Here is a 144,179-nt window from a genome sequence, read left to right as displayed (position 1 = left end):
CTTCCAGTCCATCCATTGGTTGCCTGTATTTTTTACTGTATTCAATATAAAATACTTCTACTCACATATAAAGCTATTAACCATACTACTCCATTGCATATCTCATTACTTGGGTGACATTTATTAGAGGTCGATGTTGGGTTTTTGGCGATTTTTATTGCAAAAACGGCCGTTTTCGCACTTTTTCCAGAATTTGCATAATTAATGAGATGCGAAAATCGGCAAAAAATGCGGGATTTGCCGCGAAATTGCACTTTCTGAAAGTGCGATTTTTTTTATCTCCGTAATTCGCATCCAGATGTTTTCCCCATTGAAAAATATAGAAATCGCATATTTAATGAGATGCGAATTTGGAAATCGCCATAAAAAATGGTCTAAACATCCCCCCCAAAAAATAGACCTGATCCTGACTGGCGAATTTGTCAGAACCATGGCGATTTTGTCAGAACCATGCACAGATCATTGCGATCTGTGTATGGTTCTTTGGTAAAATATGTGTAAAAGTAAAAAAAAAAAAAAAAAACGGCGTGGGGTCCCCCCTCCTGTACCTAACCAGCCCCAGGCTCATTGAGCCAGACCTGGTTCCAAAAATACGGGGGACAAAAAGCGTAGGGGTCCCCCGTATTTTGAAACCAGCACCGGGCTCCAACAGCCCGCAGTGTCATGCCACAGCCGGGGGACACTTTTTACATAAGGTTCCCCTGCCGTACCATGAGCACCATGGCTGGTCAGCCTTGGACGGGGTACCTGGAGGAGTGGGGACCCCCCCAATAAAGGGGTCCCCCCCAGGCTTCACCCGTCCATGGCTGAAGCCCGGGGCTGTCACCGGCGTCCCTGGCCATTGGACGCCGGCCTGATAGGGTTAAAGTGACATTCCTAACATTGCTTAATACAGGAGAACTACAAGTGCCAGCAGACCTCCCCCGCATGCTGGGACTTGGAGAACCACAAGTCCAAGAATGCAGGGCATTAATGGGCCCGCTGGGACTTGTAGTCCACCTGTAAAATGAATGTTAAAAGAAAACACACACAGAAAGGTAAAACTTTATTGCATACACATCCACACATCTCAATTTTACACCGACATACTCACCGATCCAGCGCTGGTCTCCCTTCTGCAGCAGAGCCGGTCAGCCCGCACTGACAGCGGGGACAACCGGCTTTCTCCGATGGAGCTAACAGTTTCTGTCGCGCTGTCCCAGCGTGACAAAATCGCACCTTTTCATGACAAAAAAAAAAAATCGCATTTTTTCATGCCTAAAATCGCCCTATATCGCACTTTCTCGCACTTTTCATGCCGGAATACACACCTCATTAAATACGCGAATTTGCGTCAAAAATGCGATTTTAATAAATGGCGTTATTGGGGGATTTGAGAAATAATCGCATTTTCTCAAAAACGGTTAACCCACTAAATCTCGCCCCTTATCTCTAAATATCTCCCAACTCGACCACTCCCCTCCGCACAAGATCTGCATCTCTGCATGGATCACTAGCTCCCATTCACTATTGCAGGACTGTCATTGGGCTTGCCCCCACCCTATGGAATACCCTTCCACGCACAATAAGACTCTCCATTAGCCTCAAAACTTTGTAAAGCGTTCCCTGAAAACTCACCTCTTCAGGCAAGCCTATTATATTTAAATTCCACACGCATAACCCACTGAGGCACTTATGTATTATGAAGGTTCCGTTCTGGACTTGCAACTAGGTGGGACTGCTATGCTACTGTATTACTGGTGCCTGTCCTTGGGTTTCCCTCCTATGTCCCTATATATTGTAAGCTTGCAGCAGGGCTCTCCTACCTCCAAGTCTGTCTGTTGTTACCCAGTTTGTTTTATCACTGTCCACTATTGTAAAGCGCAAGGGAATCTGCTGCGCTATATAAGAAACTGTAAACAAATAAAATATGTGTATAGGAAAAAAAATCTCTTTAGAAAAAATTTAAAAAGAGTGCATATAATGAAGGCAACCCACCCAAAACCATGCCTTGTAAATGATTGCCCCCTTAAAAAAAAAAATCCAAGTTTGCCCGTCATCCCGCATGGCTGCCAAACTCAGAGGCTGTTACTTCTGGTCTCAGGATTCTAAGGGGGAAAAGATGGGAGTTCCATTTCATATGGAATTTTTCTACCAATCAGATACTATTATTTTCTAGAAGGTGCTAAATACATAAGGAGTAGATTCTCATTGGTTGCCCATGGCAACATCCCATGTGAATTAGAACTCCTTTCTTAGTCATTTCCCCCCTAATAGGTTGGAAGTAGAGACTGACTAACTATACACCTACACCTTTGGAACAACTGTATGACATGCTACATTTTACAGGGGACCAGTAATTGCCTAACACATAAATCTACAACCTGGATGATACAACGAACGTATTGGAGAACCAACTATCAGAAAACATAGACATTTCTGGAATGTAAGCTGCTGCAAAATGACACAACACACTCCAATTTAGCACAAATTCATTTTACTGAACGCTACTTAAAAATATATGATGTTTCATGTGCATAAAACAGCACATAGAGAGTCAGCATGAGATACTTTACTATGAATGGTCATTTTGCCAATAAACTGTCCCCTAACCACTGAAGGAATCCAAATATTTCGTTCTGTTTAGCCTCATCTGTGAAATGATGGTGCATTATGGCTCCAGGTGGGGTCCATCCCCCAAATCAATGTCAACTAAATGTAATCTACAGTATTTCCGTTCTCAGATAATTCTGAAGGACACAGCAAGCTAAAACAACTGTACTGATTCTTGGCGGAGCCCAACTGATGCTTGTGTGGAAAATACTAAATGTATTACTCATGATGCCGAAGGCATTTTCCACCACACGTCTAGCTCTGGACAAACGGTAGTTAAATATGGACATTTATGGGGTTAATACCTTCTGTGGAAAATGGTTTCAAAATGTGTGAACATAAAGCAAAGTCCTCATCTGCAACAAATACCAAGTAAAAGATAAATAAATACTGCACAATGGGCCCGATTCAGATTTATTTGGACCGCAGCGAATTTGCAGCCCGTCCGATAATCTGTGCAAGCACAGGCTCCAAACACCTGTGATCGCAAGCTGCCCATTGTTTGATTGACAGCAGGTGGTCGTTTGGGGTGAAAAGGTTAAACATACCATAATAAATACTGTACACAAACATAATAGAACAACTAAGCAGACATCTCTCCCACCTCATGGTAAGGCTCCAGTCTATTCTTCTTGGCAGCTACTCTCCGGTCCTGTGAACTGATTGAGGACTTAGAACACACAGGAAACTTGATAGAAGAAGCTGCTTCCCAAAATCGAATGGTGGTATAGGCTTTCCTGATATTGCAGTTTGTAACCATGCAGCTATGCTGCACCATTTGAAGGACTGGATACATAAGAGCATGACATACACCAACACGTCATTAGACCAAAATGTCACTCCAAATGCGGATCTTATCTATTTGCTGCATCAACACGATCATGAAGTTCCAGAGGATATTAAAAAAAAATCCCTTTTTGTGGACCACTAAAGAATTTGGCATATCATATGTGAAAAAGCAAGTCTATATCATCACCATTCCCTATACAGTACTCTTAATCAAAAATCCAGTTTTCTTACATGGCATGGCTGCTCACCTCATCACATTGTGGCGGATATTGGGGATTGACACAATTAATTCATTGGTTTCCGTTGAGAATGTATTTTAACATTTTCAGAATTGTCAAACCTAGCTATGATAAGCCCTTATTAGCTGTCGTATACAGATGCGTTTCGATGTCAACCATATCCTTACCCACTTTTCTGACAAAAGACTGGCACAATACTCTAGATACTCTTTTGTCGGATCCTGTACCAATGGCCAAAGCCATCTCTATTCATTATAATTATCTTAGGAAAATATTGGATTGCTCTAAATTGACGAGTGGCATGTCCAAATGGTTGACACACTTTCAGAACTTATCCAGGAAAGACTTGGACAGGGCCCTCTTGTTCTTTAGTATGTATGTTTAACTATTTTAAAATTTATTTCACTATGCTTATCTATCCCCTCTTAAACGCTTCCAGATGGGAATACTAAATGCCCTATGCCCGAGATGCCACCAATCTAAAGTGGATCTTTATCACTGTTTTTGGTGTTGCCAAAACACAATATTTCTGGCATCTTATTAGAAGGTATGCATAATCTAAACTTGTAACCTGCAATATTTACCCTTTACTCCTGAGTGGGCACAATTAGTGGTGTTTGATCCAAATTCGAGAATGACTAGCGACAGTAAAAAGTTACTACTGACTCTAAGCACAGGAGTAAAAAAAACTATACTGCAGGGCTGGATTGATAGCTCCCCACCGCAAAATGTTTTTTTTTTAACCCTGTGGATGCTTACTTGGACAGAAGAGGATGCAATCTACACTGGATGGATGGGAAGTATATTTTTTTTCACAGGTACCCTTTTGAACTTTCTACTGTTGTCCAGTGGACCAAACCTACAGGATAGTTAAGTATGTACAGTATGTATGTGTGAAGCATGTACAAAAGTTATACTTTAATATGTGTTTAGGTCTCTAATTTAGGTATTGGTTCTGTAATGCCCACATGCTGGGAATTGTAGTTCTCCAAGTCCCTGTATGCAGCTCTGTAGTTCTACAACAAAACCCAACACTTTTGTTTAGTATATTTATAACCCTTTATTTTTATTTCATCAACCCAGTGCCCAATGCCCTGGGGTGCCAGGAACAGCCTTGGGCTATTGCCTGGGCTGGGGGCACCCTGGAGGGGGAGACCCCTCTATTGAGGAGCCCCACTTCCTAAAGGATCCAGCACAGGCTGACCAGCCACAGAGGTAATGCTTTGGCCACAGGACCTTATATAATAAGTGGCCCCCGGCTGTGGTATTACCCTGATGGCTGTTTGAGACAGGTGCTGTTTTCCAGAATACGGGGGCTGCCTACTCCTTTTGCCCCCCATATTTTGGAGCACAGAACTGAACAAAGAGCTCAGTTCTCATTACAGAAATACAGGTAGAACCCAGGTCTCTTTTTCCCCTGTATTTCTGCAACCAACATTGTCTCTAAGAGCCCAGGGCTGATTAGGATATTCCTGAGAATATGGCAGCTTAGTAAGTTAGCCATATCCACAATTCGTATTTTTAGACCGATTATGGATGATCTCAGTCCTAACCATCTATACAAGGGATCGGCCGTCAACGGGGATCGTAATAAGCTTCCCACACAGTGTTTGCACATGCAGTGTACAAGTGCTAAAATGTCAACATTTAGGGACCTAGTTGAATGTTCCGTGCTGTTATTGGGTTGCCAGAAGCTTTATGAAGCAGACTCTGAACTCCAAAATTTGTAGCCAATGTTGTATATACAAGTGATGCAAATTTCAAAGAGCAACGACACTGAAATGTCAAACCATGATTCAGTCTTCAAACATTAACACTTTTTCTACTGTAAATGGCTTCATTGTTGTCTACATATTCTCTGTGTAAGTGACAAAACCACATTACTAATTATACAGTTATGTATTGAGATACATTAATATACCAACTAAAGCACCGACACAAATGTTGAAATAATTTCCCAGGAAGAAAGTAGATTCATACTTTAAGCTAACAGTAGTGATTAATATCAATAACAAATCCTGGCAAACTGTACAAAGTGGAACGTAAATCAATTATTATGTGGAAGTGAGTTGGCAAGGAAGTCATGCTTCATAAATGCGTCTGCCAGATCCTCATGTTATACAATATTAAAATACAGACTTTAATAGAGGGCTGGTATTGATGTTATATTCTGGCATTTAACATCTCGGGTGTATAAATATACCGAAAGCTCCGTTTTCCTCTTGAATTAATAAAATGGAACTTCAAAACGAGAGGATAGGTGAAAGGGACATGGGGCAAGCATGGGAGTTATTTAGCCACCTTTTATTTTGTGTGCAAAATGAAGCATTATTCGGTATCTTCATTGTACTTCAAAATAATTTTGAAACCAAAAATAACTTTAGAAGAACAGAATTTTTTATTTTTTTTGGTTATGAATCTAATTTACTGCAACGGAATTGTAAATGTTACAATACAATGAGTCCTATTTTGTGTGTCATTTATACTTTTATGTACACCTGCATGTTGTGACATTATTAACACTAGGGATGCCAATCCCGGGGCATTTTTCAGTCCCGGGATCCGGCAAGTGCCTGTTGCATCCAGGCGTGAGCCAGCAGCAGAGCGTGCGGATGGAGCGGCCAGCAGGAGAGCGGCGATGTGCGAGTGCGACAGTGTGGCCTTGAGGTGGGGAGCAGCCGGGCAGCTTCGGAGCAGGTCTCAGACACTGCCCGGCATTAGACTACACATGCGCAGTCTAATTCCAAAATCCCGGGATTGAAATCTTGCACATTTTGGGGACAAATCCCAGAGAAATTACCAAACAAATTATTTTTAAAAAACAATTCATAAAAAAAGCAGATGTAATAAAGCAGATTGAACTGCAATTTGTGTTGTTACTGTGCTATAATCAGCGCACTTTCTTATATATCGCATACAGACAACATATTACATATTACCTCCTTTCTTTTTCATTATTTATGTTGCACCGTTCCTTTGTCTGCGCTTTATTCCAAACTTGTATAAAGATGCCCCGGTACAATAATAGCACATTATATAACCATAGAGGCTTATACCTTCACTGGCATCAGCTGCTCTCACTGCGGGTCCCACAAAGTAGATGAATGCTGCTGTCACTAACCCACTAGTATCCCAATAGTAATTTATGACGTCACCAGACCTGTGATTTGTGTAGTCTGCGGTGCACACATAAATACTTCCTTCGAAGTCAAACAGTTTGGTGATTACCGATGTGGCTGGATATTATCACACCAGGAGACCCGACCGCTCGTCTCCAAAGCATTTTTCAAACAAGAACTTGAATAGTAAAATTAAACAAGTTTGTTCTGCGCTTATTTTGCAGCTTTATAATTTGATTAGTTACTTGAAATGTGAGATAAAACGCTTGATGTATGTATAAAGGAGAAAATGTTACATGTGCATTGTCGTAATAAATAAATGAATAAACAGAATAAAACTAAAGATATATAAAAAGTAATATCATAAGTCAATATGGTAAAACAATGTTTACAGCTTTTTATGAGCAATTGCGCATGGCACTATGTTGAGGGTTCTAGGCTCCCTACCTTCCCTACTCTGACCTACTGTAGGTTCTCTGGCCTTCTGTTTTCTACAGATGGTCAGCTCCAACCTTTCTAATGCAGGAAATTCCTCCTTGTGTGGAATCATTTATAATTACAGCACCAGTTCCCTTTTAGGAATAGTTTTAATCTCAGAGCTCAATTCCCATCTCACTTCACAAAGGCTGCAATCAAGCCCAGAGAACAGGCCGGACTCAAATGCTTGGCAATTAATATGAGGAACTTTATAAACAACTATGGGGTAAATGTATAAAGCTTGAAGAAGTGGTATCTAACCAGAATGTTGGGGTAGATTTATTATTAGGCGATCAGGGGAATATGCGCTATCCCCGTGCCTTATGGCAGGGGATAGCAATTCCCCTGATCTATGACACCCGCCGAGCGGGTGTCTAGCGTGCGGCACTGTGGGGCAGGAGGCATAGCGCAGCTACGATATTTCATAGTGCGCGCCTGCCTTCTGCCTAATGTATGAACGGTCAGCATCGCTGACCGCTCTGCCGCCTGCAGCTATCGACTTCGACAGATGCAGGCAGCGATGCCCTATGCCCACAGCAGGGACAGTGCTATCCCTGCTGCTGTCTCTGAGCTGCGCTGGGGATCTCGCGTGAGTAGCGAGATCCAGTGCATGCCCAGTCCAGCCGGCCGGGGAGAAGCAGACAGCGCATCAGTGTTAACTAATGCGCTGTCAGCTGGAGGAGGCATCTCCGGAGGGGGGAGTTAGAGCTCCCCCGCTTCGGCGGGTAAGATCTTAGTAGATCTTGTCACTCTCCCCTCCTGCTTCGCCTCGCTACTGAGGCGAAGCAGGAAGTGTTATAACGGAGCTTTTAGCGCCGTTATAATAAATCTACCCCCCAATGTGCAAGGTGATAATGCACCAGCCAATCAGCTCCAATATGTAAATTAACAGTTAGGAGCTGATTGGCTGGAGCCTTATCACCGGTACTTGTGGACAATCCCGGCTCCCACGATGTGCATCGCATAGCAAAAAATCGCATTGAATCGCATGCGATCGCATCGCATGCGATTTGATCACATTCGATTTTTTACAGAAATGCATCCAAATGCATTGAAATTAGTATCAAACATGTTCAATGGCCCCCAAATGTCATTTTGTACCACCCCCACTATCAACGCGAACCCGAATCGAATGTATATGGCATGCGATGGGAGCCGTGATTCTCCACAAGTACCTTATTACCTTGCACATAACATTCTTTATGGGGATAGATTCCACTTCTCAAAGCTTCATACATTTACTCCTATATGACTTGGGTCTGAGACCACCTAATCCACTGGACATTATAGCAACATCAGCCTCTACACCTACTGTAGCTACTCCCAAAGTTCAGGAAAATTGGTTAAATGATATGGATTTGCCTGAACAAATGTTTTCTTCTGTTCTCCAAAGTTGATTGTAGTTCTCTCGGTATTACTAGAATTGTGTTCGGACCAACCAAATAGAAGAACGGTTGGAAAAAATAAACAACTAAATAATCTGAAAACCTACAGTTTTCTGAATATTTCTGTTTTGGATATCCGCATATGGGAAACCCAACCTGGATTAAAATTTGCATGCAAAGACAATACATGTGTTTGCACCCCTTGCATTGTGTCATGGTTGGTTCCAGGTGCAAAATTACTCCTTTATTTCTTTTGTTCCCCACTCAGAATAAGCACCAAGTTTGTATTGAGATAGTTACAATTGTAGCTGCATATTACCATACACTTTCATTCCTAGCGCCGATTAAGGCAAAACAAAGGATGGCTTCATACACAGTTACAGTACAGTAAGTAATTTTACATTTGACCCGGATCTTTCCTTCATTCATAGGAAAGTGAGGTAAGGGAAGAAATGAGATGAATGGGGATTTCTATTGCCAGACTATAAATTATGTTATTCATATGCAGACATATTACAGGCAAACTTTCCTTCCACAAGGAACATATTCAGGGGGAGATGAGATGGCATTAAACCCAGATAGTGACCTGTGACCTCTGCCTTCTCTATATGACAAAGCTTTACACCCGACAGTTCTGTCTCTCAGGATCCAGATGAAGAACAGTAATCATTTATCAGTCATATAAATACATTTCCATCTTCAATGTTTAACGAGAAAAGCAGTTTATATTAAACTGATTCATTATTGTATATATCTGAGACAATGGTCCATCTCCATGAGAATTTGTTAAAAACACTCAATCCATTATGTTTCTATTTAAAGAACCGTCCGGTTGAATTCATTCCAGATGCTCTTTTTCCTCCTTTCAGCAATGACTATACTTTAAACTGGTTAATAAAATCAACTGCAAACATGTCTATTTCTGGATGACAGCAGATAATTGTGATAATTGTGACAGCACTTTAAGTTGTGGGTGTGATATAGAAGATCTACAGGAATTACAGACAGTCATTCAGTCAACCCCATAAAATCAAGATGCGTTATGTCGACAGGGTCAAAAATTCGGCATGGAATAGGCAGACAGTAGGAAAGGTCCATGGAGACGGCTACATCCAATCAGGACTAAGTGCAGCGCTGCTTGGGTGAGAGTAGACCTGACGTCGCTGGGATTCCCTGTCAGTAGCCAGAGTAGTTGACCGTGAGTATATACAGGCAGCTCTCCAATCCAGGGTTCGGATGTTGCGCTTTTTTATTTTTTAACACCCTGGAGCCATAATAGACAGGAGGACCGACTTGCGGGGGAGCGTGTGACAAGGGGAGTATACTGTATGTATGTTTGCGTGTATGAATGCGTGTAATAAAGCTTTACTGTAACGGGTGTTTATGTGATTTTTTTGTAATCTAATCTCCTTGTCACATTATTATCATTTACAGCTTCTTATATAGCGCAGCAGATTCCGTGGCGCTTTACAATTGTAGACAGTGATAAAACAAACTGGGTAACAACAGACAGACTTGGAAGTAAGAGGGCCCTGCTGCAAGCTTACAATCTATAGGGACATAGGAGGGAAACACAAGGACAGGCACCAGTAATAGCATAGCAGTCGCACCATGTGCAAGTCACATGTTCCTCTGCAGGGTAGTCCTCTTGTCCATTAGGGCTCCAGGGAATTAAAAAGTACAACACCCGAGCCCCGAACTGGAGAGCTGCCCGTTTGTGTAGTCCCAGGCGGTTCTTCCCCAGCTACTGACAGGGAATACGTCAGTCACCGGAACTCCTGTCACCCAAGCAGTGCTGCGCTCAGCCCTGACTGGATGTGGCCATCTCCAAGGCCGCCATCAGGGGGGACTGTGGGGACCGGAGTCCCGGGCCTGGGCAGACAAGATGAATGCAAAGAGATCCAGGAGCAGCTCTGAAGCAGCAGTGTGGCGGCAAATCAAAGAAGCTCTGCTGCCAGATGTTAATATGAGTGAAACCTGCTGAGCGGTCTGTCTGCACGTGCATTCTGGGAGTCGGGCACCCCATCTGCTATCTATCTGCATGTGCTTTCTAGGAGTAAAAAAAAAAATGCACTTAATTACATTTGACCACATGTTTTTGCATATACAATGTTACTGTTTTTTTTAATACATTTTATATATGATGACTAGAGACAGGATTATATGCAACATAAAAAGCTTGAAATATGCATGCAAATATGCATGAAAAATACTTAAAATATGCATAAAAAGTGTTAAAATATGCTACATTAAATAATAAAAAAATACATTTTTCACTTATTTATTTAAAAATTAGTTCCAAATAAACCTCAAAAATAGGCCCACAGATTTTTTTTCTTCTTGGCTGCTAAAGCAGACTGCAGCGTCCAAAGTTCTTCTTGCATCAACTACACGGACCCTCATCTCCAGCGCCGATGGATCAAATGTCAGCATAGCGTGTGAGGGCGGCGCTGTGGATGGCTTCCTCACTGCGCCACATACTCACTGTGACACTGCATTTTCTCCGCGCCGCGTGATGTCACAACCCTTCCGGTCGCCTCCTCTGCTGCAGAAGTCTTTCTCTTGGTGTAAAGTCCAAGGCCAGACTTTTATCAACATGGATTTGCAGCCTAGAGCAGTGTCAGACATAGCGTACATCCAAGGTTCCCTACACTGTGCACATATTGCCCCAGCCTGCACAATCTACCACTACCTGGCCAGCAGCAGCAGGGCAAAGCAGTGCTGTAACTCGCAGGTGGTAAAAGGACGGGGCCTAAAATATGCACCAATACTAGATTTTAGGTAAAATATGCAATAACCAGTGAGAATGGGAAAAATATGCAAATGCATATAATCCAGTCTCTAATGATGACTAAATTAGCCTTTTCCAAAGTAGGGAACTGGTTTTGTACATTTTTTCATATTAGCATCCATTAACAGTAATGGAAATGTTCTTGCTAACCAAATTAATCAAGGAGTCCTCATATATAATCCTTCCACTCATCATCTGCCAAGGCCGATAAGTTCTACTTGCTGTAATTGCATTTTGTCTCTCTCCGGTCTTATGGGTACTGTACATTTACAAAGTGGTAGGTTTATAATCCTGCATTTTCCAGATCTGCCACAAAAAAATGCCTATTGCTGGTTAGTGGGAAATCAGAGGGACAAATCAGAGGGACAAGTGTTCCACTGAAAGGCTGGGCCTGGGAAACCATTTGACATCATGTATTATTTTTTTGGTGCTAATTTGATTTTCTTTTAAATATAATAACTCATGTCAGGTGTGTCACAAAACTGTGGTTGATTTGCATCAGAATTGCAATGGGATCTTAGGGATAAAAGTTTGTAAATCAACATAGGCCCTCATTCTGAAGCTCGCAGCTTACCGAGTCAACCAGAATGAGGGCCCCGCCGAATATCAGCCCCCATATCCCCCTGCAACCACGCAAGGGGATGTGTTATGGAAACACATCCCCTCATATGTGCCCACTGCTGGAGAATCATTCGATGGTCACCGACCATCGATTGATTTCTCCAGGGCTCGCAAATATAAGTCAGTGGAGACTGATTATATTTGCGGTCTTCCGGCCGAAGACAAGATGGGCGGCTGACGTCATGTGATTACAGGACCCCATCAGGACTCCGACATTTACATGGAAACACCAAGCGTTTGCATTGAACTTCCCATGTCGGAGTGCCACAAACCTTCGCACAGAAGTCCTGCACATGCGCCGAACTTCACCATCGGTCCCCCTTCAAATGCATGGGGAACCTTCAGTAATCATATGGTAGGCCTGATTGACGTTTATTTTGGACTTAGAATCTGCCATCAATTTGCAGCATAGGTTTCTAAATGCTGTGAAATCCACCATGGTTATGCTTATAGTAAATTTGAAAAAATGTTTCATATAGTGGTAATTATTAAGAAAAGAAAGTGCTGGTGTAGCGTTGGACTTACTCCAATTTAAAAACAATACACAAAATAATAAGCCAGAAAAGCTGAATATGGGATACATTTGAGATCCATATGTGGTGGGAACGCCTGTGGTAAACCAACAGATGGGATACGGTCACTAGGTCGACATGCATTTCATGCCCTACCATCCACTAGTGGGTGGTGAGAGAATAAAAGAGTGCCGCAGTGCACTTCTTTATTGTCCACGTTGACTATGTCGACATTTGGGACAAAAAAAAGTGAAAAACCCGGGTCCCACAGTTTCTGATGTCAGCCCTGGCCTGGTCAATGAACTTAGTGGCATGGGGGTATATGTCATGGTTCCCACTGCTGCCTGTGGTTATGCCCATGCACAGGGGGATCATACTGTATGTTTTTTTTCTATATAGGGGATGGAGATTTTTTTTTTTTTATATATGGAATAATGTGCAATTTTTTTCTATAGGGATGTTTTGCATTTTTTTTTTCCTACAGGGCATAAAAAAAAAAAAATTCTATAGGGAATGAATTAATTTGCTGCTAGCCCCCAGTAATATAGTTTCCTCTATTTGCACAAATGTAGATGCTCATCCCAGCGATCACTGAGATTTTTCTTGAGCAAAAACAAAGTCCGGGTAGTGGTTCAGGATGACATAGATCCTCATCTCTATCGTGCATTCTGTACACACTGAGCGATTTGCAGTCACTTGCTAAGCGATTTGACTAGATTTCGACTACATGCACGGGACCGCACATCACGATTGGATGGGGGCATACACACAGAGCAATCTGTGCTTACTTTTCTAAGCGATCTAGTCAGATCACTTAGAAAAGAGCAAAAAAATCGCTCCCGGTGTATGCACTGCACTATTAGGCAAGGATCACAATTTCCTTGCATAATATACATATAACAAAATGTGTTTGTAATGCTTGGATATGCTCAATCCTTGGAATACATATGGATGACCAACGGATGGAATGGATGGAATGATTATTTTTTATTATTAGTGCTATTACGAGCTGGGTTTGGGGCCTGGCAGTTTACTTAATGGGAGAGAGAGATGGAAGGTGGAGCAATGTGTTCGTGGAACTATTTCATAGATTACAGTAGTGTAGTAGCTGGTGCTGTGCAGCTGATGGACATGGCACTGTCCAATCACAAACAGGCTGCGTATGTCTGCCACACATATGGTGCTCTATATATCCATGGCCTCTTCCGTGCATCGATATACCCATACGGTGCATTGTCTGTCCGACTATGCCCCCTCCTGTTTTTTCATCTATACCCTCATATGCCCCCTCTATAAGATGATAGGTCGACAACATGTGGACAACATGCATAAGGTTGACAGACAAAAAGACGACACAAGCACAAAGTTCACCCATGACTATCCATTGCTGGCTTTGTTCACACCGACGGCTCGTGCATGCACACTGTGGACTGTGCGAATGTCTGGTCATTCGATAATTAATCGGCCCGTGAATTCGCAGCCGAGCGAATGGGTCTAAAACGGGCCCATAGTGTAGACACTAGAAATATATCTGCAGCTTGCAGAGAGCACTAAAGAAGTATACACCATGGTGTGAAGGAGTCATTTAAATGCTAGGCTTGTTGAAAAGCATGCAGCAATTTGTAGCTATTTGTACTTGTAACATAATACGCGTTTTTGTCCGGTATCTTCTTCTACTGACTGATATTTGTATCAACATTGTTCTTAAATAGGCTGCAGAAAGAATTACCTTGACATAGGCTGACACATTGTACAAGTAACATTCTGAAATGTTTTACAATGCGGACTATTAAGCTGTCATATAAAGACAGACATGGAGTGAGCTCGTCCAAGGGAGAAAGTGTTGAAACATTTACACACATTATGTAACATTATTCCGCTATCTTTATGAAGTTATTTATTGTCTAGATTTAATCCCACACATGGATGGATTTACACCCTCACTACCCCATCCACCACTCTCCATGGCCCCTGCCCCCTATCACACACCCCAACATTAAGCCCAAGTGGCTGCTTGTGCCCCAGAACACAACATGCTCCTAACATGCCCACCACCACAGTCAAACACCCCTCTGCCCTCTGTGTCATCAGGCACGCACTATCGCCTTCACCCAGTGCACCCCAAGTCCCCCCCCCCCATGTATGCACCCCCCCTCCCCCTGACACAGCATGTCACACCCCACCCGTCTCCTCCTCGCATCTCTGCTGCTGGCACCAAACACATCCCTGAACCTTCCTAGGTTGCAACCGATGGCCATGGGCACTTGCCCCTGCTCATATCCTCCCTTAGCGCAGCCTGTGATGGGCCTTCATTCTTCGTCCTGTCCTGTTCCGAGCTTGGAAAGGCCATTGACAGCACTGAGCGGGGTTGAGGAAGGAGGAGATAAGTGAGCCCGGGACCTGCATGGCTCAACACTCATGCACGACACCATGGCGAGGGTGTATGGCATAGGCTGGTTACAGGGCTTACCATGGGGTGCATGCCAGGAACATGAATAGACTGGATATGCTGTATATGGCACTTCATCATGTCCACTTGTGGTCTGTTCTTGCTTTTCTTTGTATACTGTACAGCACTATAGGGCTTTGAACAAAACGCTACATATACTGTAGTTTTAATCACTGCCAATTTATGCTGCCTTAATAGGTAAGTATGATATAAAACATATCATTATCACCAATTATACTACAGTGGTAGTATTTATTTATTTATTTATTAACAGTTTCTTATATAGCGCAGCATATTCCATTGCGCTTTACAAAGGAGACAGTGATGCAACAACTGAGTATTTACAGACAGTCAAAGGTATGAGGGCCCTGCTCGCAAGCTTATCGATAATATGCAATCATCCATATCAGTCCTTGTCTAAATTCACTACCACAGTTTAAACTCACTACCACAAATATACACATGGGCCTGTTTTGGAAGATTAACCATGTTTTTGGGACTATGGAATCATACCAGATCACCCCTTAAAAAACCCACTTATATTGTCATACTTGCCTACCCTCCAAGAAAAACTGGGAGGCTCCTGAAAATCTAGTGACTCTCCTTGCCCCCCAAAAGGTGGGCAAGTCTCCACATCTCTCCTTGACCTCCCACTTATAAAACACAAGTGAGGGGGGCTCGCTCAATCGCGTCATCGCTGCCTACACAGGGCCTGTTTTTACAGGGCTGTATATTGGGGAGGAGAAATTATTATTTGATCATTTGGCCCCACCCCTGATCGACCCACCTTTTCATAGACCATGCCCCCAGTATACACACCAAACTGCCCAGTGTGGTGCAGCATTGCTAACCATTGTGCCATCATATTAATTATTCCCTGAAGATTGTATACATATATTTAATTTTCTATTTAATCTTACAAAACAGTACATTTATCCCTTCATTTATACAGTATGGTCCTTATTCAGATCTGATCGCAGTACAAATTTGTTCTCAAAATGGGCAAAACCATGTGCACTGCAGGTGGGGCAGATGGTAACATGTATAGAGAGAGTTAGATTTGGGTGAGTGATTTTGTTTCTGTGCGGGGTAAATACTGGCAGCATTATTTTTACACTGCAATTTAGATTTCCGTTTCAACACACCCCACCCAAATTGCCCCACCTGCAGTGCACATGGTTTTGCCCATTTTGAGAACAAATTTGTACTGCGATCAGATCTGAATAAGGGCCTATGTCGCTTTAAGAAATGTACACAACTTTTAACAAAGTAATTGGGAGATCACTGGCATAAACAAACACACCAGTTGGTTTCTTGCACAGATAAGGAGCTAGCTTGTCCTCCCATAGCTTGCTGTTACATTGTGCTTGAGGGCCTGCACATTTTCATGTCAAGCAGCAAACATCCTCATGTCTCTTATCTTATCGTCTGTATCCAGCCTCACTGTCCAGTAACACAGTGGCACACATTTTACACTTTTGACGTAGAGAAACCTGGGGAGCCTGATAGACCATTTACTATCAAGAACACTGAAGTCTTCCTTCCTGAGCGATTCTGACTGACGTGACTTATGTAGGCAATTATACAATAGACGGCTAAAGCTCTCTTCGTGTTCTGTCTTGTTAGATGCATGAAGTCATTAAACAGCACTTCATCAAAGTTCAGGAAATGGGTAAAGCTGTTTATGTACATCGTGTCTGACAAAGCATGCAGTCTCTCACATATGCATTGTGTTTGCTGCTGGAAAAGCAATGTCATCTGATTTTATTTCTAAAACATTGTTTATGTTTTTATCTTACATGGCTTCATACTGTAATACATATAATGTTACAAAGAACCATAGTTAATCATTTGAATGTCAGTACAGACTAGTCTTCAATGCAATCATGGTTGGGAAGGCCCACAGGGGCACGGGGGAACCCCTGGTGGGCCCCTCTGCATGGGCTCCTGCCCCCTCCTCTAGTGGTCAGGTTCCAGACTGTGTACATGAATTACACATTATACATAAGTACATTATATTGCACAGGACCAGAGGTGGATTGGCCCACCGGGAAACCGGGCTATTTCCCGGTGGGCCGGTCCAGATTTCCCTCTGGCTGGGCCACCGACTGTGCTTCCAGGGCTGCCACTGGCGTCACCCTATCGGCTGCAGCCTGGTCACTAATGGCAGCATAGCCCAAAACAAATATATAATTTATAAAGGGGCCCACACCATGCACTATAATGGTTAGCCAGACCTCTGTGGCAGCTGTCCACACCCCTCTGGAGACTGGCAACACCCCTACACATTGCCCCCTACCACTGCACTCCCCCTGTGGGCCCTTCTTGTCCCAGTTTGACACCAAATGCAGTGCTATCCTTCACAATATACAATTCAAGAAATAAACAAAAGTCTATTGTAAAGTGCAATGGAATATACATCTGTCTGGAGGGATCACAGCCGTGAACCCCGATTGAATACCCCTCTAAAAGTGACCTGACAAAAAAAAAAGATTGTCATTCCGTAGCTTTGGGGTTTAAGTGACATTTGGCTTACAAAATAGCTTTCAGTTACCCAACTATATAAATTAAAGCCAATAATAATCATTAAAAGACAATTAAGTGCTGAATAGCATTCACTACATTTCCTATAAGGTGACTATGTTATGGGTGAAATTTAATGGTGAGATATTCAGAAAGTGAGAGATTTGGTAAGTAATCTCATTTTTTTTTAAAGCGGCAATCATTGACACTGCAAAATCAAACTGGTGTTGCAGTGTAAATGATTGCCGCTTTTAAAAAACTGGGGATTTTCTTACCAAACCTCTCACTTTCTGAATCTCTCATCCTATTACATTATGTTTCCCATGAACACAATGACCATCTTCCTGTCTTTACATAGGGCCAAATTCAGACCCATTCACTAAGCAGCGTATATTCACTATCGAGCGGGTAAGTGTTACCCGTGAAAGTCACCAAAGCCCTTTGTTTCCGGAACATCGGGGAAGGGGCCGAATTCGGCCCTGTACGAGCTTGTCTGAATTGGCCCCATAATTTACACTCTTTTTCACATTTATTGGATTACTGCAACACATTTCATAAAAATACACAAAAAGATACACACATATAACTGCAACAAAGAATGGCACTTATTTTTGTTAGATTATTAGTTCAGATTTAAGCCTGTTTATGTATATTTTGTAGCTAATTTAAACATTTCCATTCCCGATTGTGCTACTGTACTTGTCATTCAACATGTTTAATGGTATTATCAGCTGCTCAGTAACAGACAAGTGAATAATGGCTCCCGCGAGAGCTCCTTTCCATACTGGTCATACTGCAGCTATGTAGGGACATGCATGTGCTCCCGGAGACTTGCATTGTTCCTTTATTACAGTCAGCCACAAGTTATTTGACTCTTGCTTCTCTTCTTAATGAGAATCACTTGGTTATGCAGCGTACCGTACCATGAGAAAAGCTGTTACACACAACAAAAGTAATACATGTCTCCCAAATGCATCATCACATTTTATTCTCACAATATAATTGTCTAGAATCTAACACCAGAAGACAGGGAGGTCAAATTATTTTTATCCCCATTTTATTTATGGGAAACTTAACCAAAACTTCTAAACAGCAAAGATGGAGATGTTGCATATAGCAGCGATTCAGGCTCCACAGTAGCTAGCATTTATGTACTGTACTAAATAAATGATAGGTAGAATCGAATTGGTTAACATGGGCATGACTTGACATCTTTAGAAGGTTGGATAAGTCTGCCAATCCAGTTGTGGGTGAGATTGGAACTTAGTGACAGTTATTAGCAGGGGTTAAAGTGAGGCGGAATGGGGTGGAACTGAGTTCCACCACCTCTAATGGTTAGGTGGAACATTTTGACCTCCACATTGGCCCTGCAAAGTAATTCTTATAGAAAAGCATTCTAGTTTGCAGGGGTATGCCAAAAACCCTACCATGGCTGTGAAATGAGAGAACTTGATGGCACAGTCTGAGTTCTGCATTAAAGTGTTACAGTGAAGGGCTGAAACTGCAGCCTAGGACTGCATGGCTGTATTGGCCACTCTTACCTTGGGTTGGTATTGAATAGCCCTTATATCTTATAAATTTATAATATACAAAACAATAGAAATAAGTCCCAAGGCGCAAAGCCCTCCTTCAGCCGGATCCACAGAACTGGGTCACCACTCAACCCAAATATAGGAAAGCTTGTTTTTGGAGAAATGGACTAATGGGCGATGGAGGGTAGTATACACAGATCTCCGATGTGTCTCTCAGGATCAGGAGATATATAATTGAAAAATAAAAAGCAAGTATCAGCAATGATGTCGTCAAATTTCAGAAATATAAATGGGTTCCACGGCGTGGGTAACCATATGCGTACCCCAATTCACTATTAGGAAAGTAGGAGGTGCTCATAAAGGTATCTTTTCATTAGAGGTTCACCACACGTGCAACATCAAGGTCAGGGGATGCGTACTGTACTCACAAATAAATGTGCAGCTACAGGCGCATCTGGGTATCTTTTAGGAAGGTGGGGTCCTCTCATGGAAATATAACAACTCCATATACGGTATAGAAAAACAGAGAGCCCACTTTCAAAGGTTGATAGAATTTATTTTGAACGGATAAAATAAAACTGGGATATGCGAGATGGAGAAAAGACACGGTACCTTAAGGCTGGGGATCGGAGATCTGTGTATACTACCCTCCATCGCCCATTGGTCCATTTCTCCAAAAACAAGCTTTCTTATAAATTTATAATGACTGGAAATGTTAAGATCTGGGGGGATTATTCAATAGATTTGGAGGACTGCATTGCACTGATTATTATTATTATTATTATTATTATTATTATTATTATTATTATCTTTATGTATATGATTTCACAAGGGCAAATTGCAGGACATGAACATGTTTATTAGCATTGCTACATTAGCAGTCATGCCTAAATAAGCAGCAGGGCTGTAGAACCCAAGGTACAGATGGCGCCGGGCTCATCTTTCCAGGGGATGGCGATGGCGACGCCATTCGCCATTCCCTGCTCCGGCGCCATCTGTGTGTCGCGCGTCCCCTTCCGACGGTGCTGCCGTCCCCTTCCGACGGGCGCCCGGTGCCCACACCGGGCGCCCGCACCCCCCCACAGCCGCCTCGGGTCCCCCCAGCCCCCCTCGAGCGGGAGGCGGACAGTATTGTGTCCGCCTCGCCCGCCGGCCGCCCGGATACTGAGACGCACGTGCGTGGGGGACGCACGCGCGTCTCAGTCAGATGGCGCGCCGTGTTGCTGGCGGATCGCCAGCGGCATGCTGCTGGCGATTCGCCAGCAAGCATAAGGCTTGCCCCATCTGTATAGGTGGCATTGAAGGCAGTGGGGAGGTAATGATGATATAAATGAGGGAAGAGAAAGCACATGAGTGGAGAGCACCCTCCTCATGGGAGCCTACAGTCTAAAGGGGAGCGGCAGACAAGGTGAATATATATGTATATATATATGTAGATATACCTACAGACATATAAGAGAGCGCGGGCACAAGCTCGTTCCAGATCTCGGTATAGGCGGCAAACCAGATTGCCGCAATCAGGGTTTAAACTGAGGGCTCCAATATAAAAACCAGCAGGCTTTATTGGCAGGGGGATTGGAAATAAAAACCCCAGATGCTTGACGCTGTAGCGGTTTCTCCCTTACACCCCAAAAATACAACTGAGGGTTAGAATCTCAATTTCAATCCCATTAAGCAATTGACACTATATTAAAATGATGGAGCTCTAATATTTTTTCAGGACTTGGCTATATCTGAATTTAACATTAATTCAGCAATCAATATATGTATAGTTTTATTTTTATTTATATTATTTTATTTTATGCTATTATAAGTGTATATATGCATATATTTTTTATTTTTAATATATTGTCTAATTAACAATAAATCTTATAAATATTCATCCAATTGTGTGGTGCTCTCTTTTATGTATGTAGGTATATCTACATATATACGAGAAGAATATAGAGTGCGCCTTTCAAGTATATCACCACCACCACCTCAGAATTTGATGGTACAAATCATGTAGAAAAAACACTTTGCACTGCTGAATGGATGGTTAATAGTTTGCATGAACTCTGCTGAGCAAAAAGAATACTGGACACACTTATATAATTTTACACTTTATATAAAACACATAAATGAACATACATACATAATATAATATAAATCGATTCTTTGCATAGAAGATATAAAAATTTTGAGCAAGCAAGGTGGCGTTAGTATAGCAATCAAGATTGATATTATTGTGGCGATTTCCGGATTGAATAGAAATGGGTTAGTCAGGAGCTAATCAAGGGTTAGTTCCTTTTTCTGGTAAAGTAGTAGTGTAGACACAGGGGAAGTGAATGAGTTAATGGAAGCACATGAAAGCCATTTAGCGAGTAGATGGTAAACGCACAGAGTTCAGGAACATATGTGTCTCCAATTGTGAATAGCAGTATTGTATCCAGGGGCGGATCCAGGATAAAATGACAGGGGGGGCACCATGATAAAAAAAGGTTTGGGTGGGGGAGGGGCGGTGTTAGTGGTGCCAGTGTACATGCTAAGAGAGCGGCAGGAGAGGGTGGGAATGGAATTAAAAATAGGCCCTGGCATTTAAAGTACGCAGGCCCACCATGGCGACAAAAGTGAAGGATGTAGTTGTGCGCGCGCCAAAGGCGCGCTCCAGAAAAGGGTGTGTGGCCACTCAACAGGGGGCGTGTCAACACCATATACAACTTCTACACATTATGCAACAAAATACTAGACCCCATTATACTTGCCCCTTACACATGATGCCAAATGGAATGAGCCAAAATTGACATAATGCCACATGGATTGAGCCAAAATTCAAATAATGCCACATGGATTGTGTCAAAATTCACATAATGCCACATGGATTGAGCCAAAATTTACATAATAACACACACGGATTGAGCCAAAATTCACATAATGCCAAATGGATTGTGTCAAAATTCACATAATGCCACACGGATTGAGCCAAATGCATAAAATGCCATACGGATTGAGCCAAAATTCACATAATGCCACATGGATTGAGCCAAAATTCACATAATGCCACACGGATTGAGCCAAAATTTACATAATGCTACACGGATTGGGAAAAAATTCACATAATGCCACACGGATTGAGCCAAAATTCTCATAATGCCACATGGATTGAGCCAAAATTCACATAATGCCACACGGATTGAGACAAAATTCACATAATGCCACATGGATTGAGCCAGAATTCACATAATGCCACACGGATTGAGACAAAATTCACATAATGCCACATGGATTGAGCCAGAATTCACATAATGCCACACAGATTAAGCCAAAATTCACAATACACTTCATAAACAGGGACATTGTCCACCAAAGGCGCGCATTAAACATTTACACCATAATGTCCATTACACGTTAAGTTACACGCCATTATGTCCATTATGTGTTATGCCAAACACCATAATGCCTATTAAAAATTATGCTACATAAGTGCTGCTTTTCTACATGCTCATTGCCAAGGGTTCCATGCTCATTGCCAGATGTTCCATGCTCGTTGCCATGTGGGATTACATGCTCATTGCCTAGGGGGAATACATGCTCGTGGTAAATGGGGGACAGCCGCCACCAGGCAGAAGTGATAGCCACTGACAGTGGCAGAGCCTGGCTGTATTCAGAGCACTGCAGGTCCCGGCTATTTGAAATAATACCCCTTTCACACCAGAAAATGCATTCCCAGGTTGGCCCCTTTTACACCAGCCTAGTCCCTGTATTTTCTGGTGTGAGGGGGAGAGAAAACCACCCCTCCCCCCTTTAACCAGTTATCTCATTTAACCGGCTATATCTTTGGAACCAACTGACCCATTTACATGAGACAAGTATTATATTGAAGAACTTTTGAGTGGGCTTTGAATGATTTTGGTCCAGTAAAACTGGAACATTTGGTTCCAGAGTAATCTGCCCTCAAAATCATGAACAGCCATGAAATTACATTTCAAGAATAAAAAAATTGGTTTACACGCAATATCTCTGGAACCGATTGACGGATTTGGACCAGCCTGGTATCATATTGAAGGCCCAGCGATTTGGAATTGAATGATATCAACCACAAGCTTTTGTGATGCCAGGGCGGGAACTGGCAGCCGTCGGAACCGGGTGGGGGTCGGAATTGACGGGTCCCATATTATCCTATGGGGAAAAAACGTTACAGGTTTGCCAGGCGATATCTCCGGTTCCCGGGGGGCTAGAGACACAGGGCTGGGCTCGTTGGAAAGCCCTGGTCCTCAGCTACAAAATAAATGACAGGGGGGGCACGTGCCCGGGTGCCCCCCCCCTGAATCCGCCACTGATTGTATCTAACCCTCTCCTCCTTGTTGTGGATTTGTTTAGAGGCGAGCGGGGAGCCGGATGTTTCCACGGCTCTACCTGGGAATAGGAGGTAGTGATGTCCTCCGATTAGAGGTCTGTCCAGTCCCGATGTAGCAGGGTATACAGCAGGATAATTTAGCTGTATGCTTGGGGATAATTGCCTTTGCATGGTAGTCAGCTCCGGACGCAGGATCGCGGCGTAACAGTGATGCAGTGAAGCTCCGGGAATCAAGCCACAAGTGGAGAAAATACAACTGAGGGTTAGAATCTCAATTTCAATCCAATTAAGCAATTGACACTATATTAAAATGGTGGAGCTCAAATATTTTTTCAGGACTTGGCTATATCTGAATTTAACATTAATTCAGCAGAAAGTGCAATCAATATATGTATAGTTTTATTTTTATTTATATTATTTTATTTTATGTTATTATAAGTGTATATATGCATATATTTTTTTATTTTTAATATATTGTCTAATTAACAATACATTTTATAAATATTTATCCAATTGTGTGGCGCTCACTTTTATGTATGTAGGTATATCTACATATATACGAGAAGAATATAGAGTGCGCCTTTCAAGTATATCACCACCACCTCAGAATTTGATGGTACAAATCATGTAGTGAAATATCAGGTAAAAAATTTACAAACATTTTATAAAAAATTAGCAGGTTATACAGACTTGTAGCATTGATTCATCCAATAATTCATGAAGAGTCATACAGCAGTCATCATAAACAACCCGACACATTTAGTCACTCTGCCTTCATCAGGGGTAAGAAAAGACTCGATAATAGAATGCTTCAAATTAAAATTAAAAGGTGAGTCCGGTTCCTCTAGGATTCCTGAACCGACTAAATGTTAATTTAGCTGGTATCAACTACCATGTAGAAGTGGACAAAATACATTATTTGGGAGAAGGATTTATCCGAATGTCCTCTCCAAGAAATCGCGAGATACAGGCCCTTATTCTGATCGGTGCGGATATTCCCGAATTCTTACGGTGCGGTCCGCACGCCACGGTGTGCTGCCGCGTGCGGCCATCGTCCGTAGAAACGCCCACGTGTCCTCCGCATTCGGACGGACTCACTCTTTAAGAACAGGGCGTGTTTACGGACGACATACAAACCATGCGTGTGCGGGAGAAACACTCCGATTCTGCACGGTATTACAGAGTATTACAGAGTATGCACGGGAATACCGCATCCAAACGGGAGTCAAGCGGTGCTTCCGCACGTAAGCGGAGTATTTACGCCAAACAACCCAACTATTATGTCTATTCTGCAATACATCACATGACCCACTTATTCAATTACCTATCCTCATACAAAAATGCTTATTTGGAATTGGAATCAATTAGATGCCAATATATCCTTACAAGCATGCCTAACACATGCATTGCACACATTAACCCTTACAGCAATTGAAGTGCAATGGTTTCAATTAAAGCACTGACAAGCGTCCTATTAGTGAGTAATGAGTAAAGGAGTCGATTCTATTGGGTTCAGGTGTTAATGCTTGTAGTCATTAGGCGGTCCGTTCGCCTACCGCAGGAACGAGTGGTGTCCGCAAAGCAATAGTAGCCTTTTGGACACCGCACATTTCTTCCCTTTTTGTTCGCGTGCATTCGGAGTGGTATCCGAATGCACGCCCCCCAACATAAGTGTACTCCCCCGTGTCCGCCCATGTTTCCGCCCCGTTTTGCCCACTTTGAAACTACGCCCATGTGTCATTCCGCATGACGCCCATAATACGCCCATATTTCCCGACTGATTGCGGTGAACAGTTTTGTACGGGATTTGCCCGAACAGGTACGGAGTCAAGGCGTGGCACATGCGCGTTGCGTTCTCCACGCATGCGCAGACGCCGTAAAGACGCGATCCGAAAGTATGCGGAAAAGTACGCGTCAATCAGAATAAGGGCCACAGACTTCAATGGAATCACACTCCAAGACTGCAAGTATTCATCCAATTGTGTGGCGCTCTCTTTTATGTATGTAGGTATATCTACATATATATACATATATATTCACCTCGTTCAGCTTAGCAACATTTCCAGAATGCTAGTGGGAGCAGCCACCTAGAGTCAATATTAAGATTACTGTTTATATATGTCCAGTTAGAGTTAATTATATCAAGTAAATTTACTCTTAGCTGTTTAAATTGGTAAATTATCAGTTAAACTTGCGCCTGATTATTTTTGTTGTTTTGTTGAGCGGCAGACAGGCAGGTGTGGCACAGAAGATAGAGAGAGCGACTGAAGAGCATGGAGCATTGGGATAATGGGAGCTGTGAGGCTGTAATAAAGAAGAGAGTCTTAGGACCCCATTTGAGGTTTTGTAGAGAAAAGTGGAATCTGACAAGGAGATGGAAAGAGTTCCAGAAAAAAGGAGGAGCGCAAGCAAAGTCTTGGCGTCTTCAGTGGGAAAGTAATCAGTTGGAAGGAGTGGCTGTAATTATTTCTGGAACAAAGTGGGTGAGATGGAAGGTGAGATCTTTTTAATTATGAAAAGCTTGAGTTGGTGTACTGAAGGGGTAGGAAAGCTAATGTAGGACTTGTAAGAAAGGAGAGTGAGGTGTAATAAATTTAGAGAGGAGGATTGGGCCACCAAAATGTCAAGGATTTGCTTTATATTTCAACTAGATATTTGGAGTACCGCACTTTAGACATTGCAGATTTTGGTGATGACGGTCTGTATTGTATAGCCACCAGAACTTTGATGAATTCTTGTAATATATTCACTAATTTGTAATAGGTTATAGTATCTACAGTATATCATTGGTGTATCCACCAAAGGCACATAGTATTCAGTGCAAGGCAGCCTATATGTGAAGTTGACCCAGTGCCATCCTCTTGGCTTTGCACTCATGGAGTTGCAAATCAATGTCTTGGGTGCTGGCACCAGATCATGTGATGGAGTGGTTTCCAGTCACTTATATCAGCAATAGAAGTCAATGTGGTTCTACAAGCAGGGAAATGGAATTTGCACTGTTACTTTTAGGGCTAGTAAGAGTCAGAAAAAAAGATATTACTAACAATACCGTAGCACATCCTCCAATGTTCAAAATATGAAATTACATTGAACCCATGTTTTACCTCAACAAAACAGCAAGTTCTACTTTTACTGTACTGTAATATAATGGTTTCTATATTTCATAGTAAATGTCTCCAGCATATACAACACTACCCTTCTAATAACGTGTAATAAATATAGCCCAGTAGGGTAGATGAAATGCCTGGTGTCATTCATTATTTTCTTAGACTGTAATACATAGAAGGAATGCGGGGGTTGGCAGTTATCTGGCTTACAGGCTCAGTAAGTACAAGTGGCCCTATCCATCGTCCTGTCATAGAGATTGATGGTGCTATATCTTGTGGTAGCAGTTTATGGTTTTAATATTATAGTGATTGAACTCTATTCCTTATGAAACCTCTTAGTGTGGGCATATTAATCTCATATTTTCAACAAGTGGCCAATAAGGAACACTTAAGTTATGTTCTTAAAAAATATGCATTTGTGTTATGGAAGATGTTTGGTTACAGGATGATAAAGCACAGTTTGTGGTGGTAGTCACATGGGAGGAAGAATGATCGTGGTTGTTAAAGGAAAGGTAAAAGGATCTGTTTACAGGTGGTGTGGGGGGGGGGGTATTACAGCTGTGTGACAAAAAAAATTCAGTTGTGTATATAGATGGAGCAGCCGTCAGCCAGCCTGCCTGATCGCCAGATCTCATTTCAGACTGGCGGATGGCAGCAGCATCTGACAGGGACGTGTGAGCATTTCACTCGCTCGCGTGTCCCAGTCAGCAAGGGAGCAGCTTCCCTGTCCATCTCCACTTCAGGGAGACGGGCAGGGAGCAAGGGCAGGCTGGTACAGCTGGGGCACAGGGCTGCTGCAGCCTCCAACAGAAGGGTGTGTGTGAGTATCTCGTGCAAGTGTGACCCTTTGTGTCGGAGGATGGCGGCTGTCAGCAAAATGATGGTTATGGAAGGCACTGCTCGGGAGAGAGCTTACATTCACATTTGAAGAGAGCACAGCTGAAATATTGGAAGCAAATGTGGCTCAGATTGGACAGTACCAACCAATCATCTACTGTAATTATTGAAAACAGCCTGCTAAATGGCAGAAGATGGTTGGTAAGTACTTTGTCTCTCTGCAGCTTTGATAAATCTCTATGTGGATCAGATGTGATGGACCATTACTATGGGTAGTATATGTAGGATTGGGATAAGCTTTAATAAAGAAATGTGTTTTCTGAGAGCATTTAGAGATCTGAAGGCTTTGGGAGTTCCTGATCTGGCAAGGTAAGGAATTCCATAGGTGGGCATGGGCACAGGAGAGAGAGGTGAAGTGCAGTAAATAGGAAAGAATTTTAAGATAAGATTTTAGATGTATTAAATTATTTTGAGGGCTTTGTATGTAATACTGGCCATACACTTGACCAACTTGCATCCACTCATCCAACTACTTGGTTGGTTGGACTGAAAATCTGGTACTGGCAGAGTTCCGTATGTCACCAGTCAGAAATGTCATAAAATCAGACCAATCTCGTCTCCCGTTACACCCTGGCCTTAACGCTGCTTATCTTTTGTCTGGAGGATGCAAACTGCTTAAATATGTTGCAGCCTTTGAATATTAAACATAACAGCTAAGGATGTGAGGCTTCTGTTTCTTATTTGACTGCTAGAAATCATGGTTCACAGTTGTGTTAATATAGTGAAAATTGTCTGACTTTTACATTCCTCTGGAAAATTTGAGTCTGTTTTCATTTACAGTATAACAGATTCCACAGGCGTCTCGGAAGGTTTGATTTACAGCACACAATTCTGTATGCATAGATACATACTGTATACTGTACACAGTATAGTTACTATATATCTTACAATTTGCTTAGATAACATTATAGGGAACATGTGTCCTAATTCGTCATTGCAATGCGATTTGTTTGAGATAATACTGCCTGAATCACATTTTGAAAAGTGATTGAGATGCAGTCGCAACGTCAATGTTGTCACAACTGAGTGATTCACAGCACATGCACCGTGGCTCGTAGTGAGGAATCAGTCGCAGGGTGATTGACAGGAAGATACCGTTTAAGGGGAAGAAATGGGGAGTGTCTGCAGAAACACAGGTGTGTCATAACGTGCAACTGATTTATTTTCAAGGGGTGTTTCTGTGTGTAACCGCGATCTCGTGTGCATAAAACATCGCAGCTCCCGCAGCCATTCTGTGCAGCCATGGAGGCTCTCAGGGAGTTAATGTGCCTTGCACCTGCATTGCAGTTGTACATACCTCTCACCTGTCCGCATTTTCAAGGCCAGTGCTGCTTTTTGGAACTGTTTAGCATTCCACCTAGGGTGTCCTGCAGTGGGGTGGGGGTGAGGGCGCTGTTGGGAGTCCCCATGTCTGCTGCTGCTCAGTAATTCAGTAATACAGATAGGCTGGGGGCATGGCCAGCAGCTCACAGAGCACTGGTAAATGATGGTAAATGAGGTCATGGCTTGTGGCCGCAGCATCCCACTAGGCCAGGCCCCTTCTGCAGAGACCATGCCCCTTTCGGACCCTCAAGGGTCCCGACCTGGGTATATGAATTGTTGGGAGGTATGCAGAGTATGCAGTTTGCTGAGCATAATTGGGTGTCTCGTGTGCGATTGCACTGCTTAGGTTGCCTTGCAGTTCCGTCACTGAAAAGGATTGTTGCTGCTTCAGTATTGCGACTGCAAATGAATCATGCCAATCTTGCACCCATAGATGATACTTACTGTACCTCCACACCACAAACATCAGTGAGAAAATGGCACCAGGGGAATAGCAACAGTGAAGCGCTCCCTGCCCATGAAAGCTTATATATTAACCAATATATATATAGAAATGCGAAATACCACTGACTGACTGACTGACTCACTATGTGCGGGATGTATTGATATACATCACCGCCCTTCGCCGCCTGGCCGCCGCAATGCCAGCGCATATGGACAGGCTGGTGCAGTGACGGAGCCCCGCCGCGATACCTGTGATGTGGTGTGCAGGGGTCTCCATCCCCTCCCTGCCACCTCCTGCTCCTCTCATGCCGGGACAGCTCAGCATGGCTGTCCCTGGCGCCTCCTCCTCCCCCCTGCAGCTGGAAGGACATCCGGCCTCCTTGCTAGGGGGAGGAGGGGTTTACCTTCCGGGTCCAGGAGGACCTGCAGCAAGGTAAGCTGGAGGGAGTGGGGTCAACGGAGACAGCGGGTTTGCGGCGGAGGTGTTAGGCGGTGGCCCATAGGCCTCTATAGGCCTACTCTGCTATGCGGTGTAATATTAGTAGAAAAAAAAAATGTGTAATATTAGTAGAATTTTTTTTGTATAGTGTTAAAAAAGTGTTGCCACCTCAAGGCAACACAGCCACACCCCAAATTCATCCCTTCAGAAATGGGATGTAAACATTAATACGTACAATATTCACACACACACGTGATAAATAAAGTTTCAGTGTCCTATTAGTGTTATTTAATTTCAGGCATTCATAAGACTTGAGCAGATGCACTAAGCTTCAAAAGTGATAAATTTGAGAGTGATAAACAGCCAGCCAATTAGCTCCTACCTGCCATGTCACAGACTGTATTTGAAAAATACCAAGCAGGAGCTGATTGGTTGGTTGTTTATAACTCTCCATTTTATCACTTTTGAAGCTTAGTGCATCTGGTCCCAAATCTGTAGCAGACAAAAAAAATGAAATATCTGATGTGTGTAATAATTGTACAGCAATAGTGAGCGCCCTGCTGTATTCCTGATACTCTTGCCAGATGCACAAATCCATCTGGCCCCACATGAACACAATAGAAGTAGTCACATAATGAAATTTTGCATCAATTGCAGAAACCAGAAGGTGGGCGCGGACCTTTATATCTGCCAGCTGGACACATACAAACCTTTGAGCATAATAAAATGTACTTCTTATCCCAATATTTCAGGTACATAACTAAACTCCCATTTGTCTTTATGAATTCAGTTTGTGTATTGAATACCAAGTGGAAGTTGTTATATTGTGTAAGGATATGTGAAGGGGATAATCCATTTATTAAAAGTATGCACACATTTTAAACGTTGCAGAATGTACAGTAAATCACACATTGGAACGGCCCTAAAATGTAGCATATTATCATTACCAGTTCCAGATGTATTGTCATGTCTTGTTTCTCTACCTCCAGCTGTAAGTGGATGTGACCATAGCCAGTAAGGCAGAATATGAATATTATTCATTTTAACGCCATAGCTATTAATCGTTAATCATTTCCATGCCACACCAAGTCATCACATAAAATTACTATGTATCAAATCAACTCTTTCCATAGAAATCTCAGGGAAGACTGAGAAACCCAAACCAGACTCAGCAATTACTAGAGCATAATGCAATATTTGGCACAACATACTCACATCAAACACCGGTATATAGAGATGAATTGTGATTTAAGTGACATTGGCCAAGATCCTTGGCATGCCTGGCCATTGTATTCTACTACTAGCAGTAGGTACAGGCTCTTTTGGGTTGGGTACTAGATCCCGGTGCTTAGAATGCTGGGGTCGCAAGACACCAGCATCCGATGCTAAGAATCCAGACAGCTGGTGGGTAAGTATGCTAACCCTTTCTTGGCCCTTACCCTAAAGCTCCCTTCCTGCAGCCTAACCCTAATCCTAACTTCTTGCATCCTAACATCGCCCCCTTCAGCCTAACCCTGCACAATCCCCCCCACAGCCTAAAATGAACCATTTCCGTCTTACTTACGCTCTGGATGTTGTTTGCTGGGATTCTGACAGGTATTTGAATTTTGTCTCAGGTTTTCTGACCACCATAAGTGCTGGTACTGTATGCCAACTATATCCCATCTAGTTTTCTCATATAGGCCCTTATTCTGAATCGTGCGGTACGGCCCGCGTGCGGCCGTACCGCCGATGTTTTCAGTCTGCACATGCGCAGAGGTCAATCTGCGCATGTGCAGCCCAATTCGCCGCAGACGTAGTTCGTCCGCCGCAAAGGGGGCGTATAGGGGCGTGAGGGGCTTCATACCCTCATTTCCCTATGCATACGCCCCGCGTTTCATGGGCGTTCCCATGCAAACGCGGGGCGTATGCATGCTAATGAGGGTATGACGCCAGTGATGGGGGCGGGAAGCTGACGTCGCCGGATGTCAGCTCTCAGCCCCCATACAAGCTATCACACGGACGATTGTCCGTGTGGTCTCAGCTTGCGGGACCTGGTGGGGCGTGCGGCCCTGCCTTCGATGGTCGCCGACCATCGAATGCAGGGGGCAGCTCCCACCATGGTGGAGGCGTACGCCCCACCATTTTCTTGCGGATCGCCAGCCGTCCGTGTACGGACGGCCGTGGCGATCCGTATCGTGGGCGGGGATTGGTTTGTGCGGCCGGAGCACCGTGTGCGGCTCCGGCCGCACAGATCTGAATAAGGGCCATAGAGCCAGATGCATTACACTTCAAAAGTGATAAAATGGAGATTGATAAACAACCAACCAATCAGCTCCTGTCTGACATTTTTCAAACAGTCTGTGACATGGCAGGTAGGAGCTGATTGGCTGGCTGTTTATCACTCTCCATTTTATCACTTTTGAAACTTAGTGCATCTGACCCAGATTCAGATATGGGTGAGACAGGGTCAGAAGCACATTTCTTGTTCTGCAGAACAGAAGTATACAGCGGGGTCCCCAGAACTGACTATGGAGTGAACTAGCAACAATATTGTACAAAAAAATGGGGACATGTAGATCATCTTCTCCGTTATCCTGTTTTCAGAAGGTCCGAAGGTCCTAATTTACATATTTGGTTAGGCTGGGAGTGATATCAAAATTATTATTTTGATATTGAAGCTGTTGGGGATAGAAATATAAAACATATACATAAACTGTATCTCTTAATAAGGGATTTTTTACCTGCTCATGCACATAATCGCATTGCACAATCTCCATGGTGCTTGCAGCCATGCGAGCGCCATGGAGTGGGTAGGGGGCATTCACATGCGAATGCCCTGCGCTTCCTGGGCGTACCCACAAAAATGCCATTATATTTAAGCATTAAGTACTTATACTTATATTAAGTACTTATATTAAGATATAAGCACGATTTTACAGGGGCCATGAACTTTTGGCCTACTGTATAGCACCTTGATTAAGTTGTATAAGTTGATCAGTTGCCAATACCAGTGTCCTGCTCACATCAGCTATCACTAAGACTAATAAATAAAATAAAAATATGAATACCTGCCCTCTCATACAGTCTAGACAAACCACAGCAATTAAAATCCAGCAAGACCTTTCACACTTTTAGACATAGACTATAAAATCTCTGAAGAACTCTGCATCCGGGCAGAGAAAGTAAATATACTGTAGAGCCAGCAAGCAGTTCATGAACCACCAACGCTGTAAAAACATTGCCTAGAAGACAAGTCTCCACAAGTTGGCAAATCCTTGGAACAGGATAATGACCCATTATATATCCACCATTATGCTGGTCTCTTCTGGAAACTGGAGAACCTAATTGATGTTTGCAGTGGTAAGACTGTGTTTTGATGACTTATGAACTGTCTGCCAGTGATCCTTCCAAGCTACCATCCTAGGCTGGCGAGATTAATAGAATTCCAATTGCCCGCTAATCTACGTCAGATTGGTTTTAACACAGGATTCCTTTAGGCAAATTCCACACTGGAAGTATCCCAGAATTAGTCTTACACAGTACTGCTACAGTATGAGTATCTACAGTATGAGTTTAACTAAAATGCAGATATTGCGTGCAGGACAATACCTCTGCAGCGGTATTCTGGAGGTGATTGATGATAGTACCACCAAACAAACTGAATGAAAACAATGACTAAATACTGTAAGTACATAAATACATTGACCTACAGTATAATGAGAATAAACTGGTAAATACAAAAAAGTACAGTTTTTTACAGTATATGACCTTATGTCATTATTTATTAACAATTATTTATCAATAGTTATTTATATAGCGCACACATATTCCGCAGCGATTTACAGAGAATATTTGAATATTCGCATCAGTCCCTGCCCCAGTGGAGCTAACAATCTATATTCTCTACCACATGTACATGCACATACAGACATTCTAGGGTTAATTTTGTTGGGAGCCAATGGACCTACCAGTGTATTTTTGGATTGTGGGAGGAAACCCACGCAAGCACAGGGAGATTATACAACCTCAGCACAGTTAGGGCCATGGTGGGAATCGAACCCATGACCTCAGCACTGTGAGGCAGTAATGCTAACCATTACACCAAGGAATAATTAGACACCGAATGTCCAGTCTTTCATACAGGATTAAGATGTGGGTCTGAGCGTGGTCTCATTAATATATCTCCTTTAGGGGGGGCGTGGCTACGGCGGTGAGCGGGTAGGACGCGTTGGGACGGAGCTCCCCGGCTAAATATCCTAAACCCCATCCTGTGTCTCTTGCGACACCAGATTTCTTTGCCAAAGGCTGCCCGGTGACTTACCCGTGCCCCACACTTGCCGCCCGCCTGACAGATCCCGCTCCGGCGTAGCAGCCAGCCCGCCGGACCGAGGTGAGGACTGCGGCCTACCCCTCTTGCCGCGCAGCATGCATCCGCTTGGACGCCAGACGCCTACACTGCCGCAGCTGAGACCGCGCCGTGGAGGGGACCCCCACGAGTGAATCACCCGCTGCTGCCCTCCGCTCGATAGCGGAGCCCGCTGAGAGGGGGACACCATCCATCTGGCCACTCGTTCCTGGTGAGTCCTGCGCTGCGGGCGCCATCTTGAGCTCCACGCAGCACAGACACAGCATACAAGCCTGCAGCTGCTCCCCTCAGAAGGGATTCACATACCCTGTCAGCTACACCTGCCTAGGCTGTTTCATACAGGACTGCCAGTGCCTAGAACCACCTGTGGTGAGGGTGGCCCACAGCAACTCACACCTCACACCCCACTAATAGATCCAGCACTATAATCTATACATACAGTGCCTGCCACTGCAGAGGAGGGGGTATATATTTGCCCGGCACCACTCATCATGGTGAAGCAGAATCAAAGCACCTCTGCGGCAAAGCTGGCCAAATTTGCGAGGGGGCAGGAGACACAGGGCCCGTCGGCACCGTCCGGGGACTCCGGGCAGGGCTCTGGGGACCAAGCTGGCCCTGGGGCCCCCCCTGACGACACTTCACCTGCACCCCCATCCCTACAACAAATCCTAGAGGCCATTGCTGGCACTGAGAAACGTCTATCGGATAAAATGGAGAAGGTACAGTGTGACTTATCCCTCCTTAGACAGGATGTACAGCGCATTAGGGAACGTGTGGGGGAGGTGGAGACCCGGGTTTCAACGGTTGAAGACGCAATAGATCCTATGAAAACCACAGTCTCTACCCTGACACAGCAGGTCACAAGTATTCAGAATAAATTAATGGATATGGAGGGCCGTTTGAGGAGAAACAATGTCCGCTTCGTTGGCCTGCCGGAAAAGGAGGAGGGCACGGCGCCAGAGGCTTTCTTGGAGGCCTGGCTGATCGACACATTTGGCAGAGAATCCTTCACCCCTCAATTTGCCGTTGAGAGAGCCCACAGAATCCCTACCCGTCCACTCCCTCCGGGGGCCCCACCCAGGACCTTTATAGCCAAACTCCTACATTATAAAGACCGCGATACGATCCTACGACTGAACCGCACCAAAGGCCCTATGATTAGAAATGGTGTCAACATCTCCACGTTTCCTGATTTTGCCATTGAGGTGCAGAAGGAGAGGGCCTCTTTCTTCCCCGTGAAACGTAGGTTGCGAGACTTGGGCCTTCCCTATTCCATGCTCTTCCCGGCCCGGTTGCGGGTGGTGGCGGAGGGAGAGACTAAATTCTTCAGCAGCCCTCGTGAGGTGGCAGCCTGGCTCGATAGATTTGCGCCCGGCGCCCGCCAGCTGGCTCCGGCCTGATCCCCTACAAACAGCCAAAAAAGGACCAGACTCACACCTAAATGGTCATACTATTCCACTCTCTCATACGATCTTCAGGTGTTCTCAAGACGCCAGAGTGGTTCCGATGCTGTCCGGTCAACGTGAATATTATTAGAGATATATTACAATTGATTAGTTTCACGATGCTTTAGCGGGAGGGGGGGGGGGGGTGGCGGGGGGGAATGTTACTAGATGTTGTGTACTTTATTCTGTTTTTTTTTTGTATAGGTGTCGCTCTAGACAAGCAAGGGCCAATAGATAGCCGGGGGGCCCCGACGCTTGCATTGGTAGCTATTAACTGATTGCTCCCATAGTTCGCAGATATTTCTGACCTTTCTTGGTCTCTATAGTTACTAGGTTAGGGTTACAAGTATGCCTAGGTTGGGGGAGGTATACAGGGAGGGGGTGTATTTTGTTGGGTTTGTTTTTTCTATGTCTTCTAGCTTTTCTTCCTTCTTCTTCTTTATTAGTCATGCAAGGTATATTGATTTGATATGCATACATTTGGGGGGTATGACGTGTTTTGCAGCAATGGTTGCGGTTTACTCAGGTCTACAAGGTGGCAGCACTGATATGACAGCTCTCTACGGCCCGCGCCCTTTAACTCAATATGACGGAACTTAACATCTTAACCTGGAATGTCCGGGGGATAAATGATAGAGTTAAACGCTCTCTAGTTCTAAAAATGGTCAGGCAGTACGGCTCGGACATCACATGCCTTATCGAGACCCATCTGGAGGGAAATAGACTAATGTCCCTTCGCAGACCCTGGGTGGGGTGGGCATACCATAGTTCCCATACTACCCACTCCAGAGGGGTTTCGGTACTAATTAACAAATCAGTACAATTTGTGCTGCTAGATGTTAAAACGGACCCACTGGGTAGATACGTCTTCCTCAATTGCAGGTTGTACTCTCAGCCCTTTTTTGTCCTGGCGGTTTATGTCCCCCCCCCTTTTAATTATGATGTCTTAAAACAAGCGGCTGCTTATGTTGCCCAATCCCCTGGCACACCAGTGGTATGCCTCGGGGATTTCAATAAGCTAATGAACCAACGGCTAGACAGATGGTGGCCCCCTGGCTCTGTCCCCACTGACGACCGCCCCACGGGCTTTGCAAAATATGCGGAGTCAATTGGTTTGAGGGATGCCTGGCGACTAAAACACCCTACGGCCACCCAATACTCCTGCTTCTCTAAAACTCATAATTCCTTCTCGCGCATCGATCTAGCCCTAGTCACCCCCTCAGTACTGCCCAGACTTCAAAACATCTGCTACAAGGCGAGGGGTGTCTCGGACCACTCGCCTCTGATGCTGGTGGTGGGGATGGAATGCCAGAGGGGACAGTCCTTCTGGAAACTACATCCCTCCTGGTTATTACAAATTGGAGAATCCGCAGACCTCCAGACCATGTGGGATGGGTACTTTGATATCAACACGGGTACAGCCCCTGCCCCGGTAGTGTGGGAAGCATTCAAGGCATATCTGAGGGGTACCCTCATATCTAAAATTGCTTCTATTAAACGAACACACAAAGCTAAGGGTATTGAACTGGAGGATGAATGTAGACACACTGAGATCACACACTTGGAGGAGGGCTCGGAGGAGTCCAGGGCAAGGTGGGAGTTAGCACAGACTACCTGGGTTTCTCATTTGGAGGAACGCAATGCACGCAGCTTGTTATTTAAATCCCACAAACTTTACATGAACGCGGACAAGACAGGCAGCCTCCTGGCTCACCTGGTACACTTGGACCGCCCTGCCAACTCTGTGGCCCAAATCTTTGACACCGACGGGATACTGAGGACATCCCCCTGGGAAATAGCGGACGTGTTTCTCACTTTTTATCAGGAGCTATACAGCTCACGCCTAAGATGTTCGCAGGGGGAACTCACCGACTATATAGACCGCATAGACTTACCCACACTGCCTGAGGAGGCTAAATCCTCCCTTGAGGCACCGCTTACAATTGATGAATTAGAGGCCGCGATCCGATCCTTTCCCGGTGGGAAGGCCCCGGGCGTAGACGGGGTCCCAGTCGAACTATACAGGACACATTTGGACTCATTCGCCCCCAAGCTGTTGAAGTTATTTAATGATCTCCTCGACCTAAATGCCATACCGGAGTCCATGTCCGAGGCTGTTATAGTCGTTATACCCAAGCCCGGGAAAGATCCCGAATATCCCGACTCATACAGACCTATCTCCCTGATCACTACTGACATCAAAATTTTGGCAAAGGTCCTGGCCATTAGGCTAAATAGTGTGATATTGACCATTATTCATCCGGACCAAACCGGCTTCATGCCGGGTATGTCCACCAGTATAAATTTAAGACGGCTGTATACACATATTCAGGCCACCCATGAGGAAGAAATGTACTCAGCTATTGTTTCGTTCGACGCCAATAAGGCCTTCGACTCAGTCGAATGGCCTTACCTATGGCAGGTAATGAGACGCATGGGCTTTGGCCCACAATACTTAAAATGGGTCCAGTTACTGTATCTTCACCCGATGGCCAGGGTCTCTGTTAATAGCCATGTCTCACCCCCCTTTGCGCTGGGACGGGGTACTAGACAGGGATGCCCCCTCTCTCCTGGTCTTTTTGCTATAGCTATTGAACCACTTGCCTGCATCCTCAGGACACACCGAGACATAGTCGGGCTCCAACTGGGTCAGAGGACGGACACGGTGGCACTCTATGCCGATGACTTACTTCTTTTTTTAAAAGACTATAGACTGTCAGTACCAATTGCCCTGCAGCTGATGGAGGAGTTTGGCGTTTTCTCGGGCCTCACAGTGAACTGGTCTAAATCCTCCATGATGCCCCTAAGAGGCCCACCACCTCTGGCCCCGGACACCCCTCTTCCACTCAGCTGGGTTCCCCAATTCAAATATTTGGGGATTAATATTACCAACAACAGTCAGGATTTTATCCCTAGAAACCTACACCCACTGCTGTCCGTTGTTAAAGATAAACTGTCGGTATGGACCAAGTTGCCCATAAATGTCATTGGCAGGGTCAACTTGGTTAAAATGATCTTGCAACCCAAGATAACATATGTCTTGTATCAATCCCCGGTTTACATACCCGCCTCTTTTTTCAGACACCTAAATAGCTTGTTATCCTCACTGATATGGGCTAATAAGCGCCCCAGGATCAGTATCAGCACTCTCACTAGACCACGGACTGATGGGGGCTTGGCTCTACCACAATTCAGACTGTACTATTATGCTGGCCAGTTCTCGCACCTTAGGCACTGGACGCAGGACACCGACCAGAGCTCGCTCCCTACCACTTTTTTGCACCAAATATGTCCCGACATCACACCCACGCAGATATTGTTGGGTGGGATGATACCTAGGGGGGCCCCTCCACTAGTGGTCCAGGCCATCAAGATATGGCAGGAGGCCCAATCCTTGATGGGATACACGGCTATAGATCCTGGAGCTCCCCTCTGGCATTCTACCAAATTGTCTGAACTCGCTTGCCTGTCGGGCAGGAGTCTGTGGTCATCTGGGGGGGTGGTGACGATTGGACAACTATACGAGGCATCTCTGTTGAAAACCTTTCAGCAGCTAAAGGGGGAGTATGGGTTATCTCAGGTACACTTCTTTAGATACCTGCAGTTGCGCCACGCCCTCAACACCCAGTTTAATAGCAGTCCCCCTGTGCTACTATCCTCCCCGGCAAAAATATTCCTGGCCAACCTCGGACAGGTAAAAACCATCTCTCTAGCCTATTCATTCCTGCTATCCTTTCTACATAAAGACTCGCTGCCCGCCTTAAAGGCCAAGTGGGAGGTAGATGTGGGTGCCTTTGAAGAGGAGGAGTGGGAGGAGGCTCTGGCATCACCTCGGTATGCCACGGTCTCAGCAAGATTCCAACAAGTCCAGCTATTTATTATACACAGAACATACCTAACACCGTGCACTATGGTTAAATTTGGTGGACGGGCCTCCCCGGCCTGCCCAAAGTGCGGCTTCACACAGGGGAACCTGTGGCATCTCCTCTGGGAGTGCCCTCTGGTTAACTCTTTCTGGGGGGCGGTTAAAACAGCTATTATATCAACTGGTATATCTGGGCAAGCTCTGACGCCCAAGATGTGCATCTTGGGAAGCAAGGAAAACACATCACTGAACAACGCAGAGGGACAATATGTGACCAATTTGTGCTCTCTAGCTAAAGTTATCATAGCCAGACATTGGATGGCTACCTCGGGACCTACGATGGCGGAGTGGAAGGCTCTGGTTAAAACCACGATACAGCATGAAAAATATGTATACATGTCTCGGGGTACTTTGCCCAAATTTGACAAGATATGGGGTAGGTGGCTGGAGTCTCCACATTCGGCACACCCCTGATGATTCATTGCTGGGCTGTGGTGTTGACCGTGGACGCTGAAACTATGCCGCTCATATGCCTGTAAGAACGGATCAACCCAAACTACACATAGATATGTTACCCTGATTGGGAATGAACCCCATAGTATGCGCATTAATTAACGACTAATGATCTCTCTCTCTCTTTTATCTCTTCTTCTTCTTTACTGTTTCTCTCAACTCAAATAAATAAAATTAAACGTTTAGATACTCAGCCAGAATAAGACAGCAATACCATTTCTCCTTACCAATTGAATTTTTTATTATATTCTTTAATACATTGTAAGATGACGATACTGTATGTGAACATTATGTACATTCCGATACCCAATGCTTGATCCTGAATGAATGTTACGCATGTTAAATACTTGATTTGCTGTTCTGTTCTGTATTAATGTCCTGTGAAATAAAAATACTTTATCAAAAAAAATATATCTCCTTTAGAGGAATTAACTGGAAGAACAAACAGCGACGGGAGGTTTACAGGTATTGTTATTCCAGTATAGAGCTTGTGCATGTTTCCATCAACATAAACTTGGCTAGCAGGTTGGGTTAGTCCTTTGCATTTCTTTATACTTAATATCCATACAAAAGGACTAACTTAAACCACTAGCCCAGTTTTGGTGACAATAGGTCAATGTTTTTATTTATTTATTGTATGATAGTTTTATATTTATGTGTTTATACTTTTACTATTGCCTCTGCATCATCATACTGTATGTACACAGTTAGTATTTTGTAGTTAACCTCAGTGCTAGTATTTATTTGCATACAGATTACTTTGTTGTAACATTTTGCAGAATATCACATTTCTAGGTTTGTTTCATGGCAGCTTTTTGGCCTCAATTTATTCAATGCACTATTTAATGTAATTTCCTGTAGGAAATTAAATCTCAAAATATTACTGTACTAGCTGGGGTACCCGGCTTTGCCCGAGTTTGGTTGTACAATTAGCATTACTTGAACTTTAACCTTCTTTTGTTTTAATCTTAACTGCTCTCCATGGGCATCATGGTGTGATCAGCATACAACTGTCTGTGGTGGGCTCCCGGATCTGACCACAGGTTTTTTCTTAAACTCCATGTCATCTACCCCCTTTATGTTATGCAACTGTGCCATATCTTGCATCCCTGACCCACTTTGTGTATTGGCTGGACCCCTTTTTGGGCCCCCGGCAGGGTCGTGATGAAGGGTCTGTGAACTGAATCTGAACCCAACCAATGTCCTCTACCCCCTGTATATTGAGCAACTTTGAGATATCTTGCTTCTCTGACCCACTTTTTGTTGTGGCTGGACCCCTTCTTTTTGGGCCCCCGGTACCCCCACGGGGTGCTAGGGATGTCTTAACCCCCACAGTATTTTTTCCAGATTGTAATTCATGTGTAGTGTTCATTCTAGCACCCGCCATATTTAAATACCCATGCAGTTCCTCTTCCTTGCCTGGGGTGTCTCTGTCTGCTGTGGTGTTTCCAGCACAGGTCTGGTTTGCATATCAGTGCTGATATACTTACCACACTGTGCTAGAAGCACTACGGCAGACAGCGACACCCCAGGCAGGGAAGAGGAACTGCATGGGTTTTCAAATATGGCGGGTGCTAGAATGAACACTACATGTGTGTACCAAGATTGGTGTAAATTGCTCCAGGCATTCCAGAGTTATGCTGGAACATACTGTACATACACACATAAGTCCATTTGTATATATACAGATGAAATGCAGCAGATAAACCTGACTGTAGGTACAATTTCCTCTTATAGACAAATGACATGCAAATTATTCGTCCTCCCTCAACAGTAAAGTTATGTCCAATTGAAATTGAAAGCAATTAAATGTTCTAAAATATAGTAAAAATTAAATGCTGGTAGTCACCACCGGAACCATTTAGTATACACTATACAGTAATGCTGGGAACATACTATTCAATTTTACTAAACAATATGCATGATAATGATATCGTTAACAATATTTTAATGCATATAGTTTAATGTGTACCCATGATATCATTAACGATGCACTGCACTTCTGAATATCAGTCAAATCTGACCATATGTTCGGCTGGGGTCTGGATGATGTCATTGAACAATTTAGTTTAGCACTAGATCGTTCATCCAGCGGCACTGCCCATATCATTAATGATAGTGTATAGTGTGTACCAAACTTGACTCTTGCCACTCTTGGCACTGGGCTAGGGGTGGCACATATTACAGGTGGCAGACAGCCAGGCCTCCTGTGAGTCACAGAGCGGTGACTAACCTCCTGACCACTGGCAGCAGAATGGGATGGTTAAGCAAGCAGAGGCATGGCTGAGCGGGCAGTGGTGAGTGATGAACAGTGGAGGTGCCACTTGTCACTCACTACTCCCCGCTTCCCGCTCGGCCATGCACATGAATGATTTTTGCAGTACCGTGTTCCGGTCATGTTGGCTCTGCCGCTCGGCTCACTGGCCAAGCCTCCGTGTCCTCCCTCCTTTCGGGACTGGGGGCGGTCAAAAATATTATGCCTAGGGGTAGTCTGTCCCCTAAATCTAGCCCTGGCCACAGCGTATTCACAAAGATGAAAAAGATGTTTGCAATCCAGTAATATCCGCTTAACACATGCTGTGAAAGTCAGTGTTTTTGTCAGAGACAATAAAAAATTATTTGTGAGCTACAGTTCAATCCCTGTGTGTTCCATCTGCACCAGACTCTGTTACTGTGCAAATGGCAGATATCGAGATGTGATGAAGTTATCACATAGCTGTACTGTGATGTCAGCATTTGGCTGTGAATCGGATATTAGTTGTTGAAGACATTGACAAGCCTACTCAGGTTAAATGATTAGCATATAATAATGCACTATGGTCTGTCCAGAGACTGACATGTACAGTGGGAGCATACATTTCTGCAACCAACATTCTGATGGAAGATAAAACAACAAATATGTAATGATTAAGCAAGTCAGCACAGTAACATGTTGAACAACTGCTGTTTGGAGGTGAAGAAAACCGAGCAGTTCACATGTTTTCTGAGAGAGTGTAGAACTTGCCAGATGGGGAAGACTTGTCTGGCTTATCAAATATTGCAATATATTAGAACGCAAAACTCTGAACGAAGACATACATTCTTCACATCCAACCTGACCCTAACTGGAAGCCCTAGGAAAACAATTTTTTTGCAATAGAAGAAAAAGAGGGCCCTGCTCAAAAGAGATTACAGTTGGTGGGGAGTAGAAAATACAGTTGGATAGCAATTACCATTGGTGATACATATACATGCATATGCTGTAGTACAAGCACAGTGCTAGCTTCCAGTCCAGGCATTTCATTTCTAGGCAGTTGGTTATAATGAGCAGTGAGCTACAGTAGTTCCTATTATTGGGCAGAAGGAGATTACAGGCAATGTGCTCTAACATCATAGCTGCCTACCCTCCTGCAATCTGTAGGAGACTCCCTGAAATAGCATCAATGCCCCTCTCTCCCTCATTAGTCCAGCAAGCTCCATCATTTCACCTAGCCCACATTACCCTGTTAAATTTTTTTGGAAAAAAGGAATGAGAGAAAGACTAGCTCCCATTCACTATTACAGGACTTTCATCGGGCTGCTCCCACCCTATGGAATGCCCTTCCACGCACAATAAGACTCTCCACTAGCCTCCAAACTTTCAAGAGTTCCCTGAAAACTCACCTCTTCAGGCAAGCCTATCATATTTAAGTTCTACACGCATAACCCTCTGAGGCACTTATGTATTATATAGCTTCCCTTCTGGACTTGTAACTTGGTGGAACTGCTATGCTATTACTGATGCCTGTCCTTGTGTTTCCCTCCTATGTCCCTATTTGTAAGCTTGCAGCAGGGATCTCCTACCTACAAGTCTGTCTGTTGTTACCCAGTTTGTTTTATCAATGTCTACTATTGTAAAGCGCAACAGAATCTGCGGCGCTATATAAGAAACTGTAAATAAATAAATAAAGATACATTTACATTGAATCATCAGCACCATTTCCCAACACTTTAGCAGTATAGTAGCTCTTAAAAACTGCTTTGGGGCTCATCTACATTTGGATATAAGTCATTTAAAAGATTCCCCTCAGATGTAGCAGTACACACCCACGCTTCTAGATGCCACGTTCACAATCTCTTTTCACAATCTCTCCATGGGCGGGATGTTATAACATCCGCGGCCCCCCTTCGCCGGACATCGCATTTTTAATAACGGCATATGCTATAACATATGCCGTTATTCATGCAAGGGACAGCTCTTGCGGTAAGAGCTGTCCCTTGCGATGCGGTGCCGGCACTGGACTTCCGGGTCTGTGACCCGGGAGTCCATCTGCGCATGCGCAGACCCCGGCGCCGGCCGCAGGGCACGCTGGGAGGGATCCGTGACGGATCCCTCAAACAGCGCTGCGGTAAGAAGCCCATAGGCTTCTGCAGGGATTCGCCAGCTTTAGCTGGCGATTCCCTCCGCAGCGCTGACACTGCGGAGGCGCCATATAACATATAGAAATGCGGTAGAAACCCCGAAAACGGGGTTTTTACCGCATTTCTGCTATATAGCATCCCGCCCCATATATGAAACTAGACACGCCCTTTGGGCGGAGCAAGACACGCCCTCTCAGTGGGGAGCTGTGCAAAATTCTATCACCAACTATAATCTCCCTGAAACTTGTTTTCAAAAGTAGGCAAGTATGTTTAACATGTTACTGGACAGTTGGCGATAAGAAACAGTGGGGCAGATGTATGAACCAGCATTAAGTGCAGAAATGCACTTAACGCTGGTTAACTGGGGGGATTACGTTTTCCCCAATGTATTCCTAGCACACCTAACGTGCGCTTGTGACAGCCCGCCGAGTTACGCTCGGCGGGGCTGTCCCCTGTAATCCCCCCCAGAGTAATTAGCGTTCTCTATCCTGTAACTGAGCAGTTAGTGATAATGAACAGTGTGCTAGTACTTGTTACTGAGCAGTTGCTGATAATGAGCAGTGTGCTATATCCTGTAACCGTGCAGTTAGTGATAATGAACAGTGTGCTAGTACTTGTTACTGAGCAGTTGCTGATAATGAGCAGTGTGCTATATCCTGTAACCGTGCAGCTAGTGATAATGAACAGTGTGCTATATCCTGTAACCGAGCAGTTAGTGATAAGTAGAGACAGGATTATATGCATTTGCATATTTGCATATGCATTAGCATATTTTGCCCATTCTCACTGGTTATTGCATATTTTATCTAAAATCTAATGATGGTGCATATTTTAGGCCCCGCCCTCTTCCTACCCGTGAGTCACAGCACTGCTCTGCCCTGCTGCTGCTGGTCAGGTAGTGGTAGAGTTTGCAGGCTGGGACAATATGTGCACAGTGTGGGGAACCTTGGATGTACGTTATGCCTGACACTGCTCTAGGCTGCCAATCCATGTTGATAAAAGTCAGTCAGGGTGGATGCCATTACGAAGCTCTTGAAATTTTGCCTGCCCCTGGCCTGGGACTTTACACCAAGAGACAGACTTCTGCAGCAGAGGAGGCGGGCGGAAGGGTTGTAACATCACGTGGCACGGAGGAAATGCCGTGTCACAGTGAGTATGCAGCGCAGGGAGGAAGCCTTCCACTCTGCCACCCTCACACACTATGCTGACATTTGATCCATCGGCGCTGGAGATGAGGCTCTGTGTAGTTGATGCAAGAAGAGCTTTGGATGCTGCAGTCTGCTGTAGCAGCCAGGAAGAAAAAAAATTCTATGTACAGCACTAGACATCTGCAGATGCTGTGGGCCTAGTTTTGAGGTTTATTTGCAACTAATTGTATGCTGATTTTTAAATAAATAAGTTAAAAATGACTTTTTTTGTTATTTAATGTAGCATATTTTAACACTTTTCATGCATATTTTAAGTATTTTTCATGCATATTTGCATGCATATTTCAAGCTTTTTATGTTGCATATAATCCTGTCTCTAGTGATAAGGAACAGTGGGCTAGTACTTGTTACAGAGCAGTTGCTGATAATGAGCAATGTGTTAGCTCCTGTTATTGGGCATATGGTGATAATAAGCAGTGTGCTACAGTCAGGGCCGGATTTGTGCCTAGGCCCGTGAGGCACCGGCCTCAGGGCGGCACTAATTAAGGGCGGCAGGCAGGCTGACATTCTGTTAAATGGCACAGCGGGTGGGCAGTGGCGAGTGACGAGCGCCGCCGTCGCAAATTATCCTATGTCGGCGGCAGCGCCGCTCATCACCCGCCACTGCCCACCACTCTGCCATGCATTACATCACCGCTTAGTGGCTGGATCCGACGGTCCCCCTGCGAGTCCAAAAATGGCTCATTGCTGCCGGCTCCCGCCCATTGGCTACTCCACACACACAGTCTATTGGCTGCTGTGTATCCAGCAGCTGAGCTGATTGGCGCGCAGATCCTTCCTGCGCTCAGTCAGTCACAGTGTGTGAGCCGGAGAGAGACTGATGGAGACACTGTGCTAATCACTGTACTAATAAGTGCCTCCCTCCGGGTCCTCCGTACAGTGAGCAGTCCAGAGTGCTTAAAAAAATATGAAGGTGGGCTACAGTTACATTTTTATGAAATATATAAATAACAAAATATATATACATTTATGATTACATTAAAACAGGGTTGCCGACCCTCCCGGAATTACCGGGAGGATCCCGAAAATCTGGTCCTCCTCCCGGCCCCCTGGAAAGGTGGGCAACCCTCCCGGATTCTGGGGGACCCCCACGCCACCCCCCGATTGCGGCGTCTTCCCCATACCTTTGGATTGAAATCCAGCAATCCGCGGGTCTCAGAGGAGGGGGCGGAGCTAAAATCGTGTCATTTTAGCCCCGCCCCCTCCACGTAGATCTGTGAATTGGGGTTTTTACCATCCTGGGGGCGGGGCTTAATGATGTATAGCTCAAGCCCCGCCCCCCGAACTGCAGCTGGAAGTCTCCTCTCCGACAGAAAAAGTCGGCAACCCTGCATTAAAATAGGGGGGGGGGGCAAAAAATGTTGTGCCTAGGGGCGGCCTGGCCCCTAAATTCGCCCCTGGCTACAGTAACATATACTGCTTTCAGACCGCAAATGCATTGTCGCACCGGGGGCCAGATGCACTAAGTTTCAAAAGTGATACAATAGAGAGTGTTAAACAACCAGCCAATCAGCTCCTACCTGACATTTTCCAAACACAATCTGTGACATGTCAGGCAGGAGCTGATTGGCTGCTTGTTTATCACTCTCCATTTTATCACTTTTAAAGCTTAGGGCATCTGGCCCCGGGACTTTTAAATGATTCAGTCCCGGTGCAACCCTGCATGTTCGGTCTGTTGAGATCGCTGCAGCGAACCAGCAACCGACATCATTAGGGGGTGCGACGGAGCGTTGGCTCGTCATCGGGGGTGGAGGTAGCTGCTCTCCTCCATAGTGTGAACGGGTTTCTTGACCCGTTTAACCCATTCACACTGCAAAGCAACAAACTGGTAAGAACTCTGCTTTTTACCTGGTTTGGATTGCCGTGTTGCTATTGGTCGACTGAAATTGGTAACCCCGTTCACTGGGTCGAACCGGGAAGAAACCCGCTTGTACCCGGTAATTAACTGCTATGTGAACGGGGTAATAGTAACATAGTAAGGATGAATAAAGATGTTCATCGATCTAGTTCAACTTGCAAATTGCAAAATAATTAATATTCCTATCTGCGTTTAGTGATTTGATTATAAATAAATCAAGTGGTTATACAGTATGATCATTGCTTTGCACACACCTCCCTCTACTAAATCACCGAATGCTGTTCATCACTAGAAATTTGCCCAACCCCATCTAGAATGAAATGTAAGTGTTTGCCAGCACTACTTCCTCTGGCAGAGGGCCTTAACTGCCCTCAGCATAAAGAACCCCTTTCTTTGGAGGGTAATATATGCCTCCCCTCAAGCCTCAGTGGATGCCCATGTGTCCTGTTCCCAGACCTCAAGTTAAAAAGGTTGCCTGACAGTTCCTTATATTGCCCCTGATATAATTGTGTACATGATAAGCATGTCTCCTCTTCATTGTAATGTAAACAAACTTAATTTGGTCCTTAATTAACTTGGTTGCCCTTCGTTGGATCATTTTCAGTTGTACAATATCCTTTTTGTAATATGGAACCCAGAATTGCACCAAAAATTGTAGGTGAGGCCTAACCAGTGCTTTACAGGGATTGCATGATTACAGTGTCATCCCTGGCTTCTATGCCTCTTTTTATACACGCTACTATCCTATTTGCCTTGATTGCTGCACCTTGGGTACTGCAACCTAGTTACATAGGGGTAGATGTATGAAGCAGTGATAATGGAGGAGAAGTGATAAAGTGCCTGGTATCACCGGCCAATCAGCCCCTGACTGTTAAATTACAGACTGGGTTTAAAAAGGGTAGGTTAGTAGCTGATTGGTCGGTGATAAAGTACAGTACCAGGCACTTTATCACTTCTCCCTTATCACTGATTCATACATCTACACCATAGTTACATAGTAGTTAAGGCTGAATAAAAACATGCGTCCATCGAGTTCAGCCTTTGGTTACAGTGTATGATCTATTTGCTACATCCCTTTATATAAATGGTGTATTCTGATTTAGTTTTAGACAGATTATGAATGTTGATTGTACCTTGGAAGTTTTTACCCAATAGATGTTTGTCCAACCTTATTTTAAATGTATTTATTGTGTCTGCCGACACCACCTCTTCAGGAAGAGAGTTCTAGAATTGAACTGCCCTGACCATAAAAAAAATGTTTTCCTTCTAAGGGTATGAAATCTTCTCTGATGTACTAAGATGTACTAAGCCTCGGAAAGTGATAAAATGGAGAGTGATAAATCACCAAGCAATCAGCTCCTACCTATCATTTTTCAAACCCAGCCTGTGGGCCAGATTCTCTAAGCTTCAAAAGTGATAAAATGGAGAGTAATAAACAGCCAGCCAATTAGCTCCTGCCTGACATTTTTCACAGTCTGTGACATGGCAGGTAGGAGCTGATTGGCTGGCTGTTTATCACTCTCCATTTTATCACTTTTGAAACTTAGAGAATCTATCCCTACGACATGGCAGGTAGGAGCTGATTGGATGGTGGTTTATCATTTTCCATTTCATCACTTTTCAAGCTTAGTACATCTGGCTCCTAGTCTAAATGCATGCCCACTTGTCCTAGAGTCCTTCCTCAATGCAAAAAGGGTGTCTGACAGTTCCTTATATTGGCCCCTGATGTATTCGTACATGTTAAGCATGTCTCCTATTAAACGTCTTTTTCTAACGTTAACAATCCAAATTTGTCCAATCTGTCTTCATAGCTTCATTTCTCCAACCGTTTTATTAGCTTAGTTGATTATACATTTGCACTCACAGGCACCTTGTATAATTGCGATTTTCCTAGCTCTACCCCATAATGGGCCTGATTCAGGTTCATTCTCAAAGCGCATTTGGTTTGCTAATGGACAAAACCATGTGCACTGCAGGTGGGGCACATCACCATTATCACCAATGTGCATGAGCAGGACCCGGCTCTGAGAGCCTTTGGGAACTTTTCCCTTCCATGCCAGATCAAATTTAATACATAGGATTCCTCCATCAGATCCCTAGAGTGAATCCCATCTGGTCCTAGTGATTTATTTATTTTTATTTTGCGAAGTACAGTATTGTAGAATTTATTAGAAATGTTCTGATCAATATTTGTAGCGTAAGTACTTGCATTTTCCATTTATCTGGAGCTTATTAGATAACAAGGCAATTATTGCAATTTGCAATTTGACACAGATATGGGAAAGGTTTAGAGAAAAATGTTCGGTAATTATTCAAAATTTGTCTTGGCTAGTTTTGTGGTCTCAAATCAACTTGCAAACTAAATATCAAACACTAAAATGTTTAGATTAAAATGTTCTTTTGCCAAAGGGAGAAAAAAGTCAACATTAAATTAAAACAATGTCAACACACCTAATTACAAATAGTTTTTCCTGAAAAAATCTTTTTAAAGTTTCTTGCTTAGTCCTCCAAGTGCAAACCTTGAACTTTTAATACTTCTATTTATTACAGATGGAGAAACGTTGTGTAGTCAAATGACAGGGTCCAGCACTTCATCAGCTAGGAAAACATTTTGTGCTATTCTGACCAAACCTCTGATGCCTCCTCTACACAGGTACATTATGGAGGTGCAATGCAATTGGTGCAATAGGAGGTGCTTGTCACATGGGGTATTTATAGATGTACTCATCTAGATAAAGAAGCATTATATGCGTAGCCCTCACTCATTTACATACTTACTGTCCAAGGCGTTAAGGTGCCCATACATTATTCGATTTTAGTCCGATTTCACCCGATTTGGCACATTGTTGCCAATAAATCCCAAAATCACATGTGTGAGACATCCGATCCGTTCTTATGCGCGGTCCTGTGCGCATTGGACCGGATCAGGAGGTCAGACAGGCTGCACATAAGATCATGTCTGACCTGTTGCTGCAGCGGGGCGTGAGGTGGGTGCTGGTGCAGAAATGGGCGGTGAGGGCAGCGGCAGGGTTGAGAAGGACGTTCAGCGGGACGGGCAGTGGCGGGTATCATTTTAAAATAACCTGTCAAATGATTAGCCAGTTTCTGATTGGCTGAGAGCTCTCTCAATCAGCGGCTGCTGAGAAGGGAGGCCGCTTAATGGCTGAGAGTACACTTTCTCAGTCAATCAGAAGGCGACCAGTTAAATGGCACATCAAGTGCCAAATCGTATATGAGCCTCCCGGGGAGCTGCCGGGCAGCTCACAGGAGAATTGGGTCTGACTTGTCCTGAAAAATCTGAATTAAATAACTAAACTAAAATAATGTGAAAAAACTTTACAAATCACACCTTATATATGCTTTCTTCAATCTTAAGGGAAGCTAATTGTTTAAAACACAACTACCACTAATTTGAAAAAAAATTCAATTGTAAAATGTATTTTCTAAAGATGGGATTATGAAAACAAAGTTGATGTTTAGTGATTAACTCAACATCTGCGGACAACGAAGAACAACACATGTAAGTAATCTGCTGTACGTTATCAGTGTTTTTGTTATGTCATTTTTATGACTTGCAGAAGTTTTTGCTCCAGAAATGCCTTCTTTTGAGAAACGTTTCGCATGAGTGCATCATCTTTCTTGCACAAGCGAAATGTGGCACTCATTATACATGATGTACAGTATAATTATTTTGAAAAGAGGTTATATTTACAGCAGTTGTAAATAAAGAGAAAAGTCCTTAAATACCCTCTATGTATAGTCAACAAGAATATAATATTTTGAGGAATAATTTATGACTTCCTCCCCGAGGATTATTCAGTCTGTTTTGTCAATCCATCATCATCATTGTCACCACCATCATGGCCACCAACATTTATTCTATAAGGCAGATTCTGCAGCACTCTGCAATGTAATATAGTTGTGGGAAACAGAGAACAAGAGAGAATAATTACAAGATATTCCAAAAGATCTGCTTATTGACAGAGGAATATTTAGGTACAGTAAGTAGAATTAAATGTCTGAATCACATGTCAAGCAGAATAAATACAATACAGGCGTGACAGACATAAGTAAAATAAAGTTACTTACAGTATCAGAAAATATCATTTATGCAATAGCCAACAATACCATCAATCTATATGGCAATTAGATGAATTTATTTGTGGCAGGAACTACAAAGAGAATAGAGAGTAGACAAACATGCCAATAATGGGGCAGATGACCATGCACATGCCAGCATGCAAACTTGAATGTGTAAGAGACACTGGGATAGGGAAGCCTAGTGGTAGATGGGGCAAACTGAGGAGGTAGATAAGCACTTGTCTGTCATTCAGGGCTCTAGATGTCCTGGTGATGGGGTAGGGGTCTATTAGTTGTAAGCAAGAGGTAGGGGGCCTGTATATAGGCCAGTGACCTAGTTTGTGCATAGTCCTCCTGGATGCCAGTGGAGGTCTGGTTCCTGTAAGAACCAATATTAAAAAGTACCTTCGTTTATTTCTGGGGTGCTTATTTATTGTTAAATATTTTCTGTATTTTCCCCTGAAAATACCATCAAATACCCACAGATATTTAGTATCACCAGAATGTAAGTACGAAGGACTGTAGAAAATATCTCCATTATGTCTGGAAATAAACTGTGTGGCATAAACTAAGTGCTGGTAAGGTATAAGCAAAGAACAAAAAAACAGGAAAGAAACTAGGAGGAAAGAAAAAGAAGGTTGCAGACTTGGGTAAAATAAGGGGTAACAGAGCAAAGCACAAATGTAGAGATTAATATAAGGTCTCTTGACCAGAATGTTTACAGACTTTTAAAAGGATATTGAGGAATGAGAATTAATGGTAACTGGAGCTGCCAGGTTCACCACTGATGGCATGTTTTATTAGATATGAGTAACAAGACTGTCTCTTCCTTACCCGATCTTTACAGGATTTTCTGTGTTCTGTGACAGTTTCTGGTGTTTATATCGTGGACTCATCTGGATGATGTAATGGTGACTTCCAGTGACATCATACACCAGCAGCAACATTGCAGTCATGGTCTCGCTTCCATGAATACCTCTGAGATAGCTCTCTAAACCTAAACTTTAAATAGGTAAACTTCATTGAAAAATTGCAATTTTGGTTGGACATACTATTTCCTAGCAGTCTAATGTTGACTGTGATAAAAAACTAAAAAAAAAATCTCATGTTTAGGTTTATGGAAACAGGGAGTCTAGAGGGGAAATAAATGATTTTGCAGAATGTAAGAGAGAGAGAGGAGAGAAATAAAAATAGTAAAATATCAATTATATTAATATGAAAGTTTGAAGTGTTCTACTTCATATGAGTGCATTCAGTTCAATGTACAGTATATATTTAGAACACGTGTTTCTAATGCATTGAGTTTGTAAATCATTTCTTTTTAATGTGATGATTAAATCTCCTCATCTTCTCCACACTTTTTGTATGCCCATGAATGTAAGTCCTTGAGGGTCTTTATTATGATGCTCCAAACAATGGGGCCGATTCAGCCTCCGATGCAAGGCTGTGAAATCAGTCTGAATCGGAGGACTGCTCATGCGCACGCTCTGCAGTGAGCATACACTAGCCCTCTGTGCGGGATGCAGTTACAATTCCGGCGGTCGGAATCCCGGCGTTCAAAATCCCGGCACCAGAATCCCGACCGCTGAAATCCCGACCACTGAAATCCCGACACTTTCTCCCTCTATGGGTGTCCACAACACCCATAGAGGGAGAATAAATTAGTGTGCCAAGCATAGCGAGGCACCGGGCCCGCTGCGTGGCGAGCGCAGCGAGCCGCAAAAGGGGGCGCGATCAACGTCCCCCCCTTGTTAGGATTTCGTTGGTCGGGATTCCGGTGTCGGGATTTTGAATGTCGGGATTCCGACCGCCGGGATTTAGTACCAATCCCCTCTGTGTAACCACAGCCAGCGACAGCCTGTAGACCAAAGCTGTTTGCTGACTGACTGACAACCAGGCGGTGTTTGTAGGAGTGTTGCGAAAAACCTCAGACAGGCCTGGCTGTTGGGAGGGAGGGAGGGATTTACCCTTCTTCACACAACTGAGATGCCATTCACATCTGTGCAGAGGGGTGGGATTTCACTCTGACAGGAAAGGGGCTAACTGTGCTGCAAAAAGTTACAACCTTGCAATGAGGTCTGAATTACCCCCAATGTGCTGATAAGATGTGAGATTTTATTCATGTTTTTATATTGTAGAGGTGCTCTTGATAGTCACTATTAAGAGCATCTCTACAATATAAAAACATGATTATGATGAACGCGCCACAGGTGACATAATAGGGAGGATGTTCCCAGGTGGTTAACATCCTTACCCCTACTTTTTAGCATTACAAACGGTACATATGGCGACACAGTTGTTGTCCAGATAGAATAAAAATAATTCCAGACTGATGACATGGCTCTTTTGGTCTTCTGCCCAGGCATGATGATGGCCTTTTCCACCCCATGGTCTCGACCCGATGCCTGATTTAAACAAACCACACCTCCATCATGAGCCTCCTCATCAATATCCTCCTCAGCACCACCTACATCAATATCTTCATCCTGGTGTACTTCAGCAGTGACTTCTTCAATGTCAATATAAGGAAATAGACTGTGGGTACTCCTTCCAGCAATTGTAGAGGGCGTGCAAATGGCAGAAGAAGCCACCTCTTCCTGTCCAGTGTTGGGGAGGTCAGGCATTGCAACCGCCGACATGCTTGGACTCTACTTGGGGATTTGTGATGCCATCTTAGAACGCACAGCGTGCTTTAATCTTTTCATTTTTCTAGCAGCAGAAGGAGGAGGGCTTTCATTGTCATGTGAATCTAAACCACTAGTCATAAACATAGGCCAGTGCCTTAGCCGTTCCTTGCCACCTCTGACAAACCTGCCATTTTCATCTCAAAAATATTTCCAGAATTAGACCTTTTCTCACTCAGGATGCCACTAAGACCATTATACTGATCATATCATGAGGATAAATCATAGCTGGACTACTGCAATCTCTTCCTAACTAGTATCCCTGACAAATGCCTGTCTCCACTCCAATCTATCCTCAATGCTGCAGCCCGGCTCATCTTCCTCACCAAACACACTGCTTCCACCTCCCCTCTTCTACAAGCCCTTCACTGGCTTCCCTTCCCTTTCAGAATTCAATTGAAACTTCTCACACTCACTTACAAAGCCCTTGCTTACTCTACTCTACCTCTCCCCCTCAGACTCTCCACTTCTCTACAGAACTTCAAACGGGCTCTTAAGACCCACTTCTTCACCAAACCCAGAAAACTGTCCTCCTAACCTTCCATTCCTCACCCTGTCTACCCCTCCTGTGTCACCCCTGTCTGTCTGCCCCTCCCCTTTAGAATGTAAGCACTCACGAGCAGGGACCTCTTACCTCATGTGCTTATCCTTTCTTACTTCAGTAGCCTTCGACTGCATTAAAGCATGCTGTTTGCTGCCACCTGGATACTTATGTTGCAGTAATCGGCTGTTGTATCATTACCCTGTACTTATGTGTACTCTAATTGGGTGCTGTGGCACCATATAAATAAAGGATAATAATAATATTAATATTGGCAGGTTTACATTTCTTCTCAGATGAATTAAATTAATTTTATGTATTTGAGTTTAAAATCCTGTCTTGCTCAGAGGCTGGCAGAGCATGCTGGGACATGTTCTCATCAGCGGGAGATCTTCGGGTTGCTTAGGTTCATGTTTATGGGTAGCGGCCAGATGAAGATTCTCTTGCAGGTACTGTAGTTGAATAATTTATATGTTCTTGGTGTGTTGGCTTCTAGATGTTATGGTTGTTATGTAACATATAATAATATAGCACATCATGGAAATTTGTACGTTCTAATTTTTATTTACTTAAACTTCAGTTACCCGTAAAATGGCATGTACTCGACTACATTATCCAAAAAATATTGTTTCCATAGATAAACTATCACCTCTGCTCACAAATATATTCACTTTAAGGACTACATATACTGTACTAAAGTGTAAGTTTTTAGAAGTCTGAGATGTTGCATATAGCAATCACTCATATACTATCTATTATTCTCTAGAAGGTGCTAGATAAATGATAAGCTGAATCTCATTGGTTGCCATCGGTAATATTTTTTTTCACTTCTAAAAACTCCTCCTTTAGTAATTTTACCCCTAAGTCTAATTGCTATAAATTGGACGTGGCTTTATCCCTGCCCCTCTTACGCGTCTCAGCCCCTCTTGGCCTCTCAGCCAAAAAAAGACTCTGGTGCCCCCCCCACATTAATGAAACATTCTGTTACCTACTGTAAATGCTCATTGCCAGGCATTTCTTTCGCATTACGAGTTGTTACATGCTCATTGCCATGGGTTTCTTGCTAATTGCAAAGGGTTTCTTGCTCATTGCCATTACAATAACATGATTGTTGCTGGGTCTACATGCTCATTGCCAAGGGTTACATTTGGTTGCAGATAGAGCCGCTTCTGGCATGCAGACCGCCATCTGCCGAATAGGTTGCACGCACGCCGGCAGACACGCAGAAAATGGCCCCATCTGTAAATGGTCCTTGCCAGGGGTTACATGCAGTTACATGCTTATTGCCACAGGCTATATGCTCATTGCCAAGGGTTAGAAGGGTTAGATCAAGCAGCCCATTCACAGTGGCCAGGAGCCTATGCCAGTAGATGCTGCATAGGTGGATACAGCCCTGAAGCTCCCCCTCCCCATCCAGGACAAGTGCCTGGAGGGGATGTAGCATATGTTAAGTTCCCCTGGGCTGTGGTTGCAGAGGCCAGACCCACTACTGAGTGACATTCTGGCTGGCTGCTGTGCCGTACTCACACCCCGGGGTCCAGCCACCAGTGCGGGCCGTGCATCCTTCGCTGTAGAGGAGTGGGCCAGTCACTGAGGACAAAAGCAGCAATACAGCACAGTGTGCAGCACCTCCCCGCATTTTACCCCTCGCCACTCTCCTTCCCTCCCCTCCATCACACCGAGCTGTGGACAGCAGAAGCAGCGCACCAGCATCAGCGGGTCTTCTGATCCCAGACACAGGCCATGTGCAACGCAAACTCTGCAGCTCCTGCTGCAGATCAAGGGACATTGCTTACTCATGTTTGGTGGCTGCTGCTGATGTAACTGAGATGCAATTTCAGTAATAGAATCTGCCCCCAACTTCTGCAGGTCACTGCACAATACTCTGTGATATTAGTATGACACAAAGCAATGCTGTTTTAGAGTGTTACATTGGAGTGAGCAGTTCCAACTCATTTTTAATGGTTTAATCTTGAATGCTTAACTATCATTATCTGTTTTCAGGCACAGGAAGAAATGAATAAAATAAACATCCGCACACTTATCCAGAGTGTGTAAGCTACTACAGGACAAATCGAAAAAAATGTGTGCATTGCGTGGTACACTACCATATGCGGCACTGACGATAATCGGCGGTGCCATGAAATGAATGATGCGCACGTTAAACACTGAATGATATCGTTAACGATATATTCAGTGATGTTACCGGGAGACCCGCCGAACATGCGGTCGCTGATGGTATCATCAAATTTGACTGCATGTTCAGACGATAGGGGATATCATTAACAAACCGCAGGAGAGCTCATCATTAACTATATAGTGGGTACACACTGAACAATATGCTAATGACATCATTAACAATATCATGTATAGCATATTGTGTATAGCATCATACTGAGATTGAATACCAACAGAAGGAAGCCCCATTTTTAGCTAAATTTAAGTATTTCTTTAAAAAATCTTCTTATTCAGTGAGACTGTATATAAACAGATAAAAGTATCTTAGTGATTCCTAGTTAAATAAAGCAATTTAATGAAACAAAATAATAAAGAATACAAAAGTTCACGTAATTCAACCACATTCTTTATTGAGTATTTGTTTAAGAAACAGAGGTATACAGACACACCCGATAGCTTTCTTTTTAAAGAAAGTAGAAACTAATATTCAAAAACAAAACTTTAGAATGTCAAAGAGAATCATATTGTAGTTCATTTTTTAAAATAAATTTGTTTGAGGATTTGAATTTTTTAGAATTGTAGACATATCGTTGTCCCCAAATTGAGAACCTGTGTTGACCAGCGTGATTGTGAATGAGAAACCAGCCGTATCTAAGTGACAAGCCCTTACATTTCCTAGCATGTTGAAGGTACACAACAGTCAGAAAAGCAGCATAAATGTCACACACCAGATTTATCGCCATCCAATAATTTTGTGACAATCATGATTTGTCTTTCACAACCTAAAACCTACCGTCATTTGAATTAGTTTCCCTTTACATAAAAGGCAGTGGAACTTAAAGTAAACACTTCTTCCCTAGTATACTTGGTTGCACTGCAACATCTGAGATTAAAAAAAAAAAGAAAAAAAAAGAAAACGACTCTATCATTTTATGTATATAAAACCAGAGTTATAAACATGGCATAATTTACAAATGAAACCCTTTTGAGTTAGTACCAAAAAATAGCTTTGCAGGTTTGGATAAAAATAAAAGCACCATTTGATGTAAAATGTTTTAAACACAATAAGAATCACAAACAATTCAGATTCAATATCTCTATAAGGTATATTGACCCATTATTGATGAAGTGGAAATGAAATGTTTTGATTTCTTTGGTAAAAATTAGTATACAACAAGACATGACAACCAAGTGACAAAGGGTCAAATATTATGAACAATTCATTTTCATTGATACATTCAGCTTTTTCTTGTTTGATTGTATGTATAAAATAATTTTTACAAAATTTTTTATACATTCTTTAGAAAATTTAGAACAATAAAAACTATTTTTTTTTGTAGAAACAACTTGTGCAAGATATCAGATAGTCCGGATTATCCTTATCTCATGCCTTAACATTTCTTAGAGTTGATCTTTTGAAATTTCCAGTTCCAGCATGTGGATTTAGGATTGGTGACTTCTTCTTTTTAGCTTCCTTCTGAGTGGTTGACCTGACAAAGATAAACGACTCTTGTTAATAACCAATGAAAGGAATGTTTTGCTTTACAACATTTACACATGGGAACCCATCTCTGATATTAACATGAGAGGTACTGTATGCATACCCTCCAACATGACCCATTCCATTAGGTAAAAAATGCTCTGTTCTTGTACTTCCCTGCCAGTGGCAGTTACAGAGGTGGGACTCCAGCACAGTCCAATATTCAAAAAGGGGGGGTCACATCAACTGTCAGTGAGTCCAGGACAGTGATGTTTGGTGTGGCTCCCCTTTTTGAATATTGGACTGTGCTGCAGGATCACATCTGCAACTGCCATTGGCAAAGAAGTGCAGCAACAGAGCATTTTGTACCATGTTGGAGGGTACGCTGTATGTTCTACTTTGTTTTAACAGCTTGCCTATGTTCTGTCCTTTACAACTGTCGTTGTGCTACCTGGCAGGGGCTAATTAAAGATTTCCGGTGCCCTAGGCTAACCCACATGTAGCTCCCCTTGTAATGCTGCTAAACACATATATAATGGCACTCAGTGATTCGCCAGTCATACTGCCCATGTGCCTGTAACAAATGTAATACAAGTGGCATGTAGGATCTAATGCTTGTGGCGTGTAAAGGAGACTTTGGCTTTAGGCTGACCAGCTGGTATTATAGCACAATGTACATAAAGTAATGGTTTAATCAGTAAGTTACATTGAGCTTAATTGTATTCCCCATCTGTCACCTGCAAGGTACTCTCTGCAGTCCCTACTTCCTAGGCTGCAGCCTAATCACTAACAACTATGGTTTAGGGAGAACAAACCAATCGGGTGCAAATAGTGACCATACCTTTTTATAAGATAAAAAAGGGTGGGTGGGAAGGGAGAATAATAGGAAATAAAGAATTACACAAAAAAGTTAAATTATTTTGGTAAATATAGATATATACAGTATATATAGTTGGCTGCTCCCAAATACAAATAGAAAATACGAATTACCGCTTATATCTTGTCTCTCTATGCAGCCTAATCAGCCTAATGCAAGCATGTCCAAGCTATGGCCCTATAGCTGTTGTGAAACTACACATCCCAGCATGCCTTGCCATAGTTTTAGCATTCCCTACTAGCAAAACTGTGGCAAGGCATGATGGGACTTGAAGTTTCACAACATCTGGAAGGCCATAGTTTGAACATAGCTGGCCTAATGGCTTACTCAGGCAATACTACCCTGTATACATTTTACAGGTTTGTCATCCATGAGAGGAGCACATTAAGTGTTTTTTTTTCAATGTACTGTAGAACATAAACTATGTGCAAGCCATACAAGATACAATAGAATAATATAAAAATAATACATACTGAAAAGACAGAACTTTAGCTAAACTGTTAAGCTGGGTACACACTGGACAACATTTTAAATGATTTTGTCAATTCCGACGGGTTGGAACGACAGAATCTAAATATAATTCCAGGTTGGATTTTGTCTTCCTGTTCCTGCTAACAAACTTTAGAATCACATCTAGATTTGATATAACTATTCCTCTACTAGCTGACTTATTTTATCAGTCTTTTCACTATAAATAATTTTTCAAAGGAAAATATAATTTCATTTTTAATTTTTCAGTTGTTTGAAATGAAAGGCTTGCCCTAAACTAAACAGGACACATGAAAATACTGGAGTGTTTACACTAAACTAAAAATGCTTAAATGCTCTCTGCATCAGATTGTCCCATTATGAGGAATATGACTCAATAACTGAATAGACAGAGGACCAGATGCACTAAGATTCAAAAGTGATACAATGGAGAGTGACATTTTTCAAACACAGTCTGTGACATGGCAGGTAGGAGATGATTGGCCCAGAGAGTGTTTGCCAGCTTAGCAGACTTACTCTGCCAGAATGCACTGTATGAATTTGGAGAAAGAGAAAGTAATGTCCCATAAACTCCATTCTCAACTCTATTCTCGACTATTACCCCTGAAGAAACTTCAGCTGCATTTAGAGAAGTAATATTTTATTTAATAGCACTAACGTTGTAAGTCAAGGTAGCACTAGACCAGTTATTGTAACTTAATTATATATACTTGTATTTTATTTTTTTTTATTTTTTATTTAGCCATGTACAGGATCCCTACACTCCTCAATAATGCCTCTGTCATTAATGGATTTTTTTTAGGACTGCAGATCTGAGAGAACTTTGTATAATCAAATGATGTGTCTCCGGAATGCATTCATTACATACTGTATAATGTACAGTCCATGATGTTCTTAGGGTGTGTAGATGTTTTTTATTTTCCTCATTACAGGCAAGCTGCAGTGGGCTACACGCATGTTGGTCATGAAATGATATCACACACCCAGACTTGAAGAAAGTCAAACAAGACCATCTGAATAGTCTCATGTCCCAAAAATGTTCAACACTGCTCTTGTGCCTGGCCTCCACCATTGAAAAAGTGAAGAAGCACAAATATTACTGGAAATACCCATAAATGATAATTTTTTATTGTTTTCCATTTTATTTAGTATATAAATGAGACTTGGGGGAGATTGAAATGTGCAGGTGAAAGAGCTAAAATAATTGCTAAATATGGAGGCAGCTAAGCTAAATGTATTATGTACACAATACTATCAACAGTCAACATGCTATACTTGTAGATTTAATTGAAACTCAATGACATTGTGATGGAGAGGATTTATCATTGGTGGTATCTTTAGTAATATTCAGGAGGCAATGTTAGAGTAATTAGGGTTAAGATCTTAGAAAATTAGCTTCCAGCTATAAAACCATTTACTCATCACTGTTATGCTAATTAAGAAGACAATATTTATCTTACAAAAGTATTCTGGATTTTATTAGTAAAGACAAACTATACCTTGAACCCTTCTGACTCCAGTCTGTGCTCTTCTAAGCTGAGGTTCTAAAGGAATAAAGTAAAAAGAGTTAGGCATTTAAAACAGGTTGAGTATCTCTTATCCAAAATGCTCAGGACCAGAAGCATTTTGGATTTTTATATTTGAATGAGGTATCTTGACTTATCTTGCATTTATGTTGTATAAACACATCAAACACATGAAACAAGGTTTTAAAACATAAAACAAAGTTTGTGTTCTATTTCAGGTACTGAATTTGAATGCCAAGCAATCATTTTCTTGCACATATAGTAGTGGTGTTACATACAGTATCATATCCTCAGTAGTGCCAGTTACATATCATGTCCTCAGTAGTACCAGTTACATATCATATCCTCAGTAGTGCCAGTTACATATCATTTCCCCAGTAGTGCCAGTTACATATGTACCCAGTAGGTTTTTAGCAAAAAAATAAAAAAGTAAAAATTTGGAAACTTTGGTTTTCGGAATAATTTGGATAACGGCTATTTGGATAAGGGATACTCAACCTGTAACTAGTTACAACTGGTATCCAAATGGTAAACAAACACAGTATAGATCAACAGTTAATACTGTAGGTCCATAACATGTTTTTTATGATTTAATTTTTATATTTTGTAATTTTTCATACTTTTCCATCCATGTGGACTCTGATTGGAAAAGGTAGAGTGGTCCAAAGCATGGAGAGTGAAAAGCGAGACATGTGAGGGGATGAAATACACTAATGGGGGGGTGATTAAGTGCTCAGGTGTCAACAATGACAAAAAAAACCCAGAAAAACTCATGTTGACTCTTTTATGCGTTAAACCTACAGTATACCTATATCAACGTTATACTTGAGTCAACCTTTTTTTTCCAGAATCTGCCTTGTGCATGTCGATCTTTTGGGTTCAACCTAGACATTCTAAACCTAAATATCGTGGACCTGCTATACTACACCCGATACAACCTATGCAGTAGTGCGTAGATGTAAAACATGAGAAACTTTTCAAATTCTTTATGAGTTCAACTGTTTTTGATGGCTTGTTTTCAAACACTGTGGAAATCTGGCTCCCTTAAATATAAAGAATGACACTCAGAAGAGTCCAGTGATCTAACTTTGCCATCGAGCAGATTATATCACAATGAAGCAGGGCAATTAGCTGAAATGTAAATCTTTTCATTCCAGGAAATATCATTGAGAATAGTGATGCTGTGTGTTCTTGCAATGTTCTTATATTTCTTACCTAATACTTATGGCAGCTTATGTTACTGCTTGTCATAGAAGCTTCTGCTCCATGTCAAGTTATACAAACAAATTCCACAGATTCTCATTGTGCATCTCAACTATGTTCACCTACTTTTGCAAAAAATAAGTACTAATCCCATTTAAAAATTGTTTCAAAAAAGGCAACACAGAAATGTTTGCCAAAATCTCCTACTTATGAGCCCTCCAGGAAGGGCCCCCACACTACATAACATCTGGAACTACACTACAGGAGTTGATGCCATGTTTACATAGCGTTAGTTTCCAGACCCCCATACTGTCTCTAGAGAATAAGTTTTGTGTTACAATGAAAGATCCATTTGGATTCCTGCATCTCTTCTCCTCATACTGTACGTGTTCCTTTGTCATGAGTCAAGAGTGTGCAAAAACACTAATTGGTCAAACTTAGCAGTATAAACTTTCACTGAAGGCCGCCATTAGGGGGGTGCTGCGGGTACAGCTCTGAGAGAGATGGAAGGGCCTGGGCAGCTCATTTTGCCCACCACACCCCTGATTGCCTCCACTGTGCTGCCTGTGCTGTGCTCAGTGCACTGAATGAAGCAGGTCCTGGAGCGCAGACTTGTTCAACTCAGGATGCCGGCAGCCAAATAAAATTCTGCACCGGCTTTTGAGCCAATCAGAGCTCACGTACCATTAGCCAAACAGAGTGGCTGTTCAGAGCACTGAGCGCATCGCAGGCAGTACAGCAGAAGAGGGGATGGGGGAGCAGGAGCCAGTAAGTAAATGAGGAGGGGGGGGGGGCATTCTGGAAATCAGTCCCATTTCCAGAATGTCCCCACGTCAGGGACAATCTGCTTCATTCACTGGGCATTTAAGCATGACATATGTTAATATTAATAGATAAAAAAAAGATTACAGATATACTGTATTTTAATACACACAAGTACACGTACGTGTCTCCATACACCAAGCTTCTATATGCAACCAAGCCCCGATACACCTAGCACAATGTAGCAGCTCTGAGCTCTACTGTATATTGTCTTTTCTTCATATTTTTCATCATATTCACATCACAGAAGCCGAAAACACCACTCAACTTGTACTACAAATGTGGGTCTAGAACAGGAGTTGTTTTTAAACTCATTCAAAGTCACAGATGACGCACAATGGAACTTGGCCTAAGAAAAAGCTGCATCACTTCCTATATAAATTCCTATTTATTTGTCAAATAACAAATTGATCAGTGCTTGACTTTTTCAACGGCTAACTCAGTACATCCCCAAATAATTGCAAATACAGAAATGAATGCAAGATAATAGTTTCAGAAATTTGGATATTAGCATTCAAAAACATACAATTCACTTTTTTCAATTTTCAACAACACATTGTTTATATCTATTACTTATTTATTTGTTAGAAAAGTATTATATGGTTGTTAATGCTGTATATTTTTAATATTATATTTGATTTGTAACGTTGAGTATGATAAGAATACCAAACACATGCCATAAAGAAGGTTAAGGGGAGAAATGAAAATTTGTGGGTTTTTTGTATTTGTTTTTTTTTCTTCTTCATTTTGTTTATGTTTGTTTGTTTTTTTCACTTTTTTTGCATTTACACATGTCCAAATAAGTAATACAAATCAATTCAAGTGTTAAGAAATTTTCATTTGTCCCCTTTAGTTAGTTATTTTTTAAAGACTAAATTGATATTTTAAATTTGAATATTGACCTGATATTATAGGATAAGGCAAATTATAAAAAATATTTACTGTATAAACAATAGATTTAGTCTTTAAAAAGAAGTGATTGCACCAGATAGCTTACCATCACCAACAAATGTTTGTTTTGTGATATTAGTCACCCAGTTGCACTCACTAACCTCCCTGAAGAAGCCTTTTCAGCTCGTCATCTTCAAGTATTTGTGAATCACCTTCAATGAACTTGGTTACTCTGGTGACTTCTGATAGGATACATGTTTATGGCATCAATTTTCAGGAATATATTTTAAAACCAGAGTTTTGACGAATCCCAAACAGCAGAATATATCGCAAACAGTGATTGGAGAAAATATGTTTATGTAAAATTTAGGCAACTGTGTTAAGTAGCCTGAGCTCCATTTAATTTCTTGATCAATGAACATAAAGGGATATTTATTAAACCTTTTAAAGAGGATACATGCAGAGGTAATGTATAGAAACCAATTGACATATCTATTATTTTATGAAATGTACTATATAAATTATAGATACAGTCTGATTGGTTGCAATGGCCAACTTCTTCATTTGTCTTCTTTAGAAGGTTTAATCATTTCTTTAAAGTGTGAATAGAGCTTTACTTGGGAATAATTCATTCTCATGAAAATCAATAACTAACTGTGAACACCTACTGTATAGTAAACGATAAAGTATTTTCTACAAATAAAAGGGCAGTGTAGTTTGATGAGTATATTACTCCATAATCCATCTTATCCGAACCATGTCCCACCATCTATTATAGCCAAAGAATTGTGAAGGGCGAATTTCTCTATAGTGATCAATGATCACAATGTACTATGTCCATTCTCTCTCCAACCACAAATCAACCAATGCAAAGGAGCATGGTTGGATCAGCACCACAATTATGGAGCAGACTAATGGTGGAATCATGTACATTAATGCTTAATGCCCAATATTACAAATATGTGAACCAAAAGTATACAGCACTTATTTATTTTATCCTCTTGGAAAGAAGGTATTGGTGAGTCATCATTTATAGATGGAGCCTTCTTCAACTAGCCTTCTCTGGAGACCCAAGGCTCACAAAGGCCTATTGTTCTCAGCTTCAATACAATACGTATAACAATACCGTAGAGGATTAGCAGAGGATTAAGTCTGACAGCTCTGGCTCACTTAATTCTATTAAAAGGCTAGATGAGGATGGCTGTATCTGTACCATTCAGTTATCAGTTTCATATTTATCATTGAGTTATGATATGTTATTCAACCCACTAAAGTTTTTTGTAATTGTTAGTTATTTTTTTTCATTATGCAAATACCATTGGGGAAAAAGGTCCAAATACTTTGCATGGTGAGTATAACATCTCACCTAACTATTAAGACCAATTTGATATATTCTTTGACAGTATGGAGTAATAGTAATCTGTAGGACCAAACAATCCTTTCATATTATTATATGTCTTAGTTTGTTGTAAATACACTAAAGCACTGCATCGTTACTAGATGTCTATATGGTTTTGAAGTACACACAGTCAAAAAGAGGGCATGGCCTAAGCTAAAGGGGGCATGATCATGATTGGAATCTCACTGACATCACAACTGTGGATGTCCAGCTTCTCCAGAAATGCCAGGCTGTTCCTGGAGACTAGTGTCTGCACTGTCGGCTCCTCCATTGTGACAGAAGCCTGTTGCTGCATAAGTATGTCACATTGCAGCACTTGGCTCTTTTCACTATAGAGAAGCTGGAGTTTTGGTGTCACCCACCCTGAGATTGACATCTGGGTGCAGCCTGCACCCCCTTTTGCTGCAACTGAATCCAAAATATTTTGCTCCTTTTTCTGCATGTATAGTGTTTTTGTGTGTATAGTACAGATGCAGCCGCTCTTATTCAGTGGGGGTCTGGTGGTCGGATCGCCAACCGCCAGCTGCCGGAAGGGGACGCGTGCGAGCGGAGCTCCCCGCCAGTTCACGACGCCTCCCCACCGAATGCCCCCACCTCCCTGCACGCCTTCTAACCCTGCCCATCTCCCTGAAGTGGAGACAGGCAGGGTTCTTGCCCCCTGCAGCCAGGAATCTGGGACACGCATGCATGAGAGACATCCCAGTCAGATGGAGCACCGGCTCATTAGTGGGGCATTCTGGCAAGCCCCGGCGCTGGTTGAGAGGCGCTCCATCTGTATGTGTGCGTGTGTATCTCTACTTTTACAGTTTTACCAATCTATCAATGTTTGGTTATTTATTATTTTTTGAACAGTGACCTGTGCATGCAAATACTAACCATCTTCTAGTCTTCTTGTGAGTTCAGCATCATCCAGGTCAGATCCTAGACTGGTGATGCGAGAATATTTTATTTCAGGACCTGCAAAACAAAAATGTTAAACATGTGAAGCTTTCATTACCTGACAAACATATTGCTTTGTTTGTCATTCTTTTCCGGAGACAGTGCTGAAATGATATACAGTATACTGTAGTAATGATTAGTATTTTTTTTTAGACAGCCTCATATATTTTTGATTGTTTTTATTGGAATTTAAAGCTTTGCCCTTTAGGGAAGATTGAAGCATAGAGCTCACCACTTTTTGGTGATATACACTTCTTCAGTCCCCTGACTTTAAATTGTAATGCCTAAACCTCCATTATTTATTTTGCTATTTTTTTAAAGAATTGATACTTTATAAAGGATGGTAAAACTCCACCATTTCTACTTTACCTCCATGGATCACTTTAGTCACTTGCGTTTCACCTTCCTTTACCAGTTTAAAATCTGGCTCGCCTTCAATCACTCTAGTGATCTTAGTTATTGTTATACCTGAAATGCTAAGCCTTTGGATAATAAAATGATGTAATTTTAAGTATTAAATAAAACTAAAATATTTAGGTCAATGATCTAGAAAAAACTAAACACTTTCAGTTAAATGTTACATACTGTGGCTTAGCATATAGCCCATTTTGTCAAAATGGGGCTGCATGGGTAATTATGCCTTATGGAAATTTAACTAATTTGACATTTTTTCACGAAGATTTTTTAAATGCCTATCAAAAACATTCAAAGACCAAAGAATAACCCACACATCACATATTAAGAGACAAAGGCAAAAGTCTTGTAATTTAGTCAAACTCCGGGTAGAATTAAGCATAGAGATCACTACTTATTTAGTGATATACACTTCTTCAACCCATGGCTAATCTCTTTCATATATATTTTTAAAAGAGATGCTGAGATAAAGATTAAAAATGGTGAAACCCCATTGTCTCTACTTTACCTCCGTGGATTACTTTAGTCAGTTGAAATTCACCTTCCTTTACCAGTTTAAAATCTGGCTCACCTTCAATCACTCTAGTGATCTTAGTTATTGTAGGTTCTAATATATTAATTGTAAAAAAAAAAAAAGTAAATTTATCATTTAGTAGTCGAATGATCAAAATGCATATTTAACATACTTTTTTTAATGGGGTATGATTTGGGTGCAAACTGTCATGTTAACAACAGTAATGAACAATCAAATCAAGTAAAAATAAGTCTTAATGTTAATAAATGTTGTTGATCATGAAAGTTATCAATTATGAATAGTGTTTTATTGCAGCTATGTTGTAGACATAGAGCCTGATTCAAAGTTGATTGTTAATTAGATAATTTGCAAATTGAGTGATTAACGAATGACTGCCCATGAGTACCACTTACATATTGCATACTCAAAGGGAAATAGCACTAGAAAATGCGTGTGTTGAAGAAAACATAGGCATGTCCAGGTGGCATTTATGAGGCGGGTCTGTTGTGCTGTCAGCGATGATCACTTATGCCCAGTCTCAGTTGCAGATTGGTGTAACCCTCAGACCTACTCACATTTCCACAGGTGACAGAAACTGTTAGATGATTTGGGAATTGCGTATGAATTTGAGAGTGGATAGTGATTAGCGATCCATTTGGAATTCTCTTGCAAGTAAGTAAGGGACATTTTCTCTTTCTGTTTGGGCAGTGGCTCACAGTCCACTGCCAATAGTCACATAAGCAGTCAGCTCTGAATCTAACACACTAAAAGTCACTGTGCCATACAGTATCATTGATGCATTTTTTTGTACAAATGACAAAAATAAAATTCTATTATTGTTTTTTATTGTCAATTTAAATGACATTAGGGGCAAAGGTTTAACCTTCCTTATGAAGTTTGCAATTTGACTCATCATCATTCATTCTGATGATCTAATGATCTCCTTCCTAAAAACAAATAAACTTGAAATAGTGTAAAATCAAATTGTGTTAAGCATAATATATTACAGTATAAAGCATAATTGTATTTTAAATTAAAAAAATAAAAAAATATTCAAATTCTGGTGGGACACATACATTAATACGTATGTGTTTCCCTCCTATATATCTAATAGATTGTAAGCTTGCAGCAGGGCCCTCTAACCTCCAAGTCTGTCTGTTACCCAGTTTGTTTAATCACTGTCTACTATTGTAAAGCGCAACGGAATCTGCTGCGCTATATAAGAAACTGCAAATAAATAAATAAAATAAATAAATTAATACTGTATGTATTTTAAAAATGCTAAAATAGATCTTTATGTTTCTGGCCTTTTAAATAAAGTTATGCTGTCAAACAATTTAAAAGAATGTAAATTAAAATATGTGTGAAATTACACCAAACTAAATTTCCTGAAACAATACTGAAGCTTACACAAAAAATACACACAGGCAAACTGGAGTCTGTAGAATCAGTTCCTAATCATGCAAACTTTACAATATTAGTGCCTAGTATTCTGTTTTGATTGTTTATACTATATTACTTTTTCACTTACTAAGGCTGGCAATCCATTTTCTACTTAGAAATTTGGTCATACTGAGAAATTCCAGAACACATACATATATTAAATATACTAACTACAATGCCCATCAATAGCAAAACTAATATAGGTAGAGTCTCCCGTAACCGGAGAATTTCTTTTCATACTTACCAAGTCCCCCGATGTCCACGGCGGCCTTCAGGCTGGTGATGTGCCTGCAAACTCGCTCAATGTACCCTTGAAACCGGTGAAGAAGGTCCTGAAGGCCGCCATGGATGCCGGTAGACACTGAGGACGCCTTGGGACCATCGGGGGGACCAGGTAAATATGTAAATACTCACACTGGTACAGCAAATCCTACTGTCTCAAGTTCCCCTCCGAGGACCAAATATTCCTCTAGTTTCAACTTTGACCTTTTCCTATTAGATTTCACTAGCATGATGATTATGATGATGAATATTTTTATTTCAGATGTATCTTTGAATTATGGATTTAAAATAGTAAAAAATGCAGGCGGTTGGTCAGAACTTCTTCATGCGCACATAGTGGTAGTTTGGGGATATGTCCCAATGGCCACCACTGTAAGAGACAAGGGATAGACTAGGTATAGACAAGGGATAGACCTAGGATAGGATAACTGGTCATCAGTCTAAGTATGGAGTTTCAGGATGAGGGATAGGGGTGGAGGTCAGGGTAGAATGGCAAAAGAGCACAGAGAGGAAGATGGGATAGACATGGGGGGGGGGGGGGGGGGCTGAAGTCACCCTGAAACAAAATGGTAGTTATATGTTGTTGGGAAATGACAACATTATTTACCTTGAATAACCTTGGTTACTCTGGTCTCTCCTTCCTTAACCAGGCTGAATTCTGGGCTCCCTTCTATGACTTTTGTGACTTTGGTTATGGTGGGTTCTGGAAAAATTGTTGCACAAAATTAACAAACGTTATTCAGTTGTTCTTTAATCTGTAATTTATAAGATAAAAATGATCACTAAGTAATTTACAACCCATTTACAACCCACCCAACCCCCAAAACTGCTGTATACTGTATGTACTATGAACTTGCTGTTAAATGAAACTTTCAATAATAGACATATTACCTCCTTGGATTACTCTAGTCACTCTGGTTTCTCCTCCGGGAATCACTCTGACTTCAGGTTGCCCTTTAATCATTTTATAAATTGACAAACAAAAACAAAAAATAAAAACAAAAAAATACAGTACAAAATTACCAAAGATGTAGATAAAAGTTGATATATTTTTAACCAATACATGGGCTTCAAATCAGTTATAAACAAAAATATGCACAATTATAGTGCAAGTTTAATAATAGACACACACATGAGTATATTCGCTCAGACACACAACTTTACTGGTGCATGGCAAACTAATATATCTAGTATAGTTGATGGATGAGTCTGATCTTTGCTTAGAGTTGTTCAGTGTAGCAAAAGTATTCAAGATCACAAATTAAGTTATTCCTTCTATCAAAACTTGCTGGGGTCATAAAATGTTTATTTGGTACTTATGTAGTATCTGGGCTGCCGATTTTTGGATTGTATGCCTTAAGTTAAGGCATACAATCAGATGCGATGCGATGCGATATCGCATCGCATCGCATCGCATACAACCAAATCGCATGCGATCCGATGCGATCCGATGCGATGGGCCCGATTTTTCACCTATTGCACCTAATTTTTAATTTAGGCTTTGGCACAGGTGGCAAAAATTGGGAGAAAGGGTATTTTAGGAGGTTAGGGAGGAGTAAAATCTGAGGGTGTTTGAGAGGAGAAAGTGCTGGTTTGAGAGAGGTGATTTTGGAGGAGATTTGGATACAGATATGGCTACAGCTTCCATGTCAGCAGCTGCGTCGTCGCCAAGGCTCTTTACATTGCCGCAGACTGAAGAAGCTGCTGTTCTTTTCCTGCAGCAACATGGCCTTCTGCCCACCACAGCCACCTGTGACAACGGGCATCCCATGCGCCTGAACATGGCTGACCAAAAGTGGCGGTGTTATATAAAGGCTTGCGGCAAGAAAAAACGTGTCCGTGCTGCGCTGTTTAGTCCTGGGTGCCGGCTCCCTTTTGTGACAATTGTCCGTTTCATATATTTGTGGAGCCAGGAGTTGACATCAGTGACCTTGTGCCAAAAGGAACTGAATCTGTCAATCAAGACAGTGGTCGCATATAATGCGTTTATGCGTGAGGCCTGTGAGCAGGATATTCTTGCTCAGCCGCAGCGCAAGATTGGAGGCCCAGGAAAAGTGGTCGAGGTGGATGAGACTCTTTTTGTCCGTCGTAAGTCCAATGTGGGCCGACTACTTCCCCAGCAATGGGTGTTCGGCGGTGTCTGCAGAGAGACTGGGCAATGCTTCATGCTGCCAGTTGCCCAGAGAGATGCTGCAACCCTGATGGCTGCTATTGAAGCTAACATCGAACCTGGATCCACTGTCATGTCGGATTGCTGGCGAGCATACCGAACCAGTGCTTTGGAGGCGGCTGGCTACACTCATGCCAGGGTGAACCACCGCTTCAACTTTGTGGATCCAGAAAGTGGGGCACACACCCAGAACATAGAACGTTTATGGGGTTGTGTCAAGTGGAGGAACAAGTGCCATCGCGGAACAGCTCGCAGCAATCTGACCAGCTACATGACCGAATTTGTATGGCGCAAGTCTCTAGCAGGCGATAATGTATTTGGCCGTATCCTCCATGCCTTAACATTGCTTAATAAGTCACAGTAATTTGTTTGTTTGCTTTATTTTCTGTCACAAATATATAATTAATCTTTAACTACAGTTGTCATTAATGTGTCAGATGCAAGTGAGATTGAGTGAGATATGTCTTTTTCATACCCCTACTATCCAAGTGGGCATGGAGTTGGATATAAACCTGTGGCGAGCGTAGCGAGCCACCGAGCCCGAAGCGTGGCGAGCGCAGCGAGCCCCGCGAGGGGACGCAGAATACTGTTTAAGAAATCTGCGTCCCCTCGCGGGGCTCGCTGCGCTCGCCACGCTTCGGGCTCGGTGGCTCGCTACGCTCGCCACAGGTTTATATCCAACTCCATGCCCACTTGGATAGTAGGGGTATGAAAAGGACCCCTTTTTCCCATTGAATTACATGTTAAAATAGACTTGGTCCATTTTAACATTGAATCCTATGGAAAAATCGGGTCCATCGCATCGCATCGCATGCGATTTGGTTGTATGCGATGCGATGCGATGCGATGTCATGCGATGGACCCGATTTCAAAATCGGCAGCCCAGATACTACATAAGTACCGTTTATTTAAGTCTGGGCTGCCAACAGGGATGGGGGGGCACTTCCGGGACTGCATTCCTGAGCACAGACAGCAAGGGTTCTGAGAAGTGGAGTCTATGAAGTCATAAACAAAGTTCAGATTTCCCTTGAAGCAATATAGAGGTAGAATAGTTCGGCCAGAGCTGCAGACACCAGAGGTTTTACCAGGCAGGCCGGGGGTTCAAGAAGGGGGAAGAGGCATTGATTTTTTTTTTTTAAGTCCAGGGCCCCACAATTTCTGATGGCAGACCTGATTTCAGCATATACAACATATAGACATTATTTTCAATGCACATCTTTAAAATAACTGTAAGTTTTATTGTATCCACGGTGATTCAGTGAGCAAACAACATACCGTACCGAAGTGAAAGCATGTGAAAGAAGCTATAAAGGCTGGTGTTACACATGTTTTTAGAAATCAGCTTGTTACGTGTCACTAAAGTAAAATCTCTTGTTCATTCTAGTCACTCACTAAATTCTATGGAATTCATTTTCTTGGAGATCTGCTGGTACTTGCAATGAGAAGTAGTCACACCCCTATAAGCTTAGTCCTCCCCCACAATATTGGCTTGCTGATCTCCAGTGCTTATTGGATCTTCAACACTCAACATTTTTTCTAAGCAGTAGAACTGCACTGTTTCTGTGACACTGGTGTAACACCAGCCTTGAGCAGTGAAGACATACAGTATGGGCATTCAGTGGCATTCAGTGACATATAAAATATGCAAAAATATGCAAAAAAGACTGTGAAGAACATTTGGAAATAGATTTTGTGCTATTATGTCCAGTGATTGGTGCAGGAAGTGTCTGTGTAGCAACATGGGTGAGTTTGTTCAACCATCCATGTTGCAGAATTTTACATGCAGAGTCTAACAGTCAAGTTGTTAAGGAAAAATAAAGTTTTCACTGAATTCTGATCAGATCAACAGGGTACAGAAAAAGTGACAGCAGTGAAAACATTCCGATTCAGGCTCTGTGGATGCCTTGCCAACAAGCAGTGTGTCTCAAACCAAGACAGTAGACAGGCTTAGAGCATACCTGATTCTATATTCACAGTAGCATCACGTCCCACAGTCACATCTGATTTATGTGCAAAGCAATACATATAAAGCCTGTCATTATAATTAGTTGATATATAAAACGTAAATGGTGTTATTCACATGGTGTTGGGTTTAGGCACACAACCTCTTCTTCCAAAATTCCAGCAAATCAGTGATGGTCCCTTCCTGAAGTCCCCTTCATAATTTTGAAATTCAGCCAGAGTTATTTCAAGAATGGGTCAAAATGAGACCATTCCCCTCAGACCGAGCAGGCGACAAGACTTTATATCAGGCTTCCTAGTGATGGAACTAAAGCAGAAGAGGACTTAACGAGCCTCCGTCTAAAGGCCGAACATCACTCAAAATGGGGCAAATTCGTCCCGTTCTGATGTTAAAGGGTATTTGTGTATTGTGCATGTGAAGACCCCAGCAGCGAATGATTTTGACGAGTTACACACTTGCTGGGCCGTTTGTTGCGGGGAGGGAGGGCTGGGAGCGGACAGGGGTGGTGACGGCGCTAAACCATGGAAACACTCAGTGTTTTATCGGTGTCCCCATTGAAGCGCTGTGCTTACCCATGGGTTTGCGGACAGGATGATGCCTCCCGGGAGAGGGTGGCTGATGTAACAGGATGTCAGCTGCCCACCCCGTATTTGTCATAGTGCTCATAAATAAAAGTCAGTTGAGACTGAATTTTTATTTACGAAGGCAGGAGAAATCATTTGATTGGTTGGCAGCTATGGAATGATTTCTCCTGCTAGTGTAGGCATGCAAAGGTATGTGTTCTCTCCCGCCCTTGCATGGTACTGAGGGGATTCGGCGGCAGGGGGGCGACAGTTCAGTCAGGTGCCATTTCAGCACTTGATAAGCAGCGATCTTCGCTGCTTACCGAACCAACGTGAATTATGCCCTGAGTCTCCTTAGTACTAAGAAAAGAAAATATCCCTGTTGTTAAGAGACCTCCTTCAATGTGAGCTCCCTAATGTCAGATTTCTAAAAAGATCAACATACTCCCTACGTTAAATCTAGTTGCATCTGAGATGGTGGTCAATATGGCCACCTGGTCAAGTGCTCCCTATCATTTCCCAATGTCTCTAAACCATTGATTATCTGCAGTCTGTGGTCTCTTCATAGCGGAACAGATGAATCTCATTAATGGCAGTGGCCCAAGAAAGGAGACATCACTGTTTTGTTGTGGTCAGATCTGGAATGAGGTGGATATCCCTTTAACATATAACATTCAATATATCACATGATTCAGGATTCTAACACAATAACCAATGACACATTAAATGCCGTAGTCAGCAGTGAAATTGCCATGTTGTGTACAACCACATCTCCATGAGAGGAGATTTATTTTCTGCTGACATGTATGATTTAGTACTTTTTCCAGAATGGTTTAGAATTTTTTTTACTTTTAGGTCATAACTAAGCATATAAACAATTTAAAAAATAGTATGAAAATAATGCATTTTTAGAATACAAACTACTTTACACAATAACACATGCATTATTCCAATGTGCTGTATGCTGTACCTTGAATAACTTTGCGAACTGTGGAAGATCCACCACCAATTGTTTTAATGATTGTTGTACTTGGCTCTGTTACAGACAAGAAATAATTTAAACAAAAATCAGATATGCATAGGAAAAATTATTTAAAAACAAAGAAGGAAAAAGATTTGCCACACTCATATTTTTAAATGTCAGACTAATTAGTGGAAAATCAGTTGTTTATCATCCCTCAATCACATCTAAAGTGATTGTAGGGGGGTATAGGTGAAATTAGAAAGTCGGTAATGGGTGGTCCAGGTTGGAAATGTAAGTTTTTAATGCAACAAAGGGGCATGGCCTCTCTGCATGGGGTGTGGCTTTGCTACATGGGGTGTGGTCTTGCCGGAAAAGATTACCTTATGCTCCATACCTTGGTCAACACATAAAGATTAGAGTACTATTTTGCCCCAAATGCTTTACAAATTGCTGTTAAAACCATGCTTTAATTATTGAATTTTCATTCTTTTTAACTGAAATAAGTTGTTTGTTATTCAGGGCAGAAGTGCAAAATGTTTCATACAACTGCTAAATATATTTATCATATAGATGTTTGGGATGTATTATGTATTTTACGGTGATTAGAAAACTTAAACCACGTTTGCCATTTTTTATTTTTTTTATTTAAAAAACATTGATGTCTCCTGAGCTTCAACAAACCAGCAATAGTGATATTTTTTTTATCAAAGGTTTTTATTTAAACACGAAGCCCTGTGGTCTTTTAATTGCTGCTTGTTGCAGTCTTAATGTACATTTTTTATATTTGTGCAACTGAATAGGATCCTGTCCCAAAAGGATATATAAAATGCATTGGAGTGTAGGAGTCTTGTAAATAGGCTTTTGAAATCTAATCAAAGCTGATAGCCGCAATGTTACATTGTAAGACAAAGAGATCATGTCACCCACCTGAGACAAATGTTTTTGTAATGGTTGTTGTTGTAACTGAAATAAGAACAAAAAGAACAGTTATTAAAATATGCAATAACTGTAATAATGATTGGTTATAATGGTTATAAAAACATCATCATATCATAGAGTAACCATAATCACTTCATTAGTGTGTGTAAGATCAGGACTGGCTCTACAATTAGGCAACTGGCTAGGGTGCCATGATTTGGGGGGGGTACCACCAAGTCTGAATATCAAAAAAAATCAGGAATGTCTATGATCCTTGTTGTACTTAATGAAGGTGGCGGCTATGGAACTTCTAAGACCTCACTTCCATACTTTCCCTTGAGGCATACTTCCCAACTTGGCTGCCCCCTCTGTCTTGTACTCTGTTGTGGGTGACAAAGGGGAGAGTGCGGGGACTCCAGGGAAAGCAGGGGATTTAACCTCCTCCCCGGTGGGCTGGGAGGACCACCCAATTTTTGGGAGCCTCCATGTCATTCCAGAATGTTAGGCAGGTATGCCTTAAGGGGTTGTAAATGGGGGGGGGGGGGGTTTGTCAGTAGGTTGAAATTTTGCCTTGAGTGCACCGGCCACGTGTCAAACTATAAATTATGAATTCTACTGGAATAAATGTTTTCAATACAATAGCTAAAAGGATAACATTTTAAGTATTGACTGAGACACACTGGTCCTTGAATATCCATATCACGGTTTTACCATTGGAGAAAACTTTGGACTTACAAAGATTACAGATATAAAGGGTTTGTTGTGGGAAACAGTGCTCAATACTCTATCTCTAATGTGGTTTAAATACATTCTGTCACTTGTTTTTATAACTTTCAGAATGAAACAGTGTATTGTGACATTCCGTGAATGTTGCCGTATGTGAATAGTCCTGATTGTTGTGATTAGGATGGGATGACATAAGGGAACAAGTAAGAGAAAAAAATTAGCAGCAAGCCACATCAGCCTGGAGCAGTAACAAAACCAAATATGACTCATTTTTGTCACTTGTGGTCTAGTTGGGAGCCCAACCATGCAAAGTATTTGCCAAAAGAAATATCTTTTGAATCAATGTGGACAGTTCTTGAAGAAAGGGATGAACAATCCCCAGCATCGCGTTACCTAATTACAGATCAGTCAGACTTCAGTTAGAAACCACATTTTAACTGTATCTGACTCAGAAGATATATTTTATTTGTTTATGAAATAAAGAGTTATTACTTACAGTATTTATTTATAGGGATTTCCTTAAATGTGAAGCCACGGACAAACTAAAATAAAGATTGTACAGGATGTTATGTACTAGATGGAAAATTATGAAACTGCTCTACAATACAAATTTAACTCATACAATAGTTATTTCAAATGGCCATGTTTCATACAGACACAAACAGGCCGATTCAGATGCATCTGCACTATCGCTTCATCAGTTGGTGATGTTTTGTCTCCACCTACTCTACATGCTGTCACTAAACTAGCCTAGGGGCAAGAACCAATGACGTCTGAGTTTGGCAGTCATGCGTTATACCAACCGTACAAAGACTTTTTTCTAAAGGGGGAATTTATTACAAGGCAAAATCATTCCTTGTAATGTATTGCACCTTTAAAAAACATCAGAGTTCAGCCAGCATCCCACACGGGGACCAAACTCGGACTTCATTACATCCCGTCCTAGGTGTTAATACACTTTTACTACACATGTGGTTGTGTATTTCAAAAAGTAAAAAAAAAAATACAAATAACATAAACAAAAATCTTTTATGCAATATTTTATTATTATTATAGTTATTTTATTGAGGTTAGTGGCTAGGGGAAAGCAATGCAAGTTCCTAAAAATACTTCACCATCTACTCTACAACTTATATGTTTTCCTTAGTAAATACTTAGCAATAATTGCAAGAAAGAAGACACTCATTATTTTGTGAGGTTTAGCTGCATTGCGGGAATAGGTACTGATTTGGTAAGTATAATGGAACTGTCAGGTCCTCATCCAGTAGGCGTTTTAGTATTGCGAAACTTCACAAAACTGCAACTCCTAGTGGCAAGCCAACACAGGGCAAGCCCCCTCCACCCCCACCCCACTGGGTCAAAATTTTGCAAGCACATCTCTAAAGTGCAAGCACTTTACTACATAATAAAGCGCTCGCACAGCAACAGCTGCACAGCCTAGCTGCAAAGCCAGAGGCTGACCGTCCATTTTTTGAGTTGCAGTGGATGCCTGTGATATGATGGAGCCACTACAGCAATCCCCTAGAGGGGTTCATAGATGCCTGCATTTTCTGGACCACTCCCACAAAATGCTAGAGCCCGCCCCACAGCGTGACCACGGTTTTAAGGCTCGCGTTTGCACCATGGCGCATTCATTTATGCACAGATCTACGGATATCGACGACTAGTGATTTCCGAAGATCTGCGGGGGAAGCTGAATAAGGCCCTAAGTCCCAACATGTTCACATTATGCCGGCATGAAATACTGTACATTGTTATAGATTTGCAGATCTTACAATTATAACATTTTCTTATATATTGTTTAACTATTCATGTATATAAGTAATGAGATTTAAAAATAATGTACCTTAATTGTGAAATATTTTATGATCTTACTAAGAATTCCCTGCAATGTTTCATCACCAATAGCTCCATCTAAAAAGAAAAGAAAATTTGTAAGAAGTTACTTACCGTGTGCCATAAAATATAAACAATGAATTTGACTAAAGATAGCTTTGTGTAATAATGATAATATTCTATAAAGGAATTATTGAACCAGTGTTGGTGTGCAAAAGATAACTTAACTAGGGCTACTGTATAATGTCCAGAGGCGGATTGGCAATAGAAGCCACAGGAAAGATTCCCGGTGGGATGGAGCGCTTGTGATTGGGAGAAAGTAGAGGGTAACCGATTGGTGATGTAGGTAGGTTAAGAGCTAGAGGGTGGCATGCTGATGTTGGTGTGTTAGGGGATAGAAGGTGGCAGGCAGGCAATGTGGGCATGTAAGGGAACAGTTATTAGGATTTTTTTCCAGGGTCAAGCTGCCCATGACACCAGGGAAAGGCTTTGTAGTTTAATTAGCATAAAGTCGCAGACACAACTGCAGGAAAATACACACAGATGACTGCAACTTAAGTTAGACCCTATAGCGAGGGATCCCACCCCTTATAAAGACCACACAGCCTCCATGATTCCAGAAATTTCCCGGGCTGGTTCTCCATCCCAATCCGCCCCTGATAATGTCCCCAATCTAACAGCAAAAGTTTTCATTATACCTAACCATAGCTGCTGTTTTAATCCCCAATCAGTTCCCAGGAATAACAAAGAAAAAAACCTAAACTCTCAACAATTACTTCTCTAATATCCAAATTTAAGCTTCATTTAAACTTGTTGAAAACTGTCAGGAGTGGACTGAGGACTGTAGCATTCTCCAACCCTGTATGCATAGGACAATTGGAGGTGCTTTCTCTGGCAATTTGCTGGCACCTTGCAGACTCTGCATACAGCTAGCCACTGGACTATTAGATTTTATCTGCCATCTGCTAGGTGAGGGCTCTAGCTTCTGACATTGCATTGCTATACAGATAAAAGTTATGGTAGCTAGGAGCTTATACAGAAAATGTCACTGGAACCACCACACTCAGTGTGGGATGGATATTATTGTTTCATACTGGAAAATATGGAACCTTCAGCGGGTGACAATAAGAAGGTGAGTTTAACAGTATTGATGTGCTGGTGAACCTTCTGCGATGTTCATCTTTGCACATATTGTAACTCTTACTTTAGGACAACACCACTAATGTTACTGTGCACCTCTGAAACGGGGTTGGATGATTTATGTTGCCAGTCACAATGGGCCTTATTCTGATCGGTGCGGCCCGATCAGAATATGCGGCCGCAACCGTGCAGGCGAATCCCCGCCTTCCATACGGATCGCCACCTGCCGTCCGTACGCGGATATGTGGCGATCCGCATGAAATTGGACGGGGATACGCCTCCTCCGTCTTGGGAGCAGCCCCTGCATTCGATGGTCGCCGAACATCGAATGCAGGGCCGCACGCTCCACCAGGTCCCGCAACACAAGACCACACGGACACTTGTCCGTGTGAAATCATGTATGGGGGCGGGCAGCTGACATCCGGCGATGTCAGATGCCCGCCCCGTACCCACGCGTCACGGCCTCATTACCATGCATACGCCCCGCGTTTGCATGGGAACGCCCATGAAACGCGGGGCGTATGCATAGGGTAATGAGGCTAAGTAGCCCCTCACGCCCCTCTACGCCCCCTGTGCGGCGTAAAAAGAATCCGTGCGGCGAAATCGCCTGCACATGCGCAGAGTGACCTCTGCACATGCGCAGACGATCAACATCGGCGGTCCGTCCGCATGCGGGAATATCCGCACCGATCAGAATAAGGGCCAATGTGCCATACCGGAGTAGCACATCACGGCTGAGCCATTTAATTAATTGAGTTTGTCCCGAAGAGTCTTACTGATGTACATCTCTTTGGAAATGAAGGCTTTAATGGTATTGCACTTTCAACACACTGGTCAGAGAAAAGTCTCCATGACAACTATAGCGCATAGCAGTGTAAACAATAGATAGTTTGGGCAAACAGAGAACAGATGTGTCACTCTAATGTTATGTGTGATCATAAGTATAAGCCAATGATGATAAATGTTATACTATGACGATAAACGGTATACTAACCTGTGGGGAACAGCAGCTTATCTACAACATGAATTACACCATTGGTTGCCATTATATCTTTTTCCGTTGTAATGATGTTGTTTACTGAAATTGAATCATTTATCTATAGAAAAACATAACAGGATTTAGTCATCACCCACATACATTAGCATTACTGCCTCACAGCACTGAGGTCATGGGTTCAATGCCCACCATGGCCCTAACTGTATTGAGTTTCTTCCCATAATCCAAAACCATAATGGTAGGTTAATTGGCTACCAACAAAAAAATTCAAATGCAATCTTAGGGTGAATGTGTGTGCATGTACATGTGGTAGGGAATATGGGGGCAGATGTATCATAGCAGCGCTTATCGCGCCGCTATGATACTTCCTGCTTCGCCTCAATAGCGAGGCGAAGCAGGAAGGGACATCGACAAGATGTATTAACATCTTGTCTGCCGAAGCGGGGGAGCGTTAACTCCCCCCTTCGGTGATGTCCCTTTCTGGAGATAGCGCATCAGTTAATACTGATGCGCTATCTCCTGTCCCCCGGCCGGCCGCACTGGGCATGCGCGGGATCTCGCTGTTCACGCGAGATCCCCAGCGCAGCCCAGACCTAACAGCAGGGACAGCGCTGTCCCTGCTGTTTAGATAGGGCTTCGCCAGCCTGATGCTGGCGAAGCCAAAGCAGGCTTCGTGCGGAACGGTCAGCGATGCTGACCGTTCATACATTCGGCCTGCTATCATTTTGATAGCAGCGCCGATATGGACAGGGGCGCATAGCGCCCCTGTCCATTACCGCACGCTGGCTGCTTCATACATGGGGGAGAAGCGGTATCAGCGCACATAACGTGCGCTAATACCCCTTCTCCCCCATATCGACGGATCATACATCTGCCCCAATGATTGCAAGCTCTACTGGGACAGGTGTCAATGGACAAATATCTTTCTGTAAAGAACACTGTGGAATATGTGTGCCCTTTGTAAATCAATGGTAAAAAATGATAATAATACAGTAACTGAATGATGTGAATGGTAACCTTATGATACATAAGATTGCAACAGGTAGAATTATCACCATATTGATCACATGGATGTAAACAAACGCTTATATATTATATAAATTGCAGTAAAAATTGGTGTAATAGGTTTATTTTACTAGTAATAGGTTTATAATTACTGATGTCCATGATGACTGCACTGTCCAGTTCATATCTGACTGCGTCTTGCATTTCCATCCAGTAGTTGATGTGTTCAGGCATGAACAGGCAGCATTACTTGTCATGGGGATCAAAGATCCCAATAACAGAAGCATTTCGCTGACATTTTTCAAGCGTTAGATAAATATGCTGCGGGCAATGGACCTAAGGTATTGTATATCTTATTATAGGCTGTAAGAATGTCTACAAACTGTCAAATAGACTGAAATAAGTTACCTAGGGTCACATACAGTACTTAAAAAGCTAAGTATTTAAGAATATAGAGTTTACTTACCGCCTTAATCATAATATTGCTTCCTTGGATTGTCTTTAATACGTTTGTTACACCAGATTCAAATCCACCACCAATGAACACTCCTGGGGCCAGATGGTAGAGCAGGATGTTCTGAAGAGCAATTTTGTCCCCTGAAAGTACACATGTGGAAACATAGAACACAAATCTTCCATTTGTTCTAAAATATAACTATACTGTATAGAATACTCTTCAATACACAACACAATACTCTACAATAATGAAAGAATGATTTCTAGGACTAATAATTAGAGGTGGTTTTCCACCCTGACACCACTTTATTTTGTTGTCTTATATATGCTTCTATATAAATTTCTTTATCTTCTGATTCCTTCTGTGTTTGCCTGATATGTATATTGTGTCATATTCTAGAAGAAGCTTATCACTTGTGGGTTTTGGGCCCAGGTGTAAAATTATAATTTAGGTCCCCCTTCCTCCAACCCTACCCAAGCTAACAGTAACTAATTTCTGGTTTGGGCAACAATGGGGCTCTTAGTCGCCAGGGGCCCCGGTGCAATGCACCTGCTGCACCATAGGTAGTTCAGCCTATGTTTATAGCATACACTTCTTGATGCTTACTACAACGGGAGATTACTCCCGGGAATTACAGTGTATGTGACATGACATTTTAGCAATGCTTTATCTACTGGTCTTATATAGATCCCTCATTTTTACAGTTTTAATGGAATTATCTCTAGAAAGCTTCAGTATAAATAAGACTGTAAATGAATGACAGCCATAAATTGACAAATAGACTGTAGATTTGAAGCCTATGGGCTAATGTTATATAGGTGTTTATGTTGAAACTTTTTTTACAATAACCTGTAAACTTTCACATATATACTACCGTATATGCTTTTTTGCTCTGTATAATAAAATGTAGAATATACAGCATGATTCAAAAGTTAACCATTAATATACTTGTTAGAATAGTATTTTCGGTTCTTATATGTTAGTTTGGCGCCCACTATAGTTAGTACGCTCATACCCCCACTATCCATGTCTACATGGAGTTGATATTATATAGTGTGGCGAGCGCAGCGAGCCACCAAGCCCGAATTGCAGCGAGCGTAGCAAGCCTCGCGAGGGGACGTGTAAAACTAAGCAAATAGTTTAATGGACGCCCAACTAACATATAAGTACCGTATTTACTTCTTAATCTAGTAACTTCTGATATAGATACATTGAAGCATATTCTGTAAAATTTAGTGTACAACATGATATTGTACGTATTAGCCTATCTACATGGAGTTTGTTTGTCCTTCCTGTTTATGTGGTTATCCTCTGATGTTTCCTCCTAGACTCTAGGGCCAGATGTATCCAGCTTCAAAAAGTGATAAAGTGGAGAGTGATAAAACAGCCAGCCAATCAGCTCCTACCAGGTTGGGTTTGAAAAATGACTGGTTATTTATCACTCTTCATTGTATCACTTTTTGTCTGTGTGGTAAATAAAGACTGTGAGCTCTATTGAGACTGATGTGAATGATTAAGAATGATGGCACTATAGTAATAGCCTGTAATGCATGTATAAAACCATCTATTAAATACCAATTATAGCTCTTATTAAAGATATCCAATAGATGTACATCAGATATAGAGTCATCTGCCAGAGAAGAGAAGTCAATGGTGACTGACAATCAATAAAATGCCTCTTTCTTTCGCACTACTTCCATGCAAACTGATGGCCAAGATAGTGACTGGCAATTAGAATGGAATAGTTTACAATCCCCTTAAAACTGGGACTCACGTTTTAGGAGTTCAATTTCTTCACTGCTAAGTCCCTTGAAAGCATCATTGGTAGGAATAAAAAGGGTCAAACTTCCTGCTCCTAACAAAAGTTCTTTCAGATCAGCATATTGGATCAGGTCTAAGAAAATGCTAGTAAAAAAATAAAAAATAAATATTGGATTCAATACAAAAGCATTCATATATTATACATGCAGACCAAACAAAGGGCAATGCATTGTTCATATGGGTAGTACAAGGACATGAGACTGATGGGCGTTGAGTAAACAATATACATAATACATCACACTTTTCGGTCAACCTAAAAAAGACATACAACTATTTAAAGATTCTATAGAATTCAACTAATGGGGGACCATAAGTAGATCAGCAAACTATGCACAGAAATGATGACCATATTGTTGAAAGATAAGGGGCGGGATGTTCTAAAGCAAAAATGTGATAAAAAATATGTTGGGTTACTGCCGCGGTGTGGGGGGGGGGGGTATCGCCAGCAAAAGCTGGTGATACCCCATAGAAGCCTATTAGCTTCTCTTTGTGAACCCCACCACCCCGCATGACCCCTGCTGCCCCCCTCCCCCTCACCTGATGTCTGGGCAGCCTCCTTCTGTGCTGCCCAGACCAAAGACTTCCTCCTCTCTGGCACCTTCCAGATGTAGGGAGCAGGAGGAGCCCAGCAGTCCCTGCAGGTGTCTGAGCAGCAGTCTGTCTGGCGCAGGAGGAGGGGGAGAGCCCTCTCACCCCCTCTCACCCCACCCCCCCCCCGCCTGCTGCTTTACAAAGGGCAGGTCTTATCAGAAGAGCTACCCTTTGCAATACTAATCGCATATGTTAGAGCATATGCAATTAGTATTGATGCGGTAGCCGATGGGGGGGGGGGGGGGGCGGTGGTAAGAGGCAGTGGATGTTAGAGCACCCCGCCCCAGATCTGATGCCAACTTGGAGAACACATTTAGTGAAACAACCGATTCATACACTGCGCTATATAAGAAACAGTAAATAAATAAATAAATAATTATCTTGATGATGATTAGAGCAACAAACACATGAATTGAACCTAAAAAAATCATATTGGATTACATTTTTATATATATACAAAATAACATTTTGGCAGCCCAGTCATGAACATTTGGGTAAAATTTTGTTGAAAAACCATATAAAGTATCTCATAACTATTTTCATCTTTCTAGCATGTTGGAACTTCAGACCCTTAAGGTAGATCTAGAATTAATACATAAAATCTTAAGTTGGTGTGAAAACAACCAATAACGCAGGGTTAAACTGAACAGAACCTCACAGCAGCACATCGGGAAGACTCTCTTAAATGACTCCATTAATTCTTTCATTTTAAATTGTTCATCTTAGATGGAACATTAGTAGTTACTATCACGTTAAAATGTATGCAAATTTCATGAGCACATGTGAATATTGTATGATTTGAAAAAATAATTTAATATACTATGTAAATTCATTCACATTTGAATAAAAACATACAATGCCACAATAATCTAAATATGATTACCATATGTTTTTCTAACAATGTCTTTTCAATTGTAGCAGCTTAATGTTATTATTTCATACGCATCACCAAGATAGCTAACACTGTATAAATGAGAGATTTGTGGTGTACTGCAGACTATGTTTAAGGTACTGTAAGCACCACAAACCAAAAACATTCAACATAGTGGTGCCAAACCAGAGTGAAGTAAGCTGAGGAAATGGCTGGCTAGCTATATGCCAGATTGCGCATAAGTGCTTTATTAAACATTTCAAAAACCAACAAAACTCACTCAATCAGCAGATCTGAATTGCATGTTTTCATTTCCAGCACATGATCTCATATACTAAGTCAACATCTATTGTATTACCAGCTTCATATTGATGCTCAGTCCCTGTTTTTCTTTGTTGAACACTTTTTAAACTAAAGTAAGCATTATTATCTTCCCAAGTCTATTGACCTCTTTTTCTTTTACAATGAATCACAGTTGTGATAAGATACAGTTGGTAGAGTTTAGACAAGGTTAAATATAGCATCTACATGTATTATTCAGCTGATCATTATCATACATGAGTATTCTCCCAAAATTCCCACAAGACTCCTGAATTTGGGGCTATTCTCCAGGATCCATGGACCCTGTCCACTTTTTCAATGAAGCAGCACAAAACCCGAATAGTTTTGCAAAACATCCTCATGATCACAAAACCATGACATATTGGCTTAAAAGTCAACATTATATCACAGTGGAAGAAGCTGCAAAGTGCCTTCCCTGCCCCCCACATATGGACCTTTCCAACGTGGAAGATTTATTAACAAGATTCATTCTCATCAACTGTTCCAATTTTGGTACCTTAAAGGATACAGTTCTTACATAGAAGTGAATAGGGCAAACCTTCAAACGTTCCCTGAAAACTCAGGGAATCAGATTCCAGAACCGCCCAAATTACCTTCACAAACTTTTCCCATCCAATTACATTCTTATTTCACAGCACAAAAAGCTCACTTACTTGCTTTTTTATTTTTCTCCTGACCCCTGGTTTCCTGGGTCACCATATTATTCAGCCCACCAAGAACCTTTACAATCTGGTGGACCATTATGCAATACAGAATACCTATCCTTGTGTATCAATACCTTTTTGCAATATAGATTGTAAGCTTGCGAGCAGGGCCCTATTACCATTTGACTATCTGTAACTACCCAGTTTGTTTTATCTCTATTTCTGAATGTAACCGGCAATGGAACCTGCTGCGCTGTTTAAAAAAAAACTGTTAATAAATAAATAAAATAAGGTAACATTAAAAAGTAGTACCATGAAAGCGACAAGGCTTGCACAGAAGCGAAAGGTGCAGTACTAAGAAACAGGCATGTTTAAGTGGTTCGAGTAAAGATTTTCTTTGTACTTATTTTCCATTTATAAATGTTGGGAGGTATGGTAATTTAGTGACTGTTAGCAAAGTTTTTATGGACACCAGACCAGGACAAACTGCCAAATTAAACTCCAACTACAAGAGTCCTGCCTAGTCTTTAACAATGAATTATTGAGTTAGAATTACCTGGTTTATCACTCAAAACACATTTTCATATTAATAAAGTTATGGGGCTGGATGTAAATACGGTTCAAGTCCAGAGGCCATGTGGGATACCGGCTGAACTCTGAGTTTTTTTTTTTTAATGGGCAGTCATTTACAAGGCAAAACAATGCATTGACTGCCCTTTAGAAAAAAACTCAGAGTTCGGTCAGTATCCCGCAAGGCTACCGGTCTCGCACTGCATTACATCCAGCCTATTGTGTTGCTGTATCAAGCAGTGGAGAAGCGGACCAGTGGAGACTTTGCCCATAGCAACTAAATAGTGTAAAATAAAAATGTTTCCTCAGAGCTTATTGTTTGCTACGATCAACTTCTACAATTTTCTACTTCTCTACTGTGTTCGCTGCTCGATACAGTAAGTACATCAAACACTTTTTGTAAAAACTTTTATTTTGAAAGTCTTTAAGAATCAAAAAGTTATAGAGTTTACCTGAAACGCTTGTCAAGGCTCAAGATATCAAAGAATGTCTTTTCAGCTGGTTTGATGATCTCTCTGAAGAGGTGAATAGCTCCATTCCTTCCTTCTTTGCTTCCACGTAGCATGCAGGAATTTTCAATGCACACAGCCTAACATTGATGATAAAAGCAATAATTAAGTACTGTAATTTGTGACAATGTTTTCCAATGTACAGCACAATTTTTGTAGACTTCAATTATTTGGCACGCATGTACTTTTTCACTATAGTAACCTTTGAACAAATTGGCTCAGGTTTACCTGCTTGGTTGTATAATTCAGAATAAATAATTAGAAAACAATTATTTGTTGGTCTTAGTAATTCCTCTATATTATTTCTGTTACTTTGGGCCCTATTTATTACGAACTTTCAAGCGTTCCCTGAAAACTCACCTCTTCAGGCAAGTCTCTCATAGTTAAGTTCTACATGCATAAACCTCTGAGGCACTTATGTATTATATAGCGTTTCTTCTGGACTTTCAACTTGGTGGGACTGCTATGCTATTACTGGTGCCTATCCTTGTGTTTCCCTCCTATATCTTGTAAGCTTGCAGCAGGGCCCTCCTACCTCCAAGTCTATCTGTTGTTACCCAGTTTGTTTTATCACTGTCTACTATTGTAAAGCGCAATGGAATCTGCTGCGCTATATGAGAAACTGTAAATAAATAAATAAATAAATAAATTAGGATGACGAAAGCTCATTCTCCATGAAAACAGATGTTTTTACTGGAGAGAAGGCTTTTCCTTATTTATTTAAGACAACCGCTGTGCTATCAGGCATCCTATGAAACAAAGATTATGTATTGTTCAATCCTCACTATGGAAGCCTATTATCCTAATTTCCAAAAATATTATGTAGAATACAGTTTCTATATCATTGAAGTAACTAGCCTTATTAACAATATCTTCTACTTGATGCAAAGTAATGCAAGAGACTTTGACATCTATCATGGACCTGAGGCTGAAAATTATCAAGGACCTGTTCTATCAAGTGGTGGCATATGGCTATTGATGTCTGGGTGTGGCCAATGCCATGTGGGCATGTACATCTTCTACTCTATCAGTTCCAATGTCATCCCAAATACATAAAAGTAGAACCTTTGCATTTAGCAATCCCATTATAATACTTATTATTTAAGGTTGAGCATGTGCGACTGGTCATCTTCTTCTAATAACTAATTCCATTGCAGCCTACTGGTTCCTACTACAAGAGTGGTTCTCAAACCTGCGGTTAAATGTGCAATATCAAACAGAAAAAAAGATAAAATTGGATCAGTGCCCATAGCAACCAATCACTTTTGAAGTAGCATTTATCAAGTACATTCTTTAAAATGATAGGTACTGTAGTATTTAATTGATTCCTATAGCCAACTTCTCTACTGGTCCATCTTTCCATTCTTTTCACTGATACATTAACCTCTTAGTTCTCAGGACCCCAAACAGGTCATGTTTCCAGGTCAGCTAGCAGGGGCAAAGGTGTACTACCAACTGCCACATTTTATAGATCCTTAGATAACTTAGGAGAACATGAATAGTTTGGGATTCTGAGTATGGAGTTTACGAACCACTAAGGCTATAGCATAGCTGGAATTGATCTTCGGATCCCTCTTCAATTTCTGGAGGCTTCTAGGAAGTGGTCTTTCACAATGAATTCTAAACTGTTGTTTACTAATAAATAATTAATAGAACAAGAAATATATTAATTATTTTGTGTCATTAGCATGTAATGTCCTAGTTATATAATAATCAGTGTGTGCGTGATTAATATAACTAAAGTTATATGTTATATACTATAACTAAATACTGACAACATACTTACAGTACGGTACACAAATACTCTGAGGGTTTTTCCACCAAGAGTTTCCAATGTTTGTCCATTGTAGAGTCCATTGAGGACAAATTTTTGCTTGATAATGTGGTTCTCCAGAATCAGTCTAAGGACACGTTGGTCCATTGCCATTGCTTCATCTGTGAAAATAACAAGGAATGGAAAATGTTGTATTAAACTATGTACTGAATGACCTTTAGTCATCAGTATAAGGGGAATGCAATAAAATGTAGTGTCATAAAAAATGATCACTTCCAATTAAATCTACAGTCACCCCAATTCCTCAGTAGTAATCAAAAAAAGAACCCTAGTAGCCCTCTAGAATACAGTTTGCACTTGTCCAAAAAGCAAGTAGAGATGTGCACGGAACCTGTATATTGACGGATTCAGTTTTCGGTTCAGTTCAATAATCACTAATAAAAATCAACAACAAATAATAAAACCAGCTAAAGTCATGTCATTTTTGAAATTCAAAACCTGAAATTCAGGAATTTAAAAATTTCTGAACCATGGAAAGAGATCCCTTTCGGGACAGAGAATGGGTTTTAGTTTGCTTCGTATGCCCAAAGTTCATGTGGATTCAGAGTTCTGGAGACCCAAACCACACAACTTGCAAGGTCCTGACTGAGCCTTGTCCAACATACCACTGGTCCCAGATCATCCTCATGGACTGCTATAGTTATAGTCATGACTATTTCTGCACATGTATGTATTAAATAATAAATGTAACTGCTTCACTTGGCTAAAATTCACTTTATGTGGCCTGTGTTGACCAAATAAACTACAGTAAAAAATTACCAACTATATACCTCTATTTTTGAGAAACTATAGATATGGTAAGTGAAAGAAGGTAAAAGATTTTGGGAAGAGGGGGTGTTATTTTAATTCAAGAATAGCTAGCTATGCATGTCAAAATCATTGGTATTCAATATTCACTAAAACATACACAACTATTACATACTGTAAATATATTACTTACCAGAGAAAGCTTCATTCAATGGTGCCAGAAGAGTGTATTCTGCCTCTGGTCTTAATGAGGCTGCCAGACCCATTTGTGCCATGAGGTCAGTGAAAGTGGTCTGCTGGCTTCCGGCAAGCTCTAAAACTTGCTTTGCTGAAATCATAAATGCAATTACAGTGATTAACTTTATTGGCCATTTATAGTATGCTCATTTTCAATTAGCCCAGAGGAGGAGGAGAGCCTGGAGCGGGAGCACTTCTGGAAGATCATCAACAGCTTCTTCTGCTATGGCGGAGCGTGTGCGGCAGCTCCTCAGCAGGGCACATTGTGTGGGCACTGGGAAGCAGCAGTCCCTCAGTATCCCTGTAGTGCTATTGAGGTGTGTAAGAGGAGGGGGGGGGGAGAGGAGGGGTGGGGGTGTCAGAGGAGGAGGGGGCCCCCACAATTTTTGTTGTCCAGGGCCCCCACAGACCTTAATCTGGCCCTGCTTGGGGCAATCCAATCAGAGACCCCTTTTCCTCTACCATTAAATTACCCTTTTTTTTTTAGCACATAGGATTTGGGATTTAATCCCAGACCTATGTGTTAATGGGTTCACGCCACTCTAGAACTACTTTTTTGGGGATTTAGTTTAAGGTCTGATCAGACCTGTTCATTGCAGCTGCAGTTACAGTTCCCCCTTAGATGGATTTGTGAGGACGCACTATGGTATGTTACATTCAAACAAATCACATCTTCACTTGCAACTGAAGAGGAAAGAATGGAGCATGCCAAGGGCATTAATAATGGTGCCAGCTGTTCATGCAGATGTGTGGATAGGAGTGATCTGGTTGTATCTTTATTTATGGCCATCTTGTTTTCAGATATACAGTATATTGGCCCAATATGTGCTGATCATCCTCTGGGGGAGATATATCAAACATTGGTTAGAAATAAAGTACCAACCAATCAGATTCTGACATTTTCAAATCCAGCCTGTGAAATGTCAGTTAGAAGCTGGTTGATTTGTGCTTTATCTCTCTCCACTTCTATTGTGTACAGAGAACTATAAGTGTCCTTTGGGAATCTTCAGAAGACAATAATTGTATATGGAGATTTTTTGGAACCTAGTTAAATGTATGTGTGATATCAATTCCTCAGGTTATCTCAATATTACTATATACATCTGCTACTCACCAGAATCAGGGATAAGAACTTCATCAATCAGGTGAATGACTCCATTGCTGGTGACAATATCTTTCCTGTTCACCAGCTTCTTGCCATTGACTGTCAGACTGTCTCCATCACACCCAATCTGCAGTGGGCTTCCTTCCAGGGTATCAAAGCTTCCTCCACCCAATATAGCTTCAGAACACTGGACACTGTCCAGGACATGGAAGTTAATAAGAGCTAAAAGAACAGAGAAGCCACTTATAATTTTGGTTTATATTACACGATTATAATTGTAATGTCCATATCTAGTAGCCATCCATCAAAATCAATAGCTTCTAAAATACAGGGGGACATTTAACTATGAGTAATTTTATTGTTAGCATCAGGGCTGGATTATTATTATTTTTTTAGCTAAAGGTTTTGTGCATGGGAGTGGGGTAGTGCTGCAGGTTCGCCTATCTGCCAATGTGACAATGATGAATGGTGCTGAGCATCGGGAGCCAAGGCACACTGATTGCACAAGTCCCATGACACTTTGCACCAGAGGGCAGAGGCTGAGATGTTTGTGCTGAGCTCTGATTGGTGGAGCTCATTACATGCTACTCAGGCCCATGGAGAACAGCAGCAGCCTAGTCATGGGAGGGTTTTTAATCAGAGGCAGCACTGGGACTGTGAGGTCTCCTAGAGAGTAAGGTGCAGAGGGACAAACACAGGCTTTTCATGTAATATGCATTTATGTTTATGTATATATATATATATATATATATATATATATATATCCCCTGCAGTTACCCATTGACCAAGTTTATACTGCCTTTACTCTGTGTTTTGACAGTGTAATATTCTCCCATGCAGTTTGCGGCCAGTAATGACAAGTGCAAGGGGGCCCCCCTGTCTAAAGTGCCCTGGGCCCCCCAAAGGCTTAATCTGGCACTGGTTAGCATTCTTTACTAATCTTTTATGTTGTTATGTTATCAGCTTCTGATGACAGGTATATTACACCCATGACATAGCGGAGGTTAGATGAGCCTGGCTCCAACTATAAACCCGATTGGTTTACGGTAATCTCTGATATTGACAGATCTGAACATGCGCCGATGCTGCATTGGGTACTCTTTACCTAGCACGGCGCCCACGATTTTGATCGTGGGCATCGCAGGTAAAAAATTGTGGGCATCGCGGGCATTGAATGCACTAAAAATCGGGTGCGACGCGACCGACGTGATGCCCGCGATTTCCCATAGGGAACAATGTTAAATGTCTCAATTGACCCGATTTTCATGTTCAATGCCTCAATTGACCCGATTTTTCCATATGAAACAATGTTAAATGGCCCACAGAGGCCAAAAAGCCACCCTGAAGTGTGAAATGGCCCCCACAATTGTTAACGCCACCCCACGATCAACGTCAACCCAAAGCGTGGCAAAAGCAGCGAGCCCGTGAGGGGCGGCGGTACGCGTCCTACGACCTTTTCATACCCCTACTATCCACGTCGCATGGAGTTGAGAATAGAATAGTGTGGCGAGCACAGCGAGCCACCGAGCCTGAAGCGTGGCGAGCGCAGCGAGCCCCGTGAGGGGACGCGGATACCATCACAGGTAAACGCGTCACTTCGCGGGCTTCACAGGTAACCGCGTCCCCTCGCGGGGCACGCTTCGCTCGCCACGCTTCGGGCTCGGTGGCTCGCTGCGCTCGCCACACTATTCCATTCTCAACTCCATGCCGACGTGGATAGTGGGGGTATGAAAAGGTCGTAGGACGCGTACCGCCGCCCCTCGGGGGCTCGCTGCGCTCGCCACGCTTCGGGTTCACGTTGATCGTGGGGTGGCATTAACAATTGTGGGGGCCATTTCACACTTCAGGGTGCCTATTTGGCCTCTGTGGGCCATTTAACATTGTTTCCTATGGAAAAATCGGGTCAATTGAGGCATTGAACAGGAAAATCGGGTCAATTGAGACATTTAACATTGTTCCCTATGGGAAATCGCGGGCATCGCGTCGGTCGCGTCGCACCCGATTTTTTAGTGCATTCAATGCCCGCGATGGCCGCGATGGGCGCCGTGCTAAGTAAAGAGTACCCTGCATTGCACATGTGCAGATCCTAGTATGTAGGATCATTTACAGTTCCCTAGATACCAAAGTCTGATAATCATGCTGTTTGGGGACATAGTGGGCGGTGGTACAGGCGGTTGTAAAGAAAACACATGGGTTTCGTCATGCTGAAGCCAGTGTTTGCATCTCATATTAATATTGCACAGATGGCCTTATTCAGAGGTGGATGCATTGCAGTTGTGGCTTCCTATTTGTATGCCGTGTGTATGCAAATGCGTGCTAATGACACATGTAATGAAATCTGTACAGAGATGTCCATTGGCTGCATCTCCAATCTGCCCCTTCACATAAAAAAGTCTCATACTGTGGCTCAGAATGTACAGGTACATCGAAAAATTGTCACCACTGCCAGGCAACAGTGAAAAAAGGTTCAGTCATTGCCAACGACATACCCACAGCACAACCATGGCATGGCAGCATCTACCTACCCAGCCCTCTGTTTCCACACAGGCACACCCAATAAAATCCCAGCTCTCTGCATCCGAACTCTGACTATGTTTCCCAGCTATAAACATCAGGGTGTAGACTTATAATGTCAGCCACTTGCGTTGACTTTGAACGTACAGTAGGATGCATCCAACTCTTCTAAGTTAGTAACATTTCACAATGTCATTTAAGCATACCCTCAGCAGCCTTCTTGTCGGACATGATCCTCTCAAGGACACCTCGTGGAAGTTTTTCAAAAGCATCATCAGTTGGAGCAAACAGAGTGTAATGTCCTGGCTTTCCAAGTTTCGCCAAAACATCTGAGGCAATAGCAGCTGCCTGAAAAGCACATTGAATGTTAGGTTTTCTATTGTTGTCTCTTCTTCTGTAGTTTGCAATGATAATTTATTTATCTAAAACTTAAAAATGAATGATACCAGTATAACTTTGTCTTGCCGGTATAAAGGGGACATTAGCAATCCAGTGCAGAGGATATACTGTATATGAACAAATATTGTCCTCATTTAGCATTAGCAGTAAATACAAGTAGTGAGGGCAATATTACACCCTGGCAAAAACATGGAAGATTGGAAAATCTTAATTGGAACATTGGAACAGCTTGACCATCGTAACTTCACATTTTCCTAGGGAATGGTCCTCTACGTAGAATTCATGGTTTTACAGAAAGTCACAGAGGGGAGGGAACCAGGAAGCAGAGGGGCTGGGTATTCTTCCTGAGAGTGGCAGCTGCAAGAAGACTCTCTACTGACAGTCGCACAGTAGGCTTTCTAACTGGTAACATCAGATGACCATGATAGGGAAAGTCCATGGTATTGTGGTCATATCTTATGGAACTACTTGAAACACTTACTCGAAGAGATGACAGTTCATCTTCAGAGTCAATGAAGTCCTCAATGGTGTTTCCAGCAGCTGTCACAACACGATCGATCACATGAACAACACCATTGGTGGCAATCTGGTTACCATGGATAACTCTTGCACAGTTAACTGTAACAATCTGCAATAAATTAATAAAGACAAAAAAGTTTTTTTTCAGAATGAAGCTATACCACGATGCTTTTAAGTATTGTAACTATGGCCCTTATTCTGGTTGGTGCGGTAATATCCGCGTGCGTTCGTGCCGCCGATGTTTTGTGTCTGCGCATGTGCAGAGGCGTCTCTGCGCATGTGCGAGCGGGACGCACGGCCACATTCCGCATGAAATGTGTACACTACGAACAGGGGGTGGAGAGGGGTGTGAAGGGCTGTTTGGGCTCATTACCATATGTTTACACCCCACGTTTCATGGGCGTTCCCATGCAAACGCTGGGCGTACGTATGGTAATGCGGCCATGACGCACGTGTAGGGGGCGGACATATGACATTGCCGGATGTCAGCTGCCCGCCCAGATCCCTGCTTTTGCACGGAGAAATGCCCGTGTGGTCTGAGGTTGCGGGAGCTGCCTGGCCACTCGGTCCTGCATTCGATGGTCTGCGACCATCGAATGATGGGGGAGGTTCCCTGAGATGGAGGAGGTGTATTCATGAGAAATACACGTGCGGTCCGTTCGGACAGCTTCTTACCGCGTTCGGACGGAGTTGGCGATCCGTATGGAAGGCGGGGTTTAGGACGCGCGGTGCTGGCCGCATATTCGGATCCGGCCGCACCGATCAGAATAAGGGCCATTGAGCAGCCAATTAGAACAATCCCCATAATAAAATTAAATCACTCAGGAGGACCTAGTTCATGTAAAGCAAGGCTGGCCAAACTGGTCCTCGAGATCTATCAACGGTCCACATTTTTCAGACTACCTAGCCAGTGCGCAACTGTAGTCATTACTAACTGTCACATTTCAAACCTGCTGCATTCATTCCTACTATAGATCCACAGGTTTCCTGAAACAAATGAACTGTTGGTAGATTTTGAGGACAGGTTTGGCCACCCCTGATGTAAAGGCTTCAACTGGTGAACACTACCTAGATTCAGCACACTGCAATTTACTGACTTAGGAGAGTATTCAATTAGCACTGAATATCCTGCGTGCGGGTTCCCGTGGATGAACTGAACCACAGTTGTTATTGCTCTGTATAATGTCCATACTGATGATCAACAATGTGGTGTGAAATGAGTTACAGGTGGGAAAGATGTAAGCATAGTTGTGGGGAAAGTGCATGATTTCCCATGCACCTCCTAGCTGGACCATGGTGCCACTAAATAAAGTAAAATACTTACCCCATTTGTGTAGTGGTTAATCAGGAGAGGTTGGTCATTGAACATAGAGGTTAGTGTCAGTCCATTTTTGAGATCCTTGGTCAGCATTCTCTTATTTAGCATATGGTAATGCAAAGCATTCAGCAACTCAATGTTCACATTGCTTAGCAGTGATGCCCGGACCTCCTGAAAACCGAAGAGCAAATATATTAGCAATATCAAATATATATTTATTAATATTATTATTATTAATAATAAAGTCAACTTTACAAATGGAGCCGGCCTCATGCTTGCATGGGCTGGCGATAGACTCACCAGCCCCGCCAGTCGTCGGAATGGGGCGCGCACGAGATGCATGCGCCTGTTCTGATGAAGCTTCCCCCAGGTCCCTGCCACCTTGACGCTGGTCCCCCCAACTTGCCTCCAACTCCCTGCACCCCCCCCCCCATCCCTGCCCATCTCCCTGAAGCAGAGATGGGGCAGAGACCCGCTGCCCAGCCGCCAAGAGACTGGGACGCACATGTGTGTGAGACGCACGCGCATCCCAGTCAGATGGAGTCCCTCTCCGCCAGCGCTTGACAGCGGGGACATTCTGGCGAGCGCGGCAATGAATGAGAGGGGCTCCATCTGTAAATGTTTCTTATAACTTATCAGTGGAAATATAATTAGGATCAAACTAATGTTCTTACAGCGTCCAGTAAGTCCCAGGCATCATTACTGGGTGCAAAGAAGGTAAAGGACCCAACTCCTTCAATTTCCTTCCTCAGGTCAGACCGATCAGAGTAATCTTGGGTTGATGTGGCTCCCACAATTCCAAGAGTTCCATACACATTGTCAATAGGAGCAACTGGTGAGACAAGAGAGAGAAGGGAAAAAATGTAATAAGATTTTATCTGCATTCTTTGATTATCCTTGGGGTCACAAACTCTGAACACACAACATCCGTCAGGAACACACTACTATACTATTTAGAATTGATTAGGACTAGGGGTTTAATTTACTTCCATTAAAATAATACATTTTAGTACCTGCAGGACATCCTTGTTGACCATTCAGTTTCATATAACCAGGACAGCATTCATACAGAACAGTCCTGTTTAGAGCAAAAAATAATTAGTTATACAATGTAGAATAAATACAATAAACGCACAACAATATTTCAGTGTTCACTAATAATAACAAAAATGTTTGGTATTGCTAAATATACAGTAGCTGTTCTACAAAGTAACATTTTTAATTTCACTTTTGCTGCCAAAATGTTGAACAAGGTGCTGTCTAGTCCCTACTGGTGACTTTAGCATTAGATTAGAGGGAATATTCAAACATTTAGGGCGGGATTCTCTAATAACCCCGGCTGCACATTGCCGGCATTCACATTTTTAATAATCGCATATGCAGTAACATATGCGATTATTAACACAAAAGCGTTGGCCGGCAATGTGCAGCGGGTCCCCACTCCCTTACCCGACTGTGAGTGCTCCGCAGCTTCCTCCTCCCTGCACCCAAAAGCGGTGCAGGGAGGAGGAGGTCACTGGTCCGAGAAGCACAGCAGGAGGCTGCCCGGACACAGGTGATGAGGGGGGGGGGCATAGACATGTGCCAGGTATATTGTAGCATTGTGGAGGATTTTCAGATCCTTTTTGTTGCATAACGTTTTGCTTCTTTTAGTTACTAGGTGCCCCCCATTTGTATTAATGTTGCTGTCCCATCTGGTGGCAACATCTTTGCTTATGCCGTGGCATGGCATGTATACTGTGAAAAAGGGGCCCAGGCCTTTTTGAGGAGGGTCTGTGATGTTAGCAATGATGACTTCCACCTCGTCTCAGTCACAGATTGGGGGAAGCCTTAAGAGCTACTCACATTTGCACAGATGGTAAAAACTGTTTGATGGTTCGGGGATTGCATGTGGATTGTAAGTAGTGATCCATTTGCAATTCTTTTACAAGTTAGCAATGGGATTTTCTCTATCTGACTGGGCAGGGTGCCGGATAGCCTACCAACAGTCGGGATTCCAATGTTCAGTAGACTGACATCAGAATCCCAACTGTTAAAAGCCCGACAGTCAGGATCCCGACTTTCAGGGGCTGTTTTCCCTTGTTGGGGTCATAAGGGGCTTCATAGAACTTGCTTGTAATATATCCCTTCAACGATATTCCTTATTTTAATACATGATGTTAAATAGCTCAGACACTAGCCGTACTCAGCAAAATCAAGATTAAAGAGACCATTATCCAAATCCAGCCAGTGTTTTTAGAACAGCCTGGAGTATATTACACCAGTCTACCTTACTGCGAGAAATTCTACATGGCAGGCAGTTTTGTTTTCTCTTTATGTGACCTGGTGTCCCCCCACTTTCACCTCTCCCATGGGTTTTGTGAGCCAAGTTTTTACTCACAGCATAATGGGCAGAACGGGACATTACAGAGGACTCATATTCCAGGCACAGTACAAATATTGTGCAGCATGAACTGTAGACTTTGATATGTAGAAAGATATAAGTGGTGGAGATTGGATAACACTAAAGGTGCATACACATGGTGAGATTTTAGCTATGTACGATTTTGCAATCTCCCTTGAACTCCCTAGCCCAGAACTATAAAATATTGACTATATTTACTTGAGATTTTGACTATGGCCGAATTTACTATACTAGAACATTAGATTGATACATCATTTATAAACGTGTACTGTAGGTCTGAAATGACAAATCTTTAACCAATTACATGATGCAATGGAACAAGTGGATGTTCAATTGAACATTTTTATAGGGTATTAAATTCTGGCCCAGGTGCAAAAATATCATTTGGGTCCCGCTCATCCACTCATCCCCAAGTTCACAATATACCACACAACAGTGGGTGGCAGCAGTGGGCTCCTTAGTTCTCAGGGGCCCCGGTGCAATGCACTTGCTGCACCATTGGTAGTTCCGCCTCTACCAATAGGATATATCTTCATCCTAACTGCTTCAGAGGATAGGAGCTTCATGGATTCTAAGGGGTACAGCACCATCACCATTACATCATTGGGCTGATGTCAACAGAATTGAATTGGATAATATGCAAGCTCCCCAATAGCTATAACATGCACAAATGTATACGGTGGTGGGCTTATTCACGAATGCATATGTGCACATGGCCCTTAGATTGGATTAGCAATGCAGAATGATGATCTGGAACAGCTGCTTCTTTTAGACTTAAGAAGCTGTGTGCTGAAGGCGATCATACCTGAGACACGTGCTTACATGTAGACAGCCCTGAAGATATTGTACCGCCTATGGGTAAGCCAGTAACATTCTCAGTATTAGATCAGTAGGGCATGAAAACTTGGGAGTAGAGTTTAGTAAAAGTCGAAATGTCAGTTTTTTTAAAAAAATGTATCTAATTATTGATACTTGTTACGGTTGATAGAGCTACAGTGTCCAGAAAGACAATCAAAAGGTCAATATGCAATCATTCGACAAGGTCAAAAATTTTACATGAAATTCTGCAATAGGTTGACATGGTCAAAATGTTGACATGGAATAGGAAGGCACAATTTTTTTTGTTTTTGGTACTTTTTCATACCACGTGGACTAAATTAGGAACGGCAAAGTGTGCTGAACAAAGCAAATCACCAGCACCAAAGCATGGTGAGCAAAGCGAGGGTACGCATTACACTAATTGGTGGTTCATGTCGACATTGACACCAAAAATGTGAAAAACTCATGTTTTTATATCAATTTTGTGACCATGTCGACCTTTTTATGTCAAACTTTTTCATGTTGACCCCATCAACCTATTGCATGTCAAACTTTTGGTGTTGACCAATTAACTGTCAAGGCACTATCTAATAATCCACAACTAAGTGGTACAGTAGGTGTGGCTACAGTGGTGGTAATGTGTGGGGGTAATACCAGTACACAGTACTATCAGTCTATTTAACAAGTCTTGACGGCATCACAGACGGTGTAATGGTTAGCATTACTGTCTCACAGCGCTGAGGTCATGGGTTGGATTCCCATTGTGGCCCTAACTCTGCAGAGTTTGTATATTCTCCCCGTACTTGCGTGGGTTTCCTCAGGGTACTTCGGTTTCCTCCCACAATCCAAAAATATACTGGTAGGTTAATTGGCTTCCAAAAAATTAATCCTAGAATGTCTGTGTGTGCGTGTACATGTGGTAGGGAATATAGATTGTAAGCTCCACTGGGGCAAAAACTGATGTGAATGTTCAACTATACTCTGTAAAGCGCTGCGGAATATGTTTGCACTATATAAGAAACCGGTAATAAATAAATAAACAACTATTGTACATAACAGGCATCAAAACACACCTGGACAACGGCAGTGTGCATTTCTCTAGAGGCAAAACATAATGTAGTTGGAGGACAGAAATGAACCACAACCACCTCAAATGCAAAAGTCATAAACGCAAAAGCTCTTCCAACTAAACCATGGATAGATTTCAGCAAACATAAACATGTAATGTAAGTGAAGCAGATTTCAATGTTTTATTCATACCTCCCAACCGTCCCTCTTTTGCGGGAACGTGCCGGTTTTCGGGGACGTTCCCGTGTCCCATGAGGGGGGGGGGGGGGGGTCAGTTGAAAGTCCCCCCAGCCTGAAGAGAATAGACATGCATTGCCCTCAGCATCTATTCTGCACTGCTGAGGGATGGAAAATCACTGTGCAAGACCACGCCCCCTTTCCGGGCACACGAAAATGATGGACATAGGTTATAAATCTTACATTCAGTGAAATAATTAGACTCTCCAACAGTTGTTATACCAACTGCTTTAAAAAAGTATTCTGCATCATTGCGTCAAATAAATACAGAGTTACTGTATATGTGGCCAAATCTTTGCAATGCCTGTCTTATAAGCCCCTTGTATGGAGGCTAGCCAGTCATAGGACTACCTATTCTGACCTCATTTCTGGGTATTATTAGGCCTGCTGTTCTTAAATGACAGCTCATGGGTTGCTAAGTGTATGTTTTATCATATAACACAGTGACCTGATGTTATGTGTCCACTTACAAATGGGCTTCCATGCCTGGCACTTGTACTGTAATGTATTGTTCTGTACACCACCCGTGGTACAGTAGGTTTCATTTGCTTCTTGTTACGGATGATTGTTATCATACTGACTGAATCTGATATCGATTCTATCAGCCCTTCACATCTGCTTTTATTTAAATTTGATATTGTCTGTTAATTTCGTAACACTATAGCCTGCTCTGGTACGTTACCCTGACTTGTACCGCTATAAGCTGCTCTGTTACGTTACCCTGACTTGTACCACTATAGCCTGCTCTGTTATGTTACACAGCTATAGCCTTCTCTTTTATGTTATACTGGCTTGTACCGCTATAGCCTGCTCTGGTACTTTATCCTGGTTTGTACTTTAGCGCCCGCCCCAAATTCAGAGGACAGTTGGTGATAGAAAAGTCAGTCCAGGCTGTGAGCATACAGGTCGTACAGGTCTAATCAGGCCCATTGTTCTCTTTGGGTGTGGTATAGGGGTCCCGACAGTCATTATGCTGACTTCGGGATCCCAACTGGCCGGACCCAGAAAGCATGGTGAGCACAACTAAGCCCCTTGCAGGCATGGTGGCTCGCTACGCGAGCCACCTTTTCTATTCTCCCTCTATGGTGGTCGTGGACCCCCACGAGGGAAAATAGCCGCCGGCCGCCGGGAACCCGGCTGTCGGTGTTTTGACAGTCGGGATTCCGACGTCGGGTGAATGCCTGTCGGGATCCCGACTGTTGGGACCCCGTCCGGCACCCGTTCTCTTTGACATTTAGCATGTTTTTGCCTATCCAAAAGAGATGAACAAAATTGTTGAAAACTGTCCATGAATTCTGGCTGTAAAATGTTACAAGCGAACCTCACATCAAAATGGAACGATCATCAATGTACCAGCCCTATTGATAGATGACTTTGTAATATCGAATTAACTGCATATGTTCCCATTCTTCTGCACGGCAAAGCAACAGAGAATCGCAAAGATTTTATTGTGGGAACTGTGCATGCTTCCTGTCTGTTCAGCTGCCCGGCCATTTTCTCAATAGATTTTACTAACAATCTCCATACCCTAGCCAGAGCCCCGGGGGATGCTCCATGCAAGGTTATCCAAACAAATCATCTTATCTTGGCTTAATGTAATCCCCTGTTGGAAGCAATTAATTACACTAAAGCTTGGCTAACTGAGAAATGTGGTGCAGACAATAAGCAGAGATGTTTTACATAAAATAAAAAAACAGAAAAGACACATAACGCCCAGAGACATACATTTTATCTGAATACATGATATTCATGAAAACTGCAATGCACTCATACAGTACTTATGCCTACGCTCCTGAAGGTTCTTCTGGAGAACCGCAGACACACAGGACAGTAGGGCACCCTCTCACCCCCACAATGTCCTCATGAAATGGGCATGACAGGATCTGTGAAGTTGTAACCTGACTTTCTGGTTCACACATGTGCAGTGTAGTAGTCTACGACAGTGCAAATCTCATGTCACGGCTGAGCCACTCCATGCTGCACTGCAGGTGGGGCAGAAGTAACATGTGCAGAGAGAGCTACATTTGGGCGGGCTGCCCGCTCCCTGTCTGTCTCCCTGTCTCAAGCTGCCTTGCTGATGGGTCACGTAAGCAAGTAAGCTGCTCGCGCGTCCCCGTCTGCCAGCCACACCCCATGCCAGCCTCCACCAATGCCCGCCACCGCTATGGATGTCACACTGGCAGGTTGGCTCCATCTGTAGCTTCTGAAAAGTACTGTCTCAGCAAAGGGCTCTGCTTCATGCGACATACAACACATGTGCCCCTATCATCCTGCGCATGCATCAGAGGAGTCAACTGGGAGGGATACGGAGAACCCATCTCCAAAAGAAAAGTGGTAGAGTTTCCCTAACCAGAAGGTCAGAAATTATGACCATTTATCAGACTCACACGGGTGAAATGTAATAGGGTGAGAGAGTCAAAAAGTGAGAGATTTGGTAGGAAATCTCAATTTATTTTTTTAAAGCGGCAATCATTTACACTAAATGATTGGCGATTAAAAAAAACTGGAGATAACAAATATAACAGAGATAACAGATATATCTACTGCAGTTCCTCCTTATTACAGCTAGGGGATATTTACCTTTTCTACAAAATAACTAAGGGAACTATGCACTTTAATAAGCTTACACATGCTTTGCGTGAGGAAGCTGTTACTGGAAGAAGCATGGCAAAAGCTTGGATCAGCATTATCTGACCAAGGACTGTTTTATAATTATACCATATGCGATCAATAGATAATAGCCAGTATCAATAAATTGCACTTTCAATCGGTGCCTCTGTCCAGTGGTCAGTGCTCTAGAAGACAGCCATTTTGATACTCATGTAAACTACATAAATGTATGAAACCACTTTCTGTCATCTGACTTCTAACCTGCTTTGAATGCTAACATTTACTCATTTACATAAGAAGAAGTCACATCATAACATCTAATCCAACAGTGGGAGAAGAGGTCATGGAGATGCAAAGAGGAACCACCCGACTCATTGGAAATGCATAAGTAACAATATGAAATAATAAAACATAACATGATGGGAAGCAGGACCGCTGAGAGGGGGGGGACTAATTACCCAGGCCCAGGCTTGCTGGAGGGGCCCTGGTCCGACCCCCTCCCCCTTCGTCCCTCCCTGGCGGCAGCACACACGTACAACATGAGGTGCGCATGTTGTAGGTGTGTGCTGCTGCTGCTGAAGGGGTGGGGAGACAATAACTCTCCCTCCCTCGACTTTAGAGGGTTTTTTCACTCTCCCCGTAATACACTGGGGCGTGGCCTAATTGCAGAGGCCACGCCACAATTTACCAGGGCCCGGCATATCTCTTGGCGGCCCTGACGGGAAGCTATGTACAGGGAAGTTTCTTGAGAATCAATGATTCTATGGTGTGTTATATCTGCTACTAGACAGTAACAGGTTTAGTTGATTAGATTACAACATTATGACATCATCTTCACTACATACATACACACATACATACATACATTTGCGAGATAATTAATGTCACTATAAAATGAAGCACACGTTATCATCCTCTCGCACATAATGAGACTACTACACAGACTACTTTAGAACTGTGGGAATTTGTGTTTGCAAAAACTCAAGATTCATGTCTGGAAAAACTCAAAGCTTCACAAGTGATCATGTTCTAGATTCCCATGTAAAAAATACAATAATTTAGTATAAATAATATTATTTAGAATCTCCTATTTCACCGAGTTGAAACTAAAACCCAATATACTTTGCAATTCTCTCCTAATGGCTATTTAAAACAAAATCCATTGCATCTTTCAACACACAGCACATCATCTATATACCACTGCTCTGCAAATCAGTAGTGAGGGAGAGAAGGTCTTTAAACTGCCCCCCACACATAGGGATACTGCAACCCACAGGTGGGACGGTCCCAGAAAAACTGGACTGTCCTACCAAAATCGGAACAGTTGGGAGGTAGGAAATACTAGTCTTCTAATAAACTGGAATTCCCTGCTAGAAAGATTGATTCATTCAGTTCTTGTCAAATGTCAGCTAGAATCCCATACCTCCCAACTTCTTGGCTGCTGGAATAGGGACACTCGTGCGGCAAAGCCGCGCACGCGCCCGGAAAGGGGGCGGGACCTATGCAAATGAGTGTGCAGCTTATGCAAATTAGCCACAACCCCATATTTGGCCGCGAATAGACGCTGGGGGGGGGCGCTCCCAACTGCCACCCCCGCAGTGGGACAATGCCGGCCGTGGGTGGGACAGCGGGACAGGACCCGAAAATCGGGACTGTCCTGCTGAAATCGTGACACTTGGGAGGTATGGAATCCCACAATTAGTAGTAATCACTCTCACTTCATCAAGACTATAACAAATTCTCTGAGACTGAGCTGGGTGTGTGCCATAAAACAATGACATTGTTCCCTTGTACGGCGCTGCGAAACACTTGTGGCGCCTTATAAATAAAATTATAATAATAATAATAATCATTACTCTCCACCCATCATAGTGGAAACACAGGGAACAAAAATAAGGAGAATGTGTGCTACAAGAAAATGGCTACTGCTTTCCAACACATTGATGGCTATTGTACATGAGTGGTTGTGTGCCCAAGAATAGCTGTGTGCCCCAGAAAGTTTGCTGAATAGCATTATCCAGATGGAAACAGGAGAGTTAAAGGAGGTCATTAAAAGTGGTAAAGATCATATTTTTTAATGCACCTTTAGGTCTGTGATATGCGATTAATCACATACAGTACATGCATACAACTATTGCATACTTCCCAACTGTCACGATTTCCGCGGGAACGTCACGATATTCGGGGACGTTCCCGCGTCCCGCCCGGGGCCGCCATTGTCCCGCGGTGGGGGGGACAGTTGGGAGCCCCCCAGCTTGCCGAGAATAGACGCTGTGCGCATGCGCACAGCATCTATTCAGCGCCGACGAGCGGCGAAAACGGGGGGCGTGGCCGGAGTTCGCGTCACCCCGTGAGGCCACGCCCCCTTTTCTCAAGACCACGCCCCCTTTTCGGGAACGTCCCGACCTCCCAACTTCAAAAGTTGGGAGGTATGCTATTGGTTGGGCTACAAACAATGATTACAGACGTAAATAAACCTATAAAATATAATTATATATTTTTTCATTGTATTGCATCACATCGCATCGCATTGCATGCAATATAGTGGCATACAATTCATGCAATGCGATTTTTCATTGTAAAGACCCAATTTTTTATTGTATAGTCACCCATGGGTGATTTCATACCCCCACTATCCAAGTACGCACGGAGGTGATTTTATATAGTGTGGCGAGCGCAGTGAGCCACCGAGCCCGGATCGTGGCGAGTGCAGCGAGCCCCGCGAGGGGACGCAGAATACATGTAAAGTAATCCACGTCCCCTTGCGGGGCTCGCTGCGCTCGCCACGCTTCGGGCTCGGTGGCTCGCTGCGCTCGCCACACTATATAAAATCAACTCCATGCGTAGTTGGATAGTGGGGGTATGAAATCACCAATGGGTAACTATACAATTAAAAATCTGGTCTTTACAATGAAAAATCGCATCGCATGCCTTAAGTAGTGGCATGCAATGAAAAAATCGGGCGCCCAGATAATACACAAGTACCATTTTTTTAATGGTAAAACTCGCTGTTCTGCATTTTCTCAAACTTCAAAAGCACTTTCCTTAGAAAAAAAAACAAAGTTAATCAGAGCACACTACCATATTTTCCATGGACGTTCATCCCCCATAAATCTCTGAAATTTGAAAGCAGATAATGCAGTAGCAGAATTTATTTACTTCCCTTACTATGTTTTTTAAGTATTATTAATTTAGAAAACATTCATAGCCAAGTATCTGCTCTCATTGCAAGACAAAGGTTTAATAACATTAATATCAAAACGTAACTAGCATCCCAAAAGGCTGATTTTGTGTTGTCGCCAGATGAATTCTGTTTTAATTCGATTTGATTTGATATGGCTTTGAAATCAAAGAAAATACTCAGCCAAAACAAACAGACAAATGATAGAGAAGAAAGGGATACAATTGGGAGCACCTTTGTAATGATGTAATAAATATTTAGAATCCAGAGAAGGATGCTTGTAATTAAAAATCCCACCCATGCAATCCGTAATGCCGCAATATAATCTCTCTCACCAGGTTAGATACACAAATCATTTACCATACCACGAGAATACTAACAGTATTTTCCAGAATTAGGATCCAGAACAATGATCATTTGGTATTTGGATCATAGGTCAACGGTGAAAAGGTTGACACCGTATGGTCAACATACATATAATTGACATGGTCAAAAGGTCGACAGGGTCAAATTGTCGACATGATAATGTTTGACACAACATATGGCAACACACATTTTTTTTAATGATTTGCAATTTTTAAACTTTTTAATACTTTACCATCCACGTAAACTATGACTAGGAACGGTACTCTGTGCCGATGCGTTATGCTAATTGGGTTATCATGTGTTGAGACCTACAATTTGATGCTCAAAAAAACATAAAAAAACTTGTGTCAATCTTTTCATGTGTCAATCATCTGCATATCAACCTTTTGAGGTTGAACCATACCCCATATAGGGGGTCCCCTACAGTTGGAAGCAATTTACACCAATAACACATGTGAATATTGTCAATGCAACATACACCATTGACATAATATCCAGAGAAAAATACATTGTGGTTCTGTATAGTATCTAAATTGCCTGTTTACTGTAGTTTATTGAAGACTTACCTAGCCTCCTGGAACAGGAGGAAGGGTCCCCCCCCCCCCCCGAGCTGGTTAGTATTGTTTATGAGATGTGCACCAGGTGAGAGGCAGCCACATTAGAGATACGAATGATAAGAGGTGTATAGGCCACTTATTCCTCTGTACATGGGGTGTAAGGAGAAGCACTTACTGGACTTGTGCCATACCAGACAGTACCTTTGCTCCCCATTGTGTCTCACTAAGCATAGATAGGCACAACTGGAGAATAAACCTCAGGCTTTGACCTACTGACTTTGGCATTCTATGGAACCAGGGTGCGTCCAACTATGCATGACCCACCATACTCTATACCTATATACTAGGTTTCCTAAATATTCAGAAACTAAGCTGTTTATGGGGTTCTTTTTTTGCAATGAAATTAAATGTTAGAGGTGAACATATGGTACCAGTTGCGGGGCCGGATTAAGGGGGGGGAAGGCGCAGGGGGTCAGTACCCCTGGGCCCTCCTCTATCTAGAGCCCACTGTGGTCAGCATGTATTTTGTTTTATTATTTTAATTTTAGTGCTGCAGCTTCACCTTTCTACCAATGTGACAATGGTTAATGGTGCTGAGTATCGGGAGCCAAGACTGCACAAGTGATCAGTGCATTACTGGGAGTTGACCCATGAGACTTTGCACAAGAGGCCAGAGGCTGAGAAGCTTGTGTTGAGCTCTGATTGATAGAGATCATCACATGCTTCTCAGGCCCATGGAAGACAGCAGCAGCAGCAGTGGCAGCCTCATCATGGGAGGGTTTTTAATCAGAGGCAGCACTGAGCCTGTGAGGTCTCCAACAGTGTAATTCACAGAGGAACAAACACATGCTTTTCATAGATATATATTTATCCCCCACCCTGCAGTTACCCATTGACCAAGTTTATACTGCCTTTACTTTGTGTTTTGACAGTGTAATATTCTCCCATGCAGTTTGCAGCCAGTAATGACAAGTGGAAAGGGGCCCGGGGCCCGACCGAAAGCTTAATCCGCTCCTGACCAGTTGTAATCTTCATGGCCAAATATAGCTATGAAAGGGTCAGAGTAGATGTTCCAAGTAGTTTCTATATTTCAATATGTTAAGCCCTTATATGCGGATAATGGTAATAGTATTAAACAAAACAGGATCTAAAACTGCTGCATTATGAATATTATTGGCATGTATACTTATAAACAGTCATTCTATTCTTAGACATATATCATGCATCATTATGAGTTGATTGCTCGTGACCTCCCTTCCTTCCTTTCTTTAACCTAAATATAATATTCAATCTGGAATTCTATCTGCAATTTCCTCTACTGTAAAATCAGAAGGAAGTCATGGTTTGGATTATGTCTGCTATATCTGAAGAGTTTGGCTGACCCAAGTCAAGTAACTGTAATATAACAACATGTACATACTGTACTGTATAGACATTGCTTCCTGTAACAATGGGCCGATTCAGACTCGCTCATAGTGGGCCAAATTTGGCCCAGTCCCCAATGTATGCAATGCATACAAATGTGCGTATGTGCGAACTCCAGTAGCGAATGGAGTTTTGTACTCGCCGGGCCTTTCCCTCCAGGAGGGGCGGGAAGGGGGAAGGCAGGGGGTGGAAGCAGGGGAACGCCCATAAAAACCCCATGCATACCACTGCAGATTTCCCCTCCTTTAGGCCGTATGCAAGGGGATGTGCTAGCGTACACATCCCCTTGTATGCTAGTGAGGGGATTGGATCGGTGTGGGGGGGGGGGTGTTCGGTGGGGCGGCGGGCGTTGTTCACCTTTTCACAACACTACGAACATACGCAGCCTAGCGATCATGTCTGAATCAGGCCCAATGTGTCCTGCCCTAAGATGAACGTGACCAAGCACTAAGATGTTCCCATATCAACTGGTTTTAGCCTTAGGTGATTCCCTCAACCTGTAGTTAGAGAATAATCACCACATCCAACTCCAAATGACTGATTCCAGGAGGTCTCTGGAAATAACTACAGACATAGTGGACTACAATTACATTCTATTGAAAGGTGGATTCTGCAAGGTGACCTAATACTTATATGTAAATGATGTAAAGTCCTATAACAAGGAATTGTATCTACATCCAACCACTCACTATTTAAATTAATGTAAAAAATAAACAAATATGGATACTGTCCCTTTAAAAACATTGGTTGTGTCTCTCTGTATAATTGTCACCGGTATGAATTACACTGCCACAAAACCTGCAATAGAGGTGAAGTCTCAGCATTTAGTCTAGATTATTTATTGGGATTTATGACTACCTCATCCCCCAGAAATGGTTTGAATAGACATTTGAGATGTGCAGCAACATGCATAGATATAAATTTGTTGAAGCTTGCTTTTCTTATTTCCCCAGGGAAGTTACTGTATATTTATTTATTAACAGTTTCTTATATAGCACACATACATTCCGCAGCGCTTTACAGAGAATATTTGACCATTCACATCAGTCACTGCCCCAGTGGATCTTACAATCTACATTCCCTACCACATGTACACGCACACACAGACATTCTAGGGATAATTTTTGTTAGGCAACAAATAACCTACCTGTATATTTTTGGAATGTGGGAGGAAATAGGTATAGTTACTTATCAATTTAGCAAGAACTAGTAACTTAATGACTCACTGCACTATCACTTTAGTTCCGTAGGTATCTGTGGTCATTGCCTCTACTAAAAAGAATGGATATACTAATAGCTGGTTGAGGGAAAGCTGGGCCTTTTGGTTCTACTAATGGAATAAAATCAAATAAAATATGTCACATTCACTGACCTCTAATTAGATTGATGGAAGATGAACGGTCCATAGATGCAGGAACCAGCTCTGATGTTGATCTCTTATGCTAAACTCAAGCTTTGTAAAGCGCAACGGAATATGCTGCGCTATATAAGAAACTGTTAATAAATAATAAATATGGTCGAACACATTTAAACTGGCTAAGACCTAACCATGTAAAAATGTCTAATTTCACAGAAGGATCCATCCAAGTTCCATTCAAAATCGAAATCCAATGGACATGCACAAAAATGTGTAATTCAGCTACGCCAGACACATTATTTTTTTTATTTGTGTCCATTGTACAAGATCTGCCTGACACAGAATCAAGCCCTATATTGCCAACCTTATTTACCAGTGTAAACGCTGAACCTCGAAGAATAACATACATTTTTCACTAACACAATAACTTTGCTACAATAGTTTATTTTAGAAATGTGTAAACTTTGAACGTGAACTACGATCCGTGAACACAAGCTGCAGGCCTCAGATTGTTCCTAGCGCCAGGTTCAGACATGTTAACAAGGTTGCAATTTCTGCAACCATGCTGCACTGCAGGCGGGGCAGATGTAACATTTTCAGAGGGAGTTAGATTTGGGTGAGGTGTAATCAAACTGAAATCTAAATTGCTATGTAAGAATAAAGCAGCCAGTATTTACCCTGCACAGAATCAATCTAACACCCCCCCCCCCCCCCCCAAATCTAACTCTCTCTGCTTTGTGACATCTGCCTTTGCTTTTATCTTACAATTCAGTTACTGATGTTACTCTGATGCAATATGTTAGTTTTACATTGCATTTTCATACAACATGAGGTTATGCTATGCTAGGTCAACATTCATTAGGTCGACACCCTATGGTTGACAATCAGTAGGTCGACACCACTGAATGTTCAACATACTCATGGTTGACAGGGTCAAAAGGTCAACACAAACTTTAGGTCGACCATGGAATGGTCAACAGTCAAAAAGTTGACACAAGTTTTTCACTTTTTTTGTTCCAAAAGTCGACCCAGTCGACATGAACACTAAAAATTTGCACTGCGTCCACTCATATGGCTCCCTATGGTTCAGGCATGAAGCCTTGCTATGCTCAGCACACTATCGTATTCTCCCGCCACACTGTAATGGATGGTAGGGCATGAAATACCACCTGTCGGCACTTGTCGGACCCATAAAAATTTGAGTCAACCTTTTCTCTGTCAACCATCCCATGGTTGACCTAAAGCATGTGTCGACATTTAGACCCTGTCGACCATGAATATGTAAAACATTCATACTGACTGTCGACCATAGTGTGCCGACCTAATGAATGTCAAGCTAGACATGGTCGACCTAGGGGTCCGGATACAACAACATTCAATATGCTTACTACCACCAGTAACATGTGCTTTCTATTTCACAATTAAATCGTGTAAATTACTTTTTATATAATGTTTGCGTTACAAAGCCATTACATATGTTCTGTATGTTGACATTACTTGTGATGCAGAAGTTATTCAATGAATAAATATTATAGAATTAATAAGTATTTAATAGTGTGAAACTAAAAGCCAGTCTCTTACACTACATATTACTTTTCGGTGTTGTTCTATCTCGGAATTCCCCTATGAATTATTTTTTTCCCCCAGAAAGGTAAATGTGCTAACAATATCTGGATTTGGAAGTTGGATTTGTTGGAGCATGTGATTTTAATGGCAAACAGATGGCGTTTTCTTTAGAACGCGCTCAAATCTTGATTTCATGGTAAGGATTTTCCTTTCCTCTGGGATATTTTACAGCAGAAACTCAAGTAGATTTGCAGTCCCACATATTTTCCCGGCAGGGGTCAAGTTCCAATACTCAAGGTAATAGAAGATTTATTATTCAAGACTTGTGGTAAATTCAGCCACATTTTAATTACATTTCCCCACATGATCATCTAATAAAAACCATAAACCTATATTAAGATGCATAGACATATTTCTGAAAGCAGGTTCTGCTGTATTAATGCAAAGTGCAGTGAAAGTGGATAAGAATATGACAGTGTAGGTAATGGTTCTGGCAAAAGCTGTCATAACAGGAAAAGGCCGGAGTGCTCATGTCTCTACCTCATTCACATGACCCCAGAGGTCAAGACAAATGACCCCAGAGGTCAGAACAAGTCCCAAAAAATTATGTTTGCCCATAACTAAGACCATATGCTATCACACATGAATGCCTTGGTAACTGCTCTCATTTTGTCTATCTGTTTGATTTCTTAGCCTGAAGTTCCGGAAAATGTTGTAAAAACTTTTCTGAAATATCCGAGTCAGATTTTCCAATTCGCACGTATGTCCCATATAATATGGGGCTGTCATTTTCTATTATACTACACATAGGCACTTGGGCCAATGGTGGGATCATGTGGCACCCCAAAACAAGGTCTAGTCGGGATGAGGCTAGTGTCATTTTTCTGGGCGTTTCAGAGAAAATTTGGCACCGGCACCCTCTATTTCTGAACAAAACAGTGAATATTTGGCAAATGTGCAGACAGTAGCAAGACATTTGCCACTAGGAAGTGGGATCCCACAAAACAACTTGGCACAGGCCACTATACTAGTCATGTTGGTCAATGCAGAAGTGAATCCTTTATCATGAAAAAGATAAAAGACTTTAAAAGTGATCAGTTATGTCAGGATAATCACAACAGCTTTCCATGAGGATTAGTTGTTACTTCTATCCATATGCTTCTTACATAAACACAGCAGCAAAGCTTAAACAAGTAAATGAAGACCCTTATGGGACCTTGGGAATTATATTGTTTTACCATTCCCACACAGATTGTCAAAAATCCTTGAAGCCCACTAGTTCCTAAGCTTAATAAATCCAGCTATGCCTACTGATAGAAAACCTAGAGCGTGAGATGTACTAAGCCTTGAAAAGTGATAAAATGGAGAGTGATAAGCCACCAACCAATCAGCTCCTAACTGCCATCAAACATAGCCCGTAGCACGTCAGTTAGGATTGGCTCCTACTTTGTGACTCTTCATTTTACCATTTTTCAAGCTTAGTAAATCTGGCCCAAGGAGAGAACAACCCTTTAAAACTCAGCAGGATTATAAGGGCAAAACTTGACTCACCCTTGGTGTCTATACACTAAGGTTATAGTAATTTTAATTGGGTTTATCCATTTTATTCAGCTAAACCCAGCAAGTAAGGGCATGATCAACACAATAAACAATGGGCACTTAAACAATTGCATACCTTCCTGTCTGAAGTGAAATGAGCACCCATTAAACAATTGAATTGCCCCCCAATAAATTCTGTACATTTTACAGTTATAAAAAGAGCAATGTTAGAAAGGGGATGCAAGTGCTTTTTGGCCAGATGTATCAAGCTACAAAGGGCTAGATGTACTAAGCTTCAAAAGTGATCAAACGGAGAGTGGTAAACCACCAGCCAATCAGCTCGTAACTACCATGTCACAAGCTGTGTTTGAAAAATGACAGGTAGGAGCTGATTGGTTGGTGTATTATCACTCTCCATGTTATCACTTTTCAAGGCTTTACATCTCGCCCAAAAAACGATAAAGTGGAGAGTGATAAATAACCAGCCAATAAGCTCCTATCTGTCATTTTGCAAACCCTGCCTGTAACATGGCAGTTAGGAGCTGATTGGCTGGTTGTTTATCACTTTTTGATGCTTGATAAATCTGACCCTATGACTTAAGCCTACAGCACCTGTGTGGTATAGTATTGGGATCATTGAATGTAACTTTGTAGCTTAGTTGGCGGGTGTAAATGCTGTTTGTAAGGGGAATTATGTTTGTGTTGCCCAAGTGTATCTTATGTAGATAGATACTGATAATTATTATTGTTGTTGCTTTCTAAGGTGCCACAGTGCTCTGGAGAAACACTATGGGGGGAATGGAGGCTTATTTGCAACAAGGGCATGCAAGGTAGGCAAACTAAATGCATGTAAGAAAAAAAAAGGGTAATGATGATCCTGCTTGTCAGAGAGCTAACAATCTAGTGGAAAAGGGAAGGGCTGTAAAAGAGGGATTGTGGTCAGAGAGAGTATAGACTGGGAAAGCAGCGCTGGTGCATGAATGGATGTATGAGTGGAAGTAGTGTCATCCTGATAAAGAGATGTTAAGATGGAACAGAGAGACTGAGTAGGGATCCTAGGGAACTCTATAGGTGGGCAGAGATGCAGGAGAAGTGTTATAGGCAGGAGTGAGAGGTGGTAATTGGTAGAAGGTAAGGTCATAGGCAGACATAACAAGTGGAGCCAGTAGGATTTGTGGGCGGTGCGGCAGATATGACTCAGGGCCAGATGTATGAATTTCAAAAAGTGATAAAGCGGAGCATCATTACAACCAGCCAATCAGCTCCTACCTGTCATTTTTAAAACCCTGCCTGTAACATGGCAGCTAGGAGCTGATTGGCTGGCTGGTTATTACTGTTCATTCTATCACTTTTTGAAGCTTGATACCCCTGGCCGATAGTCACATATGACTTGCGGTGGCATTTAGGGTACACCCGTTGGTGCCTGATGTTACTGTGTAATTCACAGAAGAGTCCATGTAAAGTGTGTCTGGTATATTCATGCACATATATTTATATAATTATAGAATAAACTAACATGGACATTATTGCACGTACAGTATGATAGGAAAATAGTTTCAGGTATTTTTAACACTGATTATGAGAATTCTGTGAATAAAATGGTGCTTAGAATGTTCTACGCATTCCATCTCTTTTGTTCTTTTCTTTTTAGGGCTGCCCATCTGAACCATACAGTATTTCTAAATTACAGAATGGATATCTCTATTATCATAGAAAAATTCTGCTAACAGAAAGAGGCCATCCAACAACATGTCCTCTCTGTAAATCCAGAACATCACTTAGTGCCACACGTGTGATAAGGTCACACAATAATTCCTTACACACTTTTAGTGGAAGTCTATGAATTATTCAGTATCCAATTCCAGGAGCAGAATTAATAGAAAGCCTGGTTTGGATTAAGGCAGAAGAACTCCCCCTAGTGGCATGGAAAGGGAAAACTAATTTATATATACAGTACAAAACTTGTGCACATCTATCACATACTGGATCATAGATATTAGCTGGTTTCAAGTAAACGAGGATTATACCAACATAAATACAGATACTGTAACTAATCAAGCTAAATATAGCAGTAAAATCTTTTCTTTTGTATACTTTTTTTAGTAAATAGTGATTACTTTACCACTAATTGTTTCTATTTATAATGAGTGTTTTCAACTCCAGTTTAATAAACACTGAATAAAAAAATATTATACATAGAAAATTAAATCTATATCTCATAATCAGCGGAATATGTTTAACACAGTCATAAATCACAAATACTAATAATGGTAAGTTGCCTGAAATTCATTTTACCAAAAAATACATATATGTTCATGTTCAATAACTATACTGTATGTACTCTGATAAGCATTACTCCAGGTATTGGATATTAGTGCTGTGCATAAGGAGCATGGAACTATTTCTATCATAGGACTCAGTGTACTGTACCTATAGTATGCGAAGCCATTGGGGACAAAAGTTTCTAAACATTATTGAGACAGCTTTGCCTAAGCAGATCTTAGTAAATATGGTTTGGGGTGTATTCCTAAAGTTTTAAGTTTTAATTGTGAAATATGGTCATTAAATATTTTAATTATTTAAATTATTATATACACTGATCATTCTATAATACCCCTTTCACACCAGCCAAAATTCCAGGGTTGGCCCTGGGAACAACCCGGGTCTAGTGCTGGTGTGAAAGGCTCCCGGGCCAAAATCCCTGCTAGCTACAAGGGTTGCTCATGGGACCTTCCCGGGTTACTGGCCAATATGAAAGGTGCAGGGACATGTCCCTCCTTCCTTTGTTGCCTCTGCCTCTGCTGATTGGCTATGCACGGTACCTTCCTGTTGTTGTGGATTTCCAGAGATGCACAGAGGCATCTCACAGCTGCAGGAAGTCACTGTGCAAATTCTGTGGCACAACAGACCCCAGCAGTGCTATGTAACCCCTGCAAGCCTGAAAGACAAGAATGTCTTGGACAAATAATGGGGTGAGCAAGCTTTTAAACAGGGGAAGAGGAGATCCGGCGCCAGATAACAGTCACTGTTAAGGATGTCCAGATAAACCATAACATTGCGAAGATCCTGGCATCGTCTGTAGCCAACAGCAAGTTGTGAATAAGCTCAAAAGTCCATTTCTAATGACATTCTCATAGAAATGCAGGGTCATCCCAGGATGAGTATGAAAGGTGCTGACTCGGGGTGTCCCTGCTTCAAAAGCATGTATAAACGGGGCCCAACCTGCGAATGTCCCTGCATGTCCTCGGAATTTAATTCCCGGGTTGGTCTCTGCATTTCTGGTGTGAAAGGGATATAAGTGTCACACCCTAGAGTCTAAGGACCACACAATCCTGAAAGGATTCTGCAGTGCCAAACACACTGAAGATTGATTGTGAAGGGCCCCATACACTACAACTATATGTCTGACCCTGAAGTCGGATGTGATTTCCCTTGAACTCCCCCTGGACCTTCCCAGGAGAGATTCCATTTGATTTGGTACTTTGGTGTCATTTTTTTATATCTCGTGCGATTGATCAAGCCAAGATAAATCGCATGAGCTATATCTTATAGTATACAATTTACCATAAGATATATCTGACGGGCTGGATTGGGGGCTAGAGGGATTGGAAATGCCAGTCAAACTTCCTGCAATATAGCGCATGCACTAAAAGCAATCCAGGGGCTCCTATCCGACACTCACACATGGGATCAGATCGGATGGCAAACACAAACAATTTAACACTTTAGGTCAGAATCACCTTGAGTCTTGGGTTTAATAAAGAAGTGTCAGCATAAGGAGGGCAAGAAGGCTTTTTGGCATTACCAATGAATGGTGCCCAACTGATGCAGCATTTCCATTCTGTCTACTAATGTCTGTAACACGCAGAACATAATTCCAGCAATATACTGTAGTCCATTCTACATCTATTCCAGACAGACATGTTTTACACAATCATATTTCAAAACAATTCTCTATTGTAGTCTGCATGCCTGTGAGTACTGTAAAGTCTCAGACATAATTCATATAAAAAAAAGTTGTTCAATGCATTTAGCTTTCCGCAGGAAGCTATTATTCAGCATGGTCTGCAAGGCAACTCAGAGGGGACTTGTCTGACCTCACTCGCTTTGTCTATGCCTCTCTTTTTTTTTTTCTTTTGCAGAAACTTTATTTAATATTAAACATCTCCTTGACTTATTGTTCCTGACTGCATGTTCACTGGCTGTGTCGCTAGAACACATGTCCTTATTTAGCAGTTATAAATGAATAATGTAATAATGACAGTTCAAAAAAAAAATACTATAACTGAACTAGTAAAAAACTTACGCCTTCTTTCCACAGATTGCCCCTTGGTACCAGTTTTTGCAAGTGCTGAAATACTTCTTCTTTGTCCCCATAACTTGCTGCAGAGCACAGACATTTGGACTAAAAAGGAAAAAGAAGTTTATTTTTTTTGGAGGAGGGGAGGAGTGGGTTGCAAGGGGGTTAATACTTGGCTGTAGTTATTACAATATAATAATACCGAAAACTCCTAGAAAATGGTACTTCACAAAGCCCTTTCCTGGTGAATTAATGGTGAAACAAAGAAAGCTTTATATATGCTTAAGTTAACAGCGTCCACCAGGTCACCTGGAACATGTTACACTACTTTTATGGGTCTTTTCTCATTCTGTTTTACAGGGGTCTCCCATCCATTAGCACTGAGGCAGTAATCCACACCAAACTCATTTTCCTTCTAAAATTCCTTGTGCTCTAGAAGGTTAACCCCTGGAACTTTAGCAGCTTGCAGTAGACTGGAAAGCAATCAGTGTTAACAATGCCCATCCCTGGTGTCTACAATACTAAACACAGCTAAGCAAACAATACATTATGGGGGATATTTACTAAGATGGAAGTGCTTTTTCACATGAGATGTTCCTATAGGCAACCAATCAGCTACTATTTATTATTTTCTAGAAGGTGCTCAATAAATAAGTAGATTTGATTGGTTGCCCATATCCCATGTATAATAAAACTCTCATCTTAGTAAATTTCCTCCCTAAGTGTCCTAAATTCTTCTAAACTGATATTATAGTTTAGGAAACCGCTGTATAACATTAACATTTTATCTTGTACTCTTGCCAAAAACAAAAATCCTCTTTTCCTTTGAACTTCTAGTATTCATTGTCATTTTGTATTGTAAATAAAACTGATAACTTAAAAACCCAGTATTGTTTGAATGAAATAAATAGCAACAATTTAATGCTCGATGTCTACACAGAACAATCAAATCCTAACATATCACAATTTTTAAAATTCAATTTTGCAGTCTATTAAAAATACAAGTAAAAGCTAAAAAAAAAGTTTTTTTTTGTGTCCTTATTTTATTGCTTAATAGCAAAATGGCAAAAAGTAAAAAAAAAAGCTGCAAAAACATTTCAGGAGCAATTGATATCACAAAGGGCTTTGCCTATGCTGTATAATAAGTTGTTCTTTGTCTTGGAGCTTCTGGCGTTTGCAGTCCATGAAAAGATGTAACAAGGTCAATTCAAATATAAAATAAAGTAAAATAAAAAGTGCTAAGTTAGAATATAAATCTGAAAGGCAGCTTAAAGTACGTTATGCAGAAATACTTCTTAATATTATGGGCAGCATCCCAAGAAAAAGTAATTAAAAGTTTAGTTATTGCTAATAGGCAAGAATGAATTAATATACTTACCCCTCTTTTTTGGCCCTTATGCGACTGTGTGACAAGATTTTGTCATAGTAAGCGTTACTGTCTGCACGGTCAAATGCAGACAGTACAAAAATGGTAAAGATGGACAAAAATATAGCCTTCATTTTGTAGTCCTCAAAAGCTCCCTGTAAATGACAAAGGGAGAACTGCCAAATGATATAGAGCTGAACACAGTTTATATACAGCCTGGAATTCTGTGGGAGGGGAACATTGTGTCAACCTGAGACTGGTGTACCACCCTCTAAAAAGATCAGCATCTGTTGAAATCAGTGAAGTTAAAGTTCTGGAAGCCAAGTGTAACTTTTTCTTCCCTTCCAGGAAAATAAATGTTACACTGCTCAAAATGTGAGTAATAGAAAAGTGAATCATTTTCCTCGCTATTATTTGCTACATATTTTGTGTTAGTCACTTTTCACTGAATGCATGCACATATGGAGGGAGAATTCCAGATGCTTACTTATACCCCTTTCACACTTGCAAAAATATCCCGGGTTATTGCACATGAACGCGCATCAACCCGGGATTTAGCTCAGTGTGAAAGGGTCTTGAAAGAATATCCCGGGATGAACATCCCGGGATTTCTACCCAGGTCCTGACCTGGGTAGATTCCGGAATCGACCTGGGATGCGGTCAGTGTGAATGGTCCCGTACCCGGGATTGGGTACACGGGACTTTAAAAAAGCTGCTGATTGGAGCTTTCTTGGGCTCACAAATGCTGATGTCAGCTTTCAGAGCCCTGGAGTCCATATCTAATGACATGTATATGTATTTGCAGGGATTTCCCGGGATCACTGTGAATGGGGCTGTCCTGGGTCGATCCCAGGAGTGCAGTGTGAAAGGGTACATTCCCGGGTAGAGTCCTGGGAAGCATCCAGGAACACATTACCAGGTATGACCCGGCTCTGCGAGTGTGAAAGGGGTATTAATAGCAAAATCTAAGAAGGTAGACTTAATGGTGTTACAGCGGGATATGGTCGCTAGGTCATACTTGCCTACTTTAAATTTTGTCTCTCCGGACAAAGCCCGGAGGGGGGAGGGGGGAGGGGGGAGGGGGGGGGGGCACGGGGATGACGGAGACGTCATTAAGCTCTGGCCCCATGTAGTACAAATGCCGTGATAGGGGGCGGGACCTAAATGATGCAAAATTATGCTAATTGCATCATATTAGTCACGCCCCCTCCTGCTGACCCGTGAATTTCTAGATTTCAGTCAGCTGGGAAGGGGGGGGGGGAAGATGCTGGGCTCTTGTGAGCAAGCGGGAGACTTGCCTACATTCCCGGGGGGCCGGGAGGCGGACCCAATTTTCCAGAGCCTCCCCATCATTCTGGGAGGGTAGGAAAGTCTGTGCTAGTTCGATACTCTGAAGGTCGACATACATTAGGTCGACCACTAAAGGTTGATAGGGCTTAGGTCAACACATGAAATAAGTTGATAGGGCTACAGTCGACATGCTCGGAAGGTCGACACAAGCATTAGGTTGACAAAGGGAAGGTTGACAAAGGGAAGGTTGACAGTCAAAAGCTCCCCACACGCTGACTACCAGTTACTCATTTTGCAAACAGGTCGTCTCTGATGTACGTGCACAGTGCGGATTTGGAGCAGGGACAGTGGCAAATAATCTGTGTACACCATTGGTATGGGATACGGTCATTAGGTCGGCCCAAGAAAGGTCAACACTCCTAAGTTTTCCCCGGAAGCTGGACAGGCAGAAGGTCGACAGGGACTGAAGGTCGACACAGGTTTTTTCCCCCACTGTGGTTCCAGAACACATACCTCCCAACTGTCCCGCTAAACGCGGGAACGTCCCTCCCGCGGCCGGCAGTGTCCCGCTGTGGGGGGGGGGGCAGTTGGGAGTCCCCCTTAATCTGACAGACTAGACGCTGTGCGCATTAGCTAATGCATTCACAGCTGCCATGCCGTATGCAGATACTGTGCAAAATATCTCAGCTGCCAGGATCAATGCTGAGATGCACAAACGTGCAGGTCATCCAGTTGTTTCAGTTCTATGGAACTCTATGGTTGTGCAGAAGAGCTGTGGGAACTGACTCACTCGCTTCATGTTTTCTGGGTACAAGATGGAGGTCGCAATGCTGAGACTCTCCCGGAAAACAAATGTGGCACACCTGCATATTTACAGGCACTATGGGCTACTTCCCACAAACAGTCCCCGGCTTTCAATTATTTTGCAAACATATACTTTCTGCAGTCACCATGGCTAGTGAATCACCATGTGTGCGCAGTGCGTCCATGATGCTTGTGAAGTTGGGCAATAATCACTGTACTCTGTAAATGTCAGCATTGCGTACAATACTGAATCAAGGCCAGTGTCACTTCTAGGGATGAATGTAACCGATGGGGTGATGAGTGTAACAGATGGTGTGATGAGTGTAACAGATGGGTCCAGAGTGGCTAATATGAATTGACCATGCTGTCAATATGACAATGACTATACGGGCATTCGTATTCATATTTGCAAATATGAATACATATGCCATGGAAAGAATACGAGTAGGAATCACTATTGAGTGGAATGGTGATTCCTAAGTTTCTAACCAGCCTTATGTAATATACAGTATGGAAGGTAATTGCAAAGAAAATATGCCTGCATGGATCAGTCAGATCCGTGCAGGCTTCAGTGTAAAAAAATAGAAAAAAAATAGAAAAAGAAATTAAAAAAAAAAACGGCGTGGGGACACACACCCCGCCCCATGTACGGTTAGTGGGTCCTGACGAAGCTCACTAGGGAAGCGTACGCCGACCGTACACTCCGTGGTGTGCTCCCACTTCCCCTCTCCCACATGACTGCATTTTGATCTGTATTCTTTTCTAGCATGACATAAGCGGCGTGCATTAAGCACACATTTCGGCAGACTAGCACGGAGCAGATTACCTGACTCCGGGGCTTTGTACATAGTGGCTCACAGCCCTACAGGCCAATTCGGCAACTGCCGCACACGGTGCTGAGAGCCGGTAACATCACAGGCAAGCCGACGCGACAAGCGGGCGCAGTGTACCTCATATTGACACTGCGAGCTCCGCTGTCCCGGCTGACGGACCAGGTTAACAACACTTCCCAGCCGCTTAGTGTGCTGTGCTCCTATCTACCTCAGTAGTGTATCTACGCTGCCTAAGCCCCGGGTATAACCCAGATATCTTTAGGGTACCCGTTTGGCACATTAGCGGGCCTCTGTATATCACCACCCAAATTAAGGCATTATCGCTTGATGTGTGACCATATATTTATGGGTATTCTCACCTCTCACCTCCCATTTTAACAATATTTGCAACCAAGTTATATTGTACAGACCAAAACAATACACGAAAGCTGTTCAAGTAAATAAAATTTATAAACACACTGGGGAGTGGGACCCCATGGTTACAAGGATATCTTGATCCTTTTTTACATGTCCATGTTATATATATATATATATATATATATATATATATATATATATATATATATATAGAGGCTCTGGGTTCCACTGGCGTGGTTCCAAAAACGGCACTGCAAGGACTTCTTAAAAGGTAGTAGATTTTATTACCTCAACGTTTCGGGGATCGGTCTCCCCTTCGTCAGGAGGATCACAGAGTCCTTGCAGTGCCGTTTTTGGAACCACGCCAGTGGAACCCAGAGCCTCTATTCTACTATATTCTGGCACGCAGGCAGCTGACTTCATTTGTGAGAGTGCCGGTCCGTCCCAACTACCTATATATATATATATATATATATATATATATATATATATAACAAGGAAATTTTCCCAGTGCGCCCTACGTAAGAGTGTCCTCCACCAGACCAATAATAGAATACAATATAGATTCTATAACAATTTAATACAAATGATTTAAAAATTAAAATAAAACATCATTTTCATCTGTATATTCATTACAGCCAGTAACAGAGAAACCCAACGCGTTTCGTCGACCCAGCGACTTCCTCAGGGGTTACTTAATCCAACAATGGCTCAAGAGTGTATATAGAGCTTTTCAGGATTTTGACTTCAAATATAGCGGATGAGTCCTTATAAGGACTTAGATCCTATATGGTGTAGTGTGGATTTATCAATTTCCAGATGGTGCCTTTTTTAGTATAAAAAAGGGATGGGGGGAAGGATTCAAGATGGATCAAATAAATCCACTGGTTCCTTGCAAGACTTTACACACCGCCACGCACTGGACCAAACTGCAGTTTGGTCCAGTGCGTGGCGGTGTGTAAAGTCTTGCAAGGAACCAGTGGATTTATTTGATCCATCTTGAATCCTTCCCCCCATCCCTTTTTTATACTAAAAAAGGCACCATCTGGAAATTGATAAATCCACACTACACCATATAGGATCTAAGTCCTTATAAGGACTCATCCGCTATATTTGAAGTCAAAATCCTGAAAAGCTCTATATACACTCTTGAGCCATTGTTGGATTAAGTAACCCCTGAGGAAGTCGCTGGGTCGACGAAACGCGTTGGGTTTCTCTGTTACTGGCTGTAATGAATATACAGATGAAAATGATGTTTTATTTTAATTTTTAAATCATTTGTATTAAATTGTTATAGAATCTATATTGTATTCTATTATTGGTCTGGTGGAGGACACTCTTACGTAGGGCGCACTGGGAAAATTTCCTTGTTCTATCTGTCTTTATCCCCTACTAACAGAGGGGACTTCCCTAGTTGCTGCCCATTCTAATCCATAAATTTATAGCGCATTGAAGGGGTACCTTTCTCATATATATATATGTTTGTATTGTGTCCTTTTATTTTCGCTATAGGTTTTAGGTAATAAATTAATAAAGGTTATGTTTTATTATATTTCTCGGTGCATCACAAAGTGACACTCTCTCTCTTGCTCTCCAAGAAAAGTTTTCTTCGGTCTAAATTCCGTGTCCAGTGATAGCACACCCTTAACATGATGACGTATATATACACCATGACTATCTAAGGGGTCACATAATATAAATTACAAGTATATTTGGTACTTATGTAATATCTGGGCTCCCGTTTTTCTTATGAGACCGCGTCCCCTCACGGGGTTCGCTGCGCTCACCACGCTTCGGGCACGGTGGCTCGCTGCGCTCGCCACACTATATAAAATCAACTCCATGCGTAGTTGGATAGTAGGGTATGAAAAAATGGGGTGCATTTAACATGGGAGCCCAGATAATACATAAGTACCGTATATTTTTCCTGTGCGATTACCCTGCTCTCCCTCTACCAGTTATGCTAACCATTACACAGTCCGTGCTTCCCCCTTTCTCTGTACCCTTTTGTTTAAAAATTGAGAAATAATATGTTTTTCAGAATACAGTACTGCACTGAGGGGTAGATGTATGAAGCAGTGATAAGGGAGGAGAAGCGAGCCCATGGCAACCAATCAGCACTGAAGTAACATCTATAATTTGCAAAATATAAAATTATACAGAGCAGCTGATTGGTTGCCATGGGCCACTTCTCCTCTGGCTCACTTCTCCCTTATCACTGCTTCATACAGCTACACTTGATTCTTATATTTTTTGCATATTATCTGTGAACCTACAGTTGCAGTTTAAAAATTATATGAAACATTCTTTTATTACACGTCACAACATTTGCTAATAGAACTGGCCATTCATTTCCCATTACGCCTGACTTTATACATTGGTTTTTGTGGTTCTTTCAGTAGTCTACTATGGTAATAATTATATACTGTACTGTACTTTAATTTGGTTAACCATAATATCCTGGTACAGTATGTTACATCTTTCTGACATCTCCCTGCCAAATTGACAGCCAAAAAATAAAAATCTCGAGTGCCTCGTAAAGCCCTTTAACTTTAACTTTGCCTCGAATTGGCGGATTAGTCAATAGGAGGGGAACTTTACAGTTTCTCCAGAGACAATAAATGTGTAAACCGCTAGTGCTACAGTATTTCCTCTGCATATAATGCCCAGACTCTCAGATTAGCTATAACCATGAAAGTAGACAGGTACAAAGATATGACTCCCATGTGCCCAGATTTCACTCTTTTTGGCAGGACTTTTCACATTTTATGCCATATGAAACTTTACTGTTGAATTCTTCTTTTGCAATAATTCATACAATGATCTCTTAGATTAATGGAGATTGTCATGATATAACCGCATAATTGCTTTTTGCATTCTGGTATTAAATTATACTACATCCCTAAGTGTACTTGGCTCCCGGAAAAAAAAAAAAATTGCTTGTATTTTAAAGGGATTGGTCCAACTCCCACTGTTATTTGACAGCAAGTGACCCAGGTGAAACTTGAATGGAGTGAGATATTCCAGGCCAAAGACGAGGCACATGATTGGATATGGAACACAGCCAAACCAACAAGTAGTGCTCTCTTCAATGCCCAGATCATGCTTCTCCATATCGAATACAGTATCGTATACAATAGGGTCAAAAGGTGCATTAACCCTTTAAGTACTGTATTAGGTATTACATTTTCTTCAAACAAAAAATTCTATTTTACCTGGCACTAAAACCTCTACAATCTTGAGGCATTTAATTCAAATCCAGTGTAAGTAGTAGATCTTCATGCAGCACATGTAAAAGTGAGGGATGTGCATGCTATAGGGACTTCCAGTGTTCCATATTATTTTTTTAGGTCATAGGAAGGTGCAAAAATTAAGAGGGTGGTACTGTGATCTTACATAGCCAAGTGAAGAATTGTAAATGCCAAGGTGTATTCTGCCCAAATTTAAACTAAATCAGGGTTGCCTACTCTCCAGGAATGGCCAAGAGGGTCCCGGAAATCGGGTCCCCCTTTCAGACTCCTGGAGAGCCACTAGTCTCTCGCAAACAGCCCCTCGGCGGGGAGTCTGTGGGTCAAATTATGCAAATCTCGTCATTTTAGCCCGGGCGGGGAGACAACAGTCTGGCATCCCCCTGCAGTCCTGTCACGTCGCCGAGGGGAGGAGAGCACACCACGCGTCTCCTTCCCCTCTCACTTCCCTGCGACTGGGCCGTCCACCAATCAAATCTCGCGGGCCGGCTCCTGATTGACTGCCGGCCCGCAAGCTGTGATTGGCGGGCGGCCAAGTCACAGGGATGCACAGTGAGGGATAGGAGAGATGCGCAATGCGCGCTCTCCTACCCTCGGGAACCAGCAGCGGGTGATGGGGGACGGACGGTGGGAGCCGGGTCGGGCAGCAGTGCAGGAGCCGCACTTTAGAAGGGGGAGAGCCGCATGCGGCTCGAGAGCCGCAGGTTGGCCACCGCTGCTCTATTTGATGTGAAGAATCCTTTCTCCAATGTGCTCAAAACAGAAGAAAAATACACAATGTGTAGAATTGCAGTGCACCAGGAAGAATTTGATATGTGAGGTGCCAAAAATTAGCGTACCTCACTCACCAAAGGTGTACATATAAAACATGTATCAAGGTATCTTTGAAAAATGTGGGCGTACCCCTACTCACTGAGTTTTTTGTGGTATTCAAACACAGAAAGGTTTCTTTAATTGTTCCCCGTTTTCATGTGTCTCATGGTATACTTTTCCAAAGGTTCTCGGAAAAAAAGTAATAAACCATATATCAGAAGATGATAGTTGTTAAATATATGGGATAGAGGTTTTATTGCACAAAATTGCAGTATACCTCACCCTTAATATTAATGATCTTATAGTGGGAAATTAATGGGCGTACCCCAACTCACACTTGTGGGTTCAGTGGTCCGCTTATCAAGGTTTCTTTGCAAGAATAAAGTCCTAGGATCTTTCTGAGACAAACTCCCCTCATCCGATATACATGTGGAGAACAAAGATATGCCAAAGTGTATAGGTAATCCCTTTAGCACCAATTTTAATGTAAGGTGAACTACAGGGGCGGATTGGGAATTAAAAGCAGCCCGGGAAATAAGTTGAAGCAGCCCTGGGGGGGACAGGGGGCACAATTTATTTGGGGTGTGGCCTAGTGATATGGGGGTGTGGCCTATTCCGACAAGGCCACGCCCCATTTTCACTGCTGTTGGGGCATGGCAACTGGCTCTCTGAACTGCTGGCAATGTCCCCAGCCCCTCAGGCTGCAGAATAGGCGCATGAGAGGGGGGACGCAGGGTGGCGTAGGATGTGGGGTGGCGGAGGATTCAGGTAGGGAGAGGGGAAGCAGGGTGGCGGAGGAAGCAGGGTGGGAATGGGTATGCAGGGTGGCATATATATATTACCAATCTGTGGTATGCTGGTGTGCTCCCTGCGGACATAGAGGCGGCACTCAACGGACTTTAAATAGACATTTATCGGTGAAGAGGATGCATAAAAGGGTATGCATATATAATACCATATATAATATCAAGGGTCCGGCACTCCCAATAACCAAACAACAATTGCCTGTGTGCCCTCACAGAGAGAAAGACATATAGCAGCAGAGGCGCGGCACTCCAGGAGTTAATGAAGACAGTAGTCAGTCAGGTAACCACAACGTTTCAGTTCTATTGAACTTTTTTCAAGTGTCAGTGAAAAAAAGTTCAATAGAACTGAAACGTTGTGGTTACCTGACTGACTACTGTCTTCATTAACTCCTGGAGTGCCGCGCCTCTGCTGATTGCTTTTCCTTTCCCAACGGAAAACAATGTAACAAACAAATATAGAAGGCACTCCCAAGATTTATGATAACTGCACGGCGGTAGACTCAAAAGTAATAGAAGCAAACACAAAGCTTGTGTGTCAACGTTTCGGGCAAAGCCCTTTATCAAGACATGGCAAGCAAAAGAAACATGTACTTAAATTTATAGGAGAGTGTGGGGTTAGGGACACCTCGTGCAGCCATCAACAGCACAGCCCCGGCGGGTGTAGGATGACGTCATACGGCGCAAAATGCCTGAGAACTGGGGTCACCGGGGGCGTGTCAAAATCACCCAAAAAGGTGGTTGCTATGAGAACCGAGGACGCTAGACAGCATGCCCTTCTGTGTACAGTAAGACCTCAAGCGGCATCCAGCCGCTTGAGTGATGTGTAGGAGAACGCAGGAGCCAGTGGCGTAACTCCCGGAGGCAATGGAGACTTTTGCCGCCGGGCGTTAGCCATCAGGGGGGGCACAGGGAGCAGGGAGTAGTAATAAGCCCCAGCCGCTGCAACAAGAATCCCCGGACCCCCCACGCCGCTCTGAAAGGGACTCCTGCGGCTGCCATGGTTGGATTTAGGGGGGGGGGGGGGGGCACCCGGGCACGCAGCTCCTGGCCGACGCACACTTATATGAGCCTGCTGTGGATGGAAGGCTGCCGAACGAACGCTGCTTAGACACACTGACATGAGTTGGTGCTGCTGCGGAAAGCTGGAGGAGGCCTCCTCCAGCTTTCCGCAGCAGCACCAGCTCATGTCAGTGTGTGACATTGGCGTCACTAGGGGGGGGTTCGACAAGCACCCGGGTGTCACCCTCCACTGGGGTGACACCAATAGAGCCGCAATCGCACGACAGGGGCTCGCTCAGTAAACCCTGTCCCCCCGCTCTGTAAGGGCTACCCGCCGCGGCGCGGATCAGATCTCTATTACTGATCCGCGACGCTGCACTGCGCTCCTTACTGACAGCCATAAAGGCTGGCAGCACTGCGTAAGGACAGCTGAGCCTGATACCTATTGCAGTAGTGCACACTGACAGCTCACGTCAGGTGCCTGCTGCAGAGAGAGCTAGTCTCTGGAAAGCTGAGCGACGGCTCAGCCGTCCAATGATATGTGACACTGCAGCCTGATTGGCTGGTGCACAGGCTGCCCGGAGGCAGGAAGGATCCCTGAAGCACGGATCTCTGTCACAGCTGCCAGATTTACAGTAAGACTGGCTGACCTTTATATATATGTGTGCGTGTGTGTGTGCGTGTGCGTGTGTGTGTGTGTGTGTGTATATATGCCATCTTAATTTTTTTATTTTTATATATATATATATATATATAATAATATATATTTTTTTAAATCAGATGGCACATATGATAGCCATAAATGCTGTGTATGGTTGGTTGGGTGGGGGGGGGGGGGCTGTTGGGGGGCACCACTATCTAATCCGCCTCCGGGCTCCTCATATGAACTTACGCCACTGGCAGGAGCAGTGCCGGTCCTGAAAGCCGGCTGCTGTACTGACAGCCGGTGCTGAAAGCCGGCTGCTGATGACTGCAGCGGAGTGCTGTGAAGACAAGAGTGAAGAGTTTACAACATGACAGGATAGTACAAATAAAAATATGCAACATATCTATAAACATTAAACATGTGTGACTGATTAATACCACTTTCACACTGCCTAAACGTTTTAAAAAACAGTATTTTAAAACGGTATTTAAAACGGGTCTGAGCCTTGACATTGCAGTAGATTACCGTTTTAAATACCATTAAAATACCATTCACATCAGTCAACCTGTTTTAATCCCCTCACACGTTTGAAGGCAGAATGCAGGGGACAGCCTATCACAGGTCTGTAATCTGTTGTTTTTACTAAATACCGTTTCAGAGCCATTCTCACTGCATAAAAACCGGCTCTGAAACGTGTAGGACTTTTTAAACGATTTGAAATACCGGTTATCTTTAACCGGTAAATCAACTCTGGCACTTTCCCACTGCAGCCCTAAACGTGTTGAAATGTGAAAAAAATATCAATATACTGTTTAACAAGTGCGGTGCGAAAGGGGTATAAAGAAGTAGCAGACATGTTGCAAACTTGTAACGATATGCAGGGAGAATGAAACATGCAAGTGTGGCTGACAAATGAAAGGTAATAACCTGTGGGATCAGTTTCTGATAAGAGAGATACCGTTTGGTGAGAGCGGACCATGTGATTGACGGGGAAGAGAAGTGCAACTCACACTATACGTAAATGCAGAGATGCTGGTGGATGTGAAAAGGTGACAGATATAAGGAGTCAGGGTCCGTGGCTAACCTAGGTTGCTGAAAAGAAATTGAAGGAGTGCTTCCCCATAGCCACATTACACACACCTGCACTCCTTCTTTATGCGCCGGGGGCAGGGGCTGACTATATATATATATAATAATATATATTTTTTTAAATCAGATGGCACATATGATAGCCATAAATGCTGTGTATGGTTGGTTGGGTGGGGGGGGGGGGGGGCTGTTGGGGGGCACCACTATCTAATCCGCCTCCGGGCTCCTCATATGAACTTACGCCACTGGCAGGAGCAGTGCCGGTCCTGAAAGCCGGCTGCTGTACTGACAGCCGGTGCTGAAAGCCGGCTGCTGATGACTGCAGCGGAGTGCTGTGAAGACAAGAGTGAAGAGTTTACAACATGACAGGATAGTACAAATAAAAATATGCAACATATCTATAAACATTAAACATGTGTGACTGATTAATACCACTTTCACACTGCCTAAACGTTTTAAAAAACAGTATTTTAAAACGGTATTTAAAACGGGTCTGAGCCTTGACATTGCAGTAGATTACCGTTTTAAATACCATTAAAATACCATTCACATCAGTCAACCTGTTTTAATCCCCTCACACGTTTGAAGGCAGAATGCAGGGGACAGCCTATCACAGGTCTGTAATCTGTTGTTTTTACTAAATACCGTTTCAGAGCCATTCTCACTGCATAAAAACCGGCTCTGAAACGTGTAGGACTTTTTAAACGATTTGAAATACCGGTTATCTTTAACCGGTAAATCAACTCTGGCACTTTCCCACTGCAGCCCTAAACGTGTTGAAATGTGAAAAAAATATCAATATACTGTTTAACAAGTGCGGTGCGAAAGGGGTATAAAGAAGTAGCAGACATGTTGCAAACTTGTAACGATATGCAGGGAGAATGAAACATGCAAGTGTGGCTGACAAATGAAAGGTAATAACCTGTGGGATCAGTTTCTGATAAGAGAGATACCGTTTGGTGAGAGCGGACCATGTGATTGACGGGGAAGAGAAGTGCAACTCACACTATACGTAAATGCAGAGATGCTGGTGGATGTGAAAAGGTGACAGATATAAGGAGTCAGGGTCCGTGGCTAACCTAGGTTGCTGAAAAGAAATTGAAGGAGTGCTTCCCCATAGCCACATTACACACACCTGCACTCCTTCTTTATGCGCCGGGGGCAGGGGCTGACTGGCAACTTTTAGCCCAGAGGGCAACACAAGCAAGCAGCCCACCACTATAGCCATTCTGCAACCACTCTCTAGTATGCAGCAAGATATATATATATATATATATATATATATATATATATATATATATATATATATATATATATATATATATATATATATAGGGCTGGATGGGGGTAGATCCCTTGCTGGGGGAACATGCTCAACCACACAGCACTCCAGGGACTGGATAAACAGTGCTTACATAGGATGGTGGCAGAGTCCGGGCAGAAGATCAGAAGATGCCATGAGGAGGAGTATAGTAGACTGCCTCCCACTGCTGCTGCGGACACGAAGGTAGGATCCTGGCCTGCTCCTGAGGGACACGTGACAGCCTCCATGGCTGCTTCTCCCGGAGGCTATCATGTCATCGAGTCCCGACTACAACTTCTTAAAGGGGGGGGCATGCTCGGGTGTGGGTGGTGCCCGGGGTGGGGGGTCTGGGCAGCCGGGCATCTCACCTGCTGCTCTTCAGCTGCCACCGGCCAGAGGGGGAACGGGCGCAGCAGCTCTCCCACAGCCATTTTTCATTTGGGCAAAGTGCTGCGGCCTCTACCCATGGCACGGTCAGCCCAGTGCGGAGCGCGGCATATGTCCTAGTCTGTGGTGCGGCACTCCAAAACTAACTCAACTCACGGGGGTACAATTAAGTTTTATTCTGTCTGTAGCAACGTTTCAATGACACTATGGCATTCTAAGCCTGATGACAATGCCCTAGTGGCATTGAAACGTTGCTACAAACAGAATAAAACGTTAATTGTACCACCGTGAGTGGAGTTCGTTTTGGAGTGCCGCACCACAGACTGGGACATACATGCACCATTTAGTGCAGGCACCCACACATCACTGACAATAGGAGGCTGTGCCGGGCGACCCTGATTTTTCATTTTGAATGCAGAGCGAGGAGGATACTGCAGAGAGAGCGTCCTGATATTGTTCTTGATAAGAACCTACACTAGACTCTCAACTCAGAAATTTCCATTTAATTGAGCCCCATCAAGAATGACTTGGTGTTATTTTATTTGCATCAGCTGTGATCAGCAGAAACTTCAAATAGGACCAGCCACACAAAATCCACTCACCCATTGGTTCTTACCCCTGATGAAGTCTTAGAGACGAAACGCGTCGGGTTTCTTCACCAATAAAAGAACTATTTACCCAGAGATGGACTGAGCTTATTCATTGGGAACATCCTCAAATACAAGAACACTATTTCAGAAATGTGTATTCTGTTTTGAAATTGTAATGTTTTATTGGGAGGTACAGTTTCTATACTAGGTTGCGCACCCCAATCACCCCCCACTTCCCTGATTACTACACCGTTCCTCACTAACAGGAGGAATTTTGGTGGTGCTGCACACACAACCCAGCGCAACTCAGAGTCAAAAACCCTTTCTTATATATATATATATATATATATATATATATATATAAACATACACATACACATACATAGACACACACACACACACACACACACATATATATATATATATATACACACACACATACACATATACACACACACACACACACACACACAAACATATACACACACACACATAGAAACTGCACAGCAGCCAGATTATTATTAATTTCATTATGGTTTTTTATACTGCCTGTACACTGTGTGCTGCTTGTGCTGCTACTCACTCTGCTGTTTTTTTCAGTGCCGCTCAGCGCCGCCCGCAGCCAGCGCCGCCCATCAGTTGGATCCCCTGTCCTTCGCGCTTCATGCTGGCTGCTGGGGATCACGTCAGCAGCCGGCAGCTGGCGCCATCTCGGCCACTACTTCTTCTTGTGCGCATGCGCACCAGCCCTCCTGCGGCCATTTTAAATTTGGGGAGCCAGGGCTGGCTGCGGCCATCTTTAGTGAGGGCATAGAGCTGCGGCCGCATCCGCGGCCCAGCAGGGAGGATAAGCGGCCGCATTTTAACCTAAATGAGCCGTCCCACCGGGAAAATAACCGGTTTCCCGGCAGTCCAATCCGCCCCTGGTGAACTAGAGGTTTAGGTGGCTCACCTTACTCACCACTTAGCACGGTACTATAAAGCATGTAGCAGTTTCTTTATCTGAGGTCTTGCATGAAAGAACTTGTAGCCCAACCATTTTTTTTTAGAAAAATATCAAAAATTACAATTTTTAATCCAGACAATCCACAAGATAAAAAGGTCCCATCCAGGGCATCCACAGTGTACAGCAAGTACCATAAAATAGACCAGTTGTTTTAAAAAATACAATAAAAAAAAATAATATAAAAAAAATTATAAAAAAAGAAGTGGATGGGACATTTTTATCTTGTGGGTTGTCTGGATTCAAAATTTTAATTTTTTATATTTTTCTAAAAAATTGATTGGGCTACAAGTTCTTTCAAATATCATAGTTACGTTCTCTACGCATAACCCTCTGAGGCACTTATGTATTATAAAGCTTTTCATCTGGATTTGTAACTTGGTGGGACTGCTATGCTATTACTGGTGCCTGTCCTTGTGTTTCCCTCCTATATATACCTATAGATTGTAAGCTTGCAGCAGGGCCCTCCTACCTCCAAGTCTGTCTGTTGTTACCCAGTTTGTTTTATCACTGTCTACTATTGTAAAGCGCAACGGAATCTGCTGCGCTATATAAGAAACTGTAAATAAATAAATATTAAATTACAAAATGTGTAAAAGGGATTACCGGTATATTTCATGTATAAGGTAAACTTTACAGGTCATTATGATGAATAAAAATGTTTGACAGTTAAGAAATTGATGGAGACACCATTAAAAGTAAGAATTTTGACAAATCGACATGGAACTCAAAGGCTTAAGTATGAACATTAGACAATTAGAATGGCTGACGGACCTAATATTTACGTTTAACAAAGTGGTTTTTATTATTTTTATTATTTTGTTCAATAATCCCCAGGTGTTAATGTGTATGAAGGTACATGGGTGTGTTTCTTTGGTCTTCAAATACTTGATGGAAAATAAGATTAATGGAATGTTTGCTATGTTGCAGGCTTTACCTTGCAGCGCTTACTGTACATACCTTGCAGAACTTGTCAGAATTCTTATGAAACGTCAGCATCCAATGCACTGCTTAAATGTATCCTTATGAAATGTCAATATCTCTTCCAGAACTTATGCTGGCCATACATCAGAGATATACTGCGGCAATGTGACAGGTATCCGGTGTCTCTCTAACTGTTATGAAACTACACATCCCAGAATGCATTTCCACAGTTTAAGCATTCCCTAAAAGAAAAACTGTGGCAAAGCATGCTGGGACTTGTAGTTTCACAGCAGCGGGCAAGCTACAGGTTTCCCATGCCTGCCCTAAACCATTGCTGATGTATAGGCTTCCCTAAAGCTGGCCATACATCAGAAAGTCCTGCTCACAATCATGATTGTGTCCAGATTTCCCTTCAACTCCACGGCAGTATTGGTGTATTTTGTACACACAGGAGGTCATTCTGGTCAACTAAACACCAGCTGTGCAAACGGCCGCCCCCGCTCGCACAGTGATTTTCCCGGCGGGCATGCGAATGAATGTTTTGCATAACGGGCATATATTAATGCTCATTGCCAAGGGGTTAATGGTCGCTGCCAGGGGTTAATGCTCATTGGCAAGGGGTTAATGGTCACTGACAGGGGTTACTGCGAGGGACCATCGTTATCCGAAAGTGCCGGAGGTGAAATATGATCTCTAGTGTCTCTCTCCTCCGAGGCAGGCAGAAAAGTGCAGGGGGAAGGCAGCAGGCAGAGGAGTGCGCGACAAGGGGGCGGCAGAGGAGTGCGGGGAGAAGGTACTGGTGGGTGGAGCAGTGCGGGGGGCGGGGAGGTGGTGTCAGGGGAAGGCGGCGGACCCATCGAATGACCGATTGCATGTGCTTAAAAGCACATGCAGTCTGGTCCCAATCACGACTGATCAGACATGCAGCACATCTGTTAAGCGGACCAACCTATTCGACCCAGTTGCCATTACAGATTGAACAACATATGGGACAATCTGCAATGGATTGGATTTGCAATTGCTTATTATTATTATTATAATTTTATTTATAAGGCGCCACAAATGTTTCGCAGCGCTGTACAAAGGAACAATACAGGGAGACAAAGCTTGGCATAACATTGAATAAATACCAAAAATACAGTATAAATAAAGCTTATGTATAGTGGTGATCAGTCAGCTGTGCTACTGTTTTGACAATCATACAATTCTTCCACTGCTGACAATCACAATTATGGGCAATTAATTGTGACAATCCTCCGTTCTGGAGATGATTGTCACATTTAATCTTTAATGTGTGGGCTCCCCCTTTTGGTGATTTTGATCGGGATTGCTGAATCAGATTTTTAAACATGTTTAAAAATCTGGTTTTATTGGAGTTTCATTTTTGTATGTGTGGGCATTCCCTAAGTAAATTGTGCTTACCTGTCATCCTTTGGCAGGTGGCAGGGCTTCGGGAATCTGAGAAGCAATTAATTGTGATCGCAGGTAAATGGGGCCCTAGCTATAGCTATCTTCAAGTGAAATGTCTCAATCAATTGCAATACTCGGATGTAGCTTTTATAAACTGTCTGCATCTATTGCCATACTTAACTGTATCCATAAGAAATGCATCTCTTGCAGGGAATACAGTAGCTGCATCCCAGGGCCCTCTTAACAGCATAGTAGGCCCAGGGCAATGCAATGCACTGGAGTGGGGCCTACACACCCTACAGGCTGGCAGCCAGGTAGAGAATGCTGGACCACTACTCTGACCACCACCTGCCCCTGTTCGTATGCCCCTAGAATTGTAGGGCCCCGGGCAGCTGCCCAGTGTGTCTATATACTGTATGTTGAGATGGTTCTGCTGCATCCTTATGAACTGTCTGAATCCTCTACAAGGCTTGGCTGTATCTTTATGAACTGTCTGCATCCCTTGCAGGGTTTAGCTGTATCTGTAGCGCCATACACACAGAGCAATATGATTGCTGGCAATATATTGCTTAGCAATCATATTGCTCAGTGTCTCCTTTTCATCAGCGACCAGAGATGGTTGCTGATGAAAAGAAGATACTGCCAGGTGACACAGCTGTTCGCTGGGAAGCCACTGGGGGAAGCATGCTCCTGCGACCAGCGACCATTGCAAGCCTCCCGCGCTAATCGCCCTGTATGCACGGGCATATGGTCGCTCAGCGACCATATACCTGGCATGTGTATGGGGCTTTACATACCTCCCAACTTTGATAGACTGTGAAACGGGATCTGGAGTGTTGGGAGTGTTAAACTGAGTGGGCCAAGCCTTGGAAGGATGGTGTGGTCTTGCATCATGACCCCTGGATTATCAATTTGAGGGGGATGCCCTCGCTTTCTGAGAAGCTAGGCAGCTCCAAGCTTCCCTCCCTGTACATGATCAGTTATCACAGGCTGAATTGCAGAGCAGTGGTGATCATAGGCTCTCTCAACCTGTGGTCACTGTGCACTCAAGTACCATGCTATCGTATCTAGAGTATGCATGTATTGGCTTCTTAAACATATTTTTACATTTTGGCCTGAAATAAAGATTAGGACCAGATGTACTGTACTAAGCTTGAAAAGCAATTACATGGAGAGTGATAAACAACCAGCCAATCAGCTCCTAACTTCCATGTCACAGGCTGTGTTTGAAAAATTACAGGGATAAGCTGTTTGGTTGGTGGTTTATCACTCTCCATTGTATCACTTTTCAAGGCTTGGTACATCTCACCCTGCTACCCCAATCTGCCAGCAATGATCAGCAATCATTATATTTTCTGTTGGGAACGGGGAATCTGGATGTTTGATACTGTGTTCCAGATTCCCTGACTGGGCTGTCATGGGAACGGGGGTTTTACCCCAATACATCTGTAATGCATGAGGGCCATAAGGATTTACACCAGTGTTGCAAGTAAGGGGGTACGGCGTGGTACGGAGTACCTGTAAGAAATATGTTGCAGGTACGCAGTATTACTTACCCCCTGACCCACTGTCAATTCTATTTTTATTTTAAGTCTAAATATAATGCATCCGCAGCCCACCCAGCGTTGACACCCAGCCTGTCACACTGAAGAGCAGGCTCCACAATTGTAAGCACAAGCTGCCCGGCTCTCCCCCAAGAGCCAACCCACCCCCAGTCATTCCCTGTTTCTCATTCCCTGTCTCTTGATGCCACGCCACTACTGTCATTTAGTCACTCCTCTATCTTTGTGTGGCCACGCCCCCTCATGACACATGGCCATGCCCATTTTTGGTGGAGGCCATCAGTACCACCAAGAAAAAAATTCTACTTGCACCACTGATTTACACACAATTAAATCTTTGATTGTAGGAATCGATATGCAAAAAAGTAATAAAGGATATGAGAAGAAAAATGAGAGAGTTGATGAAGATATATGGGGAGTATTCAATCCAGGATTCTGACTTTAGGAACGTCCCATTGGTTGGAATTCCGACACTAACTGGACAGTTAGAATTCAATGTTCCAACTGCCAAGAGTCCGAAACTCCGCAGATTGGCAAAAACGGCCACCGATTGTCAGAAAACAGCCGCAGATTTGAGAAGCCATGGACGTTTCTGACAAAACAGATTTGACTTTTAAAAAAGGCAAAACTGACAGCCTTTAATGCAATGAATAGTGATATGGGTCCCCACTGTCACCCTGCAGGACAGGCAGCGGGAGATAGTGAGCGGCATCAAAGCCATACTGACTGGCCGGCTCACTGATCCTCTGTGACACTGTTCGCCTCTGCAAGAGGGCAAAGGGTATTAGACAGCCACAATACCTGTGACTGAAAGTTTAGGCAGATTTAAGCCTAAATCGCAGCAATATAGTATCAAAGTGGCTGAGACTACATGCTGCAAAGCCGATAGCTGGAGCAGGAGAGACCGGAGGATGGCGCTATAAATAAAAGCCGCAAATTCCCCTGGGGGGACTTGTATAAATTACCACACTTTACATTGTGGAAACATTTTATAAATAAAACACACATCAGAGCCCCTGTTGTATTAAAGTAGCAATGTCTACAGAAATTGAACAACAAGCATAGAAATTTCATGGTGTGTATACAATTATAAGATCAAACAATTCCACAAAGGAAACATTGAAGTGTCTTGATGAAAAGATACATATGTAACATCTTCAAAAACACATAAAACAAAATAATAAAGAAACACACTTTCTCTCTGTATCTAAACAACATTGTACCAATTGTAATATAATAAAATAATAGGTACTTATGTATTATCTGGACTCCCATGCACCCCATTTTTTCATACCCCTACTATCCAACTACGCATGGAGTTGATTTTATATAGTGTGGCGAGCGCAGCGAGCCACCGTGCCCGAAGCGTGGCGAGCGGACACGGTCTCATAAGAAAAACGGGAGCCCAGATGTTACATAAGTACCAAAGAATACTGAAGGCACACAGAGAGTGGTGGTGTATATTAAAATGTATTGTCATCGACAGAAACATACAAAAACACACAGGGACATCGTATCCCTGCAAACAAAGGATTTAATGAGACAGTGGTCCGACACTGTTTTAATACACTTATTCTAATTTTCTTATCCTTTTCACATCTGTCGTAAATGTTTTAATATTTCACCTTTTTATCTACAAATTCATTAAAAGTTATATTTTATTATTATCAGAAAGGGCGTCTAAGTGCACCCTACAATACTTTATTTTCTTGTGTGGTTGGGGATTTCATTCAAAGTAAAGGGTAGCACCTCTATAAATAAACATTAACAAAGGGTACTAATCCCAAATATATAACAAAAATACTGGAGAAAGTCCAAAACTAATCTATCTAATCTGGTGCGGGAGTTCTGTTTGGTACAGATTGAATTCCCCTCGTAGAAGTATATTTGTATATATCCAGATCTCACCATCATAATTGCAGTACGTCCCTATTTGACTAGATCATAGACTATCATTACTTAGCCAAAATCTCCAGTGCATCTAGTCAAATAGACAATTAGCCAATATCTCACCATGTATAGTATACAGGGCTTAAGATAGTAGACTTGGTAGCATTGAGCGGCTAAAGTGCAAACATTGTGCCTCCTACTCTGCCATGAGTCTCTATTCCAAGATCTTGGGAGAAACTCATTAACCCCTTGGGTGGTATGCCTGTAAAAATGATGATGACATCTTGCCTTTGTAGAGCCAGTTGATGCAGGGAGAGATCATTGGCAGCTTGTTTTGTGGGGGCCCAAACAAAAAAAAACAATTTAGCCACATGTGTGGTAGCAGCGGTGTAACTAGATACATGTGGGCCCCATAGCAAAAGTTTTTAAGGGTCCCTATTTATCACCTAATGCTGAAAAATGTATACAGCACATGATACTTTGACAGGCCCCTCTCAGCTCTGGGCCCCATTGCAGCTGCACCCCATGCACCTATGGTAGTCATGCCCAAAACGAATCCAGAGCCAAAACACAAAGGAGATGCAGATCCAAAACCAAAACATAAAGTAGGATTTTGAGTATAAAAACATAATTCTTAGTAATTCTTTAAAATACACATTTTCAGAGACCCCTTAATAAGTGGAATATAAGAAATAAAAAAAAAACCATAGAGGTGAAAATGTAAAAAAATTGTATCTCCATCAGTGACCTATTTGTATACATTGTATTATATTGCACCGTGGGGACGTATGAAATCTATATACTGTACTTTATTACATTATCACTATTATTAACTATATTTTATTATCACTTTCTCACAAGTCTGTGGGAATGCTTGAATTTTTAAACTGACTTTGATGATAATAGTAAATATAGATCATTATAATACAGTTACATGTCAAGCAATAGACATTGCAGTATATCTATTCAATGATGAGATTGATGCATACAATTACCTTTATGATTGTAAATGTAAAAACACTTTCACAAACATCTGCTATATTTGATGACCAATATAAAAAGAGCTTTGTGGAACCCAGAGCCTGTGACCGATAGTAACCCAAATCTTGTTTGTAATGTTTGACTGTTTCAAATAACAATATTGTTGCAATGTTCCAGTCTCCTCCTTATGATACTATAGTATCAATTTAGCAACATTCCATCTTAGCAAGAGGTGTGGATCAATATTATAGTCAATAGTCGTTAGGTTAACACTAAATGCACTGGTCGACATTATGGGGGGTATTCAGGGCTGGATTAAGCCTTCGGGGGGCCTGGGGCACTTTAGACAGGGGGGCTCCCTCCCACTTGTCATTACAGGCCACAAACTGGCAAACTGCATGGGAGAATATTACACTGTCAAAACACAGAGTAAAGGCAGTATAAACTTGGTCAATGGGTAACTGCAGGGGGGGGGGTTTTCATATAAACAAATATATATATATATATATCACATGAAAAGCCTTTGTTTGTCCCTCTGTACCTTACTCTGTAGGGGGCGTGACATGTTCAGCGCTACCTGTGATTAAAACTCCTCCTAAGACGAGGCCGCTGCTGCTGCTGTCCTCCATGGGCCTGGGAAGCATATGATGAGCTCTACCAAGCACAGCTCAGCACAAGACTTTCAGCCTCTGACCTCTTGTGCAAAGTCTCATGGGACTTAGTCAACTCCCAGTAATGCACTGCACACTTGTGCAATCAGTGTGCCTTGGCTCCCGATGCTCAGCACCATTAATCATTGTCACATTGGCAGAGAGGTAAAGCTGCAGCACTACCCCCACTCCCATGCACAAAACCTTTGGCTAAAAAGATTTAATTTTTTTTTAATTTAGGGGGCCCATAGAGAGAGGGGGTACTGACCCCCTGTGCCCAGTGTTCCCTCTAAGCTGTGCACGCCTGCGCACGCACACAACTCGTCGAGCGTGCGCACAGACATTACAACAGAGCGCACAAAGCAGCAGTGGTCCCTTTTTGAAGTTGTGGACTCAATTAATGTGTGTTTCACCCATTAACTACATTGTGTGCTGTGTTTTGAATGTTTAAATGTTTAATATCAGTTTGAAGTAAAGGTAACACAAATGCTGAACGTCATTTTCCAGTTATATATAAGTGACGCACAACAATTAAAATTTCCTTCCAAAGTTGCACAGCCAAAATCTTTTGCCGCACACAGCCTTTGTAAAATTAGAGGGAACATTGCCTGTGCCCCCCCCCCCCCCCCTTTAAACCGGCCCTGGGGGTATTCAATCCAGGATCACGGCTGTTGATCCCTCCCGACAGCCGGGTGTGGTATAGGGTACTGACAGTCGGGATCCCGACTGCCTGAACTCAGACAGTATGGTGAGCGCAACAAAGCCCCTTACGGGCTCACTGTGCTCGCCACGCTGCGGGCATGGTGGTATGCATAGGACCCCCACGAGGGAGAATAGCAGGTGGCCATCGGGCACCCGTCTGTCTGAGTTTAGACAAGCGGGATCCCGACGTCGGGTAAATGACTGTCGGGATCCAGACTATCGGGACCGCGTCCAGCACCCTGACAGCCGTGATCCTGGCCCATTTGCGTTTTGATCGACAGCTGAATGACAGTTGGGATTCAATCGATCGGCGCAAAGGGGGTGTGGCCACAAAAACGACCGTGGATTGTCGATCTGTTGCCGGGATTGGGACAATCCATGGCCGTTATCGGCAGAACGGGCTCGACACCTTCTAAAGCTTAGCTTCTAAACATAACTTTGTAGTTAAGCAATTTACATATGACCTAATAATACTAATAATAATAACAATAATAATAATAATAATTATTATTATTATTATTATTATTATAATGGGATGTCTGCATTGATCCTAGAGCATTTTCTCAGTTGGGGTGTTACGTCCTTTTTGAGAACACTATGGGTTAAAATGGCCCAGCCCTTAACATAGAAATAAAAATTAAAACTGTTTGAAGCAGATTTTGCACAGGTCATACTGATGTAAATCATTGGACTAACTTCAGCAGAATGCCTGTAACAAGTAAAGTACAGACACATAATCAATGTGACATAAATTAGACCTTTCTCCATAATCAACTATTTCAAATTCTTGAGGCATGGGCTTCATTCCGGCTTGTGCGGACATGTAAGATTTCTCTGGTTCATGCTGTATATATGACAAAAAGCTCTATAGAGAACTGCAAACTACCCACTGTATATGTTATATTGATATACTGTACTATTGTTATCAGGTAACTCCCTGCAATACTTATCTGTATTGCAAGCATATGCTGTTTAATACATTACACCTAATGTCAGCAACACATAAGAGTTTCTTCTTTACATTTGGAAGCACAATTCCTAAATATACTATATTATATTTTATAATCAGCATCATTTTTTCCCCACACTGACCCTGGCGTTCTCTGCTTTATGACATTTCTAGCAGTGCACTGCACTGTTAGTGATGCACTTGGTACGCACGTTTGTTATATGTTATATGTAGCCAGCCGCACCTAGCCTCTTCCATGTCAACATGTGTGGCAAAAGATGTACAGCCACTGCCATGAGTGCTCGTCAATGTCGCACTCGCAGTTCTTTGATAATGCATTACCCGTTCACCCGATGCAGGCGTGCGACTTGCTGCACCAAACGGGCACAAGCATGAAGAGCATGGCTACATCTGTGTATGGCTAATAAGAAGTAGCATTTTATCTTGTTTTTGTAAACTTCTAGAAAATGTTATTACAGATAAGGGCCCTTATTCAGATCTGATCGCAGTACAAATTTGTTCTCAAAATGGGCAAAACCATGTGCACTGCAGGTGGGGAAGATGTAATATGTGCAGAGATCAAATGACTGATGATCTAAGTAAGCTTGAGAATTGGTCAAGAGCATGGCAACTACAGTTTAATGCTAAAAAATGCAAAATTATGCACTTGGGACTCAAAAACCCAAAGACTCAATATAGTATCAAGGGTGGATGGTAAAAGGATTAGATCCTTTTTGTAGGATTTGCGCTAAGTGGTAGAAGCAGCCTGATTTAGAGGTTTAAGTGGGTAGATGTGTTGTGCAGGTACACAACATTTGATCAAGCGCTAGGAGGGGCGGGGTAATGGAGGAGAGGTGTGACGGAGTAGGGCGGTATAATGAGACAATCAGGGTAGAGACCAAAGAAGAAGGTAGATAATGAAAATAAAAAATGAGATATGGAAATAAAGGTAAAAATAGATACAGATATAAATATAAAATAAGATGAGACTAATGAAACTGAAACAAGTGAAAATTAAAAAAAATATGAATACAAATAATAAAATGAACTAAATAATAATAATAATAATAAAATAATAAATAAATAAATAAAATATTTGACCAATATAATGTTTACACTCCTTGTAGGAGTAGGTAGAAGCAGTCCAGGTTTAGGGAGGCTATGTACGCTTGCCCTGCACTAAAATTGACAGCTATGCCGCTTGCTGCGGCTCCTGCAAACTTACGGCGGGACTCCGGAGCTTTAGCTGGTGACGTCACCTGCCGTCTTCTTTGTCTGCGGCTCTGCGGTGCTGTCTGGCTAGGGCTCGCTTCTCCTCTTCTGCTGGGGGGCTTCTTAGGCTGGAATGAGTCCAAGGGGGAAAAACGTCCAGATGGAAAAGGGTCAGCAGAAAACAACCAATAAAAGTCCTACACCACTTGTTTCTATTTTTATGTTGTACTACGGCATCACCACCAAGAGCCTAAGAAGCCCCCCAGCAGAAGAGGCGAAGCGAGCCCTAGCCAGACCGCACCGCAGAGCCGCAGACAAAGACGGCAGGTGACGTCACCAGCTAAAGCTCCGGAGTCCCGCCGTAAGTTTGCAGGAGCCGCAGCAAGCGGCATAGCTGTCAATTTTAGTGCAGGGCAAGAGTACATAGCCTCCCTAAACCTGGACTGCTTCTACCTACTCCTACAAGGAGTGTAAACATTATATTGGTCAAATATTTTATTTATTTATATATTTATTTATTTTATTTTTATTATTATTTTTATTATTTTTTAGTTCATTTTATTATTTGTATTCATATTTATTTTTGTTTTCACTTGTTTCAGTTTCATTAGTCTCATCTTATTTTATATTTATATCTATTTTTACCTTTATTTCCATATCTCATTTTTTATTTTTATTATCTACCTTCTTCTTTGGTCTCTACCCTGATAGTCTCATTATACCGCCCTACTCCGTCACACCTCTCCTCCATTACCCCGCCCCACCTAGAGCTTGATCAAATGTTGTGCACATGCACAACGCATCTACCCACATAGTATCAAGGGTACTATAATGGAAACTACTGAGGAGGAAAGAGATCTAGGAGTCACTATTTCAAGTGACTTAAAGGCAGGGAGGCAATGTAGCAAAGCAATGAGGAAGGCTAGTCAGATGCTTGGTTGCATAGGGAGAGGAATCAGTAGCAGAAAAAAAGACGTAATAATGCCACTTTATAGGTCATTGGTACGGCCTCATCTGGAATACTGTGTCCAGTTCTGGAGACCATATCTTCAGAAGGATATAAATACATTGGAGAGTGTACAAAGAAGGGCAACTAAAATGGTGCATGGCCTACATCACAAAACTTACCTGGATAGACTAAAAGATCTTAACATGTATACTTTAGAGCAGAGAAGGGAAAGGGGGGACATGATAGAAATCTTCAAATATATCAAGGGTTTTA

General features: G+C 42.4%; 1 protein-coding gene across 3 annotated transcripts; it reads right to left on the bottom strand.

Annotated features, from left to right (window-relative positions):
* Positions 1-57,059: 57,059 nt before the first annotated feature.
* On the bottom strand, positions 57,060-118,733 carry POSTN (periostin). Of its 3 annotated transcripts, XM_083169763.1 has the most exons (25): positions 118,522-118,733; positions 117,150-117,248; positions 96,728-96,792; positions 96,389-96,546; positions 95,721-95,885; positions 94,359-94,505; positions 93,685-93,826; positions 90,974-91,186; positions 89,816-89,950; positions 88,828-88,976; positions 86,985-87,121; positions 83,468-83,598; positions 81,703-81,833; positions 80,229-80,331; positions 78,105-78,172; positions 76,755-76,800; positions 75,542-75,577; positions 74,621-74,686; positions 73,083-73,124; positions 69,846-69,908; positions 69,562-69,657; positions 66,239-66,319; positions 64,125-64,205; positions 61,021-61,065; positions 57,060-58,165 (listed from the first exon to the last, which is right to left on the bottom strand). In XM_083169763.1, exons 1-25 carry the CDS (start codon positions 118,641-118,643, stop codon positions 58,119-58,121), a joined length of 2,568 nt encoding a protein of 855 aa, XP_083025889.1. In that variant the 5' UTR covers positions 118,644-118,733; the 3' UTR covers positions 57,060-58,118. The 3 variants fall into 3 exon arrangements, with proteins under 3 accessions (XP_083025889.1, XP_083025890.1, XP_083025892.1); XM_083169764.1 differs by lacking the exon at positions 73,083-73,124 and having other exon boundaries at positions 118,522-118,731; XM_083169766.1 differs by lacking the exon at positions 64,125-64,205 and having other exon boundaries at positions 118,522-118,725.
* Positions 118,734-144,179: the final 25,446 nt, after the last annotated feature.

Source organism: Crinia signifera, chromosome 2, assembly GCF_055691185.1.
Source record: "Crinia signifera chromosome 2, ASM5569118v1, whole genome shotgun sequence".
Classification (NCBI taxonomy): domain Eukaryota; kingdom Metazoa; phylum Chordata; class Amphibia; order Anura; family Myobatrachidae; genus Crinia; species Crinia signifera.
The sequence above is the reverse complement of the archived record's forward strand: the minus strand, read 5'-3'. Positions and strand labels throughout refer to the sequence as shown.

Bases quoted from the DNA above. Each gene is read 5' to 3' on its own strand.
- POSTN (XM_083169763.1), bottom strand. From the start codon at position 118,643: ATGAAGGCTATATTTTTGTCCATCTTTACCATTTTTGTACTGTCTGCA. The intron at 78,173-80,228 runs GTTAGTATACCG...TTTTCTTTTTAG, and splicing joins TAAGCTGCTGTTCCCCACAG to ATGGAGCTATTGGTGATGAA. The intron at 73,125-74,620 runs GTACAGCATACA...CACATAAATCAG, and splicing joins AGTTCGCAAAGTTATTCAAG to ATGTGACTGTGGGACGTGAT.